General features: G+C 41.3%; 2 protein-coding genes across 2 annotated transcripts; one reads left to right on the forward strand and one right to left on the reverse strand.

Moving 5' to 3' along the window:
- The first annotated feature begins 6,917 nt into the window (after positions 1–6,917).
- On the forward strand, positions 6,918–10,006 carry camk2n1a (calcium/calmodulin-dependent protein kinase II inhibitor 1a). Its single transcript, XM_069706226.1, has 2 exons — positions 6,918–7,427; positions 8,118–10,006. The coding sequence occupies exons 1-2, from the start codon at positions 7,259–7,261 to the stop codon at positions 8,186–8,188; spliced, it is 240 nt and encodes a 79-aa protein (XP_069562327.1). The 5' UTR covers positions 6,918–7,258; the 3' UTR covers positions 8,189–10,006.
- A 5,522-nt stretch (positions 10,007–15,528) lies between these two features.
- ece2a (endothelin converting enzyme 2a) lies at positions 15,529–101,481 on the reverse strand. Its single transcript, XM_069706256.1, has 4 exons — positions 101,247–101,481; positions 99,733–99,897; positions 60,210–60,493; positions 15,529–18,017 (listed from the first exon to the last, which is right to left on the reverse strand). The coding sequence occupies exons 2-4, from the start codon at positions 99,890–99,892 to the stop codon at positions 17,727–17,729; spliced, it is 735 nt and encodes a 244-aa protein (XP_069562357.1). The 5' UTR covers positions 99,893–99,897; positions 101,247–101,481; the 3' UTR covers positions 15,529–17,726.
- Between the last annotated feature and the right edge of the window lie 4,205 nt (positions 101,482–105,686).

Here is a 105,686-nt window from a genome sequence, read left to right on the forward strand (position 1 = left end):
ACATTGAAGCTAAAGAGCGATGGGAATAATCCTGTGGGTTTATGAAAGTTAGACTAAAATCTCTAAACATACATTTGCGGTAATGTAGACATGGTTCACATGGAGATAAACCTGACAAATACACAACGGTCTTTCTCTGCTCTCTCTGTCTGTGTACTGAGAGAAAACAGATCATTTCCTCATTCATTTTGGCCTGTTTCACTATAACTGAGTTATGATGGAAGATTTGCTACTTCTACCACTAGGTGTCCATCTTTCCTTAGTTGAGGTAGTGAAAGAGACACTGGTTCCTGTGGACGGTTTCCAAGTCACATGGAATTAATGTACACTGTGAGGTTTAATGTGTCCTGATGGCTGACAAACAATTAAGATGATATGATTATTCTCTAATTGGCTTTGCTTCATGGGTGTTGACTATGATTTGTGATGATGAGGGTGCAGACTTGTGGGTCAGTTGGGAAAAACCTTATTAGATATATATATATCTAATATATATATCTATATACAAGCAATAGATTAACCAGTGATTATTATGAATTTTATATAATCAAGCAATCATCTTGACTTTTTCAGGGTGTACCCCATCAATTTGGATCCAGATCAAAATATCATATCTCAACTACCAGCAGTTCGACATGTGTGGTTTTGTGGGAAATATCTTTACAAATGTTGGATGGGTTGCCTTAAAATTTGAAGCTTACAAACAGTTTATGTCCCACTCTGGAGGATTTGTCTTCACTTTGGTGATCTCCTGACTTTTCATCTAACTTCATCATCGAGTCCAAATTTCAATTTGTTCAATGATTCTTACGTTTATGGCTAAATATCTGCAAAACTAATGACATCAGCCTCAGCTTGTTTTACATTTTTCTGTCTTTTCATATGGTAGAAAATGTTTAAATGTCGAGTTATTCTGTTTTGGTGAACATCTATTCATTTGTTTGGTGAGTTGCCATGAATTTCTTTTATGTGTTGAAGTCTTTCATCAAGTGTCACAGCCCAGCCAAACCACAGCAGATGGAAACAAATGCTGTATTTAGCACAATAGAGTGAAAATGGCATGGCTCCAGCTCTGCAGAAAAAGGTTCTGATGAATCTTTAAAACCTTGACACATCATGACCCTATGTGCTTGTGTTCAGAATAGGATGGGGGTGGTGGGGTAGAGGGCTGGTTTATTATTATTTTTTGCTTTAACTGTGCCAGCCAGGTTTTAGCAGACACTCCAACAGACAGCAGGGGGAAAGGTAGAGATGCAGTATCTCGGGAGAGAGAGCCATCACAGCATGCTACAGTCCCTGATGCCAATTACCGCTGTCACCCATCTGCTTTGGGCATGCAGTGAAACGTGGGATAGGTGACCTACTTTCTGACAGTAGTGTGACTGCAGTGCTGCTCATCTCATCAACAAACCGAGCTCACCCTCCCTGAGGAGACGCAGACAGGGATGGTATCACAGGGAAACACGCAGCGGTCAGAAACAAAGTTTGAGCAGACAACATTGGTTTTACTGAGCTCATCCAAACATACTATTTCAAAGTTTTTTGCTGGCTTACACATTACACTTATCAAACACGGAATAGCAAATGGACAGAGGTCTCAGAACTGAAAAGGGGAAAAAAAAAATATGATTCAGCAATATGATCCTGCTGTTGATTTGTTGATGTCAGATTGAGAGAAATGATAATCCTTAAACCCTGGCAGAATCCTTCCCCAATTATGTGCATATGGATTCCAGTATTTAGCTAACAATTGCTCCTCTGTGTGTAAGTGTGTTTGTCTGTTTTTTGTGGCTGGACAAGGATTTGGGATTTTAGGATGAGAAATGATGCTGATAAGATTAAACCAAAACAGTAAAGTTGCAGGTCATAAAACCAAAAGCAATGAGCTGAAAGATGCTCAAATGTATACCCCTTGTTGACTTGAAAATATTGATTAGTCAATGTTTAAATACATAAAAAAAAAATTAAAAAAAAAAGGAATAAAAAAGAATCACTCTTTGGTTGTCACCAAACAACATGAAACATAAACCTTTGATCACAGCTTTCGCCTGAATGAGGTGTGAGAAGCGGAGGTGTGGCCTCTGTGTAGCTTCGGCCTGCTGCACACTACAGCTGTGAGCCTTTCTGTTTCAGCTGTGTGCTCACTCATCCAAGGGCAGGAGCTCCGCTAATGTTCCCATAATCTATTGGAGGATGTTTATGCAGGAAAACAAACAGCATTAATCTTCATGACGAGGAGCGCAGATATGCGCAGAGCTCTCATTTGGTCAGTGACTGCAGATGGTGAGTGCCTCTCCTCTTTCTGCAGGTCCTCTCAGCTACATTTTTTGTTTCCCTGAAATAGACTGATTTCTGTCTCCCTGACACACACACAGTTGTGTTTAAATCACTTCTGAGGTCATTACATTGACTTACGTTCATTTCATAGAAACTTACCCTAGCGCTAAACGTACTAATCACTTGCCTAAGCAAAGTCTTTAACTTACAATGTGATGATTTACATTGTGAGGACTTGCTATTTGTCACCTAAAGGGAGGCGAGTCCCCCCAATGTGACTGTGCAAACACATTTATGTCTCCACAATATGAGTAATGAGTAATGCAACTGTACACACACACACACACACACACACACACACACACACACACACACACACACACACACACACACACACACACACACACACACACACACACACACACACACACACACACACACACACACACTAAATCCTAAGAGCTGAATTGATCCTTGCTCTTGGCTGTAGGCTTGTTATTGGTGTTTTTCCCCAGCCAGTGTTCCTGTGTACAAAATGTGAATGTTTATGTGTGTGTGTGTGTGTGTGTGTGTGTGTGTGTGTGTGTGTGTGTGTGTGTGTGTGTGTGTGTGTGTGTGTGTGTGTGTGTGTGTGTGTGTGTGTGTGTGTGTGTGTGTGTGTGTGTGTGTAAGTTCAGCAAAGCTTGGTCTCCTCAAGTGGAGAGATGGGAAGGGGACGAGTGACTCAGCACGGTGATTCATTTGTAATTGGAAGCAGTGCTTCAAGAGCACACACACACACATTTCTTGAGGGTGGGTGCCCTCGTCAGAGATGATGGGCCTGATTGAATGAGCCTGATCATTAAGAACTGCTGCCTGATAACAGGGCACAGAAAAATAAAAAGAAAGAATGGGACAGAGCAGGAGATATCACAGCACGGAGGAAGATCGATGGCACTAAACAGACACGGACCAAATGAGGAGTCATTGTACTGAAGCAAGCTGCGGTTTAACTTACAAGGCAGCGCATCATTAAGGAGGATGGAAGATAGAGACAAGCCCAGTTGGTATACTGCCCTAAATAGTGAACAAGAAGCATCACCTGCTACCACGTGAGGCGGCAGGTCACATTTTCCCCCGCAGCCTCCACCTCAGTCGCAGACTGATGACATCATGTGAAAACCCTGGCCCTTTCTTGAACCCCAACTGCTGCATGAATCAGCAGCTCCACTTGTCGACAGCTGGAGGATGGAGTTTATTGGACGGGAGCGGCTTTGTGAGTCGACCCCGGGGAATTACATTCACACAGTGGCAGATTTATTAACTCTGATAGTTACAGTAGCCTTGTTAACAGAGTGTGAACTCATGTAAGAGAAAAATCCTAATTAAATAATTAAAGATAATTATCTAAGTTGAGCTATAACCCAACTTGGTTAAATTTGTACAACTAGCAACATCCTAATTTAAGCCTCTGTGACTGCTTCTCGTCAGGAGTGGAAAACTACTTTTAGGGTTGACTCTGCGTACAGAGATGCTTGCTGCAGCAGAACTCAGCCATGTGTTTTACAGGGGGTTATATGGTCCATGTTTCTATAGGAAACAAGCCAGCAGACAGGAGCTGGCTTCATTTTCACTCTGTGGTCGCCACACGTTTTATCCCCACAGGAAATCCAGGAGCCTTTCCAGCACTACTGATCTCAAGACTGTCAGCTGGTCACTCTCACCGGTTAGCTATGCAGACTGGCTGCTAAAACAGAGGAACGGTGCTTCAATGGAAAGGTTATTACATGTTTGTAGACAGGTCAGCTGGCCCGAGTTGTTAAAACAGGTTTGGTCCAATAATAGGCTTTCAGTCAGTTCATTATTTGAGCTTTTTATGAGACACCATATGTTATGAGGACAGGGTGCTGTAACACATGCTACAAGGAGAAAACACGTGCAGGGAAGAATGATGTAATTTCAAATATAACTAATGTATTAACTGCACTGGTCCCATCAGTGCTGACCTGAACCATTCATATATTTTCTGCTGGCACAGAACCAGGACCACATTATGATTTCTGAGATTTTAACCTTTTATATTTTAGTTTGTAATATATTTTTTATAAATAAAATATTTACAAATTATCAATAAAGTTTTTAATTATATTTATTTACTGTAGAAAGTTTATGACATACATGATGTCATCATGAGAAATGTTAATCATTCTTCTCGCTATATTAGATATATATTAGATATATTATATAACCTAAAGGGATTTAATGTTTCCAGTTTTTATACCTGTTATTTATGCAATTATACGTCTGTATTTGTAGTTATTTATGCTGCGAGGACACTTTAAAGGGATACTTTAGTGACATAATATTGCACCTTCATAAAGTTACCTTACTCACAAGAGACTGTTTTTTTTTTTTAAAGGCCATAATCTAAGAAACAGAGGTTGAGCTTTCATGAGTTTTCTCTGTAAACTCTCCAAATCTGGATCCTGCTTGTCCCATAATGCAACTAGCTGCACTTATGATTTTGAATCGTTTGGCCAGACAGGCGCCCCCGTTTGTAATGTAGGCTTTAGCCTTTGTCCCCAAACTGAGATAATCCTGTGGACATCATTAGTTTTTTTTTTTTTTTTTTTTTTCGTTTTTCCCCCCTCTCCTACAGACACAGAAAACTTTATACACTGACCTTCAGTGTACAGGATGTGCAAAATTATTGGAATCACACCTTCAAAACCATAAACTTGTTGTGTCAAAGTACCCGCATCTACAATCAGAAAGAGGCTGCACAAATTTGACCTGAATGGGAGGCGTGCCAGGAAACAGCCTTTGGTGTCCAAAAAGAACATTAGAGCAAAACTACAGTTTGCCAATGAAAATAAAGGCAAAAATGTCCTCTGGACAGCTGAATCAATTTTTGCCTTTATTTTACATTAGAGCAAAACTACAGTTTGCCAATGAAAATAAAGGCAAAAATGTCCTCTGGACAGCTGAATCAATTTTTGCCTTTATTTTCATTGGCAAACTGTAGTTTTGCTCTAATGTTCTTTTTGGACACCAAAGGCTGTTTCCTGGCACACCTCCCATTCAGGTCAAATTTGTGCAGCCTCTTTCTGATTGTAAATGCGGGTACTTTGACACAACAAGTTTATGGTTTTGAAGGTGTGATTCCAATAATTTTTGATTCCGAACAAAGAGCTTTCTAGGAGAAGAACCTCATACTAACTGTGAAGCACAGTGGTGGAAGTGTTATGGTTTGGGGTTGCTTCACTGCCTCAGGAACTGGGCAGCTTGCAGGCATCGATTCATCAATGAATTCTGCATCATATAAAAAAGTGCTTGAGGACAATGTGAGAAGATAATGTTTGAAAGTTGAAGTAAAAACATAAGGGGCTCTTTCAAAAGGATAATGATCCTAAACACACCAGCATTTCCACCAAGGAGTGACTGAAAAAGAAGAAATGGAAGGTTATTGGAAAAGCTTTGTCAAAGCACAGATTTTGTGCTTTACAGCGTGCATTGCAGAAAACCCTAAAACATCTTGCAACTCACAATATTTTGCATGGAGGAGTGGTCAAAATCTGCAAAAAGCTGATGTCAGAGACTGTTGGAGAAATAAGCAAAGCACCTACAAGAAGTTATTTCTGCTGATGGGGGTCATACTAACTTCTGATACCAGGGGTGTTCCACAGAAGAATATTACATTTGTTGATAGCTTAGTGAATAAATGATTGAAAAAACAAATTTTCCTTGTGATGTTGCTCAAGTATATGTCCTTAATCTGTAGGCATTAGGCCACATCAGACTTCCATCCATATAACCTCTTTAGGGTCACGGGAGGTTGGAGTCTTTCCAATCTGACATTGAGTAAAAGGTAGGGTGCACTATGGACAGGTCAGTAGTCCATCGCAGGGCCATCTCAGAAAGATAAACCAACATTTATGCTTGCATTCTCACCTTTGACCAATTTAGAATCACCAATCAATTTAGACAGGCATGTCTGTGGACTGTGGGAGGAAGCCAGAATACTCTAAGACAACATCCATGCAGGCACGTAGAGAACCTGCAAACTCCACAGATGAAGGTCTCTGCCAACCAGTAGGTACAAACCCCAAAACACTCGTGCTTTGAGGTGACAGTATAAGAGGATCAAATGTTTCTTGTCCAAATATATATATATATAAAAAAAACATAAATTTCCATGGGATGAAATTGTTGTTTCACATGTTTACACATGTACTCTAGTAAAGCACAAGTACCTCAAAATTGTACCTCGGTACAGTGAGGAAATGTCTTGAGTTTCAATTCTGACTTACTATGCAAAGAAATGTCTATTGCTTCAGAAACGCACGTTATCACCCATTCTAAGAAAGGAATAATAGAGGCTTGTGTTAGATTGTGGACCATTATGTGCTACAACAGGAAATATGAAGCTAAGATATGCACTGATTTTATCATACACACAATAACCATCCTGAAGAAAAGCCTCCGTCTTCAAGCCTCAACGCTGCTTTAGTATCGAGCAGTTTCATCTCTCGCCTGTTGATGTCACTCTTGCTCCTCTACCACTCGGAGGACCTTCGCTCACACAAACACACACCTTTGCGCTGCAAACCCGGATGGATGACTTCACCGTTCTGCCTGGGTTTCCTTTATGATCCCGGGATCTCCCACTTCCCTCGCCAGACATCAGCCAGCAACACAGGCGAACGCAGCTTTCTCTCTGCCTCTCTCTCTGACACACACACACACACACACACACACGCACACACACACACTCACTCACACACACTTACTCTATCTGCAGCTGCAACACATCCAGAAACCGCAGAGACCACAACAGCACCCGGAGCTCACACCATTCATCCACACCGAGAGGATCCCAGCAGGAAACACAACAACCACTGCAACTCGCACAAAGAGGAATCTGTACTTAGCACGCAGCCACCGAGGAAGACTTTTATCTACTTCTTTTGAGACGCTGGTGATCCTTCTCCGTCGTGCCACAATGTCCGAGGTACTGCCATATAACGAGGGGAAAATGAGCGGCTACGGGGCGGACAGCGAGGTCAGTCAGATGTCCTTTAGCTGCGGACTGCAGGACACAAGCGCCTTTTTCGCTTCGTCGCAGGCGAAAAGACCCCCAAAGCTTGGACAGATCGGCAGAGCCAAGCGAGGTAAAGGATTGTTAAATAAAGGATTCATACTTAGGAAGCATGTCATTGTGATTGATACACGTGTAGAATTATTTATGCGAGGCAAAATGAGCAAAATATACGAATAGTGCAGCCCTGCAAAGTACTTACAGTTAGTACAATAGTGTGAATAAAGTCTACTTAAATTCACATTATTGTCTCTAGAATAGCCTACTCGACATAAGTTCAATCACTCCTGCTTTCAAAATGCACCACAATGTGGATAATACGTCTCTGTTACAAGGGTCAGTGGCTGTCGACGGCGTTCAAGCTGTTTACATTCAGGCACGAGAAATTATCTTCACGCAGACACACCCCGTGTTACTCTCATCAAACAATACGGTTGAACTGGAAGGATAAAAGCCTGACTCGTCGCCATTCCCGGGAATGACTTGTTTTCACCAAGTGCGCGCCATCGTCGATGTTGGGGATTTGCAATAGTGCTTTTATTTATTTAGTCACCTGCAGACGCACTACAGTCACATTTGTGCGTACTTATCTCGGTTATCCAGTGCGCGACATATGCCCTTCCCTCATATGCGATAAATAAGAGTTCATGAAATCGTGACCTGCAGTGAAAACCATGTTCTATAGGGGTGTTACAGAAATCTCATCGTGGATCTCAGCTGTTATGGTCTCAGTGAACATCCTATTCCTCTTTTCTCCCTACAGTGGTCATCGAGGACGACCGAATAGACGAGGTCCTGAAGGGGATGACAGACAAGTCTTCACCCGGCGTTTAAACATGAACGATGCCTTGTAGACTCATTTAATTTTGATCACCGATTTCAAGCACTTGTCGGCTGTGCATGTTCGAGGATTGCAGGGAGAAAAATCGGCGGCACGAAGCGAGGATGGGATGATGAAATGGAAAGGAGGCAACGGGGAAAAAAGGGAAAATGGATGAAGGAAGAGATGTGAGGAAGATGAAGAAAGAGTGATGAAGAGAGAGAGAAAGAGAGAGAGAGAGAGAGAGAGAGAGAGAGAGAGAGAGAGAGAGAGAGACACTCTGGAAAAGACCAAGATTTATCATGGGATTGCTGGCAATTCTCCAAACGAATCCCGACTTTAACTACTGCGGCGCAGCAAGATGTTGAGATGGCGGACACTGCTCTGTATCTCATCCTCTGCTGACTTTAATGATGGATGAACTTGTCATTACTTCACGACCGTCTCTTTTTTTTCTTTCCAAAAGCGCTGTAAGCAACAAAATACTGCAACAAGAGGGTGAAGCTAAAAATCCCAGCCCTATTTCAATAAGTTGTACAGTAGGTAGGCTAAGCTCTCAGACGACCCCTCTTCCTCCCCCCTCCTCTAGGCGTTGCTTTGTTGATTCGGTCAGCGAGGGTGCATTCAAGGGAGCTGTCCTTTCAGCACTGGTCCAATGCATTCCTGTTGCTGCTACTGCTTTTTAAGAACAGACCAACCCAGTCTACTAAATAGAGGAGACCTATTGTATGTAAAGAATTAAAAAAAAAAAAAGCATCATATATCCGAGGATGGTGCAATGTTAATATATTCTGTAGTAGAACCCCATTTATTTTGGCACTTAAACAGCGTTAGGCCTCAGATTAAACTGAAAGACAGGCTACATTCTTCTTCTTGCATTAACCATCAGTGGTTAAAGGTGCACGCTGGCACCTTCATGTAGCTGATTTGCACCTGCACATATCTTTTTGTTTTTCCTCTCTTTTTTGTTTTTGTTTTGTTTTGTTTTGCATTTTCAGATGCTCAGATATCTACAGAGGCCAGCAGAAATGTAGAGATTATAGTAAATGTTTTAAATAATAGTCATGAAATTGATGGGAAAAAAATGCTCTCTATAATTTGGTTATTTTGATTTTGCAATTCTTTGTGTTTTGTCCTCTACGAATTTAAAGTTTTTCTCCATCTCTTTGCATGAACTGTCACTCCGGTGCCAACACAGGTGCCACCACTCTTACCCTGGCACGCTTCTTTTTAACAAGAGTCATATTTGTATTTTTATATCTAAATATTTGTTATTTAAATTATATGCTAGTCTATCGTCTTACAATTCATCAACAAAAATATTTGTACTTCAGAGAGGATATACAGGATGAGACTGGGCTTCATAGAGGCAAATTCGATTTTTGGTGGACTGGTCTCATTCTATATCAGAGGTTGGGCGTTTTTTAAAGACTAACTGAATGTGTCTGGGGTTTTTGCACACATCAATGTTAAACTATTATTAAGAAATCGTATACTGTGACTTGAGCTTCGTTGATGAATTTGTTAGAAAATGGCAGTTTTAGAGTATATTGCACTGTTTACGAGTATCTTCAAATAACACGTTGTTATTTGACCGATTTTGGACATTACAGTTTTTGTTTTTTAATTTTGTTTATTTTGTACCATTATTTTAAAGAAACTTGATATGGTTTGTTGTGCATGAAACCTTAATATTTTCAATAATGAAACATTGTTTTATGAAGCAAAAAAGCAACAAAAATGTCATGACATTCTAAGAATGAGTCATTGTATATTATGATGCCATTTTCACTGTATTTGGTGAATGAATAAATGGTGAAAGAAAATGTTAATGTCATTCTTTGAGCTGGCTTTTGTCCAAAGACATTCTGGCTGATCAGAATAATAACAAACAATGAGATAGCGGTGGATAAATGTGGGCTTGTGCTGTGGATGAGGGCCAATCATTGCAACACATTAACGATGAAAGATTATCTTTAAAACCAACAGAACACACTTCGTTGCAGTGTTGGAAAACAAGAGGCCTCTGCAGCCTTTGGAATCAGTAGCCATCACCTTAGTGACAGTAAATACTGATCTTTAATTACAGAGCGGGGAAGAAACAGTGATCCATCTGATAAAGCTGTTAAACAGCTCTGTGCAGGCCTATACTAGTGAAAACATTATATCACGGACCCCTGGGGAGCCACGATTGGCCACACGGTCATCTGTCAAAGTCTGGCTGTACAGTAGCTCTCGCGCAGAGTCTACCACAGGCGTGTACACACTCACTTCAGTTCCAACTCTGATGCCTGTGTATCATGTAAAACCATTATGTGCGAAGGTATTGAAATAGAGGCTGCACATGTTCTGTGGTTTATTACATTGTTTTTTTCCAACATGCTTCATCAAGCCCTTTAAACTGAGCTCTGTTCCCCCCTGAAAGCTGGGAAGATCTGTTGCTCAACAACATTCGATGGAAGACAGAAGACTGTAGCTTCGGTCCATCTGTGGCAAAACAGTAGAATAATTAATTGTCTTCTATTTGAATTTAAGTAATATTTGGGTCTCTTATTTCTTCATATCAAGTTTGATTTCACATCACAACCATTAATAGTGGCAGAAACTGAACCATTTCTCCATTTTGTTGCTTTTCTATATGTTGTTTTCTTCATTATTAGCTAAGCCAATTCACACTCTTTCCCTCTGGTAACTTTAGTAGTACCCCCAGAGGTAGAGGGAGAGATATCACAGGCTGGGAATCACAGTTTTTTGTTTTATTTACATCAGGAGATCTGTGAAATTAGGTAAATCTGTCAGCTGGAAAAAAGGGTAAACCACAACACTGTCAGGAAATTGTGTCAGTTGATATCACTTGTGAGACACAAACCTCTGTTCAGGTTTGATAACTCAATAAAAATGAATTTCCTTGTGATCACACTTGAATTTTCCTGGAAAGATATCTGATAATAACGCTTTCATTTGTACAAAAAAACATCTACAGTACCAGGGCACATCTATAAAAAGACACATGTTCTGACAACAACACATGAACACCAAACCCGGCATTATTCTGAAATGCACTTCACTCTTATAAAAGAACATCAACAAAGCATCACAAGTGTAACCATCCACATTCCCCATCAGCGAGATTATTGACTCTCCTTATAACATCAGCACTGCACTGAATGAACAGATATTGATCATGTTGTTTTTGTTGTTGTAGGGGTTGTGTGTGTGTGTGGCTGTCTGAGGCCATGGGCAATCACAGTTTTCACAGTAATGGTCAGCACTGAAAGTCCAGACCCGGACTGACATATTTGGGCAGATATTGAATTGTGTCGGCTCCGCTTCACACTCTTCACCTTGTCACGAGTGTGTCGTGTACATGTGGTTTTTACAGTGAATTGACTATCAATAGTGCTGCAAAACAGTGCGTCTATTAGCCTTTGAAGATTTGTATTCAAATGCATAATGTTCCAACCATTTCATGCTCAGGAATCATACACAAACAAAAGCCTACATCAAAATGTTTAGTGATTTAGAGTCGATAGTCTTAAAGGATAACATTCCCCTTTATCTTTTAGTTAACATCTTTAAATTCCCTAAAGAAAACTGGACCAAACATGGATTTATGAGGCAAACAAGTAATCTATGTGGCTAAAATGCCTCTGTGTTGTTTCATTACAATGGACAAAGCCTTTGCAAGCTCTTCAGTAACTACGGCTTGACATACTGTGTCTTCTCCCAGCTCCACAGAGCAGGTAGAAGCTATGAGCAAGTATTCCAAGTTATGTCGTTTGATCAACATCAGCACCCGAGTTGCACATGTTTTTAGTTCAGGTATTTGCGCGGAAAGTCTTCCCTCATACGCCTCAGAATGTCACAGCAGAGCTCGCTGTTGACAATCTGACCTTGGGGGATGAATTCACGATGCACAATCCTGTCACAGAAAAGCCACCTGGTTGCCCCTGACCTGATACGCCTTCTTCGGTCTTTGACAGTGGTGTTCTAACCCTCGGAAACACACATCGCCCGGCTCATGGTTTCACTGCCATACACTTTCTGAAGCATTTCAAGGTCTCTGTCACTGATCGCCCGAGTTTGACATATTATTTGATGTGCGCTCTCTGCTCAAGTCCATGATGAAATCGCAAATGCACACAAAAACACGTGTAACATCAGATGCTGATGTTGATCAAGCGACATAACCTGGCATACTTACTCTCGAGGCTTACAGCTTCTCCTGCTCCGTGCACGTCACGGTGCTGCACTGCGTTCCTGTGCAACAGGGGCAGTCTCAGAACCTCATTGCACCTCATGGGATGTCTGATATATCACAAATGAATCAATACTGTGTATGTTGGGTGCTAAGTAACGAGAAATTGCACCTGAGAAATAAGTGTCATTTAAAAACAGAGTCCCTACAATAAGCTCTGTTCTTTTCATTCACGTCTTTGATAATAAAATTTAGGAAAGCAGTTTAACATTTTGGGAAATATGCTTATTAGCTGCAGGTTAAAGACTCCTCTAACAATCTAGATGAAAAAGATTTAGTTTGCAACACACACACACACACACACACACACACACACACACACACACACACACACACACACACACACACACACACACACACACACACACACACACACACAAAACATTTCACTTGTGTCTCTCATATGGATCTCTTACTCCTGTACAGTAAATATGAAGCTTGGGCAGCTGGCAGTTAGCTAAGTTTAGCACAATCACTGGAGACATTGGTTTTGTTTGAAGTAATAAAATCTGCCTCGAAAACCTCTACTACAACTTTTTAATAAACATGTACAATGTTTTCTGTCATAAATAAACGAGCATGTAAAAATTACCCTTTCCTTTAATTGGTAATTGGAAAGAAAGAAACAAAAATTACAAGTCAGGGTTCTTTGGAGGCTCACATGTTGAGGATGTTTACCACTAACAAATTGTCTAATAATCTGACTGCTTGCTTTACTTTCATGTCACATATAAGCCTGGCTAACATTGGGGATTGCTTGAATCATGTATGCTTGTCTGAGCTCTCGCTTTTCTTGCCCTCTCTCACTTGTTTTGCATAATGTTGCTGCAGTCTCAGACCTCAGCAAAAATTTGGCGAATACCAAACAACAGGAATGATAGTATAAAACTATAAAAACAGCTGTATGAAACTAAAACTTCCCTCTAAAAATCACAGAAGAAGCTGAGTGCAGTAAAGCAGACAGTTCGGCTGAATGCAAACAAGCAGCGGTGCTGTGTCGTGATTTAGTTCAAACAAATGTGGCAGATTAAACCCAGAAATGTTTGTAGAAGTATGCAGTAGACCTCTTGACTTGCATGATCCCTCACACAACACTTAGGACCAAATGATGCTTCCAGAGAAAGACAGGATGGTGGTAAGAAGAAGAGTGATTGAGAGAATAAAAGAGAGACAGAGAGAAACAGAGAGAGAGAGAGAGAGGCATTGAGCATGCAGTAGATTAGTGTTGTTGCTGCCCTTGGGCAACAGAGCATGGAGGACAATTAGCGGCAGGAGAGAAAATTCTGGCTCCATTTTCTCTGTCTCACTCACACACACACACACACACACACACACACACACACACACACACACACACACACACACACACACACACACACACACACACACACACACACACACACACACACACACACACACACACACACACACACACACACCTGGATAACAATGGTGATCAGCTGAAGAAAGCAGAAGACAGGTTTTATGTTTGCGACAAAATGATGACAACCCTCTCCTGCAGGAAGCCTGTGCCCTGCTCTGTGGTTATATAATGTAAGTCCTGTCAAGTTAAATCTCACTGTCGGGGTCTCTGCCATTGCACATCAGTCAGTCCGCCTAAAGGAGCTGAAAATATAACTGCTGAGTTTTAATATATTCATATATTGATAGAAGTAAAACTAAACTAAGTCTGAATGCGGAAGAAGTGGATAGAAGGGCATCATCCTTTTGGGTTAAAAAAAAAAAAAAAGAGCAGGAGAGCTGAAAACTGTCCATGAGCAGGGACATACCCTGACCTCCACCCACCCTCAGAGTGCTGAATCCATCAAATGGTGTTTTGTCCCAGTGCTGCAGAGAGGCTGGTTGACCCCCCCTCCCCCCCACAGCCTCCCCAGTCAATATCAAACCCACTGCCATCTAAGTCTTACATAAGCAGCTGTCTGTCCTCCACCCTGCCAGGGCTAATAGGAGCCACACTGTACGTGGATCCTCCTGGTCAGGTAGTTTAGGGCATTGCACTCATTTGTCACCATGGAATCCAGATAATAGCAAGAAAACTATCCAATGTGTTTTATGTGGATTTTGTTCACTTGGACTTGAGGATGAACTGAAAAGATTTTGGTGGTTAAAGGTCGAGGCAACTGTGACCTCACGACTGTCCTATTCTTCTGAACACAACGCCATAACTCACATCTCATTTTTAGTCATATACTGAATTGGTGACACTAGTCTTGAAACTGTAGTGATTGTACAGATCTTCTGTGCTGTCTGGTATACAAGATTTCCATGGAACATGTTTTAGAATTTGTAGCTTCCTTGCAGCAATATCTATATTCTAACTATATATAAAGATATATAAGGATTCTATATAAGGATTTCTTTGAAGTGTCCACTACATGTATTATGAGTCAAACATGGATGTAAACTGCAGCTTGACTGGTCGGTGGAGGCATACAACTGCGAGGTGGTATTCTAGTTTGACTGTATATTCCTTAGCAGATGGGGTTTGTCCAGTTTACCACAAAATGAACAGCTCCAGAAAAGCTATTAACTGAACCTTGTGGTGAGATTTTATGTTGACTGAAATTTTGAAGAAGGAAATAATTAAACGTTGTGCTGCAATTGTTAGCATGTCAGAGTAATGACTTACGACTTACAACCAAAACTTACTGCCAGAGAGCACATCATTATTAAATCTAACTACATTAGTTTGTGGGTTAAAGGATACATTTAAAAGCCCCTGTTAATGACTAGTACACGCACTCTGTCGTATTTCCACAATGTGTAGTAGCTGGTTTTTGGATGGTATCGAAGTTCAGTAACACTCTGCTCTTTATGGATTTGGTGATTACGCGCAACCTGAGCTAAAGTTACCCATGATATTGTCAAACACATGGATTAGTCCACACCTATCCACCAACAAACAGAAAGTGAGCAAGCAAGCAAAGCTAAACAGTTGAGTTAGAACAAAGTAATAGAATGATGTTGTATTTTACCTTATCATTTATATAACCCTGTATGTAGCTCTACAAACAAGAACAAATCCGTTTCTTTATTTTTACATGGATTATTAAGCAATGATGAATATGGACCTGGAACACTTACGTTTCAGCATGATAAAATGAAAGTAGCCATTTTGTGCATATTTTATTTTAAAAGTCACATAAAGCACTAAAAAGTCAGCAGGGAACATGTTTTAACAAACATGTTGAATCAGTCAATCCCATTACAACTGGGAGAACTCAGGAAGATCATGCAATGTGATCAAAAGCTCCGGACCGACTACAAATCAATCAGACCTTGTGGCGAGATTGTTTTGTCAACACCTGTTCAACAAGTTGAACAAACTATCATGTTACTCCAGCAGAAAGTAATGGAAAGAAAGAGCCATCTGAAAAATCACACACCTTTTTTTTTTTTTTTCCCCAAGTCTTAAAAATAGGCGGTAATTAGATCTCAGTGGAGAATTAAAAATAAATGATTTCTACGTTATTAATGTGGTCCCCCCTCCAGTCACCAGCCTTCCTGCCTGCCCGTCTGCACGCCTGGTTCTCTCTCCCCTCCCTGGTCTATATTTAAGCAGCAGAGGGCACAGGACTGAGACTCAATCTCATGTGTCCTCAACAAATAACACTCAGGGTGAGCTATGACTTGGATCTACATGTTATGTGCTCACACGCACTTCGACATGGTCGACCAGTGCGTCAAACATCTCCATTAGCAGCTTTAGACTGGAATCTAAAGCAGATGTGGGACAGACGCAGACAACGCCAACAGAGGGGGAGACTCTGACTAACAAATTGACTTCAGCACTGACTTTACATGCAGGCTGGTGCTGCTGTTATGTGCCTTGTCTAGACATGCCGGTTTGTCTTGCAAATTGCGTAACACTGGCAGACTGGTACTGCACTACAGAACCAGAGACCGCTGAGCTGGCCTGAAATATATTGAGACAGAACATTACATTACACTGGGATGTGAAATGGGTTTATAAATGATAAAAGTTTCTATTATGAACTGAACAAGAGGAGGAGAAGCTGATCGTTTGCACAGGCGGAAAACTATGACACAGACAGAAGAGGAACCACAGTGAGTCACAGTTAACCTGGCGAACAATCCTTCCCAAAGCTATCGCAATAAAACTGACTGTATAAATGATACAATCATAAAAACATTAAAAACATAAAGTGGAATGGTGATTGATTTGTTAACTAATAGTGTTTACTATTAGTTTTTCCTGCCGTATTTTATGAAAATACAATGCAGTCCACGAATAAAACCTTTTGGGGGTGCATCTCATATCTACAAATACGACTTCCTTATCTCATAATTATGACGTAGTGTGTACAAATACGACAAAGGTACATCATAATTACAAGAATGAGTTTTCTCGTGATTATGAGACAATCATTACGATTAAGACCAAAGATTTACGGTGCTACATAGTAGGTAGTTAATACGCTATTATTTTCTCTCTAGTTTAAAACAGTGAGACACTTTAAGGTGATGTCCTCTACAGAAAAAAAACACCTGAATTTCACATATGCAAAAACTCATGTGATGACATGACACGTGACTGTCACATGTAAGACATTTTTCACTCATGGGAAATGTGGATTTGGAACATTTCCATGATTCAAAGCTTTTCCACTTATTTTCTCATCCAAGGGAGAATGTTATTTAGGGGAGCATTTGTTTTATTACTTTTTGGCACTTACACGTTTCTATTAGACACTTTTTTCGATAGAAGATATTGCAAAATACTTTTGTTTAGACACGCCATATTCTCAAACATGATATCTTTGTTGTTCTGGCTCCTGTTTCCTCCCTTTGGGAAGAAAAACTTCAGATTATTGTATGTGCATCAATTTGAGCATCCCTGTGGTGAAATATAGTGATTTCTTGAAAGTATTTAAATGATCAATTTATTTAAAAATGTAGATTGTAATCTAATTCTCAATTAAAATGACAGAAAATGTGTCCTGATGTGAATTTTTATCATGAAATTACACAATGTAAAAGAGGATTTCAGTCCTACGTGTGTAGTCTAAATCCAGTATAAAAGATGTCCACTTGAATATCTGCTGTCTATCCGGAACATCATTAAAATAATTAGTAATGATTCTTAATAATTATATAATAAAAGTAAGCTAGAAATTTGGATTAACATTTTTCTGTCTGTGAATGTGGAGAAGTTTGAGTTTCTCAAGTCATTATCTTGGCATAGAGCTCACATATAAAGGCCGTCTTAAGGATAAAGCACTCCTAAGATTTCTTCATATATTCCAGTCATCTTACAAGTCGATATTAGACAGAAAGTCTTCCTGATCTTCGTTTTGTGTTGTGGCGATTCCAGTTGGAGGATGTTTGGTGTCCTGAAGCACTTTTTTCTCTAGAGCTGCATCTTCTGGGCTAAGCTTCTCTCCTTTGGTCATCACATACACAAAATACTCAAAGCCATCTCCGTAGCTGTGATGTTTGATTGACCAGTCGTACTCAGTGCGAGCGTACAGGCGTTTCCTGAAGAAGGGCTGGGCGAAGCTGACAGAGACAAACCGTCCCCCGGGCTTCAAGCAGCGACTGATCTACAAGAAGGACAAAAAAGAAGCAGGTTATTAGGAGACATCATCACTAACACACACCACTATCATGACCAGCAATTTTATTTGCAAAGTGAACAGCCAATTGTTGAATTATTTGAGAATGTTGTGCGTCCTGTTTCAACACAGATAATGCATATGGTAGATCCGTCGATTTAAAGAACTGGCAATTATCTCTGGCTATTTTTTTAAGATTACTTTTTGGGACTTAATTTATTCTTTGAGGGTCAACATTGTAGACAAACAAAAGCCAAGGGGAGAAAGGGGGTTTGACATGCTACTACGGTCCCAGGCCAGAATCTAAAGTGGGCATTTGAGTTATGTGGTATTAACCTTTAGAACATCAGTGCACCAAAACCTTTAGGCATACCTTAATATTAATTCCAATGAAACATTTCTGTGAATTTAAAATGCACTTCACCATAGACAAATGCTTGCAGGTTTTAACGAAAAACAACTTTGTTATAACTTGAGTATTTTGTTTGTAGCTCTGGCAGTTGGTTCTGCTGGTTATTATGAGAACATTGTATTACGCAAGTTAATTGTTGAAATCTCAGACTGTGGCAACATTGATTAAAATAGGTTAAATGGTCCAAGAAGCATGAAGAATCAGATGATTATAAAGTTTGAAAACAAATTTCTTTGGCTGTGAAGATTCAAGCTGGAATCAGGCTTCTACTGGCTGCAAAAGGAGTTGGTTGTATGTGTTCATATGTTTCTTCTATATTATGTTTATGTTTTTGTTTTCACCTCCAGACAGGAGCTGAATAGGCCACAGGGTGATTGATGAGCAAGTCTCGGATCATCTCCTCTGTACTCCTATGCAACCTTCAGTTATCCATAACACCCTTCTTTGTGTAGGTTTGCTGAGGCATTTTCATGTTTCTTTCACAAAATGTGATTCCAGGTTCAGACAAACTGTGGGTTTGTTTAAAAAGTGTATAACCAACTGGTTGCACATTCATTTTGCCCTGTCTGTTGAAGCAGTACAATGTTATTGATACAGATAGCTGGAGCTTTGAAAAAAGAAACCCTGAGAAGTGGTAAATCATAGTTTGTAAGGTAACATTGTGGGAGAAGCAATCTTCTAAATCAAATCCAAAACTGAGTAAAATAAAATCTCTGTTGCTACCTATTCTTTGTTATAGACCTTCAGATTAAACTCCACCTATATGTCACAGCGACCACATCTGTCAAATACAAAATTATCTGAAATGGTCATATCTCCAAACAGCTAGACACATTAAATCACTGTAAGTCAGAGCAGAGTGCCTGCTCCCATGCAGTCTGACAAAAGCGTGACAGCACAAAAACTGTGAGGGTCCCTTCATATGAATAATTGTTGTCCTGGTTCTCAAACCATTCCACTGTGTTTATCCTGCATGTGAAATACACGTGTTCATCAGGACACAACACACACGTGCGCACGCACACACACACACACACACACACACACACACACACACACACACACACACACACACACACACACACACACACACACACACACACACACACACACAGTTAGTTAGACCTTTGCGGGGACTTTTCTCCAGAAACAGAAGCATGTGGGAGTGATGGGACAGAACACTTCAGAACACTGAACAGGGAGCAGAGAAGTTTCAGTATTTCAATAATAAAACGGTGACAACGGGGTCAACTTATGTATAAGAGGGTCGATCAAAAAGTTCACAGATATTTCTGCTCTGTCCAGCTTGATACGGTTTGAAACCAGCTTCAATCAAAAATCGCATATTTTTACCGTAGTGGAGTGCCGAGCTGTGTCTAGCACATTGCTGACACTTGTCGTGGCACATTTGGTGGAATAACAAGCATTGACTGTAATCAACTCCAGTGGCTGCGTCAGCATCTAGTAGTTACCTTTGGAAATATAAAATAAATTAGCCCTCTGCACAGCCAACGCAGTAACCAGTCCAAGATTTAATGTTGTCTTTTAAATTTCTACCATTGGCTTTCTCTGAACATTAGCAGCAAAACTGATTAAGTTATTGTTGATGTTTTTAGTTTTGCAGTATACACAAAGTGCCAGTTTAACACCGCAAGAGTCAGCTGACTCAGTATTACTATCAGCCAAATGTCTCACTGATTAACAGGCTTCTATCCTCCCACTATGCACGCCATCCTCATACACCAAAGTCAGAAACCACCTAGAATAAAGATGAGTGTGCAGTATCTCACTGGAGTTATCAAGTGGGCACCTCCCTTCACCGGTGTTTCATTGAGTTCGGCCCACGACACCTCGGGAAGCCTCAACAGCAGCCCTGGCATCCCAGGACTACTCCCCTCAATGCTCACACCCACCACCCCCGATCTACCTGTCTTACATTAGTACATTAGTATGACTTGCACCTACTTACTTTGGCAACGTTACAACATTAAGACTTGGACTTGACTTGCTGGTTCTCATTTGGAACATTTAATACAATTTAAAATGTTAAATATGCAATTAAATTAAAACAACTTCAAAAAAACCTTTAACAAAACGCCATATTATGAGAACTGAGTAAGTGAGCAAACTCCATCTGCTAATGAAAACCTTGAGATACGCCTGAAAGCTCTGGAAACAGGTAGTGCAGTTGCCGTAACACGAGGAGTTCTCTGTCAAATTTGAAATGTTTCCAAGCAATCGTCACCAAACGGACATCCGCTGAACATAATACAGACTAAATCATCCACTGTCAACAGATGTGCAGCTAGAGGTGACTAAACGGTCTCTCTGGGTGTCTTCACGCCTGGGCTCTGAAGGCAGAGGAGCTGATGTTGAGGTCACGTCTGACTGTCATGAAAGCTGGGATGGTAAAGTCATGCAGCCAGGACAGAGTGGTAGTGGCCTGTACGGTGAGCTGTGGTGGAGTAACGCAGCTTCCCCCCTGCACTGTCGGGGTCTTTGGAGAGAAGATGAGCATGTGTATCCTGCTCTTCTCACATGATTCATCTCCACCAGCAAGCAGCCCGAACATGAATTATTCACTCTCCACAGTGACACGGAAGAAAAGCGAGAGGAAGGGTGGAGGGGTTGTTGGATATGGGATAAAATAAGTCATACAATGAAACAGGAAACTGAAGGGTGATCCAGATGAGGGAGGGCCTGACAAAAACATGGAGGAGACGGCAAAAGTATTTAAAACTGAAGCTATGGCTCTCACACAAAATGGAGTGAATTTAATGTTTTTTCAGGATCCTGCTTTTACTTTACAAGGTGGTCCAGATTTCACCTGCTCCTCAACCAAATAATATATTATAAACAGTATTATAATGAACAATATTCATCCTCTTTAAGGTAAAACATTAGTTGTTGTTGTCACTATGTGATGAGCGCATAAATACGCAAATCTGCAATTTTGAAGAAACACGTCACATCTGACACAGCCAGAATGCAAGTTTTCCAAAATGTGTAAGACTTTGTGTCCAGTACAAAGACATGTCCAGGATGTCTTGAGTCCAGCTTTGCTCAAAGACCGACAGCAGAGGCAAATCGCTCGTACCCATCCAAATAAAAAAACAAAACATGCCCTCCAACTCAAACATTGTTATGAGGTGTGATAAAGTTCTGAGACTTTGCCTATAAAACCCCAAAACCATGCCAGATTTAAGTCTGGCAGTCTTCCTCATAATAATCTCCTCGTGCGGGTTCCAGCGCTCCTGCCTCGCATGGATTGCTTCCTGGAAGCCCCTTTCTTGAAGCACGTCAAGCACCACCCGCAAGTCACGCTGATCTCCTCCACAATGTCAAAATGGCGACCCTTTAGCTTGAACTTTATTTTGAGGAACAGAAAGAAGTTGCTGGGAGCTAAATCTGGTAAGTAGAAGCGGTGGGGAGCTACGATTGTGCTTGGTGCAGGCGTATTGTCATGTTGAAGAACCGAAGTGCCATCGTGACACAGTTACAGGTTTTTTGTGACAAATGTTCGCCTCTGAATGTCACAGTAGAACTTAGCATTGACAGAAGAATTCACGGTACAAAACCCTGTGAGGGTCACAGAAAACCAGTCTGCAAGCGCTCCTGACCAAGACAAACCTTCTATCTTGGATAGCGGCGCTCCGCCCCTACTGAAACGCGGATGCTAGTGCAAACACCTCGCCCAGCTCATTGCATCATTGCCATAAGCTTTCTGAAGCATTTCAAGTGTCTCCGTACACTCTGCTCAAATTGTCAAATTGCCAATTTGCACGTACCGGTGGTCACAAAAATTGTTTTTAGCAAGGTAACTTAAAATACTCACACACGAAGGTTATAACCCCTATGGGTACCGCGGAGGTACTCCACGGGGTTGTGGAATTTTTAGTTGATTAGACAATTTCTTTTTTTTTTTTTTTTCTCCACAAATTTAAATGTCTTTGAATACACATTAACATGAATCCAACATAAAGATGTGATCTTTCAGTCAGAAATGCACACATTCAGTGACACACAGGAGCTCTCTCAAGCTGGACACTGGTTTACTCACAGCGTGAGACTAGCCTGGACCTGTCCCTCCAAGCCTCCTGCACTCCTCCAGTTCAATATAAAACACAATTTTATACAATATATATAGTAGGGGGTCCCTGCTCCATCTCTCTATCAGTTTGGGGGGGGGGGGTCCCTGGCCTGAAAAACGTTGAAGACCCCTGAGCTAGATCAATCTGTGTTTTGTTCAAATTTATAACCTCCGACCATTGCACTGTGTGAAAAGGAATTAATCCAGCAGCTCAATGAAACACACTGCCACCTTTCTAAATCCAGCAAGTGTTAGATATAAAAGAGATGTGAATAAAATGGAGTTGTTAAAAGTTGTTTTACTTCTGACGAAAGCTAAGCTAACTGCCTCCATTGTTTAACTAGCCTGAACAGCTGCCAGGCCACCCTGTCTGATGCAAAGAGATGAATTTGATATCAACCCTCCTCTCCAACTGTGGGTAAGACAGCAAAGAATCGTAATCTTTCTCAAAATATCACCGTTTTTTGTTTTTAAAGCAGCAATTAATGAGTTCTGGCATGGAGAAACATTTGGGATCTTGAGGTGTGAGATACTCAACTGTGTATGTGAACGAATCAATAACTATTTTTGTTACCGTGCAGGTTAAGCACAGCGTGTGTATTACAGTTTATTTTTGCTTAAAACAGTTATGAACAGAAGCGAACGTGCAGGCTATAAAAATAAAAAAAATATTGACATCAAAGAGGTTCAAAATGTTAATAATTTTTTACCATAACAGGTGAAACGTTTTTTTTTTGTCCACATCAACAATGTTTTATTTCAGGGTCAATCTCTAAAATGTTTGATAATGCATAAACTATGAACATACAGTTCCCAGAATAATCCAGTACATCGTGGCAGTTTCCTTAGAAGACCAGGTCCCTTGTCAGATAACTTTAATTTAAAAACCAGAGTACAGTATGCCTGGAGCCCTCCAGAGGTTTCACTGAATGAGTAAACCGCAGTCGGATTTAACAACTGACTTCACCACTTCAGCCATTATTCATGAAAACGAGATGTGCGTGCACTCTCCGCACCTCTGAGTGTAACTCCAGAGCCTTATGTCACAGGTGACTGGAGGACTGATGTCACTGCAACCCAAGATGACACTCAACCATAACAAACACGTTTAACTGTAACCACTCTGAGACTGGTTGTGTGACAGCGATGACGGCGATGCATTCTGTGATGTTTCAGACCATTTTACAACAAGTTATACGTCGTCAAAAATCACATTTACCCGATCACGCTTTGTGTTTGCGGGACACATTACTGACCCAGATTCTCACACTCGGCATGGGAACACATGTACACAAACTCCTTACGAGGCGGAGGATGATGCACTGTGAGATGAGTCACACACATTCTGCATGCGTATTAGCGCGAGCACCACTATAACAGCTCTGAGGCCGTAAATCACAGGTAAGAGGTCATTTTTCCGGATAAGCAGAAATGTAATAACACACACGCGCGCACACACACACACACACACACACACACACACACGCACGCACGCACGCACGCACGCACGCACACACACACACACACACACAGTTGCTCGCTGAAATCAACAGGTGGATGAAGGCTCATTGGTTGTTACACCAAAACACTGGAGTAGCAAAACAGCCCATCAAAACACTATTTCTGTTTTCAATCCATCCATTCTGTCAGATTTCTGGAAGCTGATCCCAAGTGGTCCAGAAGGTTCCTCCAACAGGACAGGGGAAACCACTGTTAGCACGCACACGCACACGCGCACACGCACACACACACACACACACACACACACACACACACACACACACACACACACACACACACACACACACACACACACACACACACACACACACACACACACACACACCATGGCCGGCTCTGAATTATTCATTGTGGTGGCCTGACATGACTTGAATGTACTGCAACAAGGAGGTAATATGAGATGCCCAGTTAAGTTTCCCATGAGAATTCCCTGGTAATCCCAATGACACTTTAACATTAATTAGGGCCCGAGCACCGAAGGTGCGAAAGCGCTATTGTTATTCGTAAACTTATTATTCTCGTTCCTTATTTCTCTCCGCGAAGAACTGCATTTTTGGCAGATTTATCATATTCAAAAACTCATGAAAGTCGGTACACGCATCTCTCCCGGCGAAAGATTTAGTATTCTAGGGGAGTCGCGAGTGGGCGTGGCCAGATGGCTCACTAGCGCCCCCTACACAGATGCCCCGGCGGCTACATTTACGTACATGCCCGAAATCCGGTGGACACGTGTATCACACCTAGACGCACAAAAAAGTTACATTGCACCATTACGTCAACTCAACAGGAAGTCCGCCATTTTGAATTTAGTCGCCATTTTGGCGAGTCACACATGTTGTACTTTAACAAACTCCTCCTACAAATTTTGTCAGATCCACTTGAAATTTAGTCTGTGCACTCTTAACATGTTTGGAATTAAAAGTTTGCGTCGGCCAAAAAGTGACCCAAAAGTCATACTATAGCATGTCATCCAAAAAGTGCTTTTTGCTATAATATGACTTTTTTTTTTTCATAATTTGTACTTTAACGAACTCCTACTAGGGATTTTGTCTAGCCGACTTGAAATTGAGTCAGTTCACCTCTAACATGTTTGGGATGAAAAGTCATCGAAAGAATTTGTTTTCGTCGATGCGTGCGCCCGTCACGTGGCGGCCATTTTGAGGGTCTCGCCATGAAACTACAAGTTGCTTTAAATCTTATGTACCTGGCCCGACCTTCTCCAAACATCACAGGTATGATAACAGTCCCGCCCTGAAAACACCTGTATGGTAATATTCGCTCAGAGTCGTAGCGCCCCCTGCTGGGGACAGGAAACGAGACAAAAATGGCAACTTTAAGCAAGGAAATGCGGCCCCTCGCGTGGTGCACGTCAGGGAGCCAGCTTCAGGGAGCCGACTTGCAGCGTGCGAGGGCCCGTATACCACTGCTTGCCGTTTTAATTATATTATATATTTCTCTCCCCATGGAGTTCAGTAGGACAAGTCAACTACACGTGAGTGTAATTTGAGGTGAAAGTTGTCTTCAGTGTTTCAGCAGCTTTGTTTAATACAAGAGTTTAAACCTAAACTTTGTCATCAATGGGCTGTTCCCCTTATTCACACAGCTTTCCAGCTATACTAATTATCTGGAACGAACATCCCTGTAACATAATTGACTTTTGTTCTAGCACCACCAGCAGGTCTAAGTTTCCACTTATCCTGTGTAATACCACAAACAACGACGAGACGGATTGGAATTAAACTTTGTAATGACATTTGTGTTTCCTAGAGGAGGAATCCTACTCCATAACCCTTCCTCAGTGGGTCAAACTTTCAGTTTGCCCAAAATTTGGTTTGTGACCAAATTCCTCAAAAACAAATAACATTCCCATCAGGAATCGAATTTGTTTAAGTGCTAAGCAGTGAATGCTGGATTGCTAAAACACTCAACTAAAATATTGAGGATGGTAAATATTTATATGCTAGCATTAGCATTTAGCTAAAAGCATTGGTGTGTGTGTAATACAGCTCACTGCTAGCATGTCAATCTGATGAAATTTACTGACAAACCAAACTGATCTTGTAACTTGTTTTAAATACAGCCAAACAAAAACAAACACAAATCTTAAGACCTATTGAAGGATTATTTCCTTTATAAAAGAAACAGAATATATTGTTATTTAGTATATTGGCAGTCAACCTTTTTTGTAATCACCACAACAATAGATTTAGTAGACTTGACCCGAACATTCTATGTATCGGGAGAAACAGATGAACTTGTCAAAACCTTTGAAATGTTAACTTAGTATATGTCAGTCCAAGTCCCTGCCTGATCTTTCCACATTCACCAGAGTGAAGATAAGATGTCAATCCAAGGAGAATGACATTTCATCTACTCAGTAGTCTTTCTTTCTCCAGGTTGGCATCCTCAATGTCTCCTATTCACTTCTTTGACTTTCTATCCTCACTGGACCGCAATATTACAGTTCATCCTCTGTTATCTCCACTTTCTCCTCTCTGTGCTCAGGTTGGCCTAAAGGTGCTGTGCATGAGATAACTGATTGTCTCCGGTGGTCAGATGAGGACAGGTCAGCTGGTGGTCACCGCTATGACGATTTCACTCTGCAGGACCTCTGCGTTTACCTGAGATTGAAAAGGTAAATCTGTGGCTTCTGAGGTTGCAGGTTAAAAAAAAAAAAAAAAAAATCTAATTCTGGTGCATTAACAACCATAATAATGATAGTTGGTGATAGTTGTTTAGATTTTCATTCCCTTAGTTCATGATTTTAAAATATTTGGAGTAAAATTAAATAAATAATGTATTTGTTATGTATGTTATGTCGTTTTTTCCTTCCACAGATTTTTTTTGTAGAATGTACTGACCTCATTGACATGAATTTTATCAGAAAAAAATAAGCTGGAAGGAGGAAAATATGAACAAATATCTGCTTCTCTGATAACTGTTCCTCTGTTTGTGTTTCACCTTGTTAAAAGTAAGTAAACCTGAGGTAGGTAGGTAGGTCTGAGACTCCCACTCAGTGTATTCTATATGGATGTCGAGAAATCTGTGAGCAAAATGTTATTTTACATTGTGAAAATAGAAAACCTTATGGCAGGGACCAGTCTTGGGTTTATAAAATTTGTACTATCATCTTGAGGTTGTAACAATATTTCAGAATTCTACTGTCAGTCTCTTTCTTTTTTTTTCAACCCTTATTTAACCAGCTCCAAAAAGTAGCAAAAAGTCATCATAGCTGAAATAGAACCATATTTAAAGAACCCCTTCAGTGAAGGTCAAGTTTTTAACCTTGATAACACGTCAATGTGGTGTTTTTTAAACGCTAGAGGACATAACGAGCAAAATAAGCAGTCAATGTCACGGCTGAGCATTTCTGTCGTGTAACTGCAGTGTAGCACTGACAGTCTCAAAAACACAGATTCAGACAGCCAGGGTTTCATACATTATGAACATAAAGAACCAATCGCTGTCAACTGAGAGATTGGGCCTTTCCATATTATTGAGCTTGAACTGCAGGCAAGCAGAGGAAGGATGGGATTGTTTTTTCTTGGAAGAAATCCTAAATGTGTATTTTTGATAAACAAAAAATAGTTTTTATGTATTTATCCAATGTGATGAGATGGACTTTAAGACTGATTGTGTTAAAGGTGCCAAAGCACCTGATGAATCAGCCCCATAATGTGGTGACCAGATGAATGTGGGGGGTCAAAAGTGAAAATGAGCGCATCGTTCTGTGTACATCACATTCTCTATGATAACCTAGCATCCAGGACGCCTCACAACATCAAAAGAAAAAGATGGATTTATGGATTTACTTCTATACTGTGTTTTATAATGTCGAACCATAGCAGCCCAAAATGCTCCTAAATCCTTTTGTGGGTTCAGAGGGTCTTTTTAGTCAGCCTCATCAGGCATGTAGTCTACAATACTGATCATAAAAAAAAGTCTGTAGAGCGAGAGAGAAGTGATATCTCTATAGCTAGCTCCTCATCTCAGTGGGAGGCTAGCAGCTTAATATCCTACTGCATAGTTAAGAGTTTTGTTGTATTGTGAGTGTATGCATGCATCGATTTTTATACTTTTTTTCTGAAAATCTATCCACGTCAAAAGGTCGTGTTCCTTTAAAAAGGAACACATCCTGCTGATGGAAGCTGAAGTATGGGGGAGGACTAGTGAGGGGCAAGCAGAGGTGGAGGTGGTGTGTGTGTGTGTGTGTGCACCCACTTCACTGTGGGTGAGGCAGAGCTGATCAGTGGGTAGAGACAACAACAGTGTGCTATCTCTGGACAGCAGGCCTGTACAGACCACAGCCTACTGTCTCCGTTTGAGATACTGTACACCCACACAAACAAAACAAAGCACACACACACACTCCTTTGCACACCAACCCACATGCACGGGTTGACGTATCCGTGCCGCTCTTGAAGGTGCACAAACACACACGTACTTGAAGTGGGGCAAAGAAAAAGGCAGGGTGGAGGTGCACTTTTTATTTAGGTCATATTTTCCTGTCATATTTTATAAATTCCCTCCCATCTTCGCTGTGCTTGTTTACTGGTATCATGTAGCTCCACAGACCTTCTCACTGCAGCTTCCCCCCTCCCTTAAGGAGTGTGCATTTGAAATCAAGCGCCTCTCTTCCTTTCCATTTCAGCTCACCCGCAGCCTGCAGCCAAGCATGTGGTTGGCAAAAAGGTGTAAACGTCTCAAGGAAATGAAGAGATGATGAGAGAGTGGGTGAGAGGAATTTGGATAAAAAGGAGGCGAGAGAGTAAAGATGGGAGGGGGGGTCTCAACGCGGGTCTTCTAACAAAGCAAATCTGCTCTTCTGCTCTTCCCTTCAGGGGTGCAACAGCCTGCTTTGTTTCGTCCATCCCTGTTTTATCCCCCCACCCTTTCTCTTCTTCTTTCTCCGAGCTCCTGCCTTGAAGAGCCAAAATGTGCAAACGCTATAAGGCACCATCTGCCCTGAAGAAGCTTCACTTTGCACATTTGCAAGTATACATTTACCTAAGCAAGTGGGCTGTTGCTGTTAGCAAAGTGTCCTTGGAAAATGAAAAACTCTAGTTTATTCTAACGTGTATTTTATACACAAATAACCAAGTCTCTCTGAGTCGATGTTCGCCATCTGACAAGTACAAAACAGCAAACATGCATAATTCTGATTGCACATTTTAATTTATTCAGAAGCCATATCCCCACTGGAGGACTTACAGTACTTAGAACAGAAATGGATGACAGGGAAAACGTGAGCCTGTTGGATTCCCTCTTCCTATCCTCCTCTCCACCCTCCTCATCCTTTTTGCCCACCCACCTTTCCTCCCCCGAATTTCCTCTCCTCACCCCAACTCCTCTGCCCACTGATGACACAAATAAATTATACATTAGAAACCTTCTGTTCTTTTCTCACCTCACCCTCCACATCTATACACCCTTGCATTGCTGGGACAAAATCTGCTTGTTGAGTGAATAACAGTGCATCGCTAAAGAGCAAACAGAGATTCAAAATTCAGATTTCTACACCAAATACTTTCCCTTATATCTGCTCTGACATGAGTCTGAGTGCAGGTTGTGTGTGGGCTTGTGAAGGCTCAGGCCACCTAAGGAAGATGACAACACGCTGCCTTTCAACCAGACACATCTATCCCTCCTCACACCTTGTGTTGTCATGGAGACAAAAGTTTTGCGCTGGTCACAGTAACACATGTAGGTCTGAACGGGACACCTCTCAAAACAAAAACACCAGGCAGCAGAACAGCGAAACTCACACCTTCATTAGACAAGGAGAGAAAGCAAGAAAGTTCACTTAATGAGCTGAGCGCTGATATGAGAAAACAACTCCGGCAACACAAAAGTACACACACAGTACAGTTTTTACTGTGGAAATAAACCGACATTTTTCTGGGATTTGAGGCTTTTTCAGTGTGCTGACGATCACAATTGTGTGTCAGAAGTATCGTTCAGCAGCCTTACTAGTGGGGTGAGTTTGGGTGAATGCAGGATTGCAATAAAGACAAGAAATTACTATTTTTGACACTAAATGTCTCTGAACTGGGTCACTGCTGATGTGTTTACAAAGTGCTTCTTCAACTTGAAGAAAGCTGAAAGCTCTTGTGAGGTTGTTTCCCTTAAAAATGAGGGAACTCTTGTCTTCAGGCTAATTTTGAGCAGTGTAACCATCCTGGGAGATGCGATGTTAGTGTGTCTGTGTTGTGTGTCCGTGGCAGTGTCGACCCGTCTAACCGATCAGCATATTCGCATTCAGCCACCACATTCTCCCCTCATGGCAATCCGGCACATCAAGCTGAAATTAAAACCTCTCTTTCTTCTCTTTTCATCAAAAATAAACCGTCTCTGGCTTTTATCTCTCCTTTATTCTATATCTCACCCGCTTGCTCTCGCTGCCTCCTCGCCCTTTCTGCCCTCCCTTCTCCGCTGAGGACCAGAGAGAGGTTTGCTTTCATTACTGAACTACTTTTCACACCGGTGGAGAAAGACAGAGACACACTTCAGACACCCACACCCGCCCACTGTCGTGCTCACAGCATCCCTGCACTGCCTTTCATGGATATACTCCCTAGTGTGCGTGTGAGATCATTTGCTTGTGTTTAATTTGCTATAGACTTCCTTTAAAAATGCCTCATCCACGGTCACAACTCTATAGCAGTTGCAGATATAAAGCAGCATACCACTGCTTAATTAAGCAATGTTTGCTATTCTTGGCTCAGTGTGATGAAAAAATGATGCAGACTTTGTGAAAAACTTTGTACTGCCTGGGAAGGCACAGAGTCAGCGAATGTGTAATTAATAAACTCATCTGCCTTTCAGAACAGTTAAAAAAAATGCACAAAACTCAAAGGAATAAGAGCTGCAGAGAAACTAGAGCAAAACGTGAAAGGCTGTTACAGTGACACGTTTGGCTTCGAAGCAGGCAGAGTAAGAGGAGGGAGGGTGTTCCCCTCTTTTTGGCTCGTTCCCTTTCGCACCCTCAGCCCCTCTGTTTTCTCAGTCTCTCATTCTGATGTAACCTTTTACAGCCTGGGACACTTATTGCACTTATCAAGCTCTCATTTGCACTTATATGTAATTACCCATTAAACTCTTGTGGGTACACTTGCATTAGCGTCAGTGCGCATCACTATTGCTAAATAGCCATTCTCTATTTACTGACACTTGTAGCTCACTACTTGCACAGCAGCTAATGCTTTACTACTTTATATGATCAGTTAATCACTCGTCTTCAGCAATAAGCTGCCAGACAGAAATGCAATAATCAATCAACACTGACATATGCTGTGGACAGACCAAGAGCCAAAAAGGAAACAACTACATCAATAAAGTTGTCTGTGTCTCTCCTTTTTAATGGCGAGCCGGAGATAAAGAGCTTGGCAGCAGCTGGAGAAGGGGGGAGACTCGGCAAGAGAAGCAGAGACGAAAGGAAAAGAAATAAAATGGGCCAGTGTGTCGGGCTCCTGAAACGGTCTCCCACGGGATGAGGAAGGGGGACAGGACAGCCTGCTGGAGGTTCCCGCAGCACACTAACACAGTCCAGTCCGTTCAATGGGCCAGTAGCACGGGGAGTCATGCAGAACTGGAGTTAGAGAAACGTCACTGGACACAATACTGACACCCGTACCACCTGGATACTTCACATATTTCCCAGGCATGTCTGATGCAGTAAGACACCGTTATCCTGATGGTGTTTGAAGAACTAAGTGGGGGAATGTTGGCTTTGTTACTTTCTTTTTCAGACCACGCAACTTTGTTTGTACCTCAGTAAACATTATGCTGCGGCTCAGTAGGTAGAGCTAGTGGCCTATTAAGCTCAGGGTTTGATCTCCAGCTCCTCCATCTCACATGTTAAACTGTCCTTGAACAAGATTGAGCCTCAAATTGCTCCTGGTGGTTGCAAGTCAGCTTCACCAGCACTGAATGAATGAGAGGCACGTTGTAAAATACTTGATAATTAGATTCCTAAAACTGTTCAAGACTTTCTGGTTCAACGAATGGGAGTCTGAGGAAGAGCATGGCTTGGCCCTGTGCCTTAGAGAAGATAGAGTGGTTGACCAGATATACATTTTCAGAACCAACCAGTCCTTCTCCTTGCAGTCTTTCTCTCTAGTAAAACTGAAAAATAGTGTTTAAAAACATTTGAGATAAAGTACAGATAATGGCATCACAGCACATCTTTTCTTGTACTCATATGGGGGGTGTTCCTAAAATGCGTGGTCTGTTTGCTTACTCTGTAAAACTTCACTGTCTTACTAGCCTTATGTTAATTCCCTGGGGCATCAAATGCAGCCATTGGTGTCAGAGAGATAAACACAAGGTGCCCTTTGTTGTGGGAGAAGGTGGGGGGTGGTTGCATGGAACAAACACAGCACTTTTACCCAGGGGACCGGTGCTCGAGTCTGAGTGAAAGCTAAAGTCATTGTGGTTTTCTTTTAAGTAACGCAAGTAGGTTAAAGTAACCTTTAATTTATATAATGTACATGAAGGAATTCTGATGTTGCTAAAGTAAAATAACTTATTTAACCCCAAACTATGATCTTTTCTAAACTGTAATCATGTAGTTTTTGGTGCCTAAACCTAAGACACCTTGTATGTACATAGGAGACACCGAAGGGCAGCTTGTGCGTATCTTTGAAAAACAAGCGAGCTGTGACAAAACTGCAGTATTTGACGCCCCGGGATGAGAATAGCACAAAGCAGCACACTTTGGTGCATCAATAGATGCACCATGATTGAAGAGAAATTTGAATGGTAAATGGTCTGCACTTATACAGCCCTTTATCACCTTCGCTGTCTCAAAGTGCTTTACAGTGTTTACCATTCACCCACTCACACATTAACACATTAACGGTGCTTAGCTGCCATCAGGAGTAATTTGGAGTTTAGTGTTTTGGGGCAAAGACACTTTGGCATATAAACAAAGAAACTAGGGATCGAACCGCCAATCTTATGACTAGTGGGCAACCCACTCTACCATCCGAGCCCCCATTATTTAATGCTGAAGCAAAAAGCAGATGAGATCAGAAAAAAACACACAGGCAGCTTTGTAAGAATTTACTGCAGGGGTCAGTGCAGCTAACAACACAATAAATTGAAAGACAAGTTTTCAGCCCCTTATTAAACATTTTACCTTCATTATCCTGTATTCATGCCTTTGCACTCACTCAGAGCAGCCGAGCAGCATCCTCCTCCTCTGGTGCTTTTATCATTTCGCCACACAATTGTGAAAACAAACAACAGAAGTCAGTTTCATAACCCCTTTACTGACTGGAGATAGGGGAACCTCAAAAGTTCAGAAAATAGGGTAAATCTATGACCAGCAGCAAATGTGTCTTGCACTGTTCCTCACACACATAAAGAGGAGTGTAATCTAGTGCGACCACAGACATATTGTATTTTATGATTCATTTTTACGCCTATGTGGTTTGTGTTCAAAGCAATCTGAACACATTACAGGTTAGTTTGAATACGCTCATGTGTCAGCCCTTGTTTCTGGATTGTGTGAATGAAGCTGTACACAGATTCATCACTGCAAACTCTGCTCTGAGAGGATGAGGAGTAAAAGTTCACTGCAAACCAACGGGCCCACTGGGGGAAACCAATTCCTTTAAGATGGTGCTTGTCAGAGAAATCACGGTAGCTGGTCCATTTATCATGTTTGGCTCAAGGACACTGGTGCATTTACTGTCTCATTCCCTGGTTCACATACAGTGCAGGTGATTTCTAAGCTACACAGGGCCCAACAGGAATCCTCAAGATAAAACAAAACTACAGAGCAGAGGCTTTATGTCACTCTGTTTGTTCTATGCATGTTGTGCTGGATATGTAACATTGATTATCTGCCACAGAGTGACTGCAGAAAGAAGAAGAGGGAGAAAACTTCAGTGCAGCACAGGACTGCTGCAGACGTAGGCAGGCCAGTTTCCATAACAACGTGAAAAAAAATATATATTTTAAAAAATCCAAACAACTTCAACCAATAGATTCTTGAAGTTTGGGTGCAAGAAAGCAAGTCTGCTCACCTATTTGCTTTCAGTGATATACATTACATACAAACACATAAATAAATCATAACATATAACTTCAGCTTGTGTTAATCGCTCTTACCTGATGGTAAATTTCATCAATGCCTCCTCCTCACAGCTACTGTACTTGAATTTGTCAACAGTCATGTTAAGTGAAAAGAGCCTGTAAACAGTTTCTCCATTCACAAATAATGTCTGAGATGCAGTGTGCGAATGAATGATGGCCTGTTGCGCATCTATAAACCATTATGTTATTTGTGTAATAAGATATTAAGGATTAAGATATAAGGATGAAATCTGCTCACATGTCCAAACTGTACATTTGTTATTCTTCAGCCTGAGCTTTAGCACATTGAATTTTAAATAAATAATGGATAATACATTAAAGTGCCAAGTCTCAGCTTTAATTTGAGTAGATTTACATCAATATAAAAATAACTGTGTGGGGAGGGCACGGTATATAATTTAATAAATGTTGATACTGGTACTGATAACTCAACTTCATTACCAGTTCCTGGATGATACTTTTGTCAATGCTGATTTCAAAAAATGTACATCTGCATTAGTTCTCTGGGTCAGTGATGTCATTTGAACACTGTGTTGGGCCAAAATGTTCTTAGGTCCCAACATTACCAACCATGTTACATGTGAAATCTGTAGTCTGTATGTGTGGAGCATGGAGTCACTTAAGAGTAACAGGATGGTGATAAGAAAGTGACCACAACAATATATTGTGAGCTAATCTTATTCAAATGTTACTCTGCATAATGACATGCTGGGTACCTACACTTTGCTATGTTTCTAGCAACAGCTACAAGAATGGCTGTCATGAAGGGGGGAGGAATCTTAACAAAAATTGGCAGTAACGTAAAGCATAGCTGGTTCAGCCGTAGTCACATGTATGGCTCTTTCAAAGGTTCATCTATAAGTCAAGAAAAACTGTGCAATCAGCTGTTTAATTTTAGATACATGGAAAAATAGATCTATCCGACTCTGGTGTTGTTAAGGTGTCTCCACATTTCCTCTGAACTGCACAACAATGCAATTATCAGAACGACAGAACTGCTTTTCTTTCTTTCCTGAACTATCAGCTCTTCACACAAAACCAGGCTGAGACTAATAAAGTACTAAATCATAAACTGTTCTTTAACTATGCTTCTACTGTCTCATTATAAAGTAAGAACAGCAGACAAGTGTTAGAGCCTCACACAGCCAGCCAGTCATTGCTGCAGAGGCGAACAAGTGATGGGTTCGGGCTCAGTGTAGTGTGACTGTACTGTACGTGAGGGAGGAGAGGAGCAGCTGAAAACACATTAAAGCAGAGAAGATGCAGAAAAGAAATGGTGGTTGGACGTAAAGATTACAAGGAGGAAGAGGAGGGATTTAACTGTTTGGAGGGAACAATCTCCCTTTGTCTTTTTACACGTGTGACAATATGCTGGATCTGGGTGCACATATCTCCCTATACAGTACAGTGCAAAGGTTTCAGGCACTAAAACTAAAGTTGAGATGCTTTCAAAATAATGCCATAAATAGTTCTTAATTACTACTTAAATATGTATTTGTTTGAGGTCATTGTCTTGCAGCTGAATGAATATATTGACAAAGTATTCCAAGTTACATTGCTTGATCAACCTCTGCACCTGAATTAAAAGCATTTTGTGGCCACTGGTACATGCACATTTGCAATTTCACCATGGACCAAACCCTTGAACAGAAAGCACACCAGATTTTGTGTCACCATCGGGAGATTGGAAAATGGAGACCCTGGAAATGCTTAAAAAAAAGCCAGCAGCAATGACGCAGTCAGCTGGCAAGGTGTTTTGAGTGGCCTTCACATTTCAAGAGGGGCAGAACGTCACTGTCCAAGACTGAAGAATTAGCATCAGGACAGGAGCGCAACCAGGTGTGCTGTTTTTGACATTTGCAGGGTTGTGCACCTTAAATTTGTCACCCAGGGTCGAACTGTCAACACCGAGTTCAACTGTGACTTTCTGAGGCCGTTGAGGGAAAACATTCGGTGAAATGCCCTTAACTGTTGCACGATGGCAATTGGGTTCTCCAAATTGACAACGCACTCGCTCACAGTTGAAAATGCAAGTTTCTCGCCCACAACAACACACTTGCTGCTTTGCCATCCCCCCTACTTGCTGGATTTGGCTCCCTGTGACTTCATTCTGTTTCCCAAAATGAAGTTCAAGCTGAAGGGTCAGTGTTTAACACTACGGTGAAGATCCAGCTTGAATTACAGATGGTGACTGAGGTGTTTACAGCTCAGGACTCCCAGGGAGCGCTCCAAGTGTGGCAGGAGCTCTGGGAGCAGTGTCTCACTGGACAAGAAGGCTACTTTGAAGGTGATGGCACTCGGATTTAAATCCGGTCCAGCTTTGGGGTGTTACAGGTGTTGTCTCTGAACTTTTGATTGCACCTCGTATGTGTTTAGAGAGTTTATTTTCCTCACTTTTCCTCAGATATGTGTGTGTGCCGGCACCATATCAAGCCAAAACACAGACTCAGAGCAATCTTCTGGCACACACAATATTGATCTACCAATTGATAAAACAGCAGCTAAAGACAACCCACAATGCAAGAAGCCAACAAAACCATATAGCAAATTAAAAACAATTAAAAGGTACTCTCTGTCAACAATGCTGTTGTAGTGAGATGTATTGTAGCTGGCAACTGGCCAATGAGGGAGTCTGCCCCGAGGACTCCAAAAGAGAGTTGGCTTCATTCTGAAATCGGATGGCTTTGCTGGCACTGCCAAGCCTTACAGTGCAGCAGTGTGGGCAGCTGCTGTTCAAACACACCCTGTGGTGTCAATAAAGACACCCATGATCGTTATCAACACTGTATCAGGCCAAGAGTAAAAGAGGGATGTATCAAGGTGAGGTGATGCAGAGAGCAGGGTGGCGTGGGAAGCAGTGATTGAGTAACTACCAGCTGACTGTTGGTCTTCCCAATTTTGTTGACTTGCTGATTTGGTCATTTTACCAGATTTGTGTGCTTTTAGGCTGCGTAAACAGACTGTGTAATTAAATGGTTTCTTTTGGTGTGACTTTTAATTGTGTTTATTTATATTTCCCACCGTGTTCTTCAGTTATGAACGACATGGATCAAAGACTTGCAGCTGTGTTATAGTTGTTAAAAACACATTCATCCTCATAATTATTTTCTATCCATATACAGAATCCGTTAGCAGAATGCATTTCTTCTACTATTTGAAAGACCAGGGAGGTAGATGCTGATGCAGAGATGTGGTATATGACTGGGAGTCTACACAGAGTGTTTTATTGTGAAAACTGACTGGACTTTCTGTACCACTCTGTGTCTGATTTCCCGACTGGCTCATCTGCTCTGTGCAACTTGATGCAGCATCTATGAAAATGACTCAAAGCGCATATTTTTTGCAGAGCAGAACAGAAAGCTGCTTCTGGGGTGCTTCTGAATCACGCTCAGGTGCGTCTGGTAGAATCACAAACAATTTTCTGCAATTGGCTCCGGCGTCCACAGTGCAATCCGGCGCATAATCAGAATATACAAAAACATTTATAGACATACTATCAGAATAACAACCAAACTGAAAAATCTTAAAAGTTTCTCTTCAAGGGCAAGACACACTGTCTATGAATGTATTTATGATACGTTATAACACACATCACTCGTCAATTTTGAATTACGGATGTAAAAATGTATAGGAAAAAAAAAAGCAAGAGGCAATCATCATTATCTTTTCAAGTCTATGACGTTCCATAACACAAGGACACGTACATTTTTATCCTTCAACTGGAGAGCGTGTGTGTGTGTTGTTAGGGAAGTGAGAAACAGGAAACTGCTGAGATGTGACCTAAATTTATATTCCACTTTCATTTCAACACCCAATTTTAGATTTTAAACACTAGAAAATGTGCTTTTTGTGGACTGCTGATGCTGATTATGATCAGTGTTCACTCCAGTTAGTTCACCTTTATTTTTCCATAAAGATCAAACAGGACATCATGCTCATTACGCGATACAACAACACCATGGTGAGCCCTACCGCAATGAGCTTTTGCCGGGAGGTACTTGACACTGAGACGCATCCGAAGTCTGAATACAGATGTTATGATGCAGGCAAACATCTACGAAGCACAGATTCAACCAAGCATCACAGTAACGACTTGTTTATTGTTGTTTTTGAGAACAATAGTTAGTTTTGTCTTTCCCTCCTTTCACTCATTCAAAGAATCAACTGTGCTATTGTCACAGACAGATTAGTATTCCAGCGACACTTTGACTACTTATGTAACTTCTAAACTCTGTCCTCTATCGAACAGTTCCTGGAAGAAAAAAAAAACATCACTCGGAAATGGAGGCTTTTTCTTCAGTTGCACCCCATTACTTCCAAACACATTGTCTTTACAAAGTGAGATCAATAGCATCATCACAAGAATGATAATGTTGTGATCTCTGTGTGGCTTGATATCGAGAAAATAACTCATTAGTAAATCTATGCTGACTAAATGTATTATAAATCTAAAGTTTCAGGTCTGTTCTGTAAACTGATTACAACTTGAGTTGAATGGAAATTATTGTCTGCCTGGAAGCCTATAAAAACAATAAGTTAAGGTTCAGTTTGGGTAATGATTAACAGTAAAGTATACGCAATTATTTTTTAACAAGCCAAAACATCATGTATCAAAATGTATTTAAAATCAGCTGATATGAGAAGCTTGTTGTCAAATATGTCTCGTTGACTTCATACTTTCAGTTGCATGTTAGCTTGATTTCTATGGACGGTAATGACAGACAACATCAAGAATGCTTTTCCCAGAGCTAATCCCAAAGGGGACTGAACAAATCCCTTTGCATCTTGCCACTGGCATCAAAGCCAGAGCGAGTAACACTACACATCAAAGCCTGAAACGACTCTATAAAAAAAACAAAAAACAACATCTGGCAAACTGAGCGCCAAAACATGCCTCGAAAAATAAACTATTATTATTATTATTTTTTTAATTTTTTTTTATATACAGCGAACCCTCGATTTTCGCGGGGGTTACGTTCCAAATAGAAACCGTGATAGGCGAAATCCGTGAAGTAGTAACCTTTATTTTTTTTTACAATTATACAATGAAATACTCCATAATACATTGAAACCAAAGAACAAAACCTTTTTACAAGCCCAAGCATTTGTTTAACAAATAAAAGTACTGTATAAATGTTTGTTTTTTTTACAAATAACTACTGTACTGTAAAATAATAATTTTAATCATCAATACGAACAGAAGGCTTCAAATTGCTGAGATCGGCACCGCCCCACTGTGACCCGAGTCATTGGATTAGAACGGGAGAAAATGAAAAATGATTATGAAAACAAATACAAAGTACAGTAGGACAAATAGTGACTCGTGTATTTCACTGCTCTTCTGACTGAGCCGCTGCATCCTGACTCCGCTCTGCAGCGGTTTTTTCTTCTAAAGCCGGCGGTGCAGGTGTGGTTTTTCGAGAGAAGAACATAGTTATCGGTAGTTGTTGTCGCTCTTTTTTCTTCTGGGCAAAAAGATTCTTATAAACCGACATGCCACCATCGATTATGTTTGAGAACTGTAATGAATATTAAACCGCAACGTTATTGACAAACAGGTAGAGAAGAAGCGGAGAGACTGTTTAGCCAATCAGAATGCAGAACACAATGCACGATGCAAATCCGTGAAGCAGCGAGACCGTGAAAGGTGAACCGCGTTATAGCGAGGGTTCACTGTATATATATTTTATTTTTTACTGTTTCTGGCCCATCCGGTAAATAACCACAGCAAACAATCAGTGCTGTGAGCTGTCCAACCTTAAAATGTCACATCCAATTCAACAGACACTCAATAGTGTCCTGACTCGTGCAAGTACTGGTGAACTGTTGCTATTATTCGGGAGCTATTTATGTCGCAGCCGTCGGTCCTACGGGCAGAATATGCAGTTTGTAGACTGCTACAGCAGAGTCTCGTCACATGCCCAAAACCAGGTCAGCTACAGCACTAGAGAGTGGGCTAACACTCGCCCACTTCGGTCTCCTCAGACCCTTCAGCCTTTAATATAGTGGGAAAAAGAAGACAAAAACTTTTCATGTTTACAAGCTTTGCTGCTATATTACAGGGTCTTTTGGTGGTCTTAATACAGTCTGCATGAGGTTTTGAATAAGTATGCGGCTGACTCATTTAGGCACATTAGTGTGTATACATTACACGATACTACATCTAAATACGGTAGCATAAAAATCTCATTTTGGTAGTAGCAGGAGCTGATACCACCTCAGCAGCAGGCCTAACACGGTCACTCCATCACTCTGTCGCACCTTCTGTTTGTTTGTGCTCTGCTTATCTGTCACTCCTTTTCCAGTCTCTCTCTTCAGCTCTCTCCATCTGATCGATGACTGGACGAGTTTCTTGGATTCAAGAAGCTGTGATTGTTTTGTGAAAATTCAGCTTGCCCCGAGGCTGTTGTTTTTCATAATTAAGTACTGGAGCAACAATCTGGCTACAAACAGAAACCCCCAACAGATAGGGACGGTGCTTACACAGCCTGCCTGTGTGCAACAAAAAAATATTCCTCATTTTCATATCCATACAGTATAAGTTAGAACAAGCTGACCACATAGAGAATCCCAGAGGGTTTAAGCCAGTGGAGGCCCTTCACAGCATTATTAACTGCTCTGAAGGCAGCAAAACAACCCCCCCCTCATCCTCCCTCCCTTTACACGTGAGTAGCTTTGTCTTCTGAACGCCCTGCTGTTATCGCTTTCATCCCGCCTATTTCTAAATTTGAAGCGACATAAAAGCCGAGTCCATTTTTTGCCGTTTCTGTATAATTGCATCATTTGTCAAGTGGTACAGTTATTTCAAGCTTTTGGAGGTCTTTGTACACAATGTAGAAGCTCAGAGGGACATCAAATATAAATTTCATGGATGTGGGAGAGAGAGAGAGAGAGAGAGAGAGAGGATGGAAATGAAAAGATCACGCAGAAATGGACATATCTATATAATACAAGCGGGTCATCATGGATATTTAGAGATGTCATCGTTTAAAAAAAAAAAAGGGGAGGCTAACAAAATGGACATGGTTTTTAATATTTACATGACTGTTTTAATAGAGATTTGGGAATGCTAAAACTAATCTAATGTGTTCAGCCACCAAGTCTAACTAAAACATATTAAGATTCATTTATCTAAACCTCTTTAAGACGTGTTAAAAATAGTTCAAATACTCTGTCAAAGCGTATTCAAATTGCATGGATGTGTATATTGCATGAATGTAATATTTTAAGCACATTATAGACTTGGATTTTCAGTCAAATGTTAAGTTTTTCTGCAGGTTTTAAAACACTTCGTTAAAATCATGTTGTTTTCGGTAAACACAAGACGGACAAAAAAACCCAACAAAAAAACAGTTGGACGTCAGCTTTTGTCATTGAATTGGTAGCACCACCACAACTGTTTATCTCACCATACTTTGTCAGAATCCAGCTCTGACAGTGCCAGACCTGAGTAAGCAGACTGCCATGTTTGCAGCTCTGACCAGCTGATGTGATAAAACCACTACAAACCACTGAACACTGTTAAAATCAAAGCTGCTGAGAAAATAGCTTCGAACACCTCTTGCCTTGGCGATAGCAGGATGGGATGCACTGCTCTGGCACCTAGTTTCCATGGTAACCTGTTGCTATGGAAACAGGCCCTGGAACAAGACTAGGGAGTCAGGGCGGTGGAGATGGAGGCAGAGGGAGGTGAGGATAGCAGGGAGAGAAGCGAAAAAAGCAGGGGGTGGAAAGAGGGAGAAAACACGAAGAAAACCAAAAGAAAGTAAAGTGGAGCACGTAAAAATTCGATGCAAGCTCAGGTGCAAGCTCTGAGCATTAACACAACTCGACTGCAGCCAGAGCTTCAGGGCATAATCAACTACATCTCCTAACTGGAGCTGGTTAGTTTATTATTGTAATAAGTGTTGTTTTTTTTAAACATTCAAGTGTTTGATAATGAACATGATGTTACGCTGGAGAGAAAAAGGGAGCAGCTTCATTGACATTCATCTCACTCTTCTGGTGGTCGTGTACAACAAACATTACATAAGCATTGTGATGGCTGGCACTAAAACCAAACACGACGGTTTTCGATTTTTCGATTTTGCCCTCAGCTCATTTGCTTATGAAGATATTTGAGCATTGGGAGTTTAGGTGAGAGTTACAATTAGTTTAGGTAGAAGGAAATTGTTTAATTAAGACATGTAGTGATGATGATTTCAGGTCAACAGAAGGAATACAAAATTCGTCCTCAGAAGAAAAGGACTAGAGTTTATGTGTGCGCTTGCATGCAGGTTTTAATGCGTGGATCAGGTATCAATTCAGAACAGGGGATTGCATAAATCACCTTTTCAAGATAACAGCCAATAGTCATTTAAAAAAAGACACAAACAATCACAAACAATGTGAGGAAGAGGGGAGAGAAGCAAACAGCATAATTTGTTTGTCGCTGAAAAAAATAACAAGGAGGTGGTGACGACTGCCAGCAGGTAAATCCAAGCCTAACACACTCATTTGCAGATGTCCACACTGAAGGCCATTTCCCAGAACTCACAGACCCGATCACCCGGTGGACTACATTTGATTCGTCTCCTCCTCGCGCACACACCACCCCCTCCTCCATACCATCTAGCTCTCTAATCTTTCCCTGGCCAGAGTTGAACTGCAGCCTGCCAGGTTAGTCTATTTCACTGCTGTCACACAAGGAACACGTTGTGTACAAGTCAGTGACAGACAATATGGTCAGCAACTGGCAGGCAGCACTATAGGACACACACACACACACACACACACACACACACACACACACACACACACACACACACACACACACACACACACACACACACACACACACACACACACACACACACACACACACACACACACACACACACACACACACACACACACACACACACACACACGCAGATTGTCACTGATTCATGCAGTGTGAGGCCTATTCCTTCAATCGTTATGAAAAACTGCACCAGAAAGTTCAGTCACACTTTCTAGATTATGGCTGTTGCATAAACACAAGTGCCTGGAATATAAATAAAGCACAAACAAGACGTGAGTTATTAACTCTGCACACATGCAATAAAGCCATTCAACACCCTTCTACAAGTTTATACTTCATGATGCTTTTCTCATTTTGACATTGTTGCTAATCAACAGAAGTTATTACGTTCACATTTACAGCAACACATACCTTTTTGACAATAAACCAACAATGCTGTGAGGACAGGTCTTTAATGTTTCTGGATGTTTGTCCAGTTAGCAAAGATCCATATTCCAGTGACTTATGAAGTCATAAAGTGAAGTCAGCAAGAAAAGAGCTCAAGACGTGAGTTATTAACTCTGCACACATGCAATAAAGCCATTCAACTCCCTTCTACATGTTTATACTTCAAGACGTGAGTTATTAACTCTGCACACATGCAATAAAGCCATTCAACACCCTTCTACATGTTTATACTTCAAGACGTGAGTTATTAACTCTGCACACATGCAATAAAGCCATTCAACACCCTTCTACATGTTTATACTTCATGATGCTTTTCTCATTTTGCCATTGTTGCTAATCAACAGAAGTTATTACATTCACATTTACAGCAACACATACCTTTTTGACAATAAACCAACAATGCTGTGAGGACAGGTCTTTAATGTTTCTGGATGTTTGTCCAGTTAGCAAAGATCCATATTCCAGGTTGGGGTTCAATAATATTTTAGCAAAAGGAAATCCACAGATTTTTTTCAAATTGAATATCAGAGCTTACAAGGTCAGTGCTCTACGACAGTGTATTAGGGCCATTTTAGGTTAAAAACAATTTCAGAGAAAAGAAACTTGACTATTCTTTAACATTAAAGTAATACATTTGTGCCGACTTTGAGGAGACATTGCTGAAAACTGGGCCTATTCAGAGGAAAACTGAGCTCTTTTCTTGCTGATTTATGACTTCATAATATGAGAGGATATTTAAGTTTTTTTTCCCCCATAAATGTATGCATTTAGTCTCAGAAATTGCAAGGTATTACTCTGAATTTTACCTCACCTGGCCTCCCTCATAATTTTTTCAGTCAGTCATAGAGTTCTGCATCATTTTACAAGTGGTTATGGGATGGACTTATTTCTTATGCAGGACCAGCAACCTCCTGGAGTCTTCACTGGTGCTCACCAAGATATAGTCTTGAAATATTAACATGCATTAAAGTTTAACTGTGACATTCTCCTGAAACTGATGTGATGCAAATGAAACGATCATTTCAACACAGAAGAGAAGAGTAACCACTTAGTTGGTCTTGGTGAACTATGTAAACACTTGCAAACACGAGGTGGTGAAGCAGAGTGACGTTTCTTTTTCCTCTCCAATGATCCTTCTTGGTTTATAATGACCAAATTAACAACACAACAGCTACAACTGTGAATGGATCGGGAGCACATAAGATGTATCTTGCAGGGGAGTTTGTCATTTCAACTGGAAAAGAAACAGTCAGTGGAGGCTAAAAATAAGAAGTCTGTCTCTATTTCACTAACCAAATCTAAAATGCATCCGACTGCTGAAACCCAGCTCCATCCACAGGTGAACAATTTACAGCTTGGTTAGCTTCCTTTCTTAAATAATGTGATTAAGATTATATGTTTCAGTCTTAGCTAACAATTAAGATTTCACTGACAGAAAAGAAACAAGGTTTGAGGTAAGAAGAGAGACGAGGCCACACAGCAATAGCAGAGAGAACATCTGATGACCAAACCCTGAGAGGAAAAGAAACGAGGCAAAGTGTGCTCTACGAGTTGTCACGATTGCCAAAGGCAGTACCATTTCCTGTAGAAGACTGGATAAAAGCTTTGCAATGACTTCATTCTGACGGTACTGAAGGAGGCGATTTAATTAACTGATTTGGAGTATTACACAACTCCACTTCTGTCCAATGAAATGCACAACCCACATCTACCTCCTGAAACTGCATCCAAAAGCAGGAAAAATACTGAACTGATCTGTCATCGGTTTATCAGTCACACGTACCGATATGTATGTTCATAGAAGTTAATGTTCATGAAATGATGAGCGTGGGCTTTAATATTTGTATCTACATCTTCAGTCAGTAGCAAATTAGTTTGAAGAAAAATGTTTTCTTTATAAGGTCGTAATGAGTGATATAATTTTATGAGGTACAAACCGGCCTTCTGTACAACACAATCAGAACATGAGGTCACTTTTAGAGTTAAAGAGACCTTGAAATACGATGAAGTAATTTAAAACACGTAAAGCTTAATAGACCCGGACTTTTAACTGCAAATAGTTACTATTTTGTGCTAAGATTTGTTAAATCTAGGGTTATTTATACCAGAGTACCAGGGCATTTGGACTACATATATATTTATCACTTTGTTGGCTCACACCAACCATTTTTTTCCCCATATACATTATACTGTGTGTGTGTGTGTGTGTGTGTGTGTGTGTGTGTGTGTGTGTGTGTGTGTGTGTGTGTGTGTGTGTGTGTGTGTGTGTGTGTGTGTGTGTGTGTGTGTGTGTGTGTGTGTGTGTGTGTGTGTGTGATGTTAGTGTCTGGCAAAAGCCTGCAGACAGCTGCTGGCAGCTACTGTGTTGCGAATGCATATGTCACTGTCACAGCGACACGCTTCTTCCAACATGGGAAGTGTCAGTTAAATAGATGTAAAATTATCTGGAGGTTGTCATGAAGCAGTTTAGTGCAGCGGTGCGCTGCCTGACTCAAATATAAAGAAAGACGAGCTCCTCAAATCTCAGTCTATTCAGTGCAAAATAAACAGGAGTACATACAGCAAAGAAGTCGGTGCCCTGCGGAGTCACAGCTCCAGATGTGTAGACAGAGTTACTTGTGTGTGTGTGTGTGTGTGTGTGTGTGTGTGTGTGTGTGTGTGTGTGTGTGTGTGTGTGTGTGTGTGTGTGTGTGTGTGTGTGTGTGTGTGTGTGTGTGTGTGTGTGTGTGTGTGTGTGCGCGCATGTGTCGTTAGCAGTAGTGGACAGCTGTTCAAGTAGTGGGATCCCTGCACATCTGGCATCTGGCAGCCTGGAGTGGAGAAGGTATCTGCCATGCAGCAATGATGAGGGGGATGGGAAAAAGAAGAGGAGGAGGAGGATGAGGAGGAGGCAGATAAGATTAAAAAGAGAATAAGACAAAAAGGTGATGGATTTATCCTCATAAAATGAGATGAAAGTGAACAGATTTACTGAGAGACACCTGCGTGAGCTGTTTGAGATTCCACAAATGTTGAATACATTCACGCTCTTCTGCTCCTTTTGAATATAAAAAGAGTAAAGAAGGATGTGGTGAGGTTAACCATGTGGTGCCCTGAAAGAAGTTGACTCTCCATCGTCCTGAACTGCTGCTGATTATTTACGAGGTCAGGGTTGGGCTTGATAAGTGATCAGAAGATCGGAAATTAGTGACATTGGTCGCTGATTGGTCGCTGATCGGCTGAGCAAACATTAATGCGAACAGGGTTTCCCAACAATAATTACAATGAAGAAAACTAAAGCTGCGAGCAATGGTCTGGCAGAGCCAGACTAGAGGGGTACGATTCAAAACTGTAATATATTCTGCGGTTCTGGTAAAGATTTGTAAAGACTCCAAAAATGTGTGATCTTGACTTGGGAACAGCAATTGATTGTACATAAAAATGGAAATGTATGTAAAAAAAAAAAAAAAAAAAAAACTTCTCATGAAATATTGAGTCACTACATTTTCCTCAAGTCATTAAGGTGTCATTCCCTAAATTCACTCCACCACCCTCTGCAAATACAGTCCTTCTTGGCGATGGACAAATAAACAGATCGGAGGTTTCAAAATGGCAGTTCACAAACCAGTGGATGACCTCACGGGAAGCTGCCGCAGAGTTTGTTTAGTTTTCTCTGACGTCTTTTCATTCTGCCTCAGCAAAAGCAGATCCAAATGGGCTGCAGAGCAAACAATGGATGAGATACATGATCTTCTTGTACCTGTGGGAAAACAGGTCTATTTCAGGCAAGAAGGTTGAGCCTCAAATGTCCAAATAAGTGCCCTCTCCCCGCTTCATCCACTCCTTTAAGCAGAAAATAGCTGCTACTTTAGCTGTCTGCTCTGGTCCATTAGCTCAAAAGTGAGGAGGTCATTCTGGTCACTTGAGATGGAACGAGTATAATGTTGTATGGACTTGCAGAGAAAATGCTCTTTCTTATGGGTGTCCGCTGTGGGACTGCAGCACGGGCAGATAGAAGATCACAAGGCTCAGCCATCGACCCCAACCAGTTTTCAGTGGACACTGAAAGGTTCGGGCAGCAGAAGCAGAAACAAAACAACAACAAAAAAGAGACTACAACAGAGGGGAAAAAGTGACCAAACTGCAGGCTTGATTGATCTGCTGTGTGGCTGGAGGGAGTTTTCACAGTTGGCTGGGCTCGATCAATCCAGAAACATCTCACATACACACACGCATGCTGCTGTAAACACATAGATGAACACATGCCAGTGCGCAAACATGCACAATCGACTTCAACAGACCCAAACATACATATTATGTACCGGGAAAAAAAAAAAAAAGACAAAGCTGGTCAAGTGGTCGATCCTATTATGTCACATTATTTTTCTTCACATTGGATGAGAGTTTTCCCTGACCACCCCCTCCACTTCACGCTGCCATTACCATCACCCATGGAGTAATGACTCTCTCCTGCACATAAGCCTGCATGTATTCTTGATCTTTTAATGTGCAATGCATGACAGAATACGAAATCATGTGTAATTAGAGACAAACATGATAGCCAGCATACAGATTAATATTACAGATTAAACTGGGTGCAGCCAGATGATGATGATAGCCATGTGGGGCAATGCACAGTAAGTTTCTGCAAAGATGTTCACTGGAATGAATGCAAATATGGATCTGACCTCCTAAATCTCCCCAACATATAACATGAGAATGAAACTCTGTCTCAAATGAACACAAAGCATTTCCTTTTTCCTCCCTCCTTTCTAACTTTGAGAGGCCTTAATGTGAGAAAAGTGTCTGTATTGATTCTCCTGCATTCTAAGACTCTGTGGTCGAAGAACTAAAGAGAGGAAAGATACGGACGGCGGCAGAAAAGGAGAGGGAGAGTGCATCCAATCGAAGAAGCTTCGAGACACTGCAGTCAACTGAGGGAGGGTGCACACTGTATCAATAGTGCAAATGCATACATTGAAAAGCTTATAGGTTGAGCAGTTTTACTAAAGTGTTTGTAACAGAAAAACAAATGAAAAGACTTGTGATTATGTATGTTACAGCACACACGCTTATTTGTGCATGTTTATGTATGACGCTGAGGGATATTACTGTAGGAATACAGGTGTTAATGTTGGCGTAGTTAGAACTAGAATAGTGTTACAAAACTGTAATAAGCTCTGAAATATTAAAAACACCATCACACGCAAAGTCATACACACTCCTGGGAGATTTGTGCAGTTTACCAACCCGCATGGTCTGCACTCCACTTCACCATGGCCTACATTGATTTTCCACACGACCACCTTAAATATGGATTTCCCCCCTTTTAACTCACTTCCAGGTTGTTCTTATCTTGCGTCACCAGGATAAACAAACAAAGGCACAGCCCTAATAAACAGCAACAATTAACAGAAAGACAAAGATAATTTGAAAGGATGAAGAGATACAGTAAAAACACCATTAATACTCCCATCTTCTCGTCAGGTTTTCTGACCACACCTCTGCCAAGCTAGACTTTCTCCCCGTCATTATCCTCCTCTCTGTCTCTGTCTCTTTCCCTGTCCCATGTCTCCAACCCTCCTCATCCCTCTCTCCTATACTCTCATCCCAATTAATGATCTTCTTCCTTTAGGCATCCGTTGTTTCCATAGGAACAGGGCTCTGTAGTCGATAACAGTCGTCTAGGCGACGGTGAACTGGGCAAGACATTCTATCTGTGTCTGTCTGTCTGTCTGTCTGTCTGTGCGTGTGTGCGTGTGTGCGTGTGTGTGTGTGTGTGTGAGATGGTACATGCACGTCGCATGTTTACTTGATTTTGGCTTGCTCCTTACTGCGGTGTTTTTATGACTTTGCCTAATGACTAAAAGTTTTCGGACTTTATGTGAGCGTTTGAAATATTTGTATTAAATATATTTAATTAAGGGGTGGCACAATGGTTAGCATTGTCACCTCACAGTGAAAACATTCTGGGTTTGATTCCGGGCCGGGTCCCTTCTGTGCACATTTTTGCATGTTCTCCTTGTGCCTGTGTGGGTTCTCTCTGGTTACTCCAGCTTCCTCCCACCATCCAAAAACATCAAGTTAATTGGTGATTCTACAAAAATTGCCCTTAGGTGTGAATGAGAGTGTGAATTTGTTTCCGTCTGTCTCTACGAGTTGGCCTTGTGATAGACTGGCAACCTGTCCAGGGTGTACCCTGCCTTTGGCCAAAGTGAGCTGGGATAGGATCCTGTGACCCTGTTCAGGATAAAGCGGGTATAGCTCATATTTAATTGGATAGATATTTAATTAAGTATTGTAGGAAAATATCTTCACACATTTTGCTCACTTTCCTCCACTGGAATACTGCAATTAGGTGCACAGATGACACGACACATAGAGAGAGAGCGAGAGTGCGAGTAAGGCGGAAGAAGACTATAACTGGAAAAGGGAACAGAGGGAGTGCATCTGGCTCCGGGGGTTCCCTATTCACAGCTGGGACAAACCTTAACGCTGGATTAACAAGAGTACCCACAGATAAAAAAGAGCGAGAACGGGATAGATGGTGCAGACAGGATTTGGGATGAACTCAGGACAGAACTCCCTTTTTCTCACTAAATTCTCATCAACATGAAAAAAAAGAAAACTTTGGATTCACATATTAATTTAAAAAAAACTAAAATAAACTAAATAAAGCTGACTGGCAACCGAATGAACACCAACACACATACAGTACATGCATTAAATGTACAGCTGTGAATTGGCAATGAATTCAATAAATAACGATATATTGTTACAGTGTGAACAAGGGGATTTGTTACGATTAAAATCTAATTTCAGGGTAACTGTCATAATATGTGCTAGATTACAACACTGCTATTAAGCAGTCAGACAAAATGAATCAGTCACAAATCTTTTTATGTAAACTATTAATTAAAAAAGTGTTAAGAATCAATGCAGTATCACAAAACATAAAATTATGATGCTAAAGTGTAGCAACATTTTCTGATTAAATGCCGATGATGTACACTAAATATTGCTTAGAATAAAAATATTATTGAGGGCTTTTGTGTGTTATTATGGTGGTGGTGGTATTTGTGTGCGCAGGGCAGGCCATCTGCCAATGTGAGTGGCAAGCGTAACTATGACTGAACACGTGCAGCAAATAATGCCAGAGCTGTGTGAAAATCTCGAGAGCCACATACACACACACACACACACACACACACACACACACACACACACACACACACACACACACACACACACACACACACACACACACACACACACACACACACACACACAGAGTATATACATAAAACAGATGTAAGGACACATGTACGGTAGATGCAGATGTGTGGAAATGCATACACACACGGACATTCCAGTAACACAAACATCAGTGACTGCACACACAAGAAGCAAACATGTACATGAGCAAATTAATGTAAAAAGATGCTCTGCAAGCATACACAAATGCACTTACACACCCTGTTTTTGATCCAATGCTCACATCACTACACATGCACAACCAGAATTGCAATCACCCACACTCCTTCTCCCTCACGTGTGCTCCACTGCTCTACTTTTCCTCTGCTGGAGCTGGAGAAGAGAGGGCTCATCGGGCCACGCACACACGCGCAGACACACAAGCAGGCGACCACACAAATAGACAAAATCTGCAGTTTCAGATGCATACACACATACACACTTTAGAAATGCACACGTATGACAAAAATGTGGAAGAAAAAGGGCTGAAAAGGGTTGTAGATAAACACACATACATATATATCGTAATAGTTCAGGGTATTTGTGCAACAACAATATTCTTCACAGTATGACAAAAAAACTGAAAAATATCCATTCATCCATCATCTATACCCATTTTATCCTGAACAGGGTCACGGAGGGCTGGAGCCTATCCCAGCTGGCTGACTGAAGGCGGGCTACACCCTGTGCATCACAGGACCAACACAGAATGACAGACAGAAACACACATGCACACTCGCATTCACACTTACAGGCATTTTAGATTCTGCAATTAACCTTTTTGGATGGTGGAGAGAACCCATGCAGTCACAGTAGTGTCCTCAGGTTTTCAATCAGATCGAGTCAGATTCACCACTATGTCCTCCCCAAATATGGTCATTTCTAGCTCCAAAATAGCAAGATGGTGACGGCCGAACTCAAGGCTTCAGAGCGACAGTTCACAGACCGATGGGTGAGGTGATTGGTTGAAACACTAGCAGGTGACTTTGGTCCTCTGACCGTTTGTGCCACAAACTTGTCTGAAAACTAAAGGTGATTGTGGTATTGAAGAGGTGGCGCAGACTCTCTTCCTTGAGACGTACATTCTGCAGTCTCTGTTGACACCTCTAAAAAGCAGCTTTAGACTATTTCTTCAAAGTGGCCTTTGACCTCTTTTGTGTTGTTTAATACTTGTAGTTTAATGTGTGTTTAAAGTCTGTTGTTGCGTGTTCTTATTGTTGGATTCTTTTTATCATCTTTAATATGTCTTCTTTCTTTTGTGAAGCACTTTCTGACTTTGTTTTGTGCTATATTAAATAAAGTTTACTTACTTACTTGGATTTATGCAAAAGTCTAAATTTGGCTGAGACTCCAAAGTCCATATTGGACTGAATTCATGTTAAAAATGTCTGAAATGAAGGGAAGGCAGACAAACTGCACCTTATTTTTTTTCCAGTCTCTTTTAAGCCTCTCCTTTTATACGAATATGTAAAGGGGTGAGACAGAAAAGGGAGAGTGTGAAGAGAGAGAGAGAGAGAGAGAGAGAGAGAGAATAAAGTGGATTGGTGTAATCCACTTCATCCCAGTACAAAAGGTTCAAACAGCAATGAAAACATGTCGACATCGAAACACAGACAGAGACAGAAACACACACACACAAACACACTGAATGTTCAATGTTATGTGAACATAGAAAAAAAAACATTTCAGAACCGTGAAATAAGGCTAGCGCGCGCGCGCGCGTGTGCGTGTGTGTGTGTGTGTGTGTGTGTGTGTGTGTGTGTGTGCCCTAATATTAATGTTCCCCTGGGGCCATGTTCCCGGCAGGCATCCAAGCTTCCAGGTAATGGAACAGGGGAGAGCTCTCCACAGCAGCAGCAAGGAACAACCAATCAATGTCAATGAACGTCTCTTTGCCTCTCTTTCTGCATTGAACCAGCCCACGATGGATACACTGTCATATATTTGCCAATATGTAAAACTAGTGGAGGTGGGGATTCCTTGGAAATGTGGGGTTGCTTATTCTAACTCAACAAAATGTGAAAAAGCTTTGTTTGGCTAAAATTTACAGATTTTAGAAAAGAATATTTGTCATATACAAATCAGAAAAACGTCACCACTAATGTCTCACTAGCCACTTCTCCCATGCCTTTCCATGTTCATGATTCTGAGCTCTCTTCTTTCAAATGGGCATAATAACATCTGGAGCAGTTACAGTTCTGCTGCCGTTTGGTTGCAGGTGGTTACATCCACAATAACGACTTTTTTATTATAACATACGATACTATTACTACATTTACGCAGAGTAATTCTCTTCAGCATCAGTGAGCCTAATCTTTGGCTTCTCTTCTTGTTCTTCTTCTTCAGCCAGCTAGCTAGCTAGTATCTACCAATAGCAAGTGAGGAGTTTAGGGTACATCTGTAAATTGTGGCTACAAAACACAACCTGAGTTACACTCTCCCCCTCTAAACTGCATGAAAACTATCAAACTGTGGAGAGTAATCTTCCTTTTCTTAAAATGGATTTCATGATATTCTTTATTGAAAAAAGGACTGTTCAGGAACCGGTATCTAACCTGTATCGAAGTCAAAGTATCGTATCGCGAATGTTTGAACAATACTCAGCCCTAGAGAAGGAGTTTGTCTCAGTTTAAAAGCAAGACTTGTAGTACAAAAGACAGGAAGAAGACGTAGTGTCCTCAGATTTCCAGTCAGATCGAGTTAGATTCACTGCTCGCTCTTCCAAATATGGTCACCTTTGGCTTCAAGACAGCAAAGTGGTGATGGCCGAAATGCAAAACTTGAGGCTTAAAATTGCAGTTCATAAACCAATGGGTTACATCACTGTTAATGGCTGCTTGGTGGTGACAACAGATTTTCAGGACCATGGTAAGTTGAAATTTTCAAACATTTGACAAAGTTTATGAACATTTCTACTAAATTCTGATCCATATTACTGGTGTCAGGATATTTCAGAGAACAAGTGAAAACTCTGACATGCTGATAAAAAGTCAAAGGATCGCCGTGTAATTAAGATTCATCCTTTGGGGACCATGAATGTCAAGTAAGTTTCAGAAGCTATCAATCCAACATCTGTTGAGATATTTCAGTCTGGACCAAAGGGAACGACTGCCAAGACAGACGGACAGTGCCATCCCAACAGCCACGCTGCTAGCATGGAGAGAAACTAGGCTTTAGGTCATCAGGAAAAGCTTTTGTAAATCTGATGCACACAATAATGACTTTACCGCTTTAATTCAGATCATCTACAATAACTAACTGACACACTGAAACTGAAGAATCACCAAACTTGGAAAGTTTGGAAAGTAGGCCAAATATTCAGTTGCACTTGAGTAAACGTCTGGACCTTACATATTCTCCACTTTAGTGACCAAGAGCAAAGAAGCTACATCCACACCGACTCCAAGGACACAATTCTTTAGCTAACTCCACAAAGTGAAGTAGATCAAATCTCCACGTACATCACTGAAGTGTCACTTTAAACCGCAGATCTCTATTTACTTACCACTCCTCAAGACAACTAAAAATCTGTTGTCTTAAAGTAAACTTGTCTCTTTGAATGTGCCCAAGGACTAGTCTTTACCTTTTTTTAAACAGGACTAAAGGTTAGCAATTAAAAGTGTTAGTCTGAGATGATATCCAATGAAAAAGTCTCCATAGCAACAGCTAGAGTGATTCACCGAGCGTGTCAGGCTGTGAAATAAATTTCACACCTCAGTGCACCAAGGCCTCTACTGTGAGATTTTGTTTGTGTGTATGAGAGTGTGTATGTTAGCAACAAAAATAAAACTGTATTGGTTGTCACACCTATTGTCCCATGATTCTTTAAACAGTGTGAGTGGTCTGAATAGAGACCATCGACGGCTGTGAGAACGTTTTCTTAGCTGTGATTTTTAACGCATGGATTTGACTGTTGTGTGCAGGTTTTCGCCTTCATATACTTAACATTCAGTCCAGACCATAAGTATTTGGACAGGTACACATACATTTGCTCTTCAGGCTCTGTGCTTCAGCTACATTAAAGAGGCAAGTCTCAGCTTTAATTCAAATGATTTTACGTCAAAATACAATGAGCTGTATGGGGGAAAAAACAGCCCTTTTACCACGTGGAGGTTTAAAGGTGATTAGATAGATACATATGAAGTCATACAAAATCTTAATATCTAATATTTTGTGGATTTTCCTGCAAATATATTGGGATCCAATAGTGTAACACCAGTCCTGTGTCAGCTCAAACTTCCTGCAGCTCCTTTGCATTCATGCGAGGGTTGGCTTTTGTCTTTCTGCAAAGCAGATGTGCAGTTATATCTCAAAGTTTTCTTATCTTGACTTCCACAGTTCCCTTTAACCAATTTTTCTTAGTGAAAGCAATTCAATATCTTTTTATAGCCTTTCCCTTGCTTCGTGGGCATGTTAGCTTCAGGTTCCAATCCTCAGGCATGGTTGAAGAGTAACAGAATTTATCAAACATCAATTAAATTGTGATACGCTGACCAATTGCTACAGACAATTCATGACTATAAAGGTTTCTAACAAATAAATTAAGGACACGTGAATTACAACTGAAGTTCTGGGATTTTACAAATACAAGGGTTCCCAAATTAAGGAAATAAAAAGTAACTACATTTTCCTTTGAGGAATATGCATTTTTAATGTTTGTTTCCTACACGGTTTTTGTTTCCTTTTTGTCCTTACATAAATCAATAAAATGTGTAAATTACCCAAATTTTGCATGCAACTGTCCTTAGACCTATACTTGTATGACATATTGTCATACGACTGTTAAATATAAATCCATTGGGGTGAAGTGACATCGTTTGTAAACTGTCACCAGTAGATTTCTTCATTTTCTACCTCAACGTGGTTAATTGTTTGAAACACTCTCAAAGCAGGTTTTAGATTAAAGTGTGGTGCACTCTTCTTCCACCCCTCCTCTCGGTTTCTCCCTCTACTTTGCTACCTTCTTCCCATCGGTCTCACACTGGCGCACTGCTCATTAGCTTTTTGTCAGTCTTGGTTTCTGTTTCCCACTCCTTCTCTTTCACTCCCTTTCTTGCTTCCGTTCTCCTTTGCTGTCATGCAGTTTCTTCACTCTCCTCTCTCCCCCCCCTCTCCATCAGTTTCTCCTTTCTCGTGTGTGATGTTAGCAAAAAATTCCTGATGGATCTCCTCCCTTCCCACCGCTCTCTCCTTCACTCAGGCCATTTTCTTGCTTCTCCTGAGCCGTTTCCACCGTCTGTCTTTCTCTTTCTTATCTCTCCCTGTCCCCTTTTTTTTTTCCACTTTGTGAGAATGTTTTCTGTAAGAAATGAAAGTCGGCTATGAGCCCACCACCCACGTTCCTGCAAAACACACACACACACACACACACACACACACACACACACACACACACACACACACACACACACACACACACACACACACACACACACACACACACACACACACACACACACACACACACAAACAGGAATCGTGACTGCTGTAACCATACAAGCCACAGCGAGAGAGCAAAATGTACACTAGCTCAGAGAACTATCGACTTCTCCATGATTACAAACACAAACACACACAGACCCGAGCATCTGCACACTCTCAGGTGCACATCATAAAGACAACACAAAGACAATCACACGTTACCATCACAGCCCTGAGCACAAGAGCAGGCGAGAGGAACGAAAGTGGAAATGAGGGTAAAAAAAAAAAGAGTGAGCAGCAGAAGTGAGAAGAGATGGTGCAAAGGGAAGCAGGTGACGACGGGTGAGAAGGAACTCGACTTTCTTTTTGTAATGGCTTTCAACCAGGGCTGCTTCGTGATTTCAATTTCACTCCTTTTGAAGGGAGTCAAATCCTCCCATCTGTCCACCAACCACACTCACTGATCCCTCTTTAATACTTCCTTCTGTTATAGGAAAACACTCAGGACACTGTCTACTTTTTGTGCATGTGTGTGTATGTGTTACTACCGTCTGACGCTGTCCTTAAAAACCTGGCCTGTATACAGCAGTGTAAAAGCCTTTGTTTACTTCACGGGACAGGCTTGCCCCTGGTTAAGCTTGTAGCATTAAAACAAGAGTCCATTTGGGAAGATCAAAAGTACCTTTAATTTTTTCAGTCTAATAATATTTTTCAAGGCCACCTCTTCATTTAGGCGTGACTGAATGCAATGCATCATACAAATCCCTTGATTTCAAAGGGGAATCTATTTTGTCCAGTGAGTGCACAGTGCTGTATTAGTTTGGATGGCTAATGAAGAAAAAAAATTGAAGTACCGCCTCAAGTTTGTATGCCTCCACAAACCAGTCAAGTTGACATCCATGTTTGTCCAGACTCACACTCATGACTTCTTATGTGTTCACATGTTTGGCCAATGAAGCTGACTGACAAGAGATAATCCTCCCAATCTAGATGTTGCTGCAAAAAAGCTGCAAATTCTCAAACATGGATGCTTGTCACACATTTTCATCTAGTCAGTACAGAAGATCTATACCATTGCCACAGTTTCAAGATGGACACCCAAGAGTAGTCACCAGTTCAGTATCTAACCAAAGGGGAAATGTGGTCAAAATTGTATCAGTTGATCCTGGAGCCCACTTGGATCTTTGTGCCACTTATGAAGAAATTGCCTCAAGGAATTCCTGAGATAACACATTCACTGGACAGGGGCAGATGTATGGGAGGGACACAGTCACACAGTGACCTTTGACCTCCAAAATTAAATGGGTTCATCCTTGGGAGAAAGAGAACATTTGTGGCAAATTTTAAAGCGATTCCATGGAGGTGTTCTATAGATATCGTGTTCATGAAAATGGGACAGACAACCTGAAAACATAATGCCTCCGGCTCTGGCGATCGCTGTTGTGGAGGCAACAAAGTCAAGCCCAAACAATATCAGACAAGCCCAGAATTTAGGCTGCAACTAACAACCCAGTACAAAACTGGAAGGCTCTGTCAAACTCTGCAACTTTAAGAGGTAGAATTGAATTAGCGAATAATATAAGCAGCAAAGGCAAAAGAACGCTGATTGGCTGAAGTGAGTGCAGGAACACAACAGAATACACAATAAGTTCAAGAAAAGAAAGTTTGGTGCTGTTATTAACCTCATAACCAAGCAAACTCCTGCATTTCATGTGACCAACCCTGCCATCACACTGGCATGATTCAGTACACATGTAAATATTGCTGGAAAAAAATTCAGTCTGACCCTTTATCGATCACTGATCGTGCCTCTCCTGCCTCACTTAAGTTATATGCTAATGTTACAGGTAATTGTGTTTTATAATATCAACAAAACAAAAAGACATTGGACAGACTGCTGGAGGACAAGGAGCTGCCTCTTATACTTATGAGTTTTAACAGATGTTCATAGATCAAATACTTGATTTATTCCTATTTGTCATATGCTGTTTGATTTTCAAATAAAAATGACTCTCCAAATATCTGCCATGGAAAGTAAATTACACTGGAGAGCTACCACTAACTTAGTTTAATCACTAATGAATCTGTTGATTATTTTAAATTAAAAGGTGCCTGATGGTGTTTTAGTCTTTGAATTTGTTATTTTGTCCAACCATCAATCCACAATGTAAATATATTTATTCTACACTAAGGAAAAGCATAAAATCCCATTTTGCAAACTTTAAATCCACATGAGTTTTGCTTTAAATGAATTAAAAAATTAAGTGATTATCAAAACAGGAATAATTAGTTTTTTAGTAGTCAATTAATCAAGCAAATGTTTTAACTCTAATTCACTGTTTTATTTAATGCCAAATAATGCAGGTAGCCTACTGACTGCAACTGACTTTTTTGTGTGATATTCAACTGAAAATCTGTCAATTATTTTCATTTGGGTATAATTTTAAAACATCTGGCAGAAAATATCAGCATTTTGAATTTGCGTTCATATTATTTGTGCTCAGTCCTTTGTATCGGCTTCCATTAAAATGATTCACACATTTTGACCTTTCCACTGGTACATTTACTGTAATTACATATTCAGTTTGTGTATTGAGCCCAAACTGCATACCTGTAATTTCAAACTAAACTTTGAATTAGAAGGCATTTAGATGCGTCATGGTCAGGTGAGTGCTTCATGAGTATTTCTTCCCCATTCAGAAATCAAGAGTTATCTACTTCAGTTAATAATCGTGCTCTCTTGTCTTAGTATGTCAAGGTCAAGCTTGACTAATGGCCAAAACATTGTCATTGTCGCATTGACACAATGGTAGTAAGTGCCACAGCCAGTAGCGGGAGGGCACTCAATGCCGTGTCAGTCAACTGATTGGCTGTGGAGATGGAGTGGAAATGTAAAGTGCCACTATTAGTTATTCACTGTAGAAAGTCATTTACAGATAAACTGCTCTTGTAGCAGAGCATACAAATAATCACTGGTGTGTAGAGACATGAGCAGCTTGTGATACTGACAGGTAAAGGGCAGATATGCAAAACTAAATGAATCTAGAGTATACATTTCAAAGTGGCTCTTTGTTGGTTATCATTCCTTCTACTTTTATAAAAGATACATTTTACAACTACTGTACTATAGAAGTAAATGAGACTATGAAAGATGCTAACTTCTTTGTTTTAACCAAAGATGGTATAAATAACTGTTTAGAAAAACTACTGTACATCTGAAAAACCTGGTGACACTTACAGGGCAAATAAATTCCACTGTGTTTCCTGAATTTATGTTTTTATACAAATATATATATATATTTTTTAACACATCTTTGTTAGAAATATGTTCACAACATTCTTTTTTGTTGTCAATACATCCAATATTGCAGTTCAATATCCAGTTGTAGTTACTACAGTTTTTATAGTTATATTTAGGTACTTTGCAGGCCTTGATTTAGGTTAGTGACAGATTATGGTCTAAATTAATACAGAAGAGGTTAGTAATGACCTATATCACGCAGTTGTTTACATTTAACTAAATCTTTTTCCAACCTTAATCAAAGTGCTTTGGCTGCCGAAACCATTTGGATGCAAATCCTGCTCTCGGGTGTGAAAGTTGTGTGCTTTGTATGCCCACCCGCCCGTCATCCACCCCAACCACCTTCTGGTGAGTCTGGTGCAGCTAATGTAGGGCTTCATTCATTCAAATAAATACAAGTAGATGGACCATTGACTGTTACGGTGAGGATGAAGGTTGAATATTTTCCCATAAATACTTTCCAAAAAACAGGAAATCCTCACTGTTAAAGAATTAATGTTTAACAGGCTCAAGTCCATTGCTCTTAGATCTAACTGTGCTCATCTGAATGCTGCTCTGTACTCTGATTTAAATGTGGCGACCTGCAAGTCTGATGAAGCAACTTGTTGAACATCTTACATAGTTTTAATTTACAGATTTCTGCTTTGCTCATATTTTCTATTTTTTTTTGTAAAACTGCTGAAATTCAGTATTGAAAAACCTGCTGCAGCTGAAAGTTGATTACCATGAAAATAGTACTTGAGAGTTGAACTTTAGTATTTAGCTACAACAGTTAAACATTTAATTTTAGTGACAACTCATGAATACCTGGATTTCAGTCCAGAAAATAGTAAACTCTGGGGAGGATAGACAGATTTGAACAATAACAATACCTCTGTGAGCGCTTTGTGAATGAAACAGGCGCTTTGAGGGGACACCTCCCAAGGTGTCTTCTCCTCCACCATGATGGCATCCAGCGTGGCCTTTTCCAGGATGACATCAAAAGACACGTTGGGGAAGGAGAGCTGGCGCACGTCCATCTGGTGCCAGGTCATACCTGGGCAGTTGCTGTATCTGGCACTCATTGCACTGATGCACACGGAGGAGTAATCTATGTTGGTGATCGTTTGGTAGCCAGCGCTGTACATGTCACCACTCATACTGCTGTTTCCACAACCTGAGGGAAGAGAAATAAAACGAAAAGTGAGCCAGTGCCAGGTGAAAAGGACAAGACAAGAGATACTGTGAGAGGGAGGAAAGCCGTGAACAGAGGAGGTGAGACTGACTCCAATATGTCTCAAATGATGACTCAAATGCCCAATGTGTTTTTCAGTATGAATAAACAATAGTGTGATCAATATTGCATAATGTGATTCAAAAGCCAACTGCAATCATGACAACAAAGACTTCTGCAGGACAAGCTCCTGTGATTGATGAAAAAAGACAAACACAAAGTCTCCATTTGATCAAACTGCTGTTCAGTCAGGGAAATGAAAACCTCCCACTGCAGAGGATCATATGGGTCTCACACAAAGTGTGTTCAGGGGGTGCAGCTTGTTCTGAAAGGATGTCAGACTCCAAACAGATCCATCAGCAGCAACAAGGTTTCAACTTGTAGCTTGCCACTGCTTGATAGATGGATGAAAGCCAAGGAGGGAAATAAAAAGAGGACAAAAGAAAAGTGAAGAGAGTCTCTCATGTAGCAAGACAAGATGAAAATAATCTACTGGATGCAGCATCTCACCTTTTGGATCAGATGACTCAGATCGTGTAGATGGAGGAGGAGTTGGTGGAGAAGATAGGCAGAGGAAAAGAGGGAAAGAAAAGAGTCAGAGGAGGACTTGTGAGGGACATATGCACTTTGTCTTGATGCACAGTAAAAGTGAAGATCACATGTGTTGGCCTTATTTTCTTGTACTTTTTAAAGTGTGTGTATACAAGCATCTGTATTTAAGGGCATCTGACTGGGGAGAGCGCGTGACAGGTGGGGCTGTGACTTCCGGCAGCACTTTGGCATTGACACCTCAGTTGCAAACGTGTGGCTGCCACCTTACTGCTTCTGCTAATTACCCGCCTGCAAAAGTCCCATGCATGTGTGTGTGTGTGTGTGTGTGTGTGTGTGTGTGTGTGTGTGTGTGTGTGTGTGTGTGTGTGTGTGTGTGTGTGTGTGTGTGTGTGTGTGTGTGTGTGTGTGTGTGTGTGTGTGTGTGTGTGTGTGCGCGGGTGTCTAAGACTGATTCAGTTAGCAGCTTCACACTAAATAACACGCTTGTAACCTATTTAAATGTGTGTGTGTGTGTGTGTGTGTGTGTGTGTGTGTGTGTGTGTGTGTGTGTGTGTGTGTGTGTGTGTGTGTGTGTGTGTGTGTGTGTGTGTGCAGTATATGTGTACCTTATGTCGTGCAATCACAGCTGGCATTAATTCTCAGTCACCGCCAGCCACAGACAACAAGGTGGCAAAAAAAGTGAGATAGAAACAAGAAGAGAGATACAATAAATCGCAGTATAGAAAGGAAATTCTATAAAAGTGGCAAACTCCCATAGATGATAAACTGAGATCAGTGTGCTGGTAAATGCAAACGTGCGTGTGCGTGTGTGTGTGTGTGTGTGTGTGTGCATGTGTTCCCGACATCAGAGGGCTGGAGCGGTGCCGTCTCCTCATGTTGGCTTCAAAACAAGGGAGGAAAATATGTCAGCGCTGCTTGTCACACTCAAATAGTTGAACGCTTTCTTTATGGACGGCTAAAATAGGCTCACCAGGTTATTTTAAATAACTTTTAATCTCATTTACCTGTGCCAAAAGCCAGCAATGGAGGAAAGGCAACTTGACAAATATGGTATAAGTTAGAGGAGATCTTCCCATTAAAATAACAGGGACAGCAAAAAAAACTGTGGCCTCAACCTTCTGGAATATCATAGCCAATTTCACAAACGTCACTCAGTTGATGGTAAAAACAAGGGGCTTGATTGGCGCCCACGTTTGATGCTGTTCAGAGAGGGTTAAATCACTCCTGCTCTCCCCTCTCAAATCCCCCAAGCACGCCAAACATTATTTCCAAAGGGTTCTCCCCGTAGACACAGCTATGTATGTGTGTGTGTGTGTGTGTGTGTGTGTGTGTGTGTGTGTGTGTGTGTGTGTGTGTGTGTGTGTGTGTGTGTGTGTGTGTGTGTGTGTGTGTGTGTGTGTGTGTGTGTGTTTGCGCGTGCGTGACTATTTGCGCGTTTTCTTTTTCCATGCACTCGGCGCTGAGGAAGGGGTGTCACATGACAGCTCATTCCTGGGGGTTGTCACGACAATTATAGTTGCCAGGCTGTCACCAAGGACATTGATTGACTGATTTTGGGTCTGTGACATCAGCTGGTGGCCCCCGCAACCTCTGACCTTCACACAAACACATGCTCGTCAACCTACTTACACACACACACACACACACACACACACACACACACACACACACACACACACACACACACACACACACACACACACACACACACACACACACACAAAGAATCTGACAGGGTGGAAAGCATATATGTCAGTCTGTGTGTAAGTGTGTGTGAATATTTGTTAAAAACTATCAAAGTGAGAACATTTCTGCATCTTGAGGATATTTTGGCCTCATAGCTTAATCAGTTTAGGGGTAGAGTTGGTGTTCGGTATTTGGTTGTAATGGTTACAGTTAGGAAATGCATTATGAAAATGTGTGATCCCATGTGTATTAATGTGACAAAGGTTTATTGAGGATACCAGGCTGGTCTGAAGTCTCGGGTCTGTTTTTTTTTTTTTTTCCCAGCTGAAAGCGATGAGGCTAAAACCTCCCTGATAGCCAGAGAGCACATCCTAACTGGATTATTCAGAGCAGCAGAGAGGGAGACTAAAGTTAGAGGTGTCATATCACCTTGCTGTGCGAGTGTGTGCATGTGTGTGATGGAAAATTTGAGTCCTGCTCTTAAAAAGTTTCATACCACTCATAACAAATCTGCAAAAACAAAGTGGGGTGGAAATCAGTTATGTGTTTATGACATGTGTAAACAGTTTGTTAGTTCAAGTGTTTTGTCTGTTATGTTTGCCTCTGTGTGTTCATTTATACAGCAGATTCTGCACAAATAAAATTTTTCTTTAGATAATACGAGAAGTAAACCAGCTGCTGACGCAGAGAGGAATGCTGGCCAAACATGGAGGTGGTTCCTTCCTGCAGACTCAGAGATGCTCTGTCCAACAATGGTGTCGGGTTGCCTGTCTGACCTGACAAAGCCTTTGATATTCAAGAAACAGCTCAACATGTGACTCTCACAGCTGTTGAGATGCACCACAGGGAAGGAAACCTCTGAGGTAATCCACCGGAATAACACAGCATTTCTCTGCTTACATGGCCTGCTTATCAAACATGTAGGAAACAGCTCCACTGCACATTCCCAAGTGACACTTAGAATAAAATGTCTCACCCAAACTGAAGGGCTAAGCCAGTTCTCATTTAAACTATAAATCTGTGTCAAAGAAAAGATGGCACTGCAAATAGCACAGTCTTAAAAGTGTAAACAAAAACAAAAAAACAACTCCTCATATTTCAGGTGATTTTCCACAAGGAATAACCCCTTTCATCACTTTGCTCCAGTAAAGTCATCAAGCTGGCTGCCTACATGGGCGCTCACCTCATTTATAGCACAAGCTAATGGGATACTGTTAAAGGAGAGTGTGCAGTGGTGAATGTAAACTGTGGATTACAAAATTCGTTTTTGATCTATGTGCTGCCCCGGATCACCAGATCTGCATTTCAATGAACACAAAAATGTTTCCAAAATCCTGAGATCACATCCTCATTTGGAGCCCACCATACAGCAAAAACAGCAGCTAAGATTTGTTGTTCTTTTGTAATAATTTCATTAGTTTACAGCCCACTTTGTTGACGCTGACTCAAAATGAACAGTTGGACATTTGACCTTTGGGCTTTCAGATAAGTATCCTCCACATAAACAGCGACTCTCTGGAGTCCTTCTATGGTCAGGAGGGGTGGTGGGTGGGGAACCCCTGCGAGTGAGCCAGTGGTGTGAAATATCAAGGCTGCTATCTCTGAGGTGAGCCAAGCGCAGCAGTGGAAACTCCATGTCAGAGGCATGCACGGTATTCATTCGTATCCCAGATTGGCTTAGGCACGTTAAGGATGGGGACTGCGGCCAGTGCTGATGAAAGATGATGTTCACATGCACTCTAGCAACAACACACCACATGCTCGGCCACCCCTGCACTCCCATACTCCGGGCTAGCCCGAGGTAAACTGACGCCACCATGACACTTCACAAAGTTCAGCAGCAAACACTGTAAATGTCAAAAAGGAAAATGCCCATGTGGAGCCTCTTTGTTTTTGTGTGTGTGAGTACATGCACATTAATCGTGTGGCTGCATGTAAATGTATGTTTAGAGCCTGGGTTTGTAAAGGTTAATGTACGAACATCCCGAATAACCTTTATTACCTTTACTTATATTACCCGCTTTAAATAAAGATGGAAATGGACAAGAAAGTTCTGTTAACAGATGTGAAGCTAATTTTTATGCAGTTTTGAGCACAATGTGTGATTAACTTTCACTGAGTGGCCCTGTCAGGTCACAAGAAGCCTGCATGTGTCTTTGTGTGTGTGTGTGTGCACTGTGACCACAACGAAATTAGACAGCATCACACTGGACCTTGTTGTAACCAATTATCTCTTATCTTCCCTATAAGTTAGCATCTACTGTAATCTATTTAAGTGCAACCTTTTAGGCCTATATGACGAGCATTTTTATACATACTCACAAATGCACACATAGGCATCTTATATTTACTTAACATGTGTGGAGTCTAATGCTGATGTAAACAAAAGACCAAGGATCTTTTATCATCATTGAAGGTGTTACAGCAATATTTTTAGCAGCTTTCTAAAATGTAAACTCTCTAAAAGACCTGCCTTAACTTAAAATAGTTTTGAAAACATATAAAACTCTTAATGAAAGAATACAAGGATTCACGTTTCATAGATATATAGTCCATGGTCAAACACTTTTTTTAATGTGCAAAATAAAGTTCTCAGGTGACACTTGTGTTTCTGCTGTGTGCTCGCTGCAGAGATCTGATGGGGAGGGGGGCAGCTACAGCTCTGGGAAAGAAGTTGCTCCAAAGTCTTTGTGGGGATTGATCTGTATCTTCTACCAGAATGGAAAGAGTCAAACAGGTGGTGTCCGGGTGAACAGGCTCGTTGATGATGTTTCCAGCCATCTATCAGCACAGACAGTCCAAGTCCAACTTAGGTAGTTGTGTCTTGAACGTTTTTTGTGCTGGCTTAATTTGCCCTTTGCAGGTCTCTGAGGTGCTTTCCATTCTTTCCAGCTCCCTTTCATAGCTGCAGTTTTCTTCTGAAATCAACAATGATTTCTTCAGCATGTTGAGAAGTGGGTTGTTGTCTAGACAGCACTCAGATGTTACACCTCCTCCCTGTAGGCTGTCTCCATGATCTGAAATCAGGCCAACAATGGTGGTGTCATCAGTGAACTTAACAATAGTGTCGGTGGGGTGAAATGGGCTGCAGTCTTGTGTAAAAACAGACAAGAGGATAAGGCTCAGCAGGTAGCCATGTGGGGATCTTGTGCTCAGGATGAGGGTGGATGAGGTGTTTGTCCATGAGTTGCCTTTCAAAATTGATTACCAAAATTCAGTCGACAAACGACAACCTTACACATTTGTTTGGTTTCTCAGGTGTGTAAAGTGCACTGGCGACCAAGTCCTCTGAAATGAGGGAAAGGTGGTGGTTTTCATTAAGCACTTCCTTGTTGAAGCTGATCTGATCTGATGAAAATGGACGTAGCATCCGGGTCTGTAAAATGAGGCCAATGCGGAAATGCCTTAAACTCCGAATAGCTCCTTACAGTCCCATTTAACTTCTTTCAGGAAATACAAAGTCAATAAATGTTTTCCACGACTGACTTTGGCGCCATTTGCTAAAGTCACCCCTTCTTATTAGTTTTCTGGCAGTCCTTTTGACAATAATCATGTCTCTAACTAGAAATTAGGCCTCAAAAAGGCCTATTTTTGGGGGCATGCATGTTTGATGGACAGTCCTGTGTTGCTGTCAGGTTTTTGCTATTGGTGGGCGTGGCGTAGTTTACTATGTAGCATTCGGATCAGACCATCATAGACGTCTAAAGACACTTGTTCAGCCACACACTGAGACTGAAGATCGATAGCAGAGAAGATTTAGGGAGGATGGAGAGGAGGTACAGGTGGCAAGGATGATGGAGGAGACACAGGACACATGGAGGAATAAAAACAGAAGAAAATTGTGGATGACAGAGAAGTCATTGGAGGAGAAAGGGAAAGCAAAAGTTGTCAAAATAAAAAGGCAAAAAAAAGAAAAATGCATGACAGAGGAAAGGATGAAGGAAGAGTTGACAAAATGATGGGAGGGAAAGTGTGAAGATGAAGGAGAAAAGGAGGGAGAGGATGAGCAAAGGAAAAAAGGGAAAAGAGATGAATGACTTGGTGAACTCACCGGCCTTGTCTCCATGGAGCTGAGAACACCTCAGTATATCGAGCTGAGTATATCCTCAGTGTCTTTACATCACATTGCATACATCATCAGGGAGCATCCACGAAAGGTGATGGATATTTAAAAAGACAAATGGCCGCGTGGTTCAGTGCGTGTGAATTTTGCCTCTCTGACACCATCGTTGCATCTATGCCAGATTTAGATATTCTTCATTGAAATGTTTTTCAAGCAGTTTCAGATGCTTCAGAAAAGTTGCATCAGCAGCGCGACCAGATGAAAATTCTCTCAAAAGCTCGGCTCTTCCGGCAAGTCCTCCTCACAAGTCTCTTCTTCGCTCCACTCACGAAAGCAACCTCCGTTATGTAAGCGGGTATAGGAGATAATTAGTGACTGAATAAATAAGTGTGTGCCCGTGACAGCGTGACTGTTTGATGGAGGGTGCGTGTGTGTGTGTGTGTGAGACTTTTGGAAGGAATCCATTGAATCTGCCTCTCTGTTGGGGCATGGAGCCTAAAGCTTCTCTCTGATCCAAAACACCAACTCCCAGGAATGGGAGCTTAGTAAATGGCAGCAAGAGGAAAGAGCCATCTTTTCTCAGCTCTTTTTTGCCAGAGCTAACAGTTACTGAAAGCCACCCACCTCCCCTCTTTATATGACTATTTATACCTTGTTGCCAGAATTCATACAATACCACGAGTCAAGCGTTTGCTCCACATAATAATGTGGCAAACTAGAAGCCTGAGTGCTTTACACTTCACCCTCTGCACAAAGAAAAACACTCGTGTGGAAGCTGCAGCACTACAGTCTGCATTTAAACCCTCTCTGTCCTCACCAGGGTCAAACAAAAGCAGCAAAAAAAAAAAAATAAACAGTGTGCCGTGTTGAAAGTCCGGAGATCAAGAATGACAGATGGAGCAGTAACATGAAGGGTGGGCAGCTGTCAGACACAGTGAGCGAGATGACAGCGACGGGGGTGACTAAAAGTGGGAGTAAAGGACTGAGACAGAGGGAGAAAGACAAACAGAGGATGTGTGGTCGAGAGCCCAAATGATGGGCAATGTGATCTGGCCTTGCTGTGTAACTGAAGAGCTAGTGGGGGCCAAATGAACACAGCATGAGTCAGGTGTGTCCTTGTACAAGATCCAGGAACAACCAAAACAAACAATTCTCCCTTAAAATAATAAATAATGATGCAATGAAGCAATTAGATCAATAACTATGATGACAATTAGATATTCGCTTGGCAAGTCTGGTCGCTATTGTGTTTTCATCCCACTGAAGTGGTGCGACAAAACTCTTATCACATCCATCCCACACAACAAATCAAAGTACAGGCATCATCACATCACTGCATCTTCAGACACAAATACAGTTCCATCCATCCACTATCCATACTCTATATTCTATATCTATTTATCCTGAAAGGGGCTATAGGGGGAGCGTATCCCAGCTGACTTAAAGCAAAGGCAGGGTACACACTGGACAGGTCACCAGTCCATGACAAGGCCAACACAGAAAGAAAGACAAAAACAGACATGCACGCTCTCATTCACACCTACGGGCAATTTAGAATCACTAATTTACCTGAAATGCATGTTTTAGGATGGTTGGAGGAAGCTGGAGTATCTGGAGAGAACCCAGTCAGGCACAGGAAGTACATGCAAACTCCACACAGAAAGGCCCCCAACCCAGCAAAGCTCAGAGCAAGGTCCAGCCACGATTCGAACCCAGAACTTTTTGCTGTTCAGGCGACAGTGTCAACTACTGCAAGTCCTCACAGGAGTCTTTTACTACAGTCTGGTTAAACACCAGGAGCTGTATTCATAAAGATTCATAGTACTAAAATGTATTCCCAGAGACGAAAATCACCGGCACTGTGCTGGCATCCTCGTCTCTGATCACAGTGTATTTTCATAAGTATTTCACCACAAGAACAAATGCAGTGCCAGCTCTCACCATCAGTTTCAAACATCAAAGCGTGCCACTTTTCACCGCAGAGGAAAAAATCCACATTGTCACAGCTTTTGTCAGGTCTTACTGCCGACATGAGTTACGCTGTCCCGGCCTGTTTACTTGCACAGTCGTACCAACAGCTGTGTCTGTCAACAGCTCTCCCCTTTCACTTCCCCTGATATTCATTAAAGTCACGCTGAGTCAGATGCAGAGATACCAATATTTATTTTTCCATCAGGCTCTGCTAGCAGGAAACTATGTGCATGTGTGTGAGTTTATGTGTGTGTGTCCTCCTGTATTGTTTGAGTGGTGGTGCTTTAATCTGTCAGTCAGTGGTGCAGCAGCAGAAAGGAAGGTCATGATTCAGCAAGAAACTGTGTGTGTGTGTGTGTGTGTGTGTGTGTGTGTGTGTGTGTGTGTGTGTGTGTGTGTGTGTGTGTGTGTGTGTGTGTGTGTGTGTGTGTGTGTGTGTGTGTGTGTGTGTGTGTGTGTGTGCAGGATCAGGTTCACAGGACTAATTTCTATGTTCCCTTTAATCTGCGATTAATCCAGCTCACATGCACTGTGACCTACAGCACACACGTACAGTAGAAAGAGGCAGACTTACAAACATTCTGCATGTAGATAAAGTTAAAATTGGGCTGTTTCTCTTCCAGTCAGGTACTCTGTCATGTTATTCCTTACAACTGCATGCAACAATGATTCAGCACAGACTGCCTCAGCAGGTTAGAAAAAACCACAATATAACAGAAGATGGAAAAGTCTGGAAAATGGAGCGTGTAAAAATCTGAGTCAGAGGGCACAGAGAGACAATCCGTCAGATATTGTATGACAATTAAAATCTTCTCCTTTAAATCAGTGCGTGAGGGAGGTTTTAAATGAGGCCAGAACCAGTGAAGGTAATGTTAGCGAATAGTCTGACACATGCTGCGAACAAGAAACACAAATACATACACACAGAGTGATATGCACACAGGCATTAACTGTGGAGAGGGGAAAGAGAAGGTAACAGCAGTATAGACATTTTCAATTAGCCACCTACCAAGACCACGTCTGTGAAAAAAAAATTTAATTGCAGGAAAAACACAGGTATTGTCAAGTTTAGATATATACTTATATTCAAGTTTAGATATATACTTATACACACACACACACACACACACACACACACACACACACACACACACACACACACACACACACACACACACACACACACACACACACACACACACACACACACACACACACACACACACAGGCACACAGGCACACAGGCTCAAACTTGACTTGACTGGTTAATTTTCTGCCTGGTTGGCAGGCGAGTTTGTCAGTTCAAGGTGCCTGCGTCTATATGTAAATGGCTCTCTGGCCTGACCTTGGTGTGATTATGCAGCATGGATCAGGTTTTACAGATGAGGGCCAGTCCACTGTGGGAGCTTTATGGCTGACCAAGCGTATTGATCCCATGCAGGAGGAAATAGCATGTCTCCCCGCAGTGTCATTGTGTCACAGCCTGATCTGAATATGAGGTCTAAATATTCTTTCCTTTCCTGAATTTTAATGATCAATTCTTATAACGTTGTTTTTATTGTTGCAATTTTAATTTCTTTATTTTATTTAACCTATATTTTTAAGAGTTTTACCTCATTTCTTATCTTAGTGTTCTATTTTGTATGCCTGTTGATTTGTTTGGATCTTTGCTTTTATGTGTGTATGTCACTTTGGGCTACAGGCTTGTATGAAAGTTGCCATATAAATAGAGTTGAGTTGAGTCGAGTTAAAAATCAGGGGCACTTCTAGAAATGTTGGTGTCCCAGGTCCCAGGACAGTAGCTTATTCAGGGCAATAAAACACTTGTGGGGCCCCTACATTTTTTAGCATTATTCATAGTATTCATAGGATTCAAGTAGTTGATTGTTCCAACAGCAATGCAACTCTGGATGGATGCTGTGCATCAACATGAAATGGCTTTGCTGGTTAGATCAACAACTGCAGGTGGCTTTTTATTTACTGAAAAAAGATGGCTGCTGTGTGAAACAATTTGAGGAAAATATCTCAATTGTGATTTTTCTGACCAGCATTGCAATTTTAATTTAAATTGTTATCATTCCTGATAAATTAAACTCCAGTGAGTATAAGATGGTGCCGTTGTGGTGGCAACCTGCTACAGCACCTCCTGCAGTCTTCAACTATTAATTTATATGTTTGCACATTTGTTTGCTCATCTTTTTATTGCATTATTTATTTTCTTTATTGCATGGTATTGTACAGTATTTTCGTATAGTTTTTTTTCTTGATTATCTTTCTGCTGCGATAACACCCAAAGTTCCCTGCTTGGGGATTAATTAAGTATTTCTCTTGATACAGTTTTTTTTTTTATCAAGCATAGATAAAATATGAAACCCCAGGACTTCAGGACCTCAGTGGTCCTAGCTAAAAAAAAATAATCAGCTACTTAACCTCCCATGAAACAACTAATTGTTTCACACTGGAAATGCCAGTGGATTCCGTTACACTTGGACAGTCAAGCGAGACGTTTTCCTCCGCTTCCAGTCTTTGTGCTAAGCTAAACAAACTCCAACACAGCAAACAGTGGTATACTTTTTTTTTATCCAACTCTCGACAAGACAGCGAATAACCTTTACAGCTTTGGGGATGATCTACCGGCTTAAGCTGCTTACACTAACCTGCCTGAACATTATCTATGATGCAATGAGATGGATTGTTTATCAAGAAAAACACTCACCTGCCTGCTGCTCTTTTGAATCGCCAAAAACACGGTCCAGACTGTAGCTTTTAAAATGTCAAAATAACACAAAGGGGTGTTTCTTTCTCAACTAAAGCATCTTCGGTCTAGTGTAAATATGGCAAACGCCAACATACAGAAAACAAAACAGCCAGACAGTCAAAACGTCCATTTTGTAGTTTGACAACTCGTTATTAACATGATTGGACAAAATTTGCCAAGAAAAGGTTGTCATCATGGATAGCATGCAGCAAAACCTGCATTTTGTGGCCCAAGTAAGTGCCACAAAGAAGGCACACTTATTCCCTCCACAACGTGCCGGCCGTGGATATAGGTCTGGCTGTACCCATATAGGGTGGTAAAAGGAAAACATTTTTGTATTTCTTTTTTTTCTTGAGTGGCGCTGAGCCCAGGATGCAGCGATGGTGCCCCTTAGTGTCGGAGGGAACTTGTTTTGATGGAACATTTGCAGGTGCAGAGGTGAGCTCTGCCACTAAAATGGCTAAATGCTGAGATGTTGTCATTTCCCATTATTTTTAAAACGGTGACAAAGAGATAGCCGAAAAGGAGCAGAATGACGACTTAACTAGTTGGCCAATGGAAGGTTTATACCAAAATTCTACATCGGGTGAGTCAGATTGATGCTGCTTTCAAATGGGGTTGTATTTACCGTGTATACGAGAAGAGTCCATTTGAACAGCCCCCTTGTGCTATTCACGGCGTCGGAACTCTAAATTTTCAAAAAGCCTCTAGTTCACAAGTTGTGGTGTGTTTGCTGATGTTTACAACAAAGAAAGAGGCCATGGAAGTTCCCCTCCCCTCCCCTACCACGAGCTCACGAGTTCCGTTTGAACGCAGCACACGTCCAAACAAAAAGAGACAGAATTTTGAGACATGGGCCACACTGTACTCATGCTTCCTACAATCACTGGCTGGAAGTATGGAGGCTGCTCAGTTTCCTTCAATGATCCCAAAAAACATTGAGCTGTGGTAAAACATTTTGTGTTCAAATTGGAACTCCTAACTATTAAACACCACCTTTCTGATTTATGCAGTGTGGCAGTGAACAAACTGAGTCTCTAAGTGGCATTCATTGATAGCCCATTAACATCTGTGCCAAAGGGCTAAGCCTGCTGTCTGCCTTGGTCTTAAAATGTTGCAGGTGTTGACAATTTATGAAACAACATTAGAGACACTTCAGGGTATGATGAGCAGATTCCACTTTGCCCTACAGAAATAGAGTTGCGTCAGTTGCATCCCTTTAAAACTGGCACTTTGAACTTGCGCCAGAACAGTCCCTGCAGTTTGTACAGACATGATAGTGTGGTTTGCAGTCTGCTTTCGGGCCACCAATGAAGAGGCTGACAGCGATGAAGTTGCTAATGAAGAGTGAGTCAGCCTCCGAGACAGGCTGGTGGATGAAGATGGTGATTAATGCTGCATGCCCCGTTCCCTCCTCTGGGTTGCTGCTACATACAATATGCCAATGCGTCACCGCTACTCTCCATGGCTCTCTGACAGATACACGCACACACTTTGATTCATCCAGTGTTCCAGCTGCTTGTCTGTTACTTCATCAGGAGACTGTTATTTATCATTTGTGATTCAGTGATTCTGTCTATATTTCTTTCAGTCGACAACTGGATACTGAAGGATGGGTAAATGAAGATGGTGCCGCAAGTATCTGCTGCCCCGGTGAATGAGAAGCGGACTGAACAACACACCAAAAAACAGAGTATAATCTGTTCTCACCGAATCATGACCACTTTCTCTTTAGCAGGAACTGGATTTTCTTCGTCCATGAGAAATAGCATGAAACATGAGGAGGAGGCAGTGAGAAGGAGAACATGAGGAGAAGTCAGACTGTGTGAAAACAATAGTTATGTGTTTGGTATTTCCCAACAGGTTCCCGACAGTACAAACACCATCCAATCTCTCATCGTTTGAAAAAAAGAAAAGAAAAAGTCTGTAACCTTTCACTGCAGCTGCCCGAGTCAGAGGAGCACTGTGATGTCACTCACTTAGAACAGAGGAAGTACTTATATGGGCATAAGAACAGGAACTTCAAGAGGAACAGTGAGTGCCACAGTCGTGATAACTGAGATGTTTTGAGGCTACCTGCAGTGTGAGGAGGGCTGCTGAAACTCTGAAGAGCTCTTTTCAGGCTGCAGGGGATTGAGAGAGAGGTATGAATGACATTCAATTTGGTGGAAACGAGAGTGAGGGACATGAATGGCTGGGGCTATGAATGGGGATAAGAGCGGAGGAATTTAGTGGGTGGGGTAGAGAGTGAAAGGAAAGAGATGCGGAAGAAGAGCAGGCTGAGATAGACAAGTGTGAAAAGGAGTAATTGGCAGGAGTGACGATAAAGCGGAGAGAGTAGGGGCTGGAAGTGAGCGGGTGGTATGATGTATTCAGAGTCTTTCTCCAACTCTCTCTTCTCTCTCCTGCTTTCTCTATTAGGTATCTCTGCTGCAGCGTTGACTCCAACTGCATACTTGATGAGAGCCAGCACAGGTCCCAAGTCTCCACACACACACACACACACTGTTTGATAAGTCAGTGCCAGGCTGAGCGCTGAGTATGGCAAAAATCCTGAACTGCTACCAATGGCACACTCTCTGTCTCTCACAAACAAACAAACAAACAAACAAACACAAACACACATACACCAGAGAAAAGGTTAGACGAGGGTACCACTGTTTTCAGCACTGTTTTCAAGATATAAAATATCTGTTTTTGTGGGTTTGGTGCCTTTTAATCATAATCAATAAAAAAAAAAAAATAACAATACATCTGAATCGTGCACATGTATGCAAGAAATATAATCAGCGAAACAGAAGTAATGCAAAAACAGACATAAAAAATGACATAAATAACTATATTAAAGCACACAAATATATAGTACAAATCTGTAGTACAATGCCACAGCACACTTTCACCACTGACATCCTGGGCATGGTAATCCACACCACCTGCAGTATAAGCAGGAGAGTGAGTAAGAGTAGTTTAAGAGCAGTAGATAATATTCAATTATATAACTGAACAGTGCTAAATTATAACCTGTACAAATTATAAGATTTCAGGGATCACAAAATATATATAAATATTTCACCAAATATATTTTATTACTACATATTTTATTTACTAATATTTTGTGTTGGCACAGTTGCATTAACAACATATTCAAAATGGTCAGTGAGCTTAAATGCAAACTTTTTGCCAACAGAGCTGGTGCATGAATAATAGTTGTGAAGCAACTTTAACCATCCCATTGACACTGATCAATATCCAGTTAAATGTAGCAGTCAATATACTGGCTATGTAGCTGACTTGACTAACAATCTTTATTTCTTCATATCTTTATTTTGCTAAAACAGTAAAATAAAAACTGATTTTACAAACATAAACTACACAAAATAAAATAAACTGAAATGTGTAAAATGTTTAAATGCCAACCAGAGTTGTGGCTGGTCTTTCACTGCAGGGAATACTGCACTGTAATTGGGTAGATTAGATTCAAGATGTGGAAGATTATAAAACTTTATGGCTAACCATTACCTGTTGATATACCTTAGTCTTGATCAACCAACTGACTGACAGTACCATCCATGACATTTGGCCACGCTGCAAGCGTTGGCTAAAATAAAGGAACAAAAGTATACGAGTCATTTTTTATCCTTTGTCTGTGACTGTTGAGCATTTTGCAAATCAGTATATATGTACTTTACATTTACAAACATGAACACTCAGGTCGGCCTTACATACATACCATAATATTCAAGCAGGATTTTTCGGGTTAAGATTAAAAAAAGGGAATTGTCTCAGAGTCAGTCTGAAGATTAATAAACTATACTTTATAATAACCAGTCCTCTTCAAAACAGAGCATATTAAAGGCCCCTCCCTTCCTGTCCTGTCCTACACTGCCCTCAACAAACAGTAGTACAAACTCACACACACACACACACACACACACACACACACACACACACACACACACACACACACACACACACACACACACACACACACACAATATACACAAAATGCCCATGAACAAACACAAAAAAAAATAATAATATTGGATGCAGATTAAAATTACCTTTGGTGGATGAACAGTCTGAACAGCCTGGACATGAAATTTACTCTCTACCGTCAAACAGCCATTTATGAATACGTGTGCAAAGACTGAGACTGCATCCATGTTAAAACATTTTCATTTAAAAAAAAAAAAAAAGCTTACACTTGTAAGTCAAAACTACTCCAGCATTTTTGAACCACTAAAACTAACACTTTTGAAAACACTGCTGATCCCATTTTACGCTGGGCTTGTTTTTTAGTCTGGATGGGTGGAAGCAGAAACTTATACCCAAGTTCACTTCCTTTAAATTCTGCATTTTATAATGCTGCTACTGCCTACATATGCAGGAGGCAAGCCATTATTATATTGATTTTTAATAAGTCCTGTGTCCAACAGTGTTATCAGTCCCACATGCTGCCTTTGGGTGAGGCCAGAAAGAGCTAGTGCCTGGTGGTATAATGTTATTCGATGAAGTTGAGGTCCCAAGGAATGACAAGACAAGTTTCGAATGTCCAGATCAGTCCCGACCAACCTCAGTGAAAGACTGCATCTGCATGTGGAAGGAGGAACAACAAAAATGAAGGCGCTTGTGGGTGAACTTACAAAAGGTAGCATGTACGACTAGCAAGGGAAGACTCCAGAAAACTGCTAAAGCTTTTGGACAATCCCGACCACTTGTTTTGTGTGGACAGAGCTCTTTACAAACTGTTAAAGCAAAAGCGTACTTACATGGATGTACCCTGAGTCTCTAAGGCCAAGGGTTGTCGAACAGTTTATGACAATCAGATTCAAAGCTCAATAGTAACCTGAGCCAGCATGTGGGATCTGATGCTACCGTTTCCCTGTGAGGAGGTGAACACACCAGAGTCCTCTCATGACGTGGGACCTCATTTCCTGGCCCAGGAGCCTGATCTATGACAAAACTCACACCTCCCTAGGGATTATCTCGGGTTCAGGTTGAGACTGCTGGGAGGTAGAATTACAGCGGCAACAGGGAACGTGTCCTCAAAGAACTGTTTCTCATGTAGAAGTCAGTGAGAACAATAAAAAAAGTCACTAGATTATTCAATAAATATAATCTTATTGAAATCAAAAGGTGTGAAAGGAAATTAAAGAGATTTTGTTTGTGATATGTTACTGGGGCTGGGTATCGATCAAAAATATTTGATACCGCTTCTGATGCCTTAATTTCAAGAGCAGGTCCTGAATGAGGAATTTCTTTTCTATAACAATTTTATACAAATCTTTAGGTTTCATTCAGTTTAAAGGGGATGAGGAGACTTCTCTGTGCTCAGCCGGCTAGTTATCGTCTGATGGAAGTGAAATAAGGCATTGTAATGTAAGTTTTAATACTATATAAATACTGTGGCTCACTGACGCTGATGAAATCTGCCCCTGCATAAACAGAGCAAAGGTTATGCTTTATTAAACTAAAATGTATCAAAATTTGGTACCGAATAACAGTTCATTTTTCAGTACTAGATAGTATTGAATAATTCAGTTGGTGAAATGCAATTATCGAAGTACGGTACCAAGATTGATTTGTGACATGCACATCAATAACAGTGTAGACTTAAGTTTTACAATGACCTTCTGCCTGTGTGGTTCAAGCTAGTCAAGAAAAAATAAACATCTAAAGGAATAGGTGATACACAAAATGAAATAATCACATTATTCATGAAAACTAAATTATTGTCTTTTCCATAGAAGACAGTGCTCATTACCCAGAGGCTGATGCAGGAGGCTGCTGGGTGCAATTAGCCGACATCCTTTTACCAAATATGTTACTGGAATGTTTTAAGTCTTACTGTAATACTGCTGGAGCACCAAATCATTTTGGGAACTTCTTTAAATTACCCCTTCAATCTCATTGTCCTCACCCCTGCTGAGCTATTGCTGGGAAATGATTAGGAATCAGATTAGGACCTGAAAAAATGGCCAGAGACTGAAAGGGGTGAGTTCTCAGAAAGATGGGACAATATCATGCTTGGCAAGGGTAAAGTCTGCTGCCAAAATGTAGTTACATCATTGCAGGTCAGAGAGGCAAAGTGTAATCATGATGGAGATAAGATGAGGAGGGGATGAGAGAGAGAGCGAGAGAGAAGAGGCAGAGGGGGGGGTGAGGACAGGCAGACCAGATGTCAGCTCCTGAAGATGAAAATGAGCTGGAACGGCAGAAAAGGCTACACAATTACAAAAACATGCTGTGTAAAGCAGGGAAAAGAAGAGAAAATTAAACAAATGTGAGTGAATGAAGTGTTTATACACACATATTCTTCAGTTACCCAGAAAACAGCAACAGATCAGCTGATCGTTTGACAAAAAATTAAGACCCAGGCTGTGCCGCATCAATTGCTCAGACAAATGAGAACATCAGGCTCGTCAGTAGAGAAGCACAGTATCTTCTTCCCCTCCTCCACTTCCCCCAACACTCCCCCCACCTCTCTCTCATATGCATTATGTAACCTGGGCTGCAGATTCCAGAGGAGAGGAGGGTGCTCGGGATAAAGAGTGAGAGCCAAAGGTAAAGAAAGAAAGACAGATACATGTAGACAGGCATAGAAACAAACCAGAACACAGATCATGCACAGAAGGGAGAGAGAGACAGAGGTGTGAGGCATGAGAGCAGTTGCCATGAGTCTTGAGGAGGCTCTTAAAAGAGAAAAAAGGAGGCAGCATCGGCACAGTGAAAAAGGAGTGAGACAGTCAAAGGCTAAAGTCAAAAAGCTGTTTAAGGAAAAGGGATAGAAGGACGCAAGACAAATATATTTTACTAATAATTTTAGTGAAGATAGGAAGAGAAAATCTTTCAATAAAATTGATGTGGAAGAGTAGAGAGAAAAGAGATGATGCAGTGGATGTGTGAATGTTTTAAAAATTTAACCGTGCACAGAATCAAAACCAGAGACTCAGATTCTCCTATCATCAAATAGTCATAGACCGAGCACTCATCAGCTTCCATGAGCAGCATACTGTGACATGAAATATATCATCCAACCATAATGCACAGCTGGCAAATGGGACTCAGGTTCTGTATAGTAAGAGCTATGTCTCGTTGCAGGGACGGAGGAAACCTCATCAGCTGCAACACAACACACCGCCATGTGAAAGACAGCTTGACAGCCTGTTTGGGGTGACATAGTTTAAATATGTGTATTTTGTGTGTGTGTGCGTGTATGTGTGTGTTGGATTTAATCTGCATGGGAACACGAGGTCTGGAAAGACTCCCAACAGTGGGATTTATGAGAATCTGCGGCTCAACTCCTTTCTCCAAATCTTTCTGCCTTCCTTCTGGATTTAAAAAAAAAAATTGTACTCTTCTTCATGAACCCAATAACAGGTATACTGACTGATCACTGAAGTACTCCAACCAGTGATTGTCCAATCATAGTTTAGCAGCAACTAAAGACAATGTGGGCCTGCCAAGCTTTGGATTTTTTTCATATGTTGCAGAGGTGTGCATGGGGCTGTATTAAAAGTGGTATAGTGTTTGGAGGGTCATTTATCTTTTTAGTCTCCAAAAACACATGAACAAAAGTTTAAGAGAAGGATTGCACTGTGTATTTATTTGCTTGAAAGTAAAGCTCTAATTAGTACTAACTAATTAGGAACTAAGATCAGAATTAGAAGTAGAATAGTGGTCGTGAAGTTTCAGAGACTGTCTTGCTTTTTTTTTTAAATTTAGATTAAAGCAAGTCAACAAGTGACTAAGTCTTCATCCTGAAACCATAATCTCTTATAAAGTTTAAATTGAAACTTCATAGCTTTATATTTAAATTGAAACATGTTTGAAAATACAAACAAGCAAGCCAAGTACTAGGTTCTGTCACAACAAAATTACAGTTCAGCCACACATTTTTCCTCATCACACGTATATATAGGCCAACCAACAAGCTTCACACTGCAATATGAACAGATATGGGTGGGTAAGCCAGTGAGAACATTGACTTTTTGCGTGAAACATTTAGCTTTAGTAATACAGCATGACATAATTTACGAGGTCCAATCAAAAAGTTCAGACACTGGGAGCCAAACCCAGCCATTGGGAGATGGGGTGAGGTTGGAGCAAGGATTCTGTTGTTGCATGCAACATGCTTTGAGTGGGTGCATTGACATGTTGGAGAACCTAATTGTCAGGGAACCGCAGCTCAGGTTAGCAGCAAATGTTTTCCCTTTAGGCGCTTTAGGACGTCACAGTAGAACTCAGTGTTGTCAGTCTGACCCAGAGGGACGAATTCACAGAGCACAACCCAGTGAATGTCAAAGAAGACCACCAGCACACTATTGGTTGCTCCCGATCTGGCACACCACCTTTGGTCTTTAACAGTGACAATCTGCCAGTATTGAAATGCAAATGCACCTCAAAACACCTGACCCGGCTTATTGCTTCGTTGCCATAGGCTATATAAAACATTTCAAGCGTCACTGTTGCCGATTTCCAGAGTTTGAAACAAAGCTTGACGTGTGCTCTCTGCTCAAGTCCATGGGGAAATTGCAAACACGCACGTACCAGTGGTCACATAAATATTTGTATCACAGAAGCTGATGTTGATCAAGTGATGTAACTTGAAATACTTGCTCATGAAGGTTATTGCTTCCAGTTGCCCTGTGCTCATTACTGTGCCGCCCTCTCTTCATACACAACAGGAACAGAGTCTAAGCTTTTCAGTCGCAACTTGTATGCAGGTAACAAGTGAATATATTTATAACTGAGAATCTTAATAGATCAGTTTTACAATTTCAAACGACTTATGGAACAAAAGTTTGCTCGTTTGCTACAGCTGAAAAAACTGCCAGTAGGGCTAGTAAACAACCAAATAAGTGCCAATATAGTGTATGAGTTATAAAGCGACGCGTGCAGTCCATCATTACACTCATGCCATCAAATAGTGCATACAGTGTATGTGACTTGGTTCTCCCACTTGCTAAGCTCACACACAGAAACCAGAAGAAAAAAATAATGCATAACAATGTGCTTTTAAATAAATATTGTCTTGGGGAGTAGGTAGCCATGGCAACAGGCAGAGGGATTGACTCTGCAGTGGTGGTTTGGGTTTGTCTCTTGGTACTCACGCAGACTCCAACATGATTTAATGCTGTCGGAGATGAGAGGGATTGCTTTGATGAAGTGTGTTGCATTAAACAGAACAGTGGACTAACTCTCCGTCTCACCTGACTGACCGAAACTGTCTCACTGTCTTCCTTTCTTTCTGTGTGTGTGTGTGTGTGTGTGTGTGTGTGTGTGTGTGTGTGTGTGTGTGTGTGTGTGTGTGTGTGTGTGTGTGTGTGTGTGTGTGTGTGTGTGTGTGTGTGTGTGTATGCGTGTGTGTGTATGCGTGTGTGCGTGCGTGCGTGTGTTTCAGAGCAAGGGAGTTCTCATGTTAAGTGAACAGGGCATCACAAACTATGGCAGTCCATCTGCTCTCCGATTCCCTGCACAGACCAATATAGGCCACGCATGCGCACAGTTTGTTACGCTCTAATGGTGTTACTTAATCCTTACACCACTGGACAAGATAATCCTCCATCCAAACGGGAGAATCCTCAAAGTTTCACTCATCAATGCATTATTGTTTCTTAGCACTATCCTGTTTAAACTCAGCCACTGTAAACCTTTAAAATCTTTAAAAGATCATCAGTTTCCAAGTCAAATAAGTGCACGTTTGAGAAAACATGGAAATGAGTCTTCACACATTACACAAATTTTGGAAGTGCCCTCTCTTGGATAACTTTTGGAGAGAGATATTTGATGTACTCGTTATAATATTTGGTTTTCTACTACCCAGGGATCCATTGCTGGCCATCCTTGGGGCTATCCTGGAAGAAGTGATGAGCAAGAAAAAGATAAACCTACTGCATATAATTCTTGCAGAAGCCAAGAGTGTTCAGCTGGCTTTGGAAAAAAAAAAAAAAAAAAAAAAGCTCTCTAAAATATGACACATGGCAGTCAGTAGTTAAGGGAATTCACACAATGTAGAAAATGACATTCAAAGCGAAACTGCTAAATGCAAATTCACAGGCAGATGGTCACCTGGGTAATGGAGGAGGCACGGAGTTGGCACTGTTGGGAAACGTTTACATTTCATTATTTTACATTACAGTATATGTAGCTTTCTGGTGATGTGGTTAAATACTGTCACACAGACAGAAGGGATGAATTGAAGAAGGAGCAAAGGGCAGTGGATGAGGGTGGGGATGAAGACATGCATGTGTGTATTTGAATATGTTTGTGGATACAAGTCGAGGTGAAGGTGCATGCAAACTGGTTGGCCAAGAAAATGACTGACGAAGGAGTTAATTGGGTTTGGGAAGGGTCTTAAAATTGGTGGAAAGTGAAGGAAATATATCTGTAGATTATTGATTATATTTAATAGGATTGAACAGAAAAAGGTTTTAATAACTTGAATGTGTGTTTGTTTTACTCGTATGGATGAGTAAAACAAACACCATTGACAGCACAGCCTCCAAGCAGTAATGATGTGAAATGTCTCTGATCATTTGTATTTAACACTTTTAGAACACAGTAAACGGAAAATAAAACAGTGTTCAACGCTATTTGATGAGGACAGGCAGTGGAGCCAGTGGGCACTCTTCCCTGACTCCTTCTATTATTATGTTCCACTCTAACTGAGAAACATCAATATTTCTAGCTCCAGTTTGTTTATTTATTATTTTTTTTTTTATTCTTTTAAGTCTCCATCTCTCTCTGACATCTCGTCACAGAGATGAGCGATGAAAAGTCTTCACGTATTATATAAGACCGCAAGTGATGATTATCATCATTATCAATCAGTCATTCTTGTTTGGTTAACCATTTGATCTGCAAACTACACAAAGTTAAAAATGCATGTCATGACTTCCTACACAGATATATCTAAATAGCTCTATATTTTGCCACTTGGGGACAGCGGAAACAGGTGGAAGACAATATTGACATGTCACCACTTTTTAAGGTTACTAAGCAAACTTGTTACAGTAACTTATTTACACATCCAGCAATTATAACAAAACATTAAATTACATTTGAAGTCATTCTTCTGGTCACCTGGAAAACTTAGATCTCGTATTCACTGGTTTTTTTAGCTTTGTTTTTATTCTCCACCACCTCCTGAAAAACACACATGACTCTTTAGTTACTAAATGCTCCACTACGTTCACCAGCTAGTAGCTGTGTGTGACTATGTTTCTGCAGCTTGCTGTTGGATAGTGGCTTTTTTTGAAGTTTTTGTGCTGAACACAGAGCAAAGCAGTAAAGTTACAGACTGGACTGCTAAACAATGAGCTGAAACTTGCTACAGAGCTCCATAAAACATCATGTGATGACTCTCTGCAGGTTTCTACAAGGGACCATTTCCTATACTACTATAGTAAAATTGTGGTTATAGCTGCAGCTTTTTTGTCCAGAATATTATATTCTAGAATAAACATTTGATCTACAAAATTATAGAAGACAAAGAACACAACAGATATTTACGTCCGAGAGGCTCGAACAAGGGAGTTTTTTTTAAATTGTGACTAGTAACTTTTTAGCAATTGGTTAATCAAAACGGTTGGTCTTAAACTGTAATATTGGCAAATGCAAACATTTTTGCAACAATATTTCAAAACAAAACCTCAATATTTATAGACTGTATAACAAAATCCTGGGATTTCACAAATTTTAAACAATTAGAATCGGGAGGTGACTTGAACATTCACTAAACAATATCACACAGAAAAAGACAATACTTTCTATTACTTTCTGTTAAAACCAATAGTGATGCCACCAACATCCCACTGAAAGCCCAGCGACACAAAGAGCGGAGCAGATTCAGGCCAGTTGAAGTCAGTCATGTGCAGTGATGGACCGGAGGGGGCAGGTGGCTTTCAGAGAGTCAACACTGAGTGGTTTCCACCATTAATCAATTCAATCTCTCAGCATACATACCTCATTTCACTTTCCCTCTCCTCTTTAACTTGTCTCACTGAACATCCACATTTACTTTCTGGTCAGTTCACCCGAGCACCGAGAGCCACAAAAATAAATACAGACAATGCAGAGAAGAAGCACTGAGAGCAAGTGCCCCCAAGAGAAAAGCATCAGAGGGAGCTATTAGTTGTTGTTTTTTTTGTACTTGTTCATGAATTCATGTCCAGCCTGGGTCACAGGTCAGTATACAGTGTAGCTTGATTTACACAGAGTACATGGAATAATAAAGAGCTCAACCACTATATAAAATCTCATGTAAAATTATAAACTGGCTCATTCTGAAGGAAATATATTTATGTTAATAAAATGAAATTAGTAAGTTACACTTAATTCTCCTTCCTATTACCTCCATTTTCATAACTTCACTTTTGTTTGTGCAGCTGACTAGACAACATTATGTACATTCATGTGAAACTGTCTGACCTGTTTAAGAACTGTATATTGAAAGTAACCGTTTTATCAACAGAAATCCCAGCAGGAAAACAATATAAGTACCAAGGACCTGACGTAGCACCACGTTTATCAAAACCAGGGTCATGATGAAACATCAGATTTAGTCGCACATCACGTGATGTTTTGGGCCATGTTGATGTTTTATCCATTGACATACTTGACAAGAAACAAGGTTAAAATGAATTTGTTCAGTAGGTTGTGACAACTTATTAGACATTGCCAGGGCTGTGTATCTCTCAAAGATTTCCGATACCAGAAGGGACACCATGACTCTGAGTAAGGTTCTCTAATACAAGTGATAAGAAAACCAGTGATTTTATATAGATGGTGCAAGTAGAGGCTACATATGGTGAATGCTGTGGCTCACTGACACTGATGAGATTTACTTCTGCATAAACGGAGTGCAAGTTATACTTTTTAAAATGAAAACATGTTAGTGTGGATGTAGGTTTTTAAAATTTGGTACCTAGTATCAAAGTTTGGTCGGTTCCATAGAAGTATCAAAGTTCGGTATCCAGTTACAGATACCGCCAGATATGCAACACTGACGTTCTAATCTACATTTGCAGACTCATGAAATCACACAAAGCAAAGCCAACACATAAAAACGCAAGCAAGGGGTGTTTGATACAGCAGGTTTCACATATCTCTCTGACATCCCAGATCACTATGGAGACGGCAGAATGAATGTTTGAAGGGTTCCTACTCTACTTATTGATTATCATATATCAGGGCTGAAATTTTACTCATGAAATTGCCAATTATGAATCCTGCCTGTTAACAATATCATTCTGAAGGATCTGAATACAATACTTCAAAGTCACCGAAACTCGTTTGAGCTGTATCATAAGGTGACAATACTGCGTTACACAATGTGATGAGCTGTGTACACTTAGAGGTGGCAGAAGCAAAAACAGGTTGGTAAGGAGCAGCAAAATCTGTCTGAGAAACTGTTGCAACACAAAACATCAATAACAAAACACAATATGAAGGGCTTAAAAAAAAAGGCAGTGTGTGTGTGTGTGTGTGTTGGGGGGGGGGGGTGCATGCATTTGAGACGAGTGAGACCGCAAAGGCAAATGGAGAGTTACATAACATTATCATGACCGAGCTGAACTAACTCTGTTGTGCATGGTATATCAGGAGTGAGAGATGGAGAGAAAAGGTACACAGACATGCAGAAAGTACAGCACAGATTGAAGACGGCCACTGAGTGAGTTGGTTCCACAAACAGAGCGATTACACAGACAGAGAAACAGCAAATGACAAACTGAGACTCAGGGAGTGGATCTGTCGGTTGGAAGGGACAGAGACTCAAAAATGTTAGCAGGAACGTTGACTGATATTCAAGGACATTTACACGGACGAGGAGGCAGAGTGACACACAGCTCCACAGACACGGAGGCTGACATGAAGATGCAGGGGTGGAGGTGCAGGTCTGTTAGTTTGTGCCTGCAGCATTACAAGCAGCGTTATGTAAGAGTGCTGGGGTCCGCCTCGCACAAAGCCAGCACTCGCCTAAATATCCTATTGGACACACACGCACAGGATGACGAGGGGATTTGGAGACATGTGGAAGATGTGGCAATGCATATCTTTTTGGTGAAAGGTAACAGGCTGTCGAGATAAAAGGAGGGCGACAGAGGCGTAGATCATGTCGTGCCATGGTACACACGTTACTAATTCTAATTGGGTTTGATTATGTAAAAATCTAGTTTTGGTCGGGCTCTATTATGGGCTACGGTGCAGTCGGGTTACAGCTATCGGTGGGCGGGATGTAATGTAGTTGAGAATTACCTCTCTGACAGAGCACTTGAACAACCCATGGGTTCGTTCAGTACAATGCACAGTCACTGTTAATACCTCACTGAAATGCGCAGCACCACGTCCGCTCACAGGTGATTGAAGTGTACAACTCGACATTAGCACAGCAGGCTAGCAGCAGCAGTGCATCAGCGGAGATAACTAAATGCATTGGGACATCAGTGACGCACACACGGTGCTATCACCTAGCTGATAGGGCTTACCCTGCTCAGAGCTACGTGATGATAGGTTGATGGCGCCACTGAGGCTCACACACACAAAGCAGAGCTCTCCCGACATGTAACGAATGCGCAAAAACTTGACATGCTACGACTGAATCCATAAAGTTATTAACTTGTTTCAGGATACACTATAATCAAAAATGTGCGCGTGTTTTCATGCGCTGCGTACACACTCGTATGTGCCTTCATAATGTCCTGCTTGCAAACTGTCCAGCTGACTGCAGCAAGGTGAGTGATGCTGTCACTGCAGTGGCTGTTTGATATTTCCAAACCAAGTTCGAGCTGTTGGACACAGGACACTCAACTGTGCGTTGCCACATGTACGCAGCCAAAAGTAAATGCAAATATTAATATCACTTGGTGTTTTACAGTGTACTTGTTATGTAACATAACAGAGGCCTTTAGTGCTCTGTCACTCCCAGCTCAATAGCAGGACCATTATGTGCTCCAAAGTCCCTGCATCATGTACATATGTACTGTTCCTCTCGTCATTTGCTAAGCTCTACATGAAGCTTTATGAAAAGGGGTCAGTCTCTCAACGCTTCATCGGTGATGAGTCCAAGCCATTATTTTAATGCTAGATGTTGATTTTTACAGACAAAGCCTGTCGCTGGAATCACAGATTTAAATGTACAAGGTCGCAGAGAAGCGACTTTTTGTTCTGCGACATACAGCGTTTGTCACAGCGAGTGAAGCTTGTCTCTTGGTATTCGAGACAAAAGAACAGTGTGACTGCGAATGCACTCGGATGACCCTTGTGTGAGGTAGACATGTCTTTGTGAACACTGCACGGTGAGCTCCAGGATGACACATCAGCGCTTGAGAGGTGACTCTGGCTCCAGATGCACCTCTCAGCGCCCCCCTCTTCCTTCCTACTCCTCTTCTCTGCCGGGGGAGGAGGGGGAGGGAGGGCAGAGAGAGGGGGACAGGGAGGCAGAGAAGAGGTGAGAGAGGGGGTGAGCAAGGCTAATGTGACGCAGGAGTGAGTAGCGCAGACAGAGGAGAGGAGAAAGAAGCCAATCACCAATCTATTTCCCCCCAGTTTGGTTACAACATCACAGGAACCAAGAGGCTGTTTCCTTACAGTTACATGAAATCCCTCATTAAAACAATACACATATTGTACAGATATATGCCAGTTTCACAAATGTATCATATCTGGTTACAAGAGAAGATGGACTCTATGTTTTAATTCTCACACACACACACACACACCATTGAGAGCACAAAGCATCCCCCACTGACACTACAACAAACACATCTGCAGGCACTCGACTTCAACTGAAATCAAAGTGTCTTGGTTCGAGTCTGGTTAGCCAAAAAATGATTTTAAAGCCCCAGTGTTATGTACAGTCAAATCGAAATTACTTAAATTCTCACTCCCGACGTTCCAAAAAATCCCCAAAAATATTTAGATGTTTTTCTGAGAAAAAGAAAATCCCATCATGTCTGGTGTTACGTTCCCCAACTGATGTCTAGGGGAGGCGGAGAGTAACAAGGTAAATAAACTAAGGAAAAAAGATCACGGGCAACGAATGAATAAACAAAAGTGTTTTGCACACAGGATACACACACCTAACATCTGGTTGAGATGCAACTCCTCAAGTTTGCCTTCATTCGTGATGAGCGATCTATGAAAGTGCAAACAGTACATGACTCTATCACCATCTGCCCCTCTGAGCCACTGGCAGCTCGATGATGAAAGCCTCACCCTGCTGATAGGATTAGTTCTTTAGGTTTGTGACGTATGAAACTCTGGCTGTCTGAATCAGTGTTTTTGAGACCGTCATTGCAGTTCCAAAGCTGAAATACTCAGCCATGACGTGACAGCTGTTTTCACTGATGATTTTGTCTTCTAGCAAATAAAAAACATCATATGGACACATAACAATGTTATTAACTTGATTTTCACTGGAGGGGTTTTTGTTCCCACAGCATTGAAAATGACATTTTTAACCTTCTACTGTAACAACAAGCTACAGTTACAGTACACTGGATAATCCATTGACATTGTGGGGGAATTGCTTTCATTGGAATTACAATCTATCGATTAAGTAGTCCCAAAGTGTTTGGTGGGTTATCCATTTTGTAGGGGACATTGTCTCCAGGCGGCTGTGGTGCTGCTGAAATTTGAAATGTTAACCTTCAATGCTGCAACCATCACAAATAAAATATTGTAATAAGGTGGCGGCAGGTCTCTGAAACACACCTGTGCGAGTAAAAACAAAACTATCTGCTTGGTAAAATAACAAAAGTGTTTTCCAGCATGCCGGCTTACCGTCACAACAAAAGCACTCGTAAAAACGTAATTGTATGCAGCACGCATTTAATCAAATCAAGTATCCAGTCAGACTCATTGGCTTGCTGTGAAATTTTCTCACTGGGCGTGAGTAATAGCCGTGCAGCCACTACTCTTCCAATAGCCATATTATTACTGTAAGTGAATGAGTCAGAATGATGTGTGCGCGGAGTGTGTGCTCACACACCTCACCAAGGGTGTTCAGTGTCATTGAACACCGAGTTATTCGCTGAAAAAAGAGCCCTGCATATCCACACGCAAACGCACCCCACAGAAAATGCATCCTGTGAGCCTGTGTCCCTGCGTGCAGTCTACGAACCCACACACACAATTAAGACCAAGACATCTCCTAATTGTCCCAGGGTAAAGAAACTCCCACTGCGACATCAGAAACCCCGTGACATACATACACACACTCTCCCTCTGTGCTCTGTTTATCAGGGCCAGGCCCATCGATCATCTGAGCCTGGTTGCCCGGGTAACCCCCTTATTATTCAAAGCACGGAGCACTGGCTTGCAGAGAGGGTTGTGTACGAGTGTATGTATTTGTTAGGTAGTGGAGATTCCCATTGGCTCATAAGCAGCCACCAGTCCAGGCATCCTCTATCCGAGCATTCTCCCTGATCTGCATACCGATGAGGGAGGACAGTAGCTCTCTCCCTCTCTCTCACACATGCATCCACACACACACACACACACACACACACACACACACACACACACACACACACACACACACACACACACACACACACACACACACACACACACACACACACACACACACACACGTACGTACAGTGATGGCTCAAGGGACAGCAAGTGGAGCACAACTATCTCCCCAATATAATTTCACATTATCTTCATTTCTATCACCTTCCACCTCCCTGCTCTCCACCCCTTGTAATTTTCATTCAGCATCTTTCCTCCATTTTTCTACCCTACTTTGCTGCATTTCATTCAGCCTGAACCCCGTTCTGCTTGCTCGCTTTCTTATTTTTCATTCACATTCTGCGGCTCCGAGCCTCATTCATAAACAGCACCACTCCTTACAGCGGCAAAAGGTGGGGAGGGAAGGGGAGGGGAAGAGAGAGGGAGGGGAGGGGAGGAGGAGAGGTCGAATTGGAGGGAGGATTGCCCCTACTGACTTACTGACTGCTGCATGGTGAGGGCTCCCTGAAAACAGAAAACAGCCAATACAGAAGCAGAGACCAGGGGAAGGTAGGGAGGAGAGAGGACAAAGGAGAGAGGAGAGAGGACAGAGGAGAGAGGACAAAGGGCAGAGGAGAGAGGACAGAGGACAGAGGAGAGGGGACAAAGGAGAGACGAAAGAGGACAGAGGAGAGAGGAGAGAGGACAAAGGAGAGAGGGCAAAGGACGGAGGAGAGAGGACAGAGGAGAGGGGACAGAGGAGAGGGGACAAAAGAGAGACGAGACAGGACAGAGGACAGAGGAGAGAGGAGGAGAGAGGAGAGAGGACAAAGGAGAGAGGGCAAAGGACAGAGGAGAGAGGACAGAGGAAAGAGGACAAAGGAGAGAGGATAAAGGAGAGGACAAAGGAGAGAGGAGAGAGGAGAGAGGACAGAGGAGAGAGGAGAGAGGACAAAGGGCAGAGGAGAGAGGACAGAGGACAGAGGAGAGGGGACAAAGGAGAGACGAAAGAGGACAGAGGAGAGAGGAGAGAGGACAAAGGAGAGAGGGCAAAGGACAGAGGAGAGAGGACAGAGGACAAAGGAGAGGGGACAAAGGAGAGACGAGAGAGGACAGAGGAGAGAGGAGGAGAGAGGAGAGAGGACAAAGGAGAGAGGGCAAAGGACAGAGGAGAGAGGACAGAGGAAAGAGGACAAAGGAGAGAGGATAAAGGAGAGGACAAAGGAGAGAGGAGAGAGGACAGAGGAGAGAGGATGGGGGGACGAATCTATCCACACCCTCCTTCACCTGCTCTGCTTCTCTTTCTTTCATTCATTCATTCAAACCATCCTCCATTCACACAACACCCCTCTTCTCCCGCAATTTCCCATTTGCTGCAGGTGTTCCAGCTGATCTAGGTACAGGCAAACAGTGAGGTGGTGTGCATGGACAGTATAGGTATACATATACTGTAAAGTGTGTGTGTGTGTGTGTGTGTGTGTGTGTGTGTGTGTGTGTGTGTGTGTGTGTGTGTGTGTGTGTGTGTGTGTGTGTGTGTGTGTGTGTGTGTGTGTGTGTGTGTGTGTGTGTGTGTGTGTGTGTGTGTGTGTGTGTGTGTAATATTCTTCTGGTTGAGGCCTGAGGACACTGCAGACAAAACAACCTCTACTGCCTGTGTTTGTTGAGCAGCTACATTCATCACTGCATTACTTTGTTCCTGACAAAAAACACCATGTTTCTATCTCACTGCTGCTAATTCTTAATTAACGAGATATGCAGCTCTTTCACTGTTGTCAATGCACCACCATGACATGAGTCTGATTAACATATAAACTTATCGGAGCTTGTCGGGGCCTCTGAGACTTCCCGGTCAACACAGAATCTGGGCCCTGTTCAATACATGAAACCCATACGTAACACCACTGTGAGTAACCTGGACAGCCACAGCTGGCACAAACTGAGGCTGGGACAGGGAGGACTCAGCTGATACAAGCCTATCTGATCAGACATACTCCACCTCCAGCCGCAACAGGACGGAAGGGCTGCAATCGATAAAAGGAAGGGCCAGCGTGAAATGGCCGAGGCCTGACTTCTGGTTCTATTATTCCTCTGAAAGCTGCTTCACCACCTCGCGGCTGTTGTCATTGTGTGAGTATGCATGTGCTTGTCTGAGCAGAGAGTGCAAGACATGAAAGAAAGGGTGTAAGGAGTAAATAGAGAGGTGGAAAAGTGCAAAAGATGAAATAGATGGAGGAACACCGAGATGATGGTAGAGGAAAAAAAGCAGGTAAAAGGAAAAAGAAGGAGATTACAAAGTGGGAAAGATGAAAAAAGAGGCAAAGGTTACATGGAAAATAACAGAAACTCAAGTTTGGAAATGAGGGTTGAACTTCCCAGGAGCAAAAGCATATCTGATATCAGCTTGATCTTTTGACAGCTGCTGAGCCATAACTCCTGACTTCAGATTTCTCTCACTGTACCCCATGCTCTCCATGTTGCCAGTGACTTTCCATCCCATCAGCATTTTGTGTGTGTGTGTGTGTGTGTGTGTGTGTGTGTGTGTGTGTGTGTGTGTGTGTGTGTGTGTGTGTGTGTGTGTGTGTGTGTGTGTGTATTTCTAACACCAAAGGGGAAAAAAAAAAAAAAAAAGATATGTATACTGTCACCCAGGTTCTCTCTGTTAACACTGAAATGAAATCCTACTGCTCAGCCCATATGTTCCACAAGCTCGACATGTACCGCAAACAGTCATGTGAAAAAGTTTGTACACCCCTGGTATTGTCCCCCTTTAGCAGAAATAACTTCTGGTAGTTAGCACAAGCTATCCATCTTCTTTAGCTTATCCAGGTTTGGCTCTCAGTCTTCGGCTTGTTAAAATGTCTGACCACTCTTTGATGCCAAGTTCCATCAGTTTGAGGGTTTTTCTGCACGTACTGCCCGTTTCAAATCTCACACTCAAGCTTTTTAATAAAATTGTGCTTATTTTTTCATGACGAGGCTGTTCCATAACCCAACATTTCTTCTCTTTGAACCATTCCTGGGTGGACTTGTAAATATGCTTTGGATGATTATCCCGTTAAAAGGTAAACTTACAGTTCACCTTCAACTTTCAGGCAGACGGCCTGAAATTATCTTGAACCACTTTTTGATATGATGCAGAATGCATAGCTCAAATACTACAAGCTGCCTTGTCCCTGAGGCAGCAAAGAAACCCCAAACCATAACACTTCCACCACCGTGCTTCACAGTTGGTTTGAAGTGAAAAGCTGTCTTTGGTCAAACGTGTACTGCAGCTGTGGCAAAACAACTCAATCTTTGATTCATCAAAGATCCAGAAGTTCAATGGCAAACTGATGCAAATGTATGGTCATTTGGGAAATTAAAGGCTTTTTCCTTGCACACTTTTCGCACAGGTCAAATCTGTGAAGTCTCGTAACTGATTGACAACGCATGCACATTGCCACCAACAGTTGCAAGAGTACCTGCAGATCCTATGAGGATATTTGGTGTTCATGGAGACTTTCTTTTGCAACAAACTGTCTGCTCTTGTGCTGAATGTGTTAGGGCACATTTATATTACAGTGGGATGATTTATTTCAACTAATTTGAAGATCTTTTAAAATCCTTTGCAAGACTCATCTACAACCTGTTTTTTCTGAAGGCTGTGAAGAGTTTTTGAGATATTGGCATTACACCACAAAGCTAAATAGCAAAGAGAAAAGCAGGCTGTGGATGTTACAGGACTAAATAAAACCAGGTCCATCTGTCACTCTCTGAAGAGCCTCTAATAATAACACCTAATCTCGAAACCTGATCCTAACATTATGGATTTGAAGGTTGATCAATTTGATAAATGTAGGGTGCACTAACTTTTTCCATGTGACTGATCATTATTTAAATTATGAAAATGACTATATGACTAACAAATATGTTGAAAAAGTCAACAGCAGTCATACATCTTGAGTATTGGCCTAAAACACAACAGTATAGATCAGGGATGAATCAACAGCAGTGACTCATAGCTTTACCAAGAACTGTGCACACCTCTAGTGAGATGTCCATTTCTAAATGAGCCGTAGCTCAACATAATAGCCCACAAACAGTTAGTTGGACTCTCCTGTGAAAAGTGCAGCTCCCAAAGGCTCTCAACACTGTTGTAAACACCTCTGCTACGGCTGTATATAGCTTGCCTGGCTCCGGGCACACAGGTAGACATCCTTGATACCAAATACTGACAAACAGGCACATGGGAGGGAAAAGGAGGCGTAAGTGAGGCAATTGTCAAAGAGGAAAGGCAGATCAGTGAGGACGAAATGGAGGAGATGAAGGGGCGTCGGGAGGTGATAGGAAGATGTGATGAAGAGGGAGAGAAGGAGACGGGTGTGAGGAATGACAACGATTAGGCAGAAAGGCTAACGGAGGGAAGACTTCAGAGGCCACATCACTGCAAGTATGTAGTCATGTTCTTTATAAAAACACATAACATCACTATAGTCCAGGCACGAGGTCACACACAGTTCCACAACAGCTGACTGAACATTCATACTCATGGTCTTTAACTATAACTCTCCCAATAAACACCACTTGCATCCTCTTAAGGAGCTAAAAGGACCCAGGAAGTGACAGACCAATGACGTCAGTAGGTGAGCTAAAAAGATGGAGCAATGCAGAGCATTAAAAGGAGGTAAAACACACCCTTGACTATTACACTCACAGAAAATTATTTGCATTATTGATTAATATGCAGATTACTCTTGAATAATTATTTGTATTAAATATCAGGAAATTGGGGTAGGATTCTCATAATACTGACCCTCAAATTGATAATAAGTTAAAAACTCAAAAACATTCAAGGAGATGCATTTAAAAGCGCCACAAAAAGCCAGTGAGAGGGCATTATGCAATCAAGAATCTCAAACTACAAGGTCAAGAATGATGTTTTAAATTCAAATATATTCAGTTCCTTTTCTAAAGAACAAGAAAAAGCAGCATTTTCAGATTTGATGTAGATGGCGTCAGCAAATGTTCAGCACTTTTGCAAGAAAAATTACTTCTAAAAAAAAAAAAAAATCAAAACTTTTACAGATTGATTCCCTGTCGAATGTCAACTCAGTGTTCAAGCTCTAATGTGCAGCCTAAAACATAAAATTATTTTACGTCATTATTTTCTCTTAATTTTTTGGTTCATAAAATGTCAGAAGCTTCCTAAAGCCAAAGTCGATGTCCTAAAAGCGTATCTTTTCTCAACAATAGTCCAAAACCCACAGATATTTAGTTTACGATCACATAAATAAAGACGACCAGCCAATAATGACTACGGAGAAGCTTTTACTAGTGCGTGACTGATATATCCGCTTGAAAAGTGCCGTAAACAATTAATCAATTATATATAAAGTAAAAGTACAAATCTAACAATATGCAGACAGTGTAGCTCATTTTGTGTGTGTGTGTGTGTCTAAATGAGAAAGTTTCAGTAATTCTACGGTTACCGAGCACTTCAAATGAAAATTATTGTCAACAATGATGCTCACAAACAGCCACCGATATTTCAGCAGCCCTGTGGACCCTGAAAGAAGGTTCTTGGTCTGAGTGTGGAGTTTTGATGTCATACCCTCTATACTAGGTGCACCGAACACAGATACTCACGGGATACCACCACACACACACACACACACACACACATCTCAACGAAACACACACTGCAGGATAAAAGCACCATTACATCATCAATCCTCGCCTTGGAGAGCGAGCCATGAGCGCTGGCCACTTGGAGACGTGTGGTCATTACATCACCGGCAGCAGCCTGGAGCAACCCGTAAAAGAAGGAGCTGAGGCTTTGTGGCAGGCAGGAACTAGACCGTGTGCAAGCTGATCGCTGCTAATGCTCAGTAATGTTGCTAACTCACTGTGGTCAGATGGAGGGTCAGGGGCTGTTGACGCAATGCTGTGACACACACCACCTCAGGCCTTCAGCTCATCGTGCAGCCAGCCCAGCCCAGCCAGTAATGAGCATAATAATATCAGATTATGAGGACACACAAAGTACTTTAAAAACAATGTACGATTATTATTAAGACAGGGGTTTGATTGGTTTAAAACAACATTTTTTTAACTGCCCTGTTTCATAACTGTATTTCTTTTCACCATCCAGCGAGAGCATTTTTCCTTGCGGTTATCTTTATTATTGTTATTATTCTAAGAAATGTTTCTGTCCTCTAGTCGGCAAATGAGCAGCATTCTGCATTATTTTAAAGCAGGAACAACACTGACCGAATGTGAATGTGTCTGAAGTGGGTGTCAAAGTGGGCAGTGCAAGCTGAATATGCTGTTATGAATGATTTTACCACCTTGTTGATCACGAGGGATCAGAGGATCAATACTGTATTTTGAGAATCCATGCTTATGTAAAACTGGGAACAAGTATGTTCTGTTCAGAAGGTAAACACTGAGGAGGTGAAAAGGTGGAAATGTTAGAACAAGTGAATTGCATGTCATTTGAACTAAACAACAAAACAGAGTGAACTCGGGTACAGCACTGGCAGAGAAACAGCAACAAAAAGGGCTTTTTAATCTTTTTCTATCCCCTTTTAACAATTTACAGCGAGAAAAAAAAAAAACATCCAGTCCACAGAAAAATTGATGTCTGAGGAAATACTGAAGATAATCTTCATTTTTTTTTTGTTACTGTCACAGCTCCAATAAAAAGCAAAATCATGACAAAGTTCTCTCGATAATTTGTTTTTCCAAACCTGTCCGGCGATATCAGCCCAAAGTCCAATTGTTCCTACCGAAGACATGAACCTTGAAAAACAGGTTACAAATACACTTTCATTTTAGAAACAACAGGGCTGTTTTCTGTTGCCAATTTGGTGCTCTAATCAGTATTTACAGCAGCAGGACAGTGTAAGTGGGTTTGACTCAAAATAAACTACAGTACACATCTTCATCATAATGAAGGTACACTAGTTGACGTAATGATGTCATAAGTTACACTATGTAATTGTACAGTATGACATACGTTATGAACAGCAACAACAAGCACGGCTGAAAGCAGCTTCACAGTGGAGGAGCTGGTTCCAAGAAGGGGAGCGACTTCAGTGTGGAAGTGCTTTGGTTTAAAAAATAAAATCACATGCACGGTGTAAGTTTTTACTAAATATTTGAAAGCAAAATGTTAAATTTACACTGATATATATATAACACTATAACATATTTTGTTCTAATTGTATGTTCTTGAAATGAATAATGAAGTATTTTGTCATATTGTGAAGAATATTGTTCTTGGAAAAAATACCCTAAAATATCATATTAATTTAGGGTCATATCGCTCTGTCCTGAGTCTAAAATCTCCCCAACGTATCTTTTTAAAGTTGCTACTACAAAGCCAAGTGATCAGAAAGAGTCACTCGTATCTCGTATTCATCTTGATCACATCCTTAATACCACAGAGATCTCATGTCTGATCATGCACACTTGCATTACCTCATGTAATTTCGATTTCAAATCTGCTATCATACAGAAAAAAAGACTGCGTGGTAACTGCTGAGCAGGAGCTCATGAGCAAACAGACTAATACCAAAAGGCAGTTTATAAGAAGAGAGGGCGTGAAAACACGGTGATGGGGAAGCCCGTCTTCTTCTCCTTCAAAAAAAAAAAAGATGTAAGATGAGAAAACTAAAATGGAGGCTAAGAGAGTGACAGCAAGATAAGAGAGAAACTAAACAAACCATGAAGGGAGAAAGACATTAAACTGCCATCAGGATGCAGCAGAACGTTCAAGAACTCTCCTCCTCTATGCATCCCTCCCTACTCTCTTTCCCTCTGTTCTGTACAGATTATCTTCATGGAAATGACCTCCATCCGAGACAGCTGAGTGGCTCTCAGACCTGATTGGTTACAGTATTTACCTGCATTCCATCTATTCCACCCTCTGTCCACTCATCAACACACAAACAGCACTGTGGCGCCTCCAGTCTCTCTTCCAGTCTTCCCTCCTCTCTTTAAAGTCATGTCCTGGTCTCCCAACAGTGACGGTAATTTTTTATGGCATTTCATACCAGTCAATAGTGTAACTGGATTTACGCACTTGACAAATGAGTGCGTGATAAACATTTCCCCAAGCGTGGTGATATCTAAGTGCCTTTAGGAGCTCTTTATGGCTATACAACGCATGACAGCTCGCACATCTTTATGGTAGGCTTCCCTGTGTGGCTCTCTATCCGTGTGCTGTTGGTGAAGACGGCTACAAGTGCTGGTCACAGCGATGCGTGATTCCACCATTTAGCGAGAGGAGAGATGCCCCCTTCGAAATGAGAGCTCTCAAGCGATATGATGGCTCTCCTTTGGGTTTAAATAAGCGTGCAGCGTGCAGCGTGTCTGCCCTGATGTTGCCCGCTGCAGTGCAATGCAGGAGAGAAGCAAGAGATATTTTATAGATCAGACTCCCAAGTCTCTGAGCCCACTCACGCCTCTGCTGTAGGTGGGCCTATGACGCACACTGAAAAAGTGAGGCTGCATACTATGTCAGTTGTCTAACTTACTGCTTTAAAATGCACTTTTTAAACCAGCTGGGCACCACACCATCAGTATCCAAATTAAAGTCAGAAGAGCTTCAGGGGAAAAAGAAAGTTGTCTGAATTTTGGTACTGTGGTCTTGCAGGAAAAAGGGAGAACCAAAATATGGACAGAGATTTTTGTCAAGAGAAGAATGCATAACTTTCGACAGCTTGGTGTGGCTGTCCTGTTCCTCCCCAACACAAACACGCATAGTAGAAAGTCCCTGTTACTCCCCGACACAAATTTTAACAACCCTCTTGGCGCACACAAACACACTCAAACACCACTGTGCATGCATAAACAAGCTTTACATCAGAAAGACACAGACCACCACAGCCCTCTGTGCTTCTGTGAAGGAATAACAGCCTAACAATAAAAAAATAAAAAAAACTTTTGGTTTCTGACTAGAACTCCTCTTATTGATAAACAAGAGAACAAGTCATAGAAATTACTTCTTTACAGCCAAAATCTGTCTTTGTGAAATATAATTATTATTGCATCCTATAAACGTAACATTAGACTGTAAGCCTTTATCCTCAGTGAAATAAATCTATATTTTGGTCACGTTAAAATAGATGATAAAAAACTATGATATTAAGGATGACTAATGCTCAGAATTAGCAGGCAAATAAAAATGCTATATGTTAATGCAAAGAAATCAATTATTGCCCTGGTTTTATCAAGAAAGCACTGAAGAAGTTGTGCTAATAGTGACAATCAAACCTGCTACTCTCACTCCACATCATTCCAGAGCAGACTCGTGCCAAAATGCCTTGTTCACATACAAATGTTTGTGTAGCATTGTTTCAGAGCAGCAGGGCCATAAAAAAAATGTACTACAAGCAGCACTGAGTGAAATGGAACTGAATTTATTTTAATGCGACAGTGACACCTTGTGCACATTTGTAGAAATGTCCCTTTAAGCCAAAAGATTCAACACTGCAGCTTCTAATAATAATAATAATAATGATAATAAAGGGCAAAGTCAACTCGATACCATTCACAGAGAGAATACACTGGGTTTTTTTGGTTTTTTTTTTAGCTGTGACAGCGTGTAACAGAAATAACCTTAAACACATGCTGACAGAATTATTTTTGGGTAATACATTTCAACTAAAGAGCGTAGCCGAGCAGTGAAGCAACTGAAATGTTCCCTTAACACAGACAACTAAAGGATCTGCAGTTCGCATTCCAACTCAAGAGATGGTGTGGAACATTTTCAAACAATACTCGGCTCTCTGAAGGGCTGAATTTAAAAAGTCAAGCAGCAAATAGCAAATGTCTGCACATTTAGCCAGATGTCAACTGTATTCATTCTTTTTACATCAAGAGTATTCAGACCACTTCTACGACACCAAGCATAGAGAGACAATTCTATCTAAACGACTGTGTGGGTGAGTTCTAACGGCAGAATTGGAGATTACAATGACAGTAATGATAACCGTGATGCAGATCTGTCACGGTCATGATGACAATTGGTGGCAGGGATTTATTCCTTTATTTGACAGCAAACAGCGGAGAGTTGGCAATAAACGGGGGCGAGAGATGAGCTCTGACATGTGACGAAGACACGGGGCCCCCGGCAGGACTCCAACCGGACCACAAACCTCTGCAGCTGTGAGCGGGATCTTAGCCAAAAGGTGACTGCAATGGTAATCCATTGTTCCATTACTTCACAGGAAGGAAAGTTTTAAGTTCTTACGCAGACCACGAAAGGAGCATCAGACTTTTGTCGTTTGATTGCAGCTTAGTGAAGAGATATTCAACAGGATGAAGAAAAACATACCATGAAATCTGTCGGGTTGTGTGGTTCTGCTCTGGTGATTCGTCTGACATGCGGTCTGGTGAGAACTGTGTGCCCTTCCCGTACCCGTGCCCCCCTTCCCTGTTTCCTGTGCCCTATACGAAACCCACACACCCCTGTGTATCCAATTACTGCCACTGGGTGTCCAAAAAAAAAATAACATTGCAAAAAGTCTAACAAAATAATACAACATGCCAACAATAACAGAAATAGCTCCTACGGTGACATTATGTAAGTGATACTTGATAACAAAGTCTGTATGTCTTTTTTATTTTGGTATGTTAAATCACTGCACGCTGAAAAGATGAAGAAGCTACAAACCAACCAGGAAATAGGAATAAGAAAACATTACTTACCGAGTATCAGAATAGAGTCTTCTTTCTGGACACATTTTTCCAGAAGGTGCTGGACTCGGCTGAAGCTCCCCAACCAGTCATAGCACTGCTCTGTCTTGTATCTTTCATCCCAGTAGGCAACGTCTTTGTACCTGGAGTTGTTATCAGGCAGGTAGTCCATACTTTCTGCAACATATAAGTATCACAAAAAAAATATGAATATTGTTTCACAATAAAACTATCTAACAGGTTTCATTATTCATTCATTATTAATTCCTTTTGCCTTAATCTAGGTTGTTTTTTTTCTGATTTTGTATTTTTGGGGATTTCTGCAGGAGATGTTTGGATTAGAGGCTTTTTCTTTGTATTTGCAAATCATACAGTTTTAATGAACATGCCATGTCTCACTACAATAAAATGCTATAGACCTGTAACAGTAACTATCCTGATAAATAATTAATAGTTTTAAGTCCCCAGATAGTCTCTCCAATGTGATAATTTGCTTACTTTTTTTTTTCTTCATATCATTGTAATGTAAATATGGATTTGAGGTTGGTGCCACAAAAGAAGGCACGCAAAGAATCCCCCTTTGGCTTTAGAGCATCTCTGAACGCACAAAACTTTGAAGCAGTTGGGCTACAGCAGCAGAAGACCACACCGAGTAACACTTTGTTCAGCTAAGAGCAGGAAACTAAAGCTCCGTTGGGCACGGGGTCCTTAAAAGCGTCATCGTATTTTTTATTGTATTGTGAAGCACCTTGTATTGCAATTTTGCACAAAAGGCGCTATAAAAATAAAGTTTAATTTGGTTTGATGTAACACCACAGCCTACCAGAGGACTGTTGCTGACCAGGCCCATCCCTTTCTCACAAAAGTGTAAGCATCTACTAATGGCTCCTTTCAACAAGATAACATGGCGGGTCACAAAACTCATATGATCTCAGACTGGTTCCTTGAACATGACAGTTCACTGGACTCAAATGACCTCCAGACCTCTATCTCTATCCAACAGAGCACCTTTGGGATGTGGTGGACTGAGAGATTCACACGTTGTACAAATCAGTAAATGTGTACCAAAAGTTTACCGTTATCTTTAACTGCTGAGAGAGAGAGAGAGAGAGAGAGAGAGTGTGTGTGTGTGTGTGTGTGTGTGTGTGTGTGTGTGTGTGTGTGTGTGTGGGCGAGGGGTGGGGGGTTAACACTCACGTGGGAGTTGTTGTAAATGACTTGGAGCTGGGACAAGCGTTACTCATTTAAAATAGGTACTGCAGTTGTGACACAACATCAAATCAATACAATGAGCCGGGGTTTGTTTTTGTGCGTGTTGTTTGGTGCTCTTGAACGTCCCTCGTCGTAAATTAAATAGTTAATATAGTTAACGTAGGTACTGTCGCAATGCGCATGCGCACACTTGGAGCATGTTACTCCAGCGCTCTCGCAGTTAGTTTAATTTATTCCATTTAGTAGACGTATGAACATAACACACCTTACACAGAATGAACTTTGAATTGCATATTATTCATTTAGCTACTTACGAATTCCTCTTAAACGTCAGTGGCTGTGTAGCCAGTAAAAAAAAAAAAAAAAAACAGCCGGTTCGTAACTGGGAATGAACCCACGTGTTGTCTTCAACAGCAATAAAACAGACCTCAAACAGGATGTGGGGATTTTTACTGCAGACAATCTACAGCAGAATAAACCCCGATGTGAAACTGAAGCAACAGTGGTCTAAAATCTCGAGATTTTGGAAAACTAGCTTGAGGAGAGACATTTCCTCTGTGTTGTTTTTTTTTTCTGATTCTCACTGAATGTTTTAGAGAAGGCGGAGATATATGATTTAACACTTTAGCGCCCTGCAGTAATGCTGCTTTCAAATACTCCACGTAAAATCTGTCAAATCATAATGGTGCGTTCAAGTGAACCTATAGTGAGATACAGCAAACTCCTTTCTCTTGGCTTTTCTTCATTAAAAGATAGCCTGTTTCAAAGAACGAGAGAATGCTTTTTTGTTTAATAATTGACTTGATTTTACACGTCAACATCCAAAGAGGGGGAAATTCATGATATGTTATGATAGTAACATGATATGTTACAGAAGCAATTTGTTGAATCCTTGCATTAAAGAGTAAATTAATTGACAATTTGGTTCTTGGTTTTGTACAAGCAGAGAATTCAAAGACCTTATGGGGCATTTTACAATTCAGGTGAGGTGATTCATAAAATCAAAATAATCATTAGTCTCAGACCTATCATATTTTATCATTAGAAAATATATCATTTAATTTTAAGGTGGCTTTTAAGGAAAACATAACCTTAAAGAGAAGCATTGCTAAAAAAAAAATTGGAACACAAAATGACAAATTATTTTAAAACTTTATTTTCTCTGGGCTTTTATTTTATTTGAAACAAAACTTGGCCTTGTCAAAAATGGACATGCTGTTCCATTAATTACAAAAATATAAAAAGACATCCAATTTGCTTTTCTTTTCTTTTTTTTTCTTTCAAATATGTTAACCACATGGAACATTAGGTAGGTAGGTAGGTAGGTATTTACTTTATTAATCCCCGAGGGGAAATTTTTTCGCTACAGCAGCATACAGAAGCAATAAGATAATAATAGAAATAATAGAATAAAATAATAGAATATAATAATATAATAATAGAAAAGCAATAAAATAAAATAGCTGTAAATAGCAGTAAAAAAATATAAATATAAAATGCACAGTATATACAGTACATTATATATATATATATTATATACAACAAACCAAGAAACACAGTCAACATATATATATGTATATATATATATATATATATATATACAGTACAGTATATATCTATATATATTATATACAAACAAACCAAGAAACACAGTCAACAGTGTTATTGTACTGTGATGGATTTTGTCAGAGGTGAGTTATTGTACAGTCTTATTGCAGTGAGCAGGAATGATCTCCTGTATCTGTCCTTGTGATAGCGGAGCTGGAGGAATCTTTTAGAGAAAGTGCTCCGCTGTCCCTGCAGCAGGTGGTGGAGAGGGTGGACAGGATTATCCAATATGGACAATAGTTTGTTCAGCGTCCTCCTCTCCACCACCTTTTCCAGGCTGTCCAGTTTGTAGCCGATGATGGAGTCGGCCTTCTTAACCAGTTTGTTAAGTCTGTTGGTAGTCGAGGAGCAGCTGAGCTGAAGGATATTTCCTGAGTTATGGCACATGAAAATAGATAACATATTAGTTTGTCACATCTGGATTAGTCCAAAATTGGAATTGGATACAGCCTAGTTTCAGCAAATGACTTTTCCTACTACGCCACAAAATGATCTTAGGCAACCAGATGGCTGCGAGACAGAAAAGCAGCCAGGGTAGCTCCAGTCATTTGAGCAGTTTGAGAGGCCTTTTTCCTGGTGAACATCCCAGAGAACAATGAACAGAAAAGTGAGGCCATGACACAACATCAGCCGCCTCATCAACAGAGGCTGTGGCACTGCTGCACCAGCAGTCTCATCATAACCCAGACCCAGGTTTGAATTACACTCTTCTTGATTCATGATTCTTCTGATTAGGCAGGGGATAAAGGGTACTTGTCTATGCTGTGCACATGCAGCACGAGCAGAGCAATGAATAAAAAAAATGAAAATAGCATTTATTAGGGCCGGTGCACCAATGGTGCGAAAGCCCTATTGTTATTCAAGCGATTATTATTATTCTCCGTAAACAAATGCATTTTTGGAGGCTTTATCATACTCAAAAACTCATGAAAAATAACAGATGCCCCGGCGGCTACATTTACCTACATGCACGAAATTCGGTGGACACGTGTATCACACCTAGACGTACAAAAAAGTTACATTGCACCATTAAGTCAACTCAACAGGAAGTCCCCCATTTTGAATTAATTCGCCATTTTGGTGAGTCACACATGTTGTACTTTAAGGAACTCCTCCTACAAATTGTGTCAGACCCACTTGAAATTTAGTCTGTGCACTCTTAACACGTTTGGAATTAAAAGTTTACGTCGGCCAAAAAGTGACCCAAAAATGACTTTTGGGTCACTTTTGGACGACATGCTATAGTATGATTTTTTTTTTAAAAGACATGACAAAGAGGGGGCGGGGGGGCTCAAACTCCTAATCTTCTTGCTGGGAGGCAACAGCACTAACCACTACATCACCAATCTTCCCGGGAGATGGTCTGCATTGTGACAAATCTTTGGCTCACTCCACCATGTACAAATATTCATTCAAATGCGACCAAAATTGCCGCAGACATTCTTTGGACAGTAGATATACATGTTTTCAAGGGGGTCTGCAGTGATATTAAATATCTTCCTGTAACGTGCAGTGTATGCAAAACTTTTTCAATTTCTCCAAACGTTTGAACTTCACTAAAAAATGTAATCACCATCAACAGGCCAAGGTGGAATTTGAACCATTAATAGCAACCTTGGTGAAGTAGAACATTTTACCTGTTGAGTTAACCAGACTGTCGGTTGAGTCACTGGAAAGCTCTGAGTGAACTCCGTGAAACACTTTCCTGATAGTCCAGCGGTCTACGACGCCTCTTCAGAGCTGGAAACGACCTCATGATGATGCGGGTCCCCCTAAGGGTAAGCCACAGGGTTCACGGAGGGCGGGTCTCCTTAAGGGTAAGCCACAGGGTTCACGGAGGGCGGGTCCCCCTAAGGGTAAGCCACACGGTTGCGGGTTTGCGTTGTAAATGCAGTCATACTAAAACCAAAGGTCAACAACAAGACATGAAGGTGAAGTGAGGTGGACCCGGCACAGGTAACTGTGTGGCACACTGATTCATGGACGACTGTGGAAAACATTTGTCCTTTCTGAGTGCAGGATATCAATTTACTGCTGCTTTAACAGAAGAATTTCTGCAGTTATTTATCCGGGCTGTAAAGTTGGAGAGTGGTGCTGGAGGGAGAGACTGTTTATTGTTACAGCTATAAAATAGATTCAAACTAAAAAAAATTCATGGACATTTCTGGCTTTTGGGAAATAATGTATATACACAAAATAAACACACACCCAAACTATTTATTTAGCTACTTAAAACAATTTTGGGTGGCATGGTGGTGCAGTGGTTAGCACTGTCACCTCACAGCAAAAAAGGTTCTGGGTTCGAATCCGGTCCTGGGCCTTTCTGTGCGGAGTTTGCATGTTCTCCCTGTGCTTGCGTGGGTTCTCTCCGGGTTCTCCGGCTTCCTCCCATCATCCAAAAACATGCACCTCAGGTCAGGTTACCTGGCGCCGCGCTAGTGGCAGCCTGCTGCAGCAGCTCCCCCTGAGAGCCCCCCACACACACACACACACACCTGCTGTAGTGAAGAAATTTCCCCTCGGGGATTAATAAAGTGTATAAAATTTAAAAAAAATCAACAAAAAAAAATCAAAAATTACAACCCACCATCCAAGAGTAATGTCACATTGTCCCCTGCAGATGGTAGTATAACACTGCTATTTTAAAAGTGCTACTTGGCGAATGCTTAGTACCTGCCACCAGAAAATCACTGATAACACAACCACAGTCATCACATTTCATTATCTGTTGTTGAAAAGTCGTCTGCAGCGAGCTGCTTTGCTCACATTTGCTATCACACTTCAGAGCCTGTGTCATCTATCACCGCAAGTACAATGGTGAGAGAGAACCGGCAGATGATTTATGGGCTGCAAGCACCCGTTCATCTTCATCCTCGAGACTTCTGTGTCAAACTCATTTAAATTGCTCTTAAACTATTGCGATGCCTCCGTGTGTGAGGCTGAGGAGCTCAGAAGGAGACGTTCTTATTCTGTGGGTGCAGCAAGTGCCATTCTGTCAACTTAATGCATATTCTTCCATTTCACACTCACTGAGCTGTAATGAGCTGTAATTCTCGACATACTCCCAGTAGCAAAAGTTCCCTTCTCTCCAGTAGTTTTTAAAACTTCTCTCTGTTATTGCCAGACCGCCGTTATGGACAAATAAT

The sequence above is a fragment of the Brachyistius frenatus genome, unplaced genomic scaffold, assembly GCF_029030835.1.
Source record: "Brachyistius frenatus isolate BFR_SWC_R1_liver_20210118 unplaced genomic scaffold, ASM2903083v1 Contig_61, whole genome shotgun sequence".
In the NCBI taxonomy this organism is placed as follows: domain Eukaryota; kingdom Metazoa; phylum Chordata; class Actinopteri; family Embiotocidae; genus Brachyistius; species Brachyistius frenatus.

Bases quoted from the DNA above. Each gene is read 5' to 3' on its own strand.
- camk2n1a (XM_069706226.1), top strand. From the start codon at position 7,259: ATGTCCGAGGTACTGCCATATAACGAGGGGAAAATGAGCGGCTACGGG. The intron at 7,428-8,117 runs GTAAAGGATTGT...TTCTCCCTACAG, and splicing joins GATCGGCAGAGCCAAGCGAG to TGGTCATCGAGGACGACCGA.
- ece2a (XM_069706256.1), bottom strand. From the start codon at position 99,892: ATGGACTACCTGCCTGATAACAACTCCAGGTACAAAGACGTTGCCTAC. The intron at 60,494-99,732 runs GTAAGTAATGTT...CTCTTCCCTCAG, and splicing joins AGACTCTATTCTGATACTCG to GTTGTGGAAACAGCAGTATG. The intron at 18,018-60,209 runs GTATTGTTATTG...TCCTTCTTGTAG, and splicing joins TTCACAAAGCGCTCACAGAG to ATCAGTCGCTGCTTGAAGCC.